The sequence below is a fragment of the Muntiacus reevesi genome, chromosome 15 (genome assembly GCF_963930625.1).
Source record: "Muntiacus reevesi chromosome 15, mMunRee1.1, whole genome shotgun sequence".
NCBI lineage: Eukaryota > Metazoa > Chordata > Mammalia > Artiodactyla > Cervidae > Muntiacus > Muntiacus reevesi.
This window is the reverse complement of record NC_089263.1, coordinates 53390452-53534630: the sequence shown is the minus strand read 5'-3', so window position 1 is coordinate 53534630 and position 144179 is coordinate 53390452. Positions and strand designations below refer to the sequence as shown.

At 40.4% G+C, this 144179-nt stretch overlaps 3 protein-coding genes across 8 annotated transcripts; 2 read left to right on the top strand and 1 right to left on the bottom strand.

Annotated features, from left to right (window-relative positions):
• Window positions 1–46088: 46088 nt before the first annotated feature.
• Window positions 46089–80353, bottom strand: CPSF2 (cleavage and polyadenylation specific factor 2). Of its 4 annotated transcripts, XM_065906961.1 has the most exons (18): window positions 80198–80353; window positions 79293–79411; window positions 77039–77100; window positions 74675–74772; window positions 72319–72500; window positions 70825–70984; window positions 70635–70740; window positions 69479–69608; window positions 67144–67259; window positions 65831–66018; window positions 64874–65164; window positions 55658–55758; window positions 55107–55307; window positions 52650–52802; window positions 51720–51945; window positions 50911–51210; window positions 48819–48953; window positions 46089–48430 (listed from the first exon to the last, which is right to left on the bottom strand). In XM_065906961.1, the coding sequence occupies exons 5-18, from the start codon at window positions 72465–72467 to the stop codon at window positions 48338–48340; spliced, it is 2349 nt and encodes a 782-aa protein (XP_065763033.1). In that variant the 5' UTR covers window positions 72468–72500; window positions 74675–74772; window positions 77039–77100; window positions 79293–79411; window positions 80198–80353; the 3' UTR covers window positions 46089–48337. The 4 variants fall into 4 exon arrangements, with proteins under 4 accessions (XP_065763033.1, XP_065763031.1, XP_065763032.1 ...); XM_065906959.1 differs by lacking the exon at window positions 74675–74772; XM_065906960.1 differs by lacking the exons at window positions 74675–74772; window positions 80198–80353 and adding an exon at window positions 79618–79641.
• A 196-nt stretch (window positions 80354–80549) lies between these two features.
• On the top strand, window positions 80550–87464 carry NDUFB1 (NADH:ubiquinone oxidoreductase subunit B1). Of its 2 annotated transcripts, none has more exons than XM_065906964.1 (3): window positions 80550–80684; window positions 86259–86403; window positions 87351–87464. In XM_065906964.1, exons 2-3 carry the CDS (start codon window positions 86264–86266, stop codon window positions 87385–87387), a joined length of 177 nt encoding a protein of 58 aa, XP_065763036.1. In that variant the 5' UTR covers window positions 80550–80684; window positions 86259–86263; the 3' UTR covers window positions 87388–87464. The 2 variants fall into 2 exon arrangements, with proteins under 2 accessions (XP_065763036.1, XP_065763035.1); XM_065906963.1 differs by lacking the exon at window positions 80550–80684 and adding an exon at window positions 81218–81258.
• A 5959-nt stretch (window positions 87465–93423) lies between these two features.
• Window positions 93424–137654, top strand: ATXN3 (ataxin 3). Of its 2 annotated transcripts, XM_065906118.1 has the most exons (11): window positions 93424–93502; window positions 98909–99073; window positions 99301–99345; window positions 100869–100954; window positions 101368–101434; window positions 104025–104112; window positions 111913–112045; window positions 112391–112557; window positions 114152–114248; window positions 121958–122046; window positions 133422–137654. In XM_065906118.1, exons 1-11 carry the CDS (start codon window positions 93479–93481, stop codon window positions 133514–133516), a joined length of 1056 nt encoding a protein of 351 aa, XP_065762190.1. In that variant the 5' UTR covers window positions 93424–93478; the 3' UTR covers window positions 133517–137654. The 2 variants fall into 2 exon arrangements, with proteins under 2 accessions (XP_065762190.1, XP_065762191.1); XM_065906119.1 differs by lacking the exons at window positions 121958–122046; window positions 133422–137654 and adding an exon at window positions 115183–115559.
• The last annotated feature ends 6525 nt before the right edge of the window (window positions 137655–144179 follow it).

Here is a 144179-nt window from a genome sequence, read left to right as displayed (position 1 = left end):
CCTTTCGGTTCAGCAAGAACTTAGGCAAATCTCACCTTGGAGACGCGCTTCATCAGAACGTGACGGAGACCATGACGGCAGACGTTCGAGAGAGTTTCTCTGCATTATCTCTCGGGCACAATGAATTATGGAGTTGACCAGAGAGTCTCCTGTAACTTTCCCTCGGGGCTCCTGGAAATGTAGCTGGACATAAACCAAAAAAAAAAAACAACAAAAAAAACTCTGCATGCAAACTACCCTGGTTCTAGCAGGCATGTTGCATCTGTCACTTTTTAAAAACAGGGGTTTTTAAAAAGCGCTGCTCGTGGAGATGCGGGGCTTGTGTTTGCTAAACCCCTGAAGGCAGCAAGCACTCCCAAAGGGGACTGAGATAATAGGTTTGGGGCCTTGTCTCATCTGAAGCTTTATTGAAGTGAGTTGGAAAACCTGTGGGTCAGTACAGCACAGGTGTTTAAAATATCGTGAGTTGTGGGCATTTCTGGTGCCTTTCTGGGTGGGACAAGACCCTGAAGGTAGGATATCCTTACTCTTCTCTGCTTCCAAGACACAGAGGGAAGTGCAATGGCACAGGGTATTCTAGGAGGCTCCGTTGCATCTATGGATGAAAGATACTGCTTCAATTAGCACATAGAGGTTTGGGGTTCTCCTTAGTCAGGAGGCAAGAAGACGAAAGGAAAGGTGTGGCTGGAGAGAATGAGGGGGTGTGGGGTGCCGCCCACTGCCCTCGGAGTACAGAGGGCCCCCACCTGAGGCACCCCCATGTTGATGATGTGTCCTCCATAGGACCTCAGAGAGCAAGAGACAGAGCCTGGGGGAGCTGCTGGGATCTGGGAGTGCACCCCCAATGGTGGGTGCAAGGCAACTGTTGCTATTGTCAACTACAAATTGGCACTTGCCAAGAGCATTGCCAACAACTGAACAACAAGGGCACTTTGCCGTCCGTCTCCATGGAGATTAAACCCCGCGCTGCTGCAGGGGTTGACCTTCAACAAACTCTGAGCGCGTTCAGGGTGGAGTGAGGCACTCTGTGCCCCAGGGAATCTGGGGGACAGCTCTTGAGCTAGTTGGATATTTTGGAGGACAGATTTTATGATCCAAATCTTTGCATCTCCTCATATCTAGAAAAGCACTAAATCCCTCCATGATGACATCAGATCCTCCTGACTAGGAGGGAACCTCTTGTAAAGTAAGGGCTTGATTGCACTGAATTCCCCCTTCACCAAAATCTTGTATATTGACCTCCCCTCACTGCCTCTTTGGAGCACTCTCTCTCTTAGAGTTATCTGAGATTCTGCCTCCCAGGCTACAGTCCTCAGTTCAGTTGCTCAGTCGTGTCGACTCTTTGCAACCGTGTGGACTGCAGCACACCAGGCCTCCCTGTCCATCACCAATTCCCGGACCTTGCTCAAACTCATGTCCATCGAGTCAGTGATGCCATCCAACCATCTCATCCTCTGTCATCCCCTTCTCCTCCCGCCTTCAATCTTTCCCAGAATCAGGGTCTTTTCAAATGAGTCAGTTCTTCGCATCAGGTGGCCAAAGTACTGGAGTTTCAGCTTCAGCATCAGCCCTTCAATAACCTCATTTTGCCCCCAAATAAAACTCAACCCTCAACTTCCAAGTGGTGCATCTTTTTTTCAGTCGACATGAGAGTTTGTGACAGAAATCTCTCCAAGGCCCCTCGCTTTTAAGTGCCACAAATATGATGTGGAAGGACCCTTGACAGGTGGAGGTTTGCCTGTCTGGAGTCAGTTGCAAACTTCAGGTTTCCGACAAATGGTATCTGAGGTTTCCTCAGCCAGTTAGAAAACAACTTAAGTAAGGGCCCTCCCCCACTCTCCCCACTCAAAGGCACCTGCCCTCTCATGAGCCCTCTTCTAGGGTTTGGCCACTCCCAGGTCCCTCTGCTGAAGCTGAAACTCCAACACTTTGGCCACCTGATGCAAAGAACTGACTCATTTGAAAAGCCCCTGATGCTGGGAAAGATTGAAGGCGGGAGGAGAAGGGGACGACAGAGGATGAGTTGGTTGGATGGCATCACTGACCCTATGGACATGAGTTTGAGTTAAGTTCCGGGAGTTGGTGATGGACAGGGAGGCCTGGCGTGCTGCAGCCCATGGGGTCACAGAGAGTCGGACACGACTGAGCGACTGAAATGAACTGAACTGAGCTGAGCTCCCTCTGGGGCCTGTGAAGCCATTCTTATCGGCCCGCAGCGGGAGGGTGCCGCCCCACAGCGCCCCCTTACGGCAGGAGGAAGGAGTGCAGGGCTTCCTCGCGGAGCAGAGCCCTGCCGGGATCCACCAGCAGGGGGCAGTGTGCTGCCCTCCTCTAGGCTCACCGCAGGCGTCTAACTAGTACCGCTGATACCCTTCGGCTCTGCCGCTCTGCGGGTCCCTCTAGCTCTCAGCCCCGTGGGGTGAGCCCAAGGAGTCCCTCAGAGAGACTCCAACCCTGTGTCCTTTTCTGCTCAGGAGCCCCGTGCAAGAACTCCTCCAGCTGCAAAGCTTCGTATTTGTCATTCTTGATTCCGCCCACTGGTTCACCGCTCTAGCTGAGAGGCAGCTTAGCCACAGCCACACAGATTTTCAGCTTCTGTTTGTTTCTTGGTCTCTTAAGTCAATCGTTCTGTCATTGGGTTAGAAGTGCTTGCAAGGTGTGGGGAGCTGAGAGGTGAGGGAGATGGCCCAGAGCTCTCGGGCTACGTATGGCCTTGGGCTGTGTCCTGTCCATCTGCACCCTCACTCTGGCCTGCCCTTGCTGATCCTGGCTAATGGCCCTGGGGTATGTGTCCTGTGTTCCCATCCTCTTTGTCTCTTGTCCTTGGCACTGCCTTTCTGGCTTTGACCTTGGCTTCCCCTTGAGGGTTTTCTGGCTTCCACCCGACACACTGCGGGTGTGCTGTCTTCAGCAGATGCCCCTCCCAGCTCAGCCTGGTCCCAACACCCTCTAATTCCTCCTTCACTTGCTGTGGGTGGTGCTCAGGCTGGGCACCACAGTAGGAAAAGAAAATGTTCTTAAACTTAGCAACCTGGGCTCAGCAGAAGGGGAAGAACTGAGGCAGGTGTTATGAAAATCTTAGCTACATCTCCTGGGGCAGAAAGGTATGGAGGGAAAAAAAATGGGTGGATGCATGGTTTATATGGATGTAGCTTTAATGTAATCTAGAATGCAAACGTCTCAGGAGAGATGTTCATAAGTAAGTAAGTGTTAGTCGCTCAGTCGTGTCTGACTCTGCGATTACATGAACCGTAGCCCACCAGGCTCCTCTGTTCGTGGAATTCTCCAGGCAAGAGTACTGGAATGGGTTGCCATTCCCTTCTCCAGGGGATCTTCCCAATCCACGGATCAAACCCAGGTCTCTCACACCGCAGGCAGATTCTTTACCATCTGAGCAACAGGGAGGCTTTAATGTACTCTTGAATGCAAACATCTCAGGAGAGACGTTCATGGTCCAGTTTAATTGGATGAATGGACTGGGCGGGGATAAGGGCTGGATCTAGACCTGCCCATGGTGGGATGGTGAGAACAAAGACTGGGGCTAGGCTAGGGGAAGGACTCTGTAGTGAGTATTAGGGAAAAAAAGCTCTCTTATACTCAACAAAGCCAATGATACTTGATGGGAACAGTGATTAGCTGTCAATAGTAGTCCAGATAAAGAGAGGGTGGACAGATCTGAAAGAGACACGTGCACCCCAATGTTCATCGCAGCACTGTTTATAATAGCCAGGACATGGAAGCAACCTAGATGCCCATCAGCAGACGAATGGATAAGGAAGCTGTGGTACATATACACCATGGAATATTACTCAGTCGTTGAAAAGAATTCATTTGAATCAGTTCTAATGAGATGGATGAAACTGGAGCCCATTATACAGAGTGAAGTAAGCCAGAAATATAAAGAACATTACAACATACTAACACATATATATGGAATTTAGAAAGATGGTAATGATAACCCTATATGCAAAACAGAAAAAGAGACACAGATGTACAGAACAGACTTTTGAACTCTGTGGGAGAAGGCGAGGGTGGGATGTTTAGAAAGAACAGCATGTATATTATCTATAGTGAAACAGATCACCAGCCCAGGTGGGATGCATGAGACAAGTGCTCGGGCCTGGTGCACTGGGAAGACACAGAGGGATCGGGTGGAGAGGGAGGTGGGAGGGGGCATCGGGATGGGGAATACGTGTAACTCTATGGCTGATTCATGTCAATGTATGACAAAACCCACTGAAATGTTGTGAAGTAATTAGCCTCCAACTAATAAAATAAATAAATAAATAAATAAATAGAGCAGAAGAAAGAAAAAAATTAATTAAAAAAAAAAAGAGCGTGTAAAGATCAGTGTGATGTTAATTGGGAAATCCAAGTGCAGGGAATAGCTAACAACCCAACAGGTGGGGTGGGTGGTATAATCTGGTGATCATACCTAAAGGTTGAGATTGAGTTAAGGTATGGTGAGTTTCCTGGAGAAGGAAATGGCAACCCACTCCAGTATTCTTGCCTGGAGAATTCCATGGACAGAGAAACCAGGGGGGGCTACCGTCCATGAAGCCACAAAGAACTGGATCAGACTGAACGACTAACACACACACAATGAGATTCACCGATTTGAGCATGGGATGCTTCAAGCTCTCCTGCTCAAAGGTCAGCAAAATTAAATGCCTTTTGAAACAGGCTAGGCATCACCGACTCAATGGACTTGAGTTTCAGCAAATTCTGGGAGATAGTGAAGGACAGGGGGCCCTGGCATGCTGCAGTCCATGGGGTTGCAAAGAGTCAGACACAACTTAGCAACTGAACAACAACAATTAACCTAAATGCATGGGCTTCCCTGGTAGCTCAGCTGGTAAAGAATCCGCCTGCCATGTAGGAGACCCTGGTTCGATTCCTGGGTTGGGAAGATCTGCTGGAGAAGGGATAGGCTGCCCACTCCATTATTCTTGGTCTTCCTTGGTGCTTCAGCTGGTAAAGAATCTGCCTGCAAATGTTAGAGGATAGACAGGTGAAGATCATGCCTACCGCAGAGGGCACATCTGTGGTCATCCTTAGAGCTGTTCTCCATTGGTGTTGACCTGCTTTCCAGGCACTTGGTAGGATTTCATGTCCCCACCTCCTCTGGAGTCAGGAGAGTCATGTGGGTTGCTCATGCCAATGAAACCCACACACAGGGCATGTGCCCTTCCAGGAGGAAGCTTTAAGAACAGGTGCGCTGTTCACTCCACCCTCTTCCCTTCACGGCTGCAGTGTCCTGTTAGCACATGTCAAGACGGTGCCTCTGCCAGCCTGAGTCCCTGAATAGACATATAAGCAGAACCCTCTGCTGACACATGAGCAGAAATAAACTTCATCTGTGTTAAACCACTCAGCTTTTGGGGGTGCTACTCCAGTACAACGTAACCTAGCCCACCCATTGGACACTTCTGTGCGTGAATTGGTGTGGCAATGACCGAAGAGTTCTCCCTCATCAGGAAGGGAATTTTGAAATTCCCCTCAGAATTCCAAGAATTTCTGAGTCCTTTGCCAGCCTTATGTAGTTAAAAGAAGAACCACCAAAAAGCAATTCCTCATGCCTGAGTTTTCCCACATCATTGAAGAGAAAGTGAAAGTGTTAGTCATTCAGTCGTGTCCAACTCTGTGGGACCCCATAGACGGCAGCCTGCCAGGCACCTCTGTCCATGGGATTCTCCAGGCAAGAATACTGGGGTAGGTAGCCATTCCCTTCTCCAGGGGATCTTCCTGACCCAGGGATCGAACCCGGGTCTCCTGAATTGCAGGCAGATTCTTTACCATCTGAGCCACCAGGGAAAGCCCTCACTTTATCAAGGAATCATACAGTCACCATTAGCCTCATCAAGACAGAATTCAGTGGTGGCCGCCTAGTTACTCATGGTCCGAGGAATAGAGAGCAGCCTGGTTCAGGTGGAAGCATGGATGGAAAGAGCTTTGGCTGCATGCATGCTGGTCCTAGGGCTGGACACAGCCAATACACAACTCTTAAAGGGGGATGATGACACTGGGCTTGATTCCACTTGGTGTCACCCTGTTAGGAGAGAGGTCATCCCAAGTGGATCTGTTAGGCCAGGAGGCAGTGCTGGGGTTTAGAGGGTTCAAGGAGTAGAACTGGGGGGCAACCTCCCTGCGTTCCTGTTTCCTCACCTGTAAAATGGCACGGTGCAGGTCCACTGGGTCCTCCTCCACACTGAGCACTGCGCCGGGCCCTGGGGATACAGATGAACATGTCACAGCATCTGTCCTCAAGGATCTCACAGTCTAGCACACCACTGCAGAAGATGCATGGTAAACGGTTACCAGTCTGCAAGATAGAGAGCTTGTACCCTAATGGAAATCAATTTTCATCATTAGGCACACTGCCTATATCAGCTGACTTTTTTTTATAGTAAGACGTTCTCAGTGAAGGAAGCTGGGGGTTGATTTACAAATTCTTCATTGTGAATGGTAATGGTTTGTGACACTGATTCATTGGCTACACCTTGAACACAACTGTCTAGTGGTTTCAAGACTCACTCTAAAAGGTAAGCAGCAGTGAAAACACGCTGCTGGTTTAGGGATGGCAGAGCTGTGGGTGTCCCTCCCCATCCCCTTGGCAGGGCCATTCTAGAAGCCATGCTGACGATTCCTTCCTGTGAGCACTTGTGATGTTCCACCTGAGGGCTTTCTCTGAAGCCAATCGTGACGGGAAGACAGATGCTGAGAGCTGATGCCCCTGGGAGCGACCTGGGTCAGTGAAAGGGATTTGGAGTAAAAGAAACCAGCTTTTTGTCCCTTGAATGGGACAATTCTGTTGCATGCTCTGTACTCTCGGAGGTCCCCAACCAGACTACAATCCAGTTGCCCATAGTAGTAACCTGCTTGTTACAAACTGCATCTTGTCTCCTTCCCCTCCTTCTCCCCCATCCAAATTCTGCGTGCAGTGCTGCCTGAGATCACCTTCCAGTTAACTACATGCCCTCACATTCTTGTCTCAGGATCTGCTTCTGCGGGAGCCTTAGGAGACACTGTGCTAAGTTAATAATCCCAGGAAACAAATGTGCTTTAGAAGCACTTTGGAGGAAGAAAGAAAATGCTCTCTTAGAGTTTCTGCTGTCTCCTTTCCTGCTTCCCATCACTCACCACTCAGATGTGCCCACAGGCAGTAATAAATCTTCAGGTAAAGTTTGTATTTTACTAACTTTAAGGAGGCAGTGGAGTAGGATAGAAAGAATACCAGCTCTGGACTCCAGAACAGAACTCCAAATGTCACCACTCCCCCAGTAGCCCAAGCCCCAGCCCTGAGGCCAACCCTGATTTATCCCTTTTCCACACCCTGCACAAATAATACATTAGTAAGTCCTGTTGCTTGTGGCTTGGGAACCTGGTTGGAATCTGTTCACCCCTCTCCAGGCCACCCCCTAATTCTAAGCCACCGTTACCTGGCTCTAAGGCTGCACCAATGGCCTCCCAACTTGTCTTGCTGCCTCCGCTGCTACCCCTTACTATCCAATTCTCAGACAACATCCAGAGAGATGTAGCAAAAATGTAAATCAAAGGGACCTCCCCCCGCCCAGTGGTTAAGACTCTGCCTTCCAATACAGGGGGCATGGGTTCGATCGCTGGTCAGGAAACTAGGGTCCCGCATGCCTCGGGGTGTGGCCAAAAAAATTTTTTTAATGTAAATCAATTAACGCTTTCCCTTGCTTAAACTCTTTCAGTGACTTGTCATCTCAATCAATAATATCCAAACTTTTTATAAGGCCCTACGAGACCCTACACTAGCTGACTCCTGCCTCTGTCTAAAGTTAGCCTCCTCCATTCCTTCCAGAGCTCCAGTCACAGTGATCTCCTTTCAGCTTCTCAAATGTCCCCAGCTCTTTGCTGCCTCAGGGCCTTTGCACATGTTGCTCCCTCTGCCTGGAAGGCCCTTCCCTGCGTCCCCACATGACAATGGCAACTCTTTGCTGTCTGTCAAGGTTTAGTTCAAATATGACTCCTCTATGAAGCCCTCCCCAGTTACCGTATCTCAAATGTTCACTCCTCCAACACACACTGAGAACCCAATTACTTTCTACCATATCACCCTGTTTATGACCTTTTTAGTAATCGTCACTAGTACAAAATAACATTCCTTGGGACTTCCCTGATGGTCCAGTAGGTAAGACTCTGTTCCCAATGCAGGGGGCCTGGGGTCCGACCCCTGGTTGGGTAACTAGATCCCAGTGCCACAACTAAGAGTCTGCATGCCACACTGAAGTCCACATGCCACAGTGAAAATCCCACAAGGCACAACTAAGACTCACCACGAACAAAAGAAATAAACAAATACTACAAAATAAAATAACCTTGCTTATTGATTCACTTCTTTAAGGCCAGCCTCCCCTACTGGAATGGAACTTCCATGAAAGCCCAGATTTGTCTGTCTCCTTTGCACTGCCTTCCCAGTCCCTGGAGAGAGCCTGACATGTATCAAATATTCTATAAATTTTTTGAAGTCACAACAGACTAGACTTCTGCCTCTGCTACTTAGTATGTGACTTTGTGCAGGTTATGTAACCTTCTAAGCCTCAGTTCCTCTTTATAGATCACAGCCTTGTCCTGGATTACTCAGTGAAGCTATGAGCTATGCCATGCAGGGCCACCCAAGACGGATGGGTCATAGTGAAGAGTTCTAACAGAACATGGGCCGCTGGAGTGGGGAATGGCAAACCATTCCAGTATTCTTGCCGTGGGAACCCCAAGAACAGTATGAAAAGGCAAAAAGATATGACACCAGAAGATGAGCCCCCAGGTTGGGAGGTGTCCGGGGTGCCACTGGGGGAGAGGGGAAGGCAATTACTAATAGCTCCAGAATGAAGGAAGTGCCTGGGCCAAAGCAGAAATGACACTCAGCTGTGAATGTGTCTGGCGGTAAAAGTCTGATGCTGTAAAGAACAACATTGCCTAGGCGGAGCAAACTCTGAGAGAGAGTGAAGGACGGGAAGCCTGGCATGCTGCAGGCTTGTCGTGTTCGACTTTGTGACTGAACACCACCACCAACAAAAACAAAACGCTTCAGTTTCCTCAAATGTATGGTGGAGATAAAATAGTAATGACCTTTAAAAGGCTCCTAACACAGGCTTACACCCTGGGGAATTTGGAAAATGCTGGTATATTTGTTTCCACCAGAGTACTTTCAGTGGTACAGAGCAAAAGTTCCACCTATGAGAGGAGTAAACAGCAGGAAAGGAAAGTGAAAAGTGTTAATCACTCAGTCGTATCTGACTCTTTGCAACCCCGTGGATTGTAGCCCGCCAAGCTCCTCTGTCCAAGGGATTTTCCAGGCAAGAATGCTGCCTGGAAAATGGAATACTGCCATTTCCTTCTCCACGGGATCTTCCCAACCCAGGGATCAAACCCGGGTCTCCTGAACTGCAGGCAGAGTCTTTACCATCTGAGCCACCGGGGAAGCCTGTCAACAGTAGGGGTTCCGTTATTTCACATAATTCACCTACTTGAGGGAAGGTTCAGTGTTGGTTCTCACTGATGTCATCAAGGATCCAGGCCCTTTTTTCATCTTCCCTCAGCATATAGCTTGGCCCTAGGCTTGGGCTTATGGTCACAACATGGCTGCCACACTTCCAACATCAGATGTAGATGTGACAACGCCTGGCTATAGGAGAAGGGCACTCCCATCCATGAATCTCCTTTCACTAGGAAAGAATACCTTAGAAAACACCAACAAACTCCTCCTCTTGGTGGTCCTGTTGGCCAGAACCGGAGCAGACTTCCTGCCCACTCTCACATGTCTGGCCATCTCCGCCTCTCTGCGGGAGGAGAGGAGGCAGGGGTGGAGAGCGGTTGGTGGGCTGGAGTGCACCCCAGAGAGCTCCTGTCCCTCCCTTCTCTTTCCTCTCGGCTCTGCGGGTGTTTCCTTTTCCCAAGGTGCCCTCCCAGGCTTGGTGGTTTTGATTTAGGGAGGCCATCCCTTTCTCTCAACTGTGTTACCCCCTGTTTGAAAAGAATGGCCGGCAGGTGGTGTTTCTAGGTGAGTGGCTGTTTTGAGGCAGAGATCCAGGATGTGCTGAGGGTTAATCAGAGGTAGATTGAAAGATATCTAGAGATCGTTGGAAAGGGGAAGAAGATGAGGTGCTGAGCAGCCTGGGAGGGTCAGCAAAGGCTGAGACCAGACGTGGGTGAGAGCCAGGGCTGCCTGGAGCCAGACCTTCTCTGGAAACAGGGCAAGAGGAGAGAGGAGAAGCAAGGGCTTACATTTCAAAACCTCAACCTGACCTCTACTCTTCCTCCTCAACCCACCCTGACCCCCCTCTCCTCCTTGCTGTTCTGTCAGGACACTGATGCTACTCAAAACTCCAGCCTTCCCACCTGTGTGCCCAGGACGGGGGTGTGCCCCACGCCCCTCCTCCTCTGATGGAACCTTCTCTGGGACCTGGCTGCTCCTTAGCCAAGAAAGACATTCCTGGCTGAAGTCGCTCATGGTGCCCGAGGGCCCAGGTGGCATCTCAATGTGGGCAGGACTGAGAGTAATGATGGAGCCAAGGGGAGACCCAGAGCTCCCCACTCTCAAGGTGGAGAGAACACGGTTGTGGGATGCAGTTACTGACCCACCTCAGACAGCCTGGCTCTGGACCCTGGGGGCAGCATTTAGGCACCACTTCAAGAGCTGCCATGTCGTGGTAAAGATCAATCCCTGGTTGATCAGGGCTCGAGACCCTATTTTCATATTTACTAGGTACAGTGGGCATTTGTCATTCTTTTTGGCCTCGAGCATCTGGACTCCCTCAGTTGATGGTGAATCCGTCACCTGAAATGCTGAACGTGACAGAGATTCCCAGACCCCCCCACCTCCCTTGCTGCTAAGATACAGGCACATGACCTGGGCCCCATGTGTTCCATCCATTCAGCTTATGGATTAAGTCTTGTTTTTCTTGAAAGCCTAAGATGCTTTCTGGTTTTTTTAACTGGACACTCACTGGGGCTAAGCTCAGAGTCCAGTCTGAATCTGGGCAGTTCTCGTGGCATGTAGTCTCCAAACTAGATCCTTTGGCCCTCCCAATGACCCCTCCCACTTTTACCAGATTTATTGCAGTACATTTTTTGCAGCTTTATTGAGACATCAATTGATGTCTATCAGTGTATAAGCTTCAAGTGTACAATGTGATGATTTGATACACACGAATATACAGCAAAACATTTACCACAATGAGGTTAATTAATCCTTCACCTCACTTAATTACCATTTTTTGCCATTGTTGTTGTTATGGTGGGAACACTAAAGCTTTACTCTCATAGCGGTTTTGAAGTACACAGTACAGTATTATTAACGTAATCACACTGCACTTTAGATCCCCAGAATTTGCTCATCTTACACCTGGAAGTTTGTACCCTACATCTCCTCATTTTCCCCTCAGAGGCCAGCAACCCCCTTCTTACTCTCTGTTTCTATAGGCTGATGTTTTAAAATTCTACATATAAATGAGATCATACAGTATTTGTCTTTCTCTAATTCCACTTAGCAAAATGCAGGCAAGTTCCATCCATGTTGTCATAAATAGCAGAATTTCCTTCCTTTTTATGGCTGAATAATACACGACTATGTGTGTGTGTGTGTGTTCTTTATCTAGTCATCCATCTGTGGACATGTGGGTTGTTCCCAGGTCTTGATTATTGTAAATAATGCTGCTGCGAACAGGAGGGTACAGATCTCTCTTGGAGATAGTGACTTTATTTTCTTCAGATATATACCCAGAAGAGGGTTGGGTACCATGGACCATATGGTAGTTCTATTTTTAATTTTCTGAGGACCCTCCATACTGTCTTCCACAGTGGTTGCACCAAGTTACCTTCCCACCAACTCTGTACAAGGGTTCTCTTTTCTCCACATCCTTGCCAGCGTTTGTTCTCACTCACCTTTTTGAAAATAGCCACTGCAACGTGGGTGCGGTGATATCTCACTGTGGCTTTGGTTTGCATTTCCCTGATGATTAGTAATGTTGTACCTTTTTATGTGCTTGTTGGCAGTTTATATTGGGGTATATTTCATATACCTTATCCACCTTTTTAAGTGTACAGTTCTATGAATTTTGGCAAAAGTATACATTTGCATAACCATTTCCTTAGTCAAGATAGAGAATGTTTCCTTTATGCTCCAAAATTCACATGTGCCCCCCTGTTTGGCCAGTCCCCTCGCCTACCTTCATACCCTGGCAGTGACTGACCTGATTTATTTTCCCTGTTGTTTGGCCATTTCTAGAATGTCATATAAATGGAATCCTAGCGTATGCTGCCTTTTAAATCTGGCTTCTTTTACCAAGCATAAATCATCCATGTTGCTGCATATAAAGGAGTTTGTTGCTTTCTACTGCTGTGGAAAAAAAAAGTGTTAGTCGCTCAGTCATGTCTGACTGTTTCAACCCCGTGGACTCTATCTAGCCTGCCAGGCTCTTTTGTCCATGGAATCCCCCAGACAAGAATACTAGAGTGGGTTGCCATTCCCTTCTCCAGGGGATCTTCCTGACCAGGGATTAAACCCATTAAACTGCATTGCAGGCAGGTTCTTTACCGTCTGAGCCACAAGGATCATAATCTATTTTATGGATACATCAGAAGTTGTTAACTGATTCACCAGTTAACAGACATTTGGGCTGTTTTCTGTTTGGGGTGGTTATGATTCAAGCTGCTATAAACTTTCACATAAAGATTTTTGTATGGACATATCTTCATTTCCTTTGGATAAACACAAAGGAGCTGAATTGCCAAGTCATATGGTACCTACTTGTTTCATTTTATAAAAGACTGCCAAAACTACTTTATGAAGTGACAGTACCAATTTGCATTACCAGCAGCTTCCACCAGCAATGTATGAGTTTTAGTTGCTCCACATCCTCACCAGCATTTGATATTGTCAGGGTTTTCAAACTTGAGACATTTCAATTGGTGTAGTGGTATCTAGTTGTGGTTTGAATTTCCATTTGTTTAATTATAAGTGTGTGCTTGTTCATACGGTTCATGGGGTTCTCAACGCAAGAATACTGAAGGGGTTTACCGTTGCCTTCTCCAGTGAAAGAAAAGTATAAGCAGTATGAAAAGGCAAAAAGATATGACAGCAAAAGATGAACTTTCCAGGTCGGTATGTGCCCAATATGCTACTGGAGAAGAGTGGAGAAATAACTCCAGAAAGAATGAAGAGACGGTGCCAAAGCGAAAACAATGCCCAGTTGTGGATGTACTGGTGATAGAAGTCAACTCTGATGCTGTAAAGAGCAATATTGCATAAGAACCTGGTATGTTAGGTCCATGAATCAAGGTAAATTAGAAGTGGTCAAACAGGAGGTGGCAAAAGTGACCCTCGACATTTTAGGAATCAGGGAACTAAAATGGACTGGAATGGGCGAATTTAACTCAGATGACCATTATATCTACTACTGTGGGCAGGAATCCCTTAGAAGAAATGGAGTAGCCATCAGAGTCAACAAAAGAGTCTGAAATGCATTACTTGGGTGCAATCTCAAAAATGACAGAATGATCTCTGTTCATTTCCAAGGCAAACCACTCAATATCACAGTAATCCAAATCTATGCCCCAACCAGTAATGCTGAGGAAGCTGAACAGTTCTATGGAGACCTATAATACCTTCTAGAACTGACACCCAAAAAAGATGTCCTTTTCATTATAGGGGACTGGAGTGCAAAATTAGGAAATCAAGACTCACCTGGAGTAACAGGTAAATTTGGCCTCATCGGAGTACAGAATGAGGCAGGACAAAGGCTAATAGAGTTTTGCCAAGAGAACGCACTGGTCATAGCAAACACCCTCTTCCAACAACACAAGTCTGTACACACGGACATCACCAGATGGTCAGTACTGAAATCAGATTGATTATATTCTTTGCAGCCAAAGATGGAGAAGCTCTATACAGTCAGCAAAAACAAGACCGGGAGCTGACTGAGGCTCAGATCATGAACTCCTTATTGCCAAATCCAGACTTAAATTGAAGAAAGTAGGGAAAACCAGTAGGCCGTTCAGGTATGATCTAAATCAAATCCCTTACGATTATACAGTGGAAGTGACAAATAGATTCAAGGCATTAGATCTGATAGAGTGCCTGAAGAACTATGGACAGAGGTTCATGACATTGCACAGGAGGCAGTGATCAAGGCCATCCCCAAGAAAAAGAAATGCAAAAAAGCAAAATGATTGTCTGAGGAGGCCTTACAAATAGCTGAGAAAAGAAGAGAAGCTAAAGACAAAGGAGAAAATGAAAGAAATTCCCATCTGAATGCAGAGTTCCAAAGAATAGCAAGGAAAGATAAGAAAGCCTTCCTCAATGATCAATTCGAAAAAAGAAAAAAATAGAGGAAAACAATAGAATGGGAAAGACTAGAGATCTCTTCAAGAAAATCAGAGATACCAAGGGAATATTTCATGCAGAGATGGACACAATAAAGGACAGAAATGGTATGGACCTAACAGAAGCAGAAGATATTAAGAACAGGTGGCAAGAATACAAAGAAGAACTATACAAAAAAGATCTCAGTGACCCAGACAACTACGATGTTGTAATCACTCACCTAGAGCCAGACATCCTGGAATGTGTAGTCAAGTGGGCCTTAGGAAGCATCACCACAAACAAAGCTAGTGGAGGTGATGGAATTCCAGTTGAGCTATTTCAAATCCTAAAAGATGATGCTGTGAAAGTGCTGCACTCAATATTCCAGCAAATTTGGAAAACTCAGCAGTGGGCACAGGACTGGAAAATGTCAGTTTTCATCCCAATCCCAAAGAAGGGCAATGCCAAAGAATGTTCAAATTACTGCACAATTGCACTCATCTCACACACTAGAAAAGTAATGCTCAAAATTCTCCAAGCCAGACTTCAGCAGTAGGTGAACCATGAACTTCCAAATGTTCAAGCTGGATTTAGGAAAGGCAGAGGAACCAGAGGTCAAATTGCCAACATCTGTTAGATCATTGAAAAAGCAAGACAGTTCCAGAAAAACACCTACTTCTGGTTTATTGACTATGCCAAAGACTCACAACAAACTGTGGAAAATACTTAGAGAGAGGGGAATACCAGACCACCTGGCCTGCCTCCTCAGAAACCTGTGTGCAGGTCAGGAAGCAGCAGTTAGAACTGGACATCGAACAACAGACTGGTTCCAAGTTGGGAAAGGAATACTTCTAGGCTGTATATTGTCACCCTGCTTATTTAACTTATATGCAGAGTACATGATGTGAAGTGCCAGGCTGGATGAAGCACAAGCTGGAATCAAGATTGCCAGCAGAAATGCCAATAACTTCAGATATGCAGATAACACCACCCTTTTGGCAGAAAGTAAAGAACTAAAGAGCCTCTTGATGAAAGTGAGAGAGGAGAGTGAAAAATTTGGCTTAAAACTCAACGTTCAGAAAACTAAGATCATGGCATAGATGAGGAAACAATGGAAACAGTGAGAAGCTTTCTTTTCAGGGTCTCCAAAATTACTGCAGATGGTAACTGCACCCATGAAATTAAAAGACACTTGCTGCTTGGAAGAAAAGCTATGACCAACCTAGACAGTATATTAAATAGCAGAGACATTACTTTGCCAACAAAGGTTTGTCTAGTCAAAGCTATGGTTTTCCAGTAGTCATGTATGGATGTGAAAGTTGGACTTATAAAGAAAGCTGAGCACCAAAGAATTGATACTCTTGAACCGTGGTGTTGGAGAAGACTCTTGCGTGTCACTTGGACTACAAGGTGATCAAACCAGTCAATCCTAAAGGAAATCAGTCCTGAGTGTTCATTGGAAGGATTGAAGCTGAAGCTGAAACTCCAATACTCTGGCCACTTAATGCAAAGAACTGACTCCTTGGAAAAGACCCTGATGCTGGGGAAGATTGAAGGCAGGAGGAGAAGGGGATGACAGTGGATGAGATGGTTGGATGGCATCACCGATTTGACGGACATGAGTTTGAGCAAGCTCTGGGAGTTGGTGATGGACAGGGAAGCCTGGCGTGCTGCTGTCTATGGGTCACAAAAAGTCAGACAGGACTGAGTGCTGAACTGAACTGAAGTGCATGCTAAGTCACTTCAGTCATGTCCGACTCTTTGTGACCCATGGACTATAGCCCGCCAGGCTCCTCTGTTCATGTGATTCTCCAGTCAAAAATACTGGAGTGGGTTGCCATGCCCTCCTCCAGGGGATATCTTTCCAACCCAGGGATCAGATCCATGTGTCTTATGTTTCCTACCTCGGCAGGCAGGTTCTTCCTGCTGGCACCACTGGGAAGCCAGTTAGTTATAACTGCTGTTAAGCATCTTTCCATGTGATTATTTGTCATTCATATATTTCTTTGGTAAAGTGTTGTGTTCAAATAATTCGCTAATTTTTAAAATTGGCTTATTTTCTTATTGTGTTTTGTGAGTTTTTTAAATGTAGTCCGGTTACTAGTCCTTTATTAGATTTATGTTCTGCAAATATTTTCTCCCAGTCTGTGACTTGTCTTTTGATTTTCTTAAGTGTTTTTCAAAAAGCAGAAGTTTTTAACTTGGATGAAGTTCATGTTATCATTTTTTCTTTACAACTCATACTTTTGCATCCTATAAAATATTGGCTTGACACAAAGTAGCCAAGACTTTCTTCTGTTTTCTTCTAGAAGTTTTATATTAGCTTTTACATTTAGGGCTACAACTCATGTCAAATTTTTGTATATGCTATAGATTGAGGGTTTGGGGGGGGTTGGTTTTTTTTTTTTTTTTTTTGGTATATAGATATCCAATAACCCCATTTGTTTAAAAGACAATTCTTTCTCCAATGAATTGCTATGGCATCTGTATAAAAAAAATCAATTCATTTATGTATGGGCCTATATATGCATTCTGTTTTCTGTCCTCTTAATCTATCTATCTATCATCCTTTCACCAATAGCACACTGTATTGATTACTATAATAAAGCTTGAAATCAGTTAGTATGAGCCCTACCGTATTATTCTTTATCAAAATTGTTTTGACCAATTTAAGTCCTTTATTATTCCATATAAATATTAGAGTCAGCTTGTCAATTTCTCAAAGGAGCCTGCTGGGAGTTTGATTGGGATTGCATTGAATCTGGAGATCAATTTAGGGAGAACTGGCATCTTGACAATATTGAGTCTTTTGATCCAAGAACAAAATATCCCTCATTTGTCTAAGTTTTCTTAGATTTCTCTCATCAACATTTTATAGTTTTCAGCTTAGAAACCTTACATGTTACTTATCCCTAAGTATTTCATGGTTTTGGTGCTACTGTATTTAAAAAATTAATTTTCATTTCCCTTTGGGCCTTCCTATCATACAAAGATGCAATAAATAAATAAATAATTGATAGTATATTGACCTTGTAGCCTGCTTTCTTGCTAAACTCACTTGCTAGATCTAACAGTGCCTTTATAAGTTCTTTGGGCTTTTCATGTGGGCCATACTGCCTACAGTTTTATTTCTTCTTTACCCTTATGCCTTTTATTTCTTTTCCTGGCCTTGTGCTGACTAAGACGTTGACTAGGAGTGATGAGAGCAGATATCCTTGACTTTCCCCCTAGACTTTGGGGGAAAGTGTTCAGTCTCTCACCATTAAATATAATGTTAGCTGTAGCTTTTTTGTAGATGCTCTTTGTTAAGGTGAGAAAGGTCCCATTTATTCCTAGTTCGCTGAAGTTTTTATCAAGAACAGGTGCCCAATGACCTTTTAATAAATTTCTTTTCTGCTTAAATCAGCTTGCATTGCTTTCTGTTACAAATAGGAGCCCTGACATATACTGGCTGTGAAACATTGGGCAAATTCCTTAACATCATCTGACCCAGAATTTTAATAAAATCCTGGTGATGAAAACTTAAAAGTCTTTTTAACTTTACCTCCTAAAGAAAATAGCCATGATAATCTTCAAGGCTATCTATTGTGTTGTAGAAAAACCTTGAGGTTAAGTTATTGTTTTTCTCTAACTCCACCCTCCATAACCTTGCTTATTATATGAAGTGATATAAATAACATATACTCATTGTAAAGAACCTGAGCAACTCATTCAAATACAGAGTCAAGGTGACATGGAAGTCACCGTTCTGAGAAAACCACCATTATTGATGGCACTACATAAACAAGACCAGAACATACATGCTGTTTTATCATGGGTATGGGTGTGCTCCAGGCCACCAGAACCACCCTTCTCCTCTTCACCATCTCTCGTGGCACTTGGATTGACGGGGCTCAGCTGGCCTGTTCTCGCCTTTCACAGGGCCTCTTGTCTAGCTGCAATCACACATTTGTTCACTGGAGCTGAGGCCATCTGAATGGTCCTCTGGGCTGGATGTCCACACTGGCTCACCACTGTGGCCTGCAGTGGATGCGGTCTGTCAGCTAGGAGCTCAGCTGGGGCTACTGACTAGGGCACCTACACGTGGCTTCATCATGTGCCTCAGAGTTCTCAAAGCAAGAACAGGCTCTGAAAAAAGCACTCCACGAGCAGTTCCAAAACCCCAGGTTAAAACTGTAAAGCTTCTTACAGCTGAGCTACAAAGTTCCTGGGGCATCACTCTGCCATAGTCTAGCACATCATTAAACACAGCCCAGATTCAAAGTGAGGAGAAATAGACCCTCTCACTCTATTTCAATGGGAGGATTAGCAAAGAATTTATGGCCACCGCTTTTAATTTACCACATTTATTAAACAATAAATATATATTGAGCACCTACTACCAGCCAAGTGCTACAGTTAAGTACTGGGGATTCAGAAGGAATGAGACAAAGCTCTTGTTCTCCTGAAACTTACTGTGTGGGGACACAGCCAATAGACAAGCCATCAAATAAATAAAGCTAAACAAAAAATATTCAAATTAATTACATCAATACAGTAAATGATAGCCCTCTTTCTCTAAAGTCTTAGGAGTTTTATCAGTCCTTTGCTTTGGGCACACTTGCTGTCTCATTGCACCTCACTGCGTATACTGTTCGCCGAACCCATGGTAGGCAAGGCATGAGCTAAGAGGCTGGGAGAAAACTCAAGGAGCCATAGAAACTGCAGATGCATTTATTCTCTCCTGGCTGGTGCAACAGCAGACCTGACCTGACCTAACATAACCTCCTCTCAAGAGCTTTCCAGGTGGAGTTTATATATGCTTACAAAACAAAAGTAGCCTGTGGCCAAGCAAGTACCTCGTGACGCACAAACACAGTGCTAGTGATTCTCAGCTGTTACATCACTCATTTGTGTCCAACTCTCTGCAACCCCATGGACTGCAGCATGCCAGGCTTCCCTGTCCATCACCAACTCCTGGAGCTTTGTCAAACTCATGTCCATTGAGTCAGTGATGCCATCCAACCATCTCATCCTCTGTCATCCCCTTCTCCTCCTGCCTTCAATATTTCCCAGCATCAGGGTCTTTTCTAATGAGTCAGTTCTTCGTATCAGGTGGCCAAAGTATTGGAGCTTCAACTTCAGCATCAGTCCTTCCAATGAATATTCAGAACTGAATAGTCTCAGCTGTTATGTAACCATTATTCACAAAACCTGGGGTGAGGGTAGGAGGGCGTGGGGGAAAAGAGCCTGACCACCCCATCTTGACTAATTTGCTCTTTTCCTACACTTGCCTTTGTGCCTTGGGTTTCAGGTGTTACTTTTGTTTTTAATATTTATTTATTTAACCAACTGCTCCAGGTCTTAGCTGCACCGTGTAAACTCTTTAGTTGCAGCATGCGGGATCTTAGTTCCCTGAGTAGGGATCAAACCCAGGCCCCTGTGTTGGGAATGTGGAGCATTAGCCACTGGATCACCAGGGAGGTTCTAGGTGTTACTGTCACAGTGGAGGGTTTCCATCTTAACCATCTCTGAGGGACGTGTGCGGAGCAACATTCAAAAGTGACTATACAGCAGGTGGTTAAAAACGTGGGGGCTTTGGAGCTGGGTGTTGTGGGTTCAGCTCTCACCTCTATCAACTTTCTCACTGTGTGGCCTCAGCAAATAACTCAATTTCTCTGTCCTCTGTCTTGCACATCACTAAACTGAGGAAACAGGACCAGGAATGGAGCCTACTTCCTAGAGTTGCTGTGAGGACTAACACTTGAGAGCCTTGCATAACAGCGGCACATAGTAGGTGCTTTATCAGCATATGTTGCACGAATGGACATCTCAGGCCTCTGAGGCTGGTCTTCTGCTGCAGCTGGTTCAGCCGCTCGCCCACCCGCAGAGGCCCAGGCTCCACGGTGTTTGTTCACACACAGTAGGGGTGGTGAGAGGTCCTGGCACTTCAGGACACCCAAGCAGACACTCCCCTCAGGGGCTGCTCTCTCACTCCTTAGCTCAGTGCTGGGAAGGCCTCTGGGTATGCACTTAGCCCTCTTTGTCCTCCATGGCCACTGTGTGGCCTGTGATGGGCCCCTACTACGCTCATGGGCCTCAGCGTCCCAGCCTGTGAACCGAGGTACCAGCACCCCCTGCCTTCCAGGACTCATGACATGCTGTGTTCCTGAAGCCGGCCACTCCGTGGTTAAGCCGGGTGGCTTACCTCGTGTGCTTTCCAGCCTGAGCTAAGTAGGCTAACGCCAGCCTGGGAAGATTATCTGGGGGGAATTAGAGCAGGAGAGAGCAGGATTAGGACACACTTCTGACCAACGGCTCATCTATCGCCGCCATCTTCAATGGGCTGGTGCCACCTTTAGCTGAGAGCCGGCACTGATGGACGAAGGGTCTCTTACGAGCTGGAGAAGCAGCTTGGGGAAGCACCTCAGCCTTTGGGGGTGTTGCCTTCCTCCCGCTCCCCCTCACAGGGGACCCGCTGCACCAGTTCTGCAGCGGGTGGCTGGGAACAAGGACACTGAGTAGATGCCTGTCCTGTCACTCAGCGTGCGGCCCAGGTGAGCCAGCTTGCCTTTCTGGGCCTCTGTTTCCTCAAAGATGAGAGTGGGCTTCCCCGCTGGCTCAGCGGTAAAGAATCTGCCTGCGATGCAGGAGCCACAGGAGATGCAGGTTCGATCCCTGGGTCAGGAAGATCCCCTAGAGGAGGGCATGGCAATCCACTCCACTATTCTTGCCTGGAGAATCCCATGGACGGAGGAGCCTGGTGGGCTACAGTCCATGGGGTCAGACAGAGTCACCCACCACTGAAGCGTCTGAGCTCGCATGCACACTAGATGAGAGTGTGGTGCCTACAGCCACTAAGCTGTCCTTATCCTCAGCCGCCGCCTGCCCATCCGCTGCAGAACTGACACAAGTGGTCTCCACCTGCCTCTAATGCTTGAGAAACCATTCAGATTGGAAGAGAGGAGGTTTGAGGAGCAAAAATCAACTAGGGGCTCCCAGTGGGTTTGAAGGAAACAACAGCAGAGAAGGGGAAACTGACACGGACAGGGAGACAGAATTCAATGTGGAATGAATGAGTAAGGGATGAATGAATGAAGCAGTAAATATGATTAATATATAGGACAACTATAAGGGCAACTGTTTGCTCCAAAGGATGTGGAAATGATATGACTCAATTTGCTTCTGCAGGTCAATTATCCCCATAAAATAAATATAATCAGAACTATTCACATACTAAATATGAACAGTAGCCTTTAGTGAGCAGTTACCAGACATTGCTCTCTGTGTTTTACAACTATAACCTCATTTAATCCTCCCCACAATACAAAGTAGATAATATCATAACCCCCCAATTTACAGCTGGGGAAACTGAGGCACAGAAATGTCCAAGGCTAGCCCAGATGTCTTGCTTCAGAGCCCATGGGCTAACATTCCCCAGGTTCACCTCGTAGCAGCCAGAAGGGCTCTTAGGTCAGAGCAAGCCTTGGCCACACACCCCTGAGCTATGCACTGTTTACCTGAGACCCGCCCCAGTCACCCCTTCTGGGGCAAGAGTTCTCCACACTGAGTGGGACAGAAGGGCTAAGCTTTGGACTCCCCAGCTTGTCCAGTTAGAAACCCTCGAGTTCCCCCGTGTCCCGCACCGGCTCTGCCAGGCACCAGTGTTTGTAATCCCACTGCTCGCTGCCTGGAAGCCAGGCCACGGTGCTCCCTCCCAGTCACCAACAGATCAGGGCTGTGGGGCAGGGCTGCCTCCCCCCTCCCTTCCCCGACCCTTCCTGGCCTGGGCCACACACAGGCCTGGACTTACACAAGGATCCTTACGCCACCTCCTGCAGAACATTTCCTCAAGATGAAGACACAGGAAGAGGTTCCAGACTTCCTACCAGATGATGGCATTGACCCCAAATCCGGTACAATGCAGGGGCCTAGAAGTTTGGGAAAGAGTTTGTGGGGAGCTCGTGTTCTCAGGCTAGTTTCACTGCTTAAAACTGACCTCAAGCAGGGTGTGGAGAAAAGGGAACCCTCTTACACTGTTGGTGGGAATGCAAGCTAGTACAGCCACTATGGAGAACAGTGTGGAGATTTCTTAAAAAGCTGGAAATAGAACTGCCATACGACCCAGCAATCCCACTTCTGGGCATACACCGAGGAAACCAGATCTGAAAGAGACACGTGCACCCCAATGTTCATCGCAGCACTGATTATAATAGCCAGGACATGGAAGCAACCTAGATGCCCATCAGCAGACGAATGGATAAGGAAGCTGTGGTACATATACACCATGGAATATTACTCAGCCGTTAAAAAGAATTCATTTGAATCAGTTCTAATGAGATGGATGAAACTGGAGCCCATTATACAGAGTGAAGTAAGCCAGAAAGATAAAGACCAATACAGTATACTAACCCATATATATGGAATTTAGAAAGATGGTAATGATAACCTTATATGCAAAACAGAAAAAGAGACACAGATGTACAGAACAGACTTTTGGACTCTGTAGGAGAAGGCAAGGGTGGGATGTTTCGAGAGAACAGCATCGAAACATGTATATTATCTAGAGTGAAACAGATCACCAGCCCAGGTTGGATGCATGAGACAGGTGCTCAGGCCTGGTGCACTGGGAAGACCCAGAGGGATCGGGTGGAAAGGGAGGTGGGGGGGGTGGGGATCGGCATGGGGGACACATGTAAATCCATGGCTGATTCATGTCAGTGTATGACAAAAACCACTACAATACTGTAATTAGCCTCCAACTAATAAAAATAAATGAAAAAATAAAAAAAACATTAAAGATCCCCACAAAAAAAAAAAAAATTGACCTCAAGCAGATCACAGCCTTTACTGGTTCCCTCCTGGTTGGCAGCAGAGGGCTGGACTATCAGATGAATTCTTTTTCAGTCACAGACATGTGACTTCCAGCCCACACAATGGGCCACGGAGGTAAATACACCATTTTTCATCAACTCGGCCACACCGTTATCTTATAAACCACTGAGAGAAAGGGAAAATGCCACTAAGGAAAATTTGGGGGGCTGCCCCACATCTTAGTCGCAGCATGCAAGACCTTCAGTTGTGGCATGACAACTCTTAGTTGCAGCTATGTGGGATCTAGTTCCCTAACCAGGGATCAAACCGGGCCCTCTGCATTGAGAACAAAGAGCCTTTGCCACTGGACCACCAGGGAAGTCCCCCTAGTAGGGAAATTTTGACATGCAAACAATCTTAAGACTCCTCCCAATATCAGAGGTATTAAAATGTGGAACTAAAATAGGGCTTCCAGGTGGCTCATTACAGAATCCGCTTGTAATGCAGGAGCTGCAGCAGGCAGCTGCAGGAGGCAGTTCCATCCCTAGGTCAGGAAGATCCCCTGGAGGAGGGCATGGCAACCCACTCCAGTATTCTTGTCTGGAGAATCCCATGGATGGAGGGGCCTGGTGGGTTACAGTCCATAGGTCTCAAATAGTCAGACACAACTGAAGTGACTTAGCACACACAAAATGTGGAAAAACATGCTTCTTGGAATCGATGAAATATGATATAATCCTCATTTAATAGATTAAAAAATCAGGACCTTGGTTGGTTATGCGTTCAAGGTCACATGGAAAATGGGGACGTGTGGTTTTCAAGACCTGTTCTGACAACAGATCCTACTTGTTTCCGAACCACTATGTGACCCACCTCCCTGAGAGGTCGTGGAAGGAGAGAAAGTGAGAGGACCAGCCTTGCGGAGAGAGACGCACATGGATCAGCGTCAGATTGCTTATGGGATCAAACTTAGCCTCGTGCCCCTTAGGGATGCTCTTACTGCAGTGAACGCAGAAGGTCATGGGAAGGTCTGTCCCTGTGCAGAGCGCAGGGCAGGGAAGGGACACTGAAAGGGCAAGGTAAGCTCCAGCGAGGGGAGCGAAGAACGAGGGTGGAGACCCCCGAATTTCAGCCCTCCTGCTCATCACCTGGGTGGTCACTGCCCTGAACCCAATAACAGAAGAGGAAACCACTTCTGAGGCAGATTGTCAACAAAAGAGGTGTTGAATAACAATCGCACTTTGAAAATTGTGAAGCACTCTATGAATTGAATTTCCTAATACTACAAGTCAAAATACATAAACCAGGCTGCTGGGCAGTCTCATCTCAGCGTCCTACCTTCAAAAGAAACCTCAGTAGGAACTGGAAAGCAATTTAAATCTTCATTTATGCTAGTCCCTGATAAAATTCTGAAAGAGATTCAACGTCTCTCTTGCTTATTCTGTGTGATACAATGTGAATCTCTTATAGCATCACCTTAGTAGCTGCCTGGAAACAGAATTCAGGCTTCAAATTCAGTCTGTCTTCCTCCCTCCCTTTTTCCTCTTTGTGAATTCCCAAAACAAAGGGGATGGAGAGAGGCGTGGGGAGAAGGGGACAGAGAGAGAGAAATCCTAGCCCACAATGGCCTTTCTCTTTTCTTCAATTCCTCCTGTTTCAGTGGTGGTGGTTTAGTCTCGAAGTCATGTCCCATGTCCTACTCTTGCGACCCCATGGACTATATCCTGCCAGGCTCCTCTGTCCATGGGATTCTCCAGGCAAGAATACTGGAGTGGGTTACCATTTCCTTCTCCAGGGGATCTTTCTGACCCAGGAATCGAACCCAGGTCTCCTGCATTGCAGACAGATTCTTTACCAACTGAGCTACAAGGGAAGCCCCATATTTCAGTATCTACCCCTTTTCTCTTGTATGCCTGTTTGGAAATAACTCAGTCTACATTTTCTTTGCCCTTCAAAATTCTGCACCCCATCGTCATTAGCACATCAACTCCCCCAGACCCAGAAGCTGCCCATATAGCGAAGGATGGGTTCCTCTTGTGGGTGAGTGTATAAGGAGCATGGTAATATTTTTTCTAGCATATAAATAACCATCAATGACCTCTTTGGAGCTTCCGTGATGGCTCAGTGGTACAGAATCCGCCTGCAATGCAGGAACCTCAGGAGACATGGGTTCGATCCCTGATCCCTGGGTTAGGAACATCCGCTGGAGGAGGACATGACAACCCACTCCAGTATTCTTGCCTGGGAGAATCCCATGGACAGAGGAGCCTGGTGGGCTACAGTCCATGGGGTCACAAAGAGTTAGACATGACTGCAGTGACGTGTGACCTCTTCACCTATCACATAGCAGCTATTGGATTCATTATTGGCAAGTAAATATAATCCAAAGGATAAGTTCTCCTGATGACTAAATATTACTATATACACACAAATATATGTCAAGATTTCCCCCCCAAAAAATTATCCCTCAAAAAAAGGAATTGCCTTAGGTCCTTACAAAATCTAGCATGTTACAGGAAGCTCTCTTCTTTAAAACATTAAAATACTGTTTTGAGAAGACATATTGGTCTGGAAAAATAAAAAATCAGTCAGAGCTAATTAGGGATGCTTCTAAAGATCCTGATAGAAATACCTTCTAATCACCTGATAGAAACAATTAAAAAAAAGAGAACAGACACTTAACACAGATTTGTAAGGGGAAGGGCCTTACAGTTATGTGAAATGTGGCTTTAAGAAAAAGCTTTTTAAAAACTGCTAAAGAGTAATGCATTTAGCAGGGCTAGGCACCAGCCACGTCCCTACTAGTGTCAGGCATCCTGGATGCTCTCTGCATTCCTCTTGGGTTTTCACACCTAACTCAACATCGTGCTAGGGGAACGAGCTCACTCAGAGAGCCTCCCCTGAGGTCTTTTCTTTTTTTAAGATATTTTTGATGTGGACCATTTTTAAAGTCTATATTGAATGTATTATTTCTTCTGTTTTATGTTTTGGTTTTTTGACCACTAGGCATGTAGGATCTTAGCTCTCTGACCAGGGATCGAACCTGCACCCTTGGCATTAGAAGGTGAAGTCTTAACCACTGGTCTGCTAGAGAAGTCCCATCCGCTGACGTCTGGCAGCCTCTGCACTCCCTCTCTGGGGGGACGGGGGGGTGGACAGAACAACAGCTTTGAGATGTCCACCTCCTAATCTCCAGAATCTATAAATATGGTACCTGACGTGGCAAAAGGGTCATTGCAGGTGTGATGAAGGGTTCTGAGATGGGGAGATTATCCAAGTAGACCCAGTGTCATCATGAGGGGCCTTATAAGGGAGAGGCAGGAAGAGAAGAAGCGTCAGCAAAACTGAGGTTGGTGTGAAGGAACGTAGCGGTAGACCATAGGCCCAGAATGCAGCAGCCTCTAGAAGCCAGGAAAGGCAAGGAAACAGACTTCCCCCCTCAAGCCTCTAGAAGGAATACAGCCCTGCCAGCTCCTTGACAGTGAGAGAGACCCTGTCAAATTTTGACCTCTAGAACACTAAAATAATAAACTTGTTATCTGAAGGGGGGAAAAGGCAATGCATTTAGTACTTATGATGCAGAGGTTATGAATATGTGTCCACAGGAGGAATTGTCTCCTGTGTTTCCAGTGACAGCATCACATATAGTTTCAAAAAAGGTTGCATCTCTACTGACATGGGCTGAGGTGGTAAACTGTCAGAGGACTCAAACTCAGAGGACTACACTTTTTTAAGATTCTTTTCCCATATAGGCCATTACAGAGTACTGAGTAGGCTTCCTTGGGCTATACCGTAGGTCCTTATTAGTTCTCTATTTTATGTACAGTACTATGTATGCGTCAATCCCAATCTTCCAATTTATCCCTCCCCCACTTACACCTTGGTAACAATGGTTTGTTTTCTGTACCTGTAACTCCATTTCTGTTTTGCAGATGAGTTCATCTGTACTTGTATTTTAGATTTCACACATAAGCAGCATCTCTGATATTTGTCTTTTTCTGTCTGACTTACTTCACTCAGTCTGACAGTCTCTAGGTTCATCCATGTTGCTGCAGGTGGCATTATTTCACTCTTTTCTATGGCTGAGTAATAACTCCATTGTGTATATATGCTCTATCTTCTTTATCCATTCATCTGCTGATGGATGTTTAGGTTGTGTCCGTGTCTTGGCTATCATAAACAGTGCTGCAGTGAACATCAGGGTGCATGTATCTTTTCAGATATTAGGAGTAGGATTGTTGGATTGCTGGTTTGGTTTAGTGGCTGAATCATGTTCAACTCATGCAGCTCCATGGACTGTAGCCTGCAGGTTCCTCTGTCCAGGGGATTTCCCAAGCAAGAATACTGGAGTGGGTTGCATTTCCTTCTCCAGGGGATCTTTCCAACCCAGGGATCAAAACTGGGTCTCCTACGTTGCATGTGGTCTCTTGCATTGCAGGCAGATTCTTTACCGAATGAGCTACCAGGGAAACCAGGATTGTTGGATCATATGGGAGCTCTATTTTTAGATTTTTAGGGAACCGCCATACTGTTCTCCATGATGGCTATACCAGTGTACGTTCCCACCAACAATGTGGCAGGGTTCCCTCATCAGAGATTGATTCTAAAAAGAAAATGTCCCAGCTGTGACATGAAAGCCCTGGCTTTCCCAGAGTTCCTCAGAGAAGAGTGGACAGAGCAGAAAGTAGAGAGTAACGACCCCCTCCAGTGGAGGCCTGAGTTCCCCGTTTGCCTTCAAAGATGTAACTAATGACCATTTACCCCTTTCAGTTCAATGTCTGAAGAATTTTTCAGATCAAGCATTAGCAAATTCTAATCCAAGCTACCCCTTACCTCTTTCCAGCAATTCATCATTTTTTCTTTATCATTAAGGAACTTTTAGAAATCTAAACCCAACTTGCTTTCCTCTCTACAGGGACTGGTTAGTGCTTCTCTGGATGACAAGAAGCAAAAAAGAAAAAAATTTGAAGGGAATTTGTGGCCCTGTTTTGAAAAACTAAAATAAGAAAAATTAAGGAAAATCTCAGACTTAGCAACATTTCCACTCAGAATTCCCTAAAGAATCTTGATTCAAGGGAAGAGTTGACTAAAAATTATTTAGTGGCACAGTTGTGTAGTGTTGTGATTTTCTTTGATTCCCCAGAAACCCTTCGAGGTAAGCAGGGCAAGTATTATCTCCAGTTTGGAGATCAGAGAAGATTTAGGTTTAGAGAAAAATGAGAACTAACAAGTATTCGTGCAGTTCCCACAGTCGTTCGGTCCTATGGGGTGTGCCCTCTTTAATCAAAACCCTTCTCGTGAAAGTTTCAGAAAAACCAGCTCAAACCAGTTTAAACAAATGAACAAAACCAAAAAAGGGAATTCATTGGTTCATATAAGAAGTTCAAGGGGTGAATTCATCTCTCTCCGTCCCCACCCGCACTTGAACCTGCTCAGACCCTGTGGTCTCTTTCTTCCATGTCCTCTGTCTGCCTTTTGTCTGTGGAAAAACATTAGTCAAACAATAAGTTTAATCAGAGAAGTGAGAAAATGCAGAAATAAAGGAAAACAGTCAAATAAGCCCAAATATTATGATGATAGTTTAGTCATTAAAGCAAAGTAAGTCTAGGACATTCAGTTCCTCCTCAAAGGCTATAGATGATATTGAGCCACATCCTGTGAGCTGTCTTATAGATACTGAAACCCCCACCAGTGGAAGAAGTTAGCTACATGATGCCCAGACTATAGCCATGACATGTTCTATTGCTAAGTTGCGTCCAACTCTTTGAGCACACCAGGCCTCCCTATCCTTCACTAATATCCATGACATAAGCTGTCACAATTCTAAGAACTGGCCTCGAAGAAACTGGAACAAACCAACCCTGGAACTAAAGGTTAACTCTACTTAAAACAATCAAGATAATGCTGACTAGCCCACCACGTGACTAATTTCAAGATGACAGTCAGAGCTGAATGTGTTCTTTCTGCATATAGCCTCCTCCCTCGGTCTATATAAAAGCTCTTGCCCACCAACTGTCAGTGGCAGGGAGTCGGCCTTTGGACAGGACACACATACACACCAGGTTACTGGCCTCTGAAATAAAGCAAATTTTTCTTTCCACCAACCTTGCCTCTTTGTTGGCATTAGAGCGGCCAGAAGCCAGACTCCATTTTTTGTTTCTCTCTCTCTCTCTCTCTACCCCCCTCTCCAACCCCCTCACTCCTTCAGTTTCCAACTTTATCGTTCTTTTGCTATTGGCTTCATTTGCAGGCAGGCTGTTCCCCAAGGACAGAGATGACCACCCCCAGGGTCAGATGTTGCCAGTTTAGCAGTCCAGTGGAAAGTAAGGTCCTTTCCCATCAATGTTTCAATAAAAGTCAGGTGCTGGACCTCTTCGGCCTGGCCAAGTCCCATTTCTAACCCTGAACCAATCACTGGGGCTCTGCTTTGCACCAGTTGCTCCTGGGGTGGGTGTCCTCATCCCCCTTCCAGTCACATGACAGGAGCCAAGGGGAGGATAAGTCTCTTACAGGCTAACCAGGTGCTGTGACCAGCAGGAGGCGGGACGGTTGCTGGGTAGACAGAGCCTACAGAAGTCTATTCCATTCACCAGTTCGGTTGAGAAAACTCAAGTACAGAGGCATTGTTCTGACTCGTAGCCGGATCCCAGGCTCCAGATGCACGACCTCTTTGCACATTGGTGGAGACAAATCCATCAACATGCCTTAAGTGGGTGAACTGACACTGGAGTCATCTACTGTTTGGCTCAAAGCTCATGTTCACTGCCAGAAATACGAGCTTATATCCATCCTACCATGCTTCACATTGCTAGCTCATCTTCTACCACCGCAGTAAAGCAACCAGTCATTTAGAGAGAATATATCCTCAGGCCCAGACTAAGTCAATGGTCAAGCTTCTTCATGCTCTTCCCTTAGCTCTGCTAGGAGACAACAGGAAAGCCAGCCAGGCCCCAGCCTCCCTTTCATCCTGAAGTTGGCCCTGCTGCCCAGCTAGCAGGAGGAGCTCAGTGTTTATCCTGTCCTCCTGCTTATCTCCTTGTCTCCATCACTCTGCTCATGGGTATCTAATCAATAACTGTGTGTGCTGAGTTGCTTCAGTCATGACTCTTTGTGACCCTATGGATTGTAACCCACCAGGCAAGGGATTCTCCAGGTAAGAATACTGGAGTAGGTTGCTTTGCCCTCCTCCAGGGGATCTTCCTAACCCAGGGATCAAACCAGTATCTCTGATGTCTCTTGTATCAGCATGCAGGTGAGTTCTTTACTACTAGTGCCACCTGGGGAGCCCAGATCTATTCAATACATCTCTGATCTATTTAAGGGACTGTTGTGCATGTGGTCTTAAACATATAACCATTTAATGAGTGCCAGAGAATTGATGTTTTCAAATTGTGGTGCTGGAGAAGACTCTTCAGAGTCCCTTGGACTGCAAGATCAAACCAGTCAATTCTAAAGGAAATCAACCCTGAATATTCATTGGAAGGACTGATGCTGAAGGTGAAGCTCCAGAACTTTGGTTCACCTAATGGGAAGAGCCAATTTGTTGGAAAAAGACCCTGATGCTGGGAAAGACAGAAGGCAAAAGGAGAAGGGGGCAGCAGAGGATGACATGATTGGATGGCATTACCGACCCAATGGACATGAATTTGAGCCAACTCCAGGAGACAGTGGAGGACAGGGAAGCCTGGTGTGCTGCAGTCCATGGGGGTCACAAAGAGTTGGACACGACTTAGCAATGGAACAACAGCAACTTAATGCCAGGGATGGCGCCTTATTTCTTTTTTCCCAAGAGTGACTAGTTCAGCACCCTGCATGTGGTTGGCTTTTGATAAGTGATTCTGACTTGCACTAGCCTTTCTATGGGGGTATCTTAAGGATGAACAGTCAATAGACTAAGAGAAGTAATGACAGGCATTACTCATTTCTCTAAATTTTCTGACCACAGATTTTTCCAGAAGTCACAGATTGCTCCAGAGTGGATGGGAACAATTTCATAAGCATTATATGGGGTATGAATTGCTCTTAGGGTTATTTTTCTAATCAAAGCATCTTTCAGTTGCATTACAGTGTATTTTTTAGAAAATAATTTCTCCAAATCATGTCCTTTCTTAGTCTAATTCCTCCCAATAAAAAGCCCCTCTTTCATATTTCTCTCCATTCTTTGAGGTCCTCATTTTTTCTATAGATAGATACAGATGAATTAAATATATTTCATTTCCCTCAAATTTTAATGTGTCTCCTTTAGATTCTATCCCCTAGTTCAGGCTGAGAATAGGAAGTTAGAATATCCAGAGCATTAAAGATTTATCACCTCCATCGTTCTTTATGGGACTTCTCTTATGTCTAAGGAATATCTCATTTGCTTAGGTTATTTTGCAAACGAAAAAGGAATTAATATTTTCTGAAGCTCTGCATGAGTTTTCAAAAATCTGTTGGATGGTGAGTTTTTAATAACTCCAACTAATTACCCTTTTTAAGATTAGGTGTTAGGTAGAAGTTTTTAGGTTTCCCTCCATTGAAAACTACTAATAAAACCAATTTATTATGAACAAAATGTGGTTTCAATATGAACATACCTCCAGGGGATAGCCATTTGTACAAGATTTTCTGCAATTCAGGTTTGAGGAGATCTACAGTAAATCCTTTCAACAAAGGGATGTCGGTTGGAAGTACTAAAATTACATGAGCAGTTTTCCCCTTTGCTGAGAGCAATGGGCTGAATTAATGTGATATTTGTTTTCTACCCACTGGGTTCTAATGGTAATGAGAATGAGTGGGGGATGGGGGGGCTGGTGGAAGATGAGAGCTATAGGGATCAGAAAGGCTTTGTTTGCTCTTATTACCTCTTCCCCACAGTGCCCTGGATCTAAAAAAAAAACAGAATGTCACACCCTAAGCACCACACTATGCTCACTTGAGTGGTAAAATCATCACGTAGGCAGGGTCTTGCAAATTATCCTGACTAATCCCACCCCAGGTCCATTTTACAGATAAGTAAACTGAGGATCACAGAGAACCAGAGCCTCGGTCAGGGTCCCCGAGAAAGTGACAATATCCATCTTTCCAAATCTCTAGTCAGTGTTCTTCCTGTGCTGAGACTCGTTGGTCCTCACTCATCATGCTTTGTCATCCATCTTGGGTGGTCAAGCTGAGGACAAGACCCAAAATACTCACACTAAACCAGATGTACCTGTTCTTAAACATGAGACTGAAGCCACACTTAACATCAAAACTAGTCCAGACTGTAGCATCGTTCAACGGCAATGAATCATACGGTAGAAATGAGGTGGGCCTCGATGGATGGACAGGGGTCCATGCACTGCAAAAGTAGACAAAGGAAGGGCAATGAAAGCCAAGCCCAAGGGCAGTGATGTTTCAGGAGAAACGCTTGCATGCAGCCTTTCTCCTTCCTGCTCTTTCCTTCTCCTCCCCTCTCCCCGCTCACCTCCCCTACTGCCTCTGCAGCTCCTGTGTATAGTACACCGAGGATTGCTGAGGAAAGGGGAGGTGGGGATTTTCCTGTGACATCTACAAAACTGTCCTTTCAGACTGAGTGCTCACTGAGGCAAAAGAAACAAATTACTGAAATTATAAGCTGAGAACTGGGAAATTCTTCACCTTCAGTGCAGACCGAGGATAAAATCTTCCCTCAGCCATCTGCATATATGGTTTCACAAAAATGTAGTCATATATTGTTCTGCAACTTATTTTTGTCATTTTAATTAAGGTGAACATCTTTCCAGATCAGTAGGTAGTATCAATGTTGTTGTTCAGTCGCTAAGTCATGTCTGACTCTTTGCGACCCCATGGACTACAGCATGCCAGGCTACCCTGTCCTTCACTATCTCCTGGAGTTTGCTCAAATTCATGTCCATTGAGTCCAACCATCTCATCCTCTGTCGCCCCTTTCTTCTCCTGCTCCTTCAGTGATACACTGATATCAATGTATCAATCAAAATTATTTTTTTAAATGGCGCTAAACATTCCCTGGTGGCTAAATGGTAAAGAATCCGCCTGCAATGTGGGAGACCTGGGTTCGATCCCTAGGTTGGGAAGATCCCCTGGAGAAGGGAACAGCTACCCACTCCAGTATTCTGGCCTGGAGAATTCCATGGACAGAGGAGTCTGGCAGGCTACAGTCCATGGGGTTGCAAAGAATGGGACACAACTGAGCCACACACACACACACACACATTCCACAAGCTTCCCTGGTGGTTCAGTGGTAAAGAACCTGCCTGCTAATGCAGGAGAGTCGGGTTTGATCCCTGGGTCAGGAAAGATCCTCTGGAGCATGAAATGGCAACCCACTCCAGTAAAATCCCAGACAGAGGAACCTGACCAGCTACAGTCCATGGGGCTGCAAAAGAGTCAGACACAACTTGGCAACTAAGCCAACAGCAAAAAAAAACCTGCCATGGTGTGAGGACTTCCCTGGTGGTCCAGTGGTTACGAAGGGGACGTGGGTTCGATTCCTGGTTGGGAACTAAGACCCCACAGGCCACAGGGCAGCTGAGCTCTTGCGCTGCAGCTGCTGAACCTGTAGGTCCTGGAGCCAGTGCCACAACTAGAGTCTGTGAGCCACAACAAAAGATCTGGCATGACACAGCTAAGACCCTGTGTACTGAAACCAAGACCCAATGCAGCCAAATAAATAAATTTTTTAAAAATTTCACAGTGTGGATACATGGGAATCAACTCAATCTCTCCCTTTTCATGATGTTCAGTGTTAATCAGATTTGCTATTGCAAAACACAAAGAATGCAGTGATAAAGGCTTAGGCTCGTGCCTGCGGTAGAGACACACCCAACGTCAGGCTCCCTGGCTTCCTTGGCTATTGGCGACTTCGCAACCAGAAATGGAATTCGAATGGGAGTCCAAGTTAACTACTCCAAAACCCACTCATCACTTTGTATAACTTTGCTTCCTGAGTTTGTGGGTATGTCTTCCTTTTGAATTTGCATTTGACACTAGTCCTTTCCCTAATTTATTTCAAAGGACATCTCAAAATGTTAAAGGGGTCAGAAAAATGCTTCAAAAGTGCTGTGGAAATACTTAGAACAGGGGGACCATCACGTGATCATGGATTAAACGTCAGGTTTAAGATGACCACTGCTTCTATTTTGAAATAGTGGTGAGGAAAGACAGTTGAAATCCTGGGAATAAACGAATCCTGAAGTTTGAACCCAAGGGACGGAGAAACATGGAGATGGAGGTTTCTTTCTCTGAAAGACAAGACATACCCTTGACTTGTATCATTAGTATCTTCACATCCCTTCAGTCCGTACTACTCTTTCCTTCTTCTTTCACAAATACCTGTTTTTTGCCGCGTTGGGACAGGTCTACAATTGTAAGTCAACCTTTTGAAGCTCTAATCCTAAGTGTGGACTTTGGAATACTTAGAAAATATAGATCCATATCCTGGCTGCAGTTGTTTACTAGTGATTGACACCTGGGAAATTCTTACCCTGAGTCTTCACTTTGTCATTTGTAAAGTGGGGATAACTTAGATCTGACACCGGCTGCTGCAAGAATTAAGTAAAAGTAATGATGAGCAAGTGTGTGATACACAGTAAAAGTTAATAATAGTCCTCTTCATTCTGGGTCAGCAGCTCAATGGAAACACAGACTGTTTCTTTCCCTAGTGTATTAAAACAGTGTACTACGTACTTTATTGTTATACCTTGTAATTTATTTCTGTTGTCCATCACTTTTGCAGGATTGCCAAAAGGAGTTAATCCTTTCTGAGCACTTGGGAGCTAAATACTTATATCAACCCCATTTTTCAGGAAACCAAAGTCATGAAATGAAGAACTCACCCGAGACTAAAGCATTGCTGCTTCTAGGAGTGGCTGCTAGAGGCTGATGTCTGTAGGCAAGTTTGGTACAATTGCTCATGTGCTTTTTCCCACTGTGAAACATATTTTTAATAATTATTAGTTTATAATAAGGTAGTGAAGAGAATAAAAGTTCTAACAAATCTTTTAAAAAATTTGTTCTGTCTCCCCCAGCATGATCAAGGTCAAATGTGATCTATAAATTTTGAGAGAGAAACCTTTAGGGTGAAAAAAGCAGCAAGACAAGGAAAGACTGACAGATAATGACACAGAAGATGCTGGCACTGGAAGCAAATTCTTAGAACAGTTATGTTTGAGGGTTGGTGGTGGGTATATCACTGACGCGCTCACTTAGTTGTTAAATGTTGAAGACTTTCTTTGCTTCTCCAAAGAAAAAGAGCTGGATATAAAGCTACTCCCCTCTGGGCCTCATTCAGATATCAGTGTCTTTAAAAAGTGATACTTAGGCTGTTTGTGATTATGTGCTAGTACGAATATCACCATAAAGGAGGACTTTATGAATAAATCTGTTTGCATTTCAGATTATAGAGAAAAACTGGAAACCATCCAAAAACTGGGAAGAGCTAAGTAAATAATGATGCAGCCATATGATGGAATATTTGCAGCCATGAAAGATGTTTACAAACATAGGAAATTTTTCTCTAAAGACAAATGCAAAATTGTACACATAATTACATAAACATTTTGTTGAGAAAGATGGAAAGGGGCCAAAATGATATTAAGTACTGCATTTAGTATGGGCCTTTTTGTTTCTTTACGCTTTTCTGTAATTTCCTATAACGTGCATTTATTACTTATTAGAGGAGAAAGTTTAACATGGGGGAGGGGGGGATGTTTACTGAACTTTAGGCAGGATTTCAGCAACAGAATGACATACCAGGCCTATCAGAATCTTTATAGCTCAGCTGGTAAAGAATCTGCCTGCAATGCGGGAGACCTGGGTTCAATCCCTGCATTGGGAAGATCCCCTGGAAGAGGGAACGGCTACCCACTCCAGTATTCTGGCCTGGAGAATTCTATGGACTGTATAGTCCATGGAGTTGCAAAGAGTCGGACACAACTGAGCCACTTTCACTTTCACTTCTTTCAAAGAGTGCTTAGTAATTAAAAAGTCCATGAGTCTATTAGTAGCATGACCCTTAGCCATTACTTTTTCTGGCAGCTATCTTTACACTCAGCTTACTGTCCAGTGAAATGCTTTCTTATAAACCTAGCATTCTAGACTAGGCTTTTTCTCTCCATTATATATTTGTACCATTGGATTGGAAAGACAGATGAAATTTCATTTTCTCAGATTCTACCATAGTCCAAACTTATCAGGATGCTTTTAGGTATCAATGGTGTCTTCTCATTCAAGAGCTATTTCTTTGGGTGGCAGGTCATTTACAATTGTCTTAACCTACTACCAATATCCTCAACCAGAAAATTTATAACAATGTCATGTAAGGTAAGATGGGGATATGCATGAGTGCTTAGTCAATCAGTTGCACCTGACCCTTTGCGACCCCGTGGACTTTTTTTTGATCCAAGGCTCCTCTGCTCATGGAATTTTTCAGGCAAGAATACTGGAGTGGGTTGCCATTTCCTATTCAGGGGATCTTCCCCACACAGGGATTGAACCGGTGCTTCTGGCATCTCCTACATTGACAGGTGATTCTTTACCACTGTGCCACCTGGGAAGGCCATCTGGGAGGACGAGGACAGAGCCTGCCAATTCAGACCTCCATGTGTCCACCAACGGGCAGCCTTTAGAAATGACCTTGGACAAACCCACTCGACTAAATCCTAACCCAACCCCCATCTCCGTCTTATCCATAAAGATCTTGTGGGAAAGTGTTAGATGGCTTTTTGAAATCAGTATATAAGCATTTCCAGAAAAATATGTTCCAAGATTCTCAAGAAGCCGGTGAATTTTCTCATTTTGACCAAGAGAAGACTTTTCTATAATTCTATGGGGAATAGCATAAAGCAGCAGTTAAAGACAAAAGATTCAGTATTTAGATTAATTCATTATCACTTTGATCAAATCAGAAAATCTGCTGCATTTAAACTGTCTTAGAAAATGTCGGAAGATAAAAAATGTCTGTGATCTACATTAGGTCATATGGTGAAAATTCCACTGTTATTTAAAGTAAACTGTAATACATTAGAAGTTACTTTAAAGGATCCTTATCTAGAAGCTAAAAGGATAAATATTAGAGCACTTTTTATAGATCAAGTGGTCAAAGCACCCAGTTCAGTATTGGTCAGTCATGTGGCTTTGAATAAACCACTTAGATCCCCGAGAGTCAGTTTTGTGTGTGTGTGAAAATGAGGGGATACCTAGCCTTTAGGGTTGTAATAAAGGTTAAATGAGGTGATGGATGTAAAAGTCGCACTAACCGTAGTGAGGTGCTTACCATGTGCCAGACACTCCACGTGCTTTCAAGGTTCACATCATTTAATCTTCATGCAACCCTAGGTGATGGTACTTTTACCATCCCCATATATTTGAAGTGCTAAGATTTAAAGGACAGCAAGGAGATCAAACCAGCCAATCCTAAAGGAAATCAACTCTGAATATTCATTAGAAGGACTGATGGCTGAAGCTGAAGCTCCAGTACTTTGGCCACCTGATGCAGAGAGCCGATTCATTGGAAAACACCCTGATGCTAGAAAAGACTGAGGGAAGGAGAAGGGGGCGACAAAGGATTAGATGGTTGGATGGCATCACCAACTCAATGAGCATGAGTTTGAGCAAATTCCAGGAGATAGTGAAGGACAGGGAAGCCTGGTGTTCCAGTATATGGGGTTTCAAAGAGTCAGAGATGACTTAGCAACTGAACGAGACTTAAAGGAACAGGCCCAGTCCACACAAAGAGGTATCCCAAAACTAAAGAACTCTAATGATGTGTCAAAATTAGTATACACTGTAATGCCTATTATGTGTGAGAATTGGGAGGCTGACAACAGGCCATAAGCTTTGGTTTCGACATCTGTAAAATGGGGTTAACAACAGTATGTGTTCTGCCCATGATAATTAGGATTGAATGAGACAATGCATGCAAAGTAGTAGATTGGCCAAAATGTTCATTTGGCTTTTCCTGTAACATCTTACAGCAAAACCCAAATGAACTTTTTGGCCAGCCCAATACTTGGTACAGTACTTGGTACTAAGAAAATACCGAGTGTCAGCTACGAGGCAGGGGCTCAGTTATTATTATTTTTAGTGAAACAGCACTTGAGCAATGATTCCCATTAGGTGAACCAAAGCTCTAAAATGGAAATAATTATGGCCATAATCTCCATTTTCCATGGGAAGGATTAAGTTCTCATAAGTATTATACAGGTTCCCACATTTGTTATGTAACTGGACTCCATCTTGAACTTACTAAGAAATCATTTGTCCAGGGGCATGATATTATTCCTCCCACTCCAAACTGTTAAGAAGGAAGAATAACTGACTGTTTAATAAAAGAACATCTCAGCACTCAAGAGAGTGAACTTGGTCCTGACACTCCTAAAGCTTAAGAGTTAAGGGGGTGGATGATCCAAATGATGAACTGACAGGCAAAGTTTTTTGCAAGGACAATTATAAAATAATATTAACGCAGAACTTAAGATCTTTAACAGCTGTGTTTAGATCAGACGGCACTTTAAAAGGTGATCGTCACCGTGTGCATCCTCCCGCCATACCTATTATTCCCGAGACTGGGTTTCCGCCTTCTTTGTTTTCATATTCTCCACTAACCCCACTCCACAGTGACCATTACTTTGACTTAACTCTAGAAAATAATGAGGAAAACATTGTAGCAAAATAACCAAGACAAATACCCAAAGACTATCAAGTTCCATTCAAGGTAGAAACCTTTGGAAACTGCCATTTCACCACTGCTGGACCATCACGTGAACTGGAACAGAACACCAGTTGAAGCACTGCCATCTGAGCCAATGGGGTTCAATTGGCAGGGGTTGCCACAGATCGAGGAATGGAAAGAATCCCTATCTTTGTGACAGCCGTGTGCAGGGGGCTTCAAGCAAAGCAGCCAGCTGTGTGGTCAAAAATTGATTAATCACAGGGAAGTGAACAAGTGACTGTACTGAAGATCAGAGCTTCCCTGGTAGCTTAGCTGGTAAAGAATCCACCTGCAATGCAGGAGGCCCTGGTTTGATTGCTGACTCGGGAAGATCCCCTGGAGAAGGGATAGGCTACCCACTCCAATATTCTTGGACTTCCCTGGTGACTCAGATGATAAAGAATTCTGCAATGCGGGAGACCTGGGTTTGATCCCTGGGTCAGGATGATCCTCTGGAGAAGGGAAGGGCAACCCATTCCCTTGCCATTGGGAGAATAATTCCAATATTCAAGAATAATTATTCAAGGATAATTCCAATATTCTTGCTTGGAGAATTCCATGGAGAGAGGAGCCTGGCAGGCTACAGTTCATGGGGTCACAAAGAGTCAAACACAACCGAAGTGACTGAGCACAAAGGAGGTAGGAATACAGAGAGAGGGAAAGCTAGAATAAACCTTGTGGAGTAGAAGTGGAGCTGGATGTAGATCAGTGTGGACCTGTGGTTTTTAATAGAGAGAGATGGATGATGAGGAAACAAGCAGAGAGGTAGGTATTTCCTACCTGGACACTGAGAGGACTCAGCAGAAGTGAGGGCATGGTGACAATGCATACAACACAGCACCCAGATCTTGGTTCTAAATGACATTTCCACTAGAGTGAACCAGGACTCCAGAAAAAAGGCTGATCCCAGGACTGCAGTAATGAAAATTCAAGATGGAGCCTGAAACATCTTGTGGTGACTCAAAGTAATAAAGTGCTCAAAGAACCATGGGGATGTGCAGCCATTAAGGAAGTAAGTATAGAAATTCCTCAAAAAATTAGAAACACGATTACCATATGACCCAGCAACCTCCCTGGATATATATCCAAGACTTGAAAGCAGGATCTCAAAAGAGGTATCTGTATACCCACGTTCATGCCAGCATGATTCACAAGAAACAATGGTGGAAAACAACCCAAATGTTCAAAGGTAAATGAATGAATAAAGAACATGTGGTAAAGCCACACAATGAAATACTATGCAGCCTTTAAAAGGATGGAAATCCTGTCACATGCTACAACATGGATGAACCCTGAGGATAGTATGCTGAGTCAAATAAGTCACTCACAAAAGGAGAAATACTGTATGGCTCCACTCATTAAGTACCTAGAGCAATCAAAATTATAGAAACAGAAAGTATGGAAGTGATTACCAAAGGCTGGGGGATGGGAGGGGGTAGGCAGGAAACGAAATTAGTGCTCAGTGGGTATAGAGTTTCAGTGTTGCAGGATGAAAAAGGTCACTATCTGCGGCACAATCATGTGAATGTACTCAATACTACTGAACCTGAACATTTAAAAAAGGTTAACATGGTAAGTTTAATGTCTTTTTCACCACAATTAAAAAAAAAAAAAAGAACCCGAGACTATGTCAAGAGAGCACAGAAGCCACCTTGAAAATTAGAGAGAGCACTGTGTAGAATCAAAATGAATCACGATCGTTTAAAGATGACAAAACAGAATCCATGTTCCACAATGGCATAAACAAAGAATAAACAAATGGAGGTGAAGAGAAAGTGCTTACACTAGAATGCCAAGTAAACACAGAAGCCACAGTTTAATTAGAAAATCACCATTTTGGCAAGAACTTATTCAGCTAAGAATCATCCATAGATGCTAAAGCTAGAGGATAAATATTTATAAAGAACAGGATATTGACATAGTCTCAAAGTAGCTCCCCACAAAATACTGACTGTGGAGAAACCTTGGAAACACAACCAACTGTGAAAAATTAACATCACCAGTAATGGGGAAAATTGACTCTTATGTACTTTCTTATATAATACAGGGAACACAGCCTCATTTATTTCTCTGGAATTCCTGTCGAAAACCTGTAACCTGAATCTAGTCATGAGGAATCATCAGACAAATTCAGTTCAGTCGCTCAGTCGTGTCCAACTCTGCGACCCCATGAATCGCAGCACGCCAGGCCTCCCTGTCCATCACCAACTCCCGGAGTTTACCCAAACTCATGCCCATTGAGTCAGCGATGCCATCCAGCCATCTCATCCTTTGTCGTCCCCTTCTCCTCCTGCCCCCAAATCCCTCCCAGCATCAGGGTCTTTTCCAATGAGTCAACTCTTCGCATGAGGTGGCCACAGTATTGGAGTTTCAGTTTCAGCATCAGTTCTTCCAATGAACACCCAGGACTGATCTCCTTTAGGATGGACTGGTTGGATCTCCTTGCAGTCCAAGGGACTCTCAAGAGTCTTCTCCAACACCACAGGTCAAAAGCATCAATTTTTCAGCGCTTAGCTGAATAGTTGAAATAAATGTGAAGGAAGCTTTTCTTAATGGGCAATAATGTAGATATAAGATTCTGCTTAATAGTTAAAAATGCACAATGTTCTGAATCTTTCAAATTGCCAACATCCTCTGGATCATTGAAAAAGCAAGAGAGTTCTAGAAAAACATCTATTTCTGCTTTATTGACTATGCCAAAAAGCCTTTGACTGTGTGGATCATTTATTAAACTGTGGAATATTCTGAGAGATGGGAATACCAGACCACTTGACCTGCCTCCTGAGAAATCTGTATGCAGGTCAGGAAGCAACAGTTAGAACTGGACATTGAACAACAGACTGGTTCCAAATAGGAAAAGGAGTACATCAAGGCTGTATATTGTCACTCTGCTTATTTAACTTATATGCAAAGTACATCATGAAAAATGCTGGGCTGGATGAAGCACAAGCTGGAATCAAGATTGCTGGAGAAATATCAATAACCTCAGATATGCAGATGATACCACCCTTATGGCAGAAATTGGAGAACTAAAGAGACTCTTGATGACAGTGAAAGAGGAGAGTAAAAAAGTTGGCTTAAAGCTCAACATTCAGAGAACAAAGCTCATGGCATCCGGTCCCATCACTTCACCTCAAATAGGGAAACAGTGGAAACAGTGGTAGACTTTATTTTTCTAGGCTCCAAAATCACTGCAGATGGTGACTGCAGCCATGAAAATAAAAGATGCTTACTCCTTGGAAGGAACGTTATGACCAACCTAGACAGCATATTAAAAAGCAGAGACATAAAAAAAATAAAATAAAAAAATAAATAAAAAATAAAAAGCAGAGACATTCCTTTGCCAACAAAAGTCCATCTAGTCAAAGCTATGGTTTTTCCAGTAGTCATGTATGGATGTGAGAGTTGGACTATAAAGAAAGCTGAGCACCGAAGAATTGATGCTTTTGAACTGTGGTGTTGGAGAAGACTCTTGAGAGTCCCTTGGACTGCAAGGAGATCCAACCAGCCCATCCTAAAGGAGATCAGTCCTGGGTGTGCACTGGAAGGACTGATGCTGAAGCTGAAACTCCAATACTTTGGCCACCTCATGCGAAGAGCTGACTCATCTGAAAAGACCCTGATGCTGGGAAAGATTGAGGGCGGGAGGAGAAGGGGACGACAGAGGATGAGATGACTGGATGGCATCACTGACTCAGTGGGCATGAGTTTGAGTAAACTCCGGGAGTTGGTGATGGACAGGGAGGCCTGGCCTGCTGCAGTCCATGGGGTCACAAAGAGTTGGACACAACTGAGTGACTGAACTGAACTGAACTGAATCTTTCTCATTAGACATCTTTCTTCCTACAATATGTCTGTCTCCTTAAAAAAAAATTACATATGGGAGATATTGAGAAACCTTGAGAATTTAAATCCTGTACATCTAGGTTAAAGTAGTATTTTTCTTATAATAGGATTTCCATAATCTCATCAGAGACATACATCTTTTGATACTTAAGTATGAAATTTAACCCAAACTATGAGTATCTTTATGATTTGTGGCATATTTCACTACTTTTATTTCAATTATAATTTGGTATTTAATAGATAACTCTTTAATATTAAAAATCTTCTATGATAGCAAATGTCTGTCTATAAAAGAAAAGTTTTTAAATATTTGCGGGGGCGGGGGGAATCCTTTAGAGTCAAATGGTAATGGTGTATGTTGGGCCAGGGCCACAATGTGTTTCTGAAATAAATTACATTTCTCATAAGCCTGGTATACGAATCTGAAGAGAAATGAGAGCTCCAAAAATAAACAAGGACAGCAGCAGCACACTTAGAATAAAAACAGCTTCCCAGAGAGATTTGTTTCAAGCCTTCACTAGTTTCCAGTGAACAATTAATAGCGTCTTTTGCTAATGGTAAAGAACCTGCCTGCCAAAGCAGGAGAGATGTAAGAGATGGCAGGTTCGATCCCTGGGTCGGGAGGATTCCCCTGGAGGAGGGCATGGCAACCTACTCTAGTATTCTTGCCTGGAGAATCCCATGGACAGAGGAGTCTGGTGGGCTACAATCCATGGGGTCCCAAAGAGTCGGACACAACTGAGTGACTTTCACTTTCAAAAAAAATTACAATTGCGTCAAGGGAGGAAAAAAGGAAATACATATGAAAAATTGGATACTGAACATTAAAAATAACTTCAGAAAGTGATGTAGTACATCCTTATGAATCCTTTGTGTATTCTCCACTTGAAATTATCACTCAGTATCAAGTTTGAGTAGGATCCATGGAATCCAGTAACAGTGTCACATACACTTGAGGTTCTCGTCAACAATGAGGAGAGATGCAAAACTCTCCAAACTTCTACTACTTTGCTCCTCGAAATCACATTTTAACTTCAAGAACTAAAATGAAATGGACTTGAGTAATGAAGGAAAAAGCACCAAAAACTAGAGTTGTGAGGGTGTGTGTGTGGTGGGGGAGGTGGGCATAGAGATGGATGGGAGAGAGAAACAAAGATACCCTCACTTTCAGCAAAGTCCTCCATTTTTATTTTGACAATCTGGGGTATTTTCTCATAAACATAATTAAGGTGGTTAGAGTGAGAGAAAAAGCACAAGAAGGAGAAAAACCTTCCCTTGATCCTCACCCAAGCAGCAGATCTAAAGGTTCCTTCTCTAGTTCCACGTATCGTCACATATCCATCCACTCTGTAGATGTCACATGGCTGGATAAACAAGGGGCTGAGGTGGTGGGGAGCAACCACCACCCAAACAAGCAAACAACTGAACTCTCAATCACCAACCACCACTTACACCCCTTGACTTAAGTGGTAATGAGTTCATCAATATTTAAAGGACAATAACCTTATTTTATCTAAACCTCTAGAACCTTAAAACCAAAGAAAAGTACAGGATGTGACATTCACCCTTCCTGTCCCCCACCCTATCTGCCCCACACCCGCCCGCCCCACCTTAACTGGCCACCACACAGGATGGAAGCAGTCCTCTCTTAGCAAACTATTGTTCATGCTGTCCTTACAGCAGATAAAGTGAACATATTCCCCCTAAGCAAAGTGAATATAACTAAGGAACCAGAGTAGTACAGCAGTGCAGGAAAAAAAAGTAGTTGAAATTTACAGCTTAAAACCTCAGACTGCAGAATTAATCTAGTTCAACATACTTATTTTTGTATTGAATTAGTGGACTCTAGAAGGGTTCTAGATTCATTTAGTATCAAATGAATGAACTCTATGACAGCTAGGTTCCAATTCCACCTCTGTCTCTGACCAGCTACCTGACTTAAGCAAATCCCTTCTCTTCCACAGGCCCATTCATTCAACAGTGAAATAAGTGTGTCGAACTAGATGAATTCTACAGTCCCACTCAGCCTTAATGTTCTAAGATTTTAAGTTATAAATTCCAACTATTAAAAGTTTGGAGGGCTTATTTCCCTATTAAAAGTGAGAGGGCTTTTTTTGCAGAGATTGATAAGCTAATTCTAAAATCCATATGAAAATGCTAGGGAACCAGAATAGCCTAAATAATCTTGAAAGAGAAAAAACTTGGAGGATGTACACTTGCTGACTTAAAAACTTGATGCAGTTAGTATTCAAAACAATCTGGTACTGGCATACAGATAGATGTGGATAGATGTGTGATAGATATCCACAGATATCTGATATCCACAGATAGATGTGGATAGATCAGTGAAACAGAACTGAGACTCTAAGAAGAAAGTCATATATTCACAGGCAACTGATTTCCAACAAAAGTGGCAAGAAAATTTAATGAGGAAATAGTCTTTCAAGAAATGATGCCAGCACTACTGGATATGAATGAAATCGGACCCTTACCTCACATCATATATAAAAGTTAACTCAAATGAATCAAAGACTTAAATATAAGAACTATATATAACCACAAAACTCTTAGGAAAGAAATAGGCATAAATTTTTGTGACAATGGATAAAGCAATGAGTTTCTAAGATACAACACCAATAGTACAAGGAACTAAAAAATAAAAGATAAATTAGACTTCATCAAAATTTAAAAGTTTTGTGTTTCAAAGGACACCATCAAGAGAGGGAAAAAAATGTCTACAAATGTGAAAAAATATTTGCAAGTCACATATGTTAAGGATTTAGTATCCAGAGTACATTAAAAAAAAAAAACAACTCTTTAACTCAACAATAAAAACATAAATAACCCAATTTAAAAATAGGCAAAGGATCTGAAGAGATACTTATCTGTAGAAGATACTCAAACAGCCAATAAGTATAAGAAAGAAGCTCAAAATCATCTGTCATTAGAGAAATGGAAATCAAAACCACAATGAAATACCTCTTCATACACACTAAAATGGCTGAAGTAAGATGATGGTTCATCAGTGCTGCCAAGGTCATGGAGAAACTGGAATCCTCATACACTGCTGGGAGGAATGGAAAATGGTGCCGCCACTTTGGAAAATGATCTGGCAATTTTTCAAAAGGTTACACAGAGTTACCATACAATCCAGCCAGTCTACTTTTAGGTATATGCCACTCTAGTTTGAAAACATATGCCCATACGAGAACTTGAACACAAATATTCATTCAGAGCAGCATTATTCATTATAGCCAAAAAGTGGAAACAAACCAAATGCCTCTCAACCAATGAATGGACTAAACAAAATGTGGTGCATCCACATGGAGTATTATTCAGCCACAAAAAGCCTACTGATACATGCTACACCATTGATGAATCCTAAAAGTTATGCCAGGTGAAGAGTCAGACACAAAAAGCCACACATAGTATGATTCCATTTTTTTTAACTATCCAGAATAGGTAAATTCACAAACACAGAAAACAGATTAATGGTTGCCCAGAGTTGAGAAGTAGGAATGGGGAGTGACTGCTAATGAGTATGATATTTCTTTTTGGGGTGATGAAGTGTTCTGGAATTAGACAGTGGTAATGGTTGCACAACTTTGCAAATATACTAAAAAAATCCCAATGAATGTTACTTTAAGAGAGTGAATTTTAAAGGTATGTGAACTGTATCTAAAAAAAATTTTTAAAGGCAAAGGCCCTCTTTAGAAAACGGATTTCCTCACTTCTGTTTCAGGCCACCTACTGGTTCATGAAAATAAAAAAAAAAAATTGTAATATTTGACATTTATAATCCCACTGACATGAATCTCAGAATAAAATTTCTTTTTAACCAAATTATTTATAGATATCAATTGATGGTCCATTGTATTTAGTTTGCGTCTGAAAAATGATAAACTGAAAGCTCTTCTGAGCTCATGATTTATCTCAGAATCCTTTTTAAAATTTACATTTTTCTTAAGCAACTGAGACTTAACAAATGTCTTCATTTTAGAAATTTTAGTAATACTGGCATCTAGAAACAGGTGAAAACATTGCTCCTGCATTGACATTAGTTAGCATAGCCATCTTCAAGCAGTACTTAAAAATTTAATCCCCGTTCATAGAACAATAAAAAGACAAAGCAAGAAATGATTTTTCAATATCAGTATTGCAATGTAATATGTAAAACCCAATGCTTTAAGCCATCAAACAAGTGCAGACTTTCTTTTCTCTGGAATATAAATAGATTTCTAGGCTTACTCTATTCAGCAGTAAGAGTTGAAGTGATTTTTTTCCAAAGCTCTACAAAAAAAATACCCTTTATCTTCATCACCTGTAACATTGTTTTGTATATCTGGTTTTCAGTACCAGAAGGCTGTAAACTTTGCATTGGCAATCTAACTCACAGTAAGAGCTCTGTAAGTATTTGAAACAGAATGAAATATTAATTCTTGTCTGATATCACTGGGTTGTACTATGCACAGTTCCATATAAGTTAAACAAGACTGATTCTTCTAAAAATGCTGAAGTGTAGAGAGAGGAGGGTTAAATAATTAAGAAGTAAACATCAAGGTGTGTCATGATCACGCTACATTCTAAAAAAAGCACCAACAGATTACAACACGGTGACATGATTTTCATTTTTAAGTTCAATGCAAATTGCATGTACTGTTTTTACTCTTAAACACAAGTGGTTTACATTGTATCAAGGCTGCTGGCCCCAAGAAAGACATGAACATAGAAAGAATGGTCTTGTCCAACTTCAGTATTATTTTTGTAGCAACGTGTACAAAATTCAACCACTGTTTGGGCAACCTTAGGAGAAAGTGAGCCTAAGAGATGAACACATTTACACCTCTTAATTATACTGTTACCTTATAAAAATGTGAGGTTCAACATTTGTTCCCCTGAAAGCAAAGCACTGAACCGTCTCCAATACAGTAACCAAGCTGTGAGTTAAGATGTGTTTAAACATATGTAAGACCTTTAAACCTAGTTTTTTTTCAATTACATATATCCAAATGACAGTGTTAAATTGAACAATAACAGGACCAAAATCTTTATAAAGTAAGAAATGGGGGAAATAAAAACTGACTTCTAAACCAAATGTACCCTATTTCACGGAAATGAATCACTGGGAAACATGCCACGGAGAAGAGAAGCTCCACACGAAGAAAACTGGGCATATAGGAATTCAAGAGTTACAGCACATACTCTTGGTTTTTCTGTTTTTTAAATACATAGGCCTCAAAAAACTTTTATCAGTTTGTTTTTTTTATAGCACATCTTTTTAAAAGAAATTCCTACTTTTCATTCCAGAAAATATAAGAAACTGTTTGCAAGAATTCATGCAAACATGCTTCTCTAAGGCCATGAACGGGTTGCTAAGTTGTATTGTTTAATTCAAGTAAAAGCCCTTCTAAAATAAGGGGTCTGTAAAGGAAGCCAGTTACCTTCAACTCCAAGGCCTATGCACTTGTAAGGATCGCTGACACTCTGAAAGCCAAAAGGCAGCATGCTCATTTGAGCATTAGCAATATGGTTTCTATTTACATTTTTAAAAATCAAATGCATGTTAAGTTTTTCTGGCAGATTCTTTTTATATGTTACAAAATGAAAAAGCAAAAGCTTAGAATAAGAATCCTTTTTTCTTAGAAAGGTCAAACAGATACTTTTTAACATCATGTCCTTTACACAATGGCATACTGTTCATATAAAAGGTCTCTTATCCTATAAAAATCTTGACAAAGGCAGCCTTCTAATCCAATGCGTCCAGTTTCCGTCTAGAAACCAAGTGGAAAAAAAAAAGTTCTTTAGTACATCTTCTATCCATTAATATGCAGACATGATAACCAAAACATATTAACTAGGTTACTTTATGATTGATTAGGAAGTGATTGTTCTGATTCACAGAATATGAACATAATATTCCAGTCATGAATTTTACATAGACACATAAATGTCAGAGGATTCAAATAATAAAATCTACAATAAAATTATATATCACATCTTTGACAATCCCTTTTAAAAGTCTTCAAGGTCATCTTTATAAATTTAACTTAGTGATTTCCAGTTTATAAACTTAACTCAATCAAGAATTGCAGAATTCAAAATAACAAAATACCAGAAGTATTTGTTCACTTAGCCCTTCCTTACTAAAAACACACTTACTCTACGGACTGCCACTTGATTGTTGCAAACGAGCACACCTCCTACGAATTCAGCTTGGATCCCCTCCCGTAAAAGAACTTGTTTGAAGTCCGATAGTCTTGGTTCATTCATAAAAACAGACTGATGTCCAGGAACCTGAGGTAAAGTTAAAGGGGAAAGAAGAATTTCAAACAGAACACCAGACACAGAGTTGTACTGAATAAAGAGAAGTAACACAGGATCTTGAAGATATTTTCTATTATCCCCTGAATTCCTTTGACAGATCATTTCAAGTCTGTAAATCACCTTCCTAGTTGTTATTCTGAGTTTTACCTCCTTATTTAACATTACAAAGCCCTTCACATTTTCTGAATGTTTCACAATCAAGTTTATTAGTCATGCCTCATAATAACAGAAAGACGTTTGATAATGTTGCGCTTTTCACTCACCCACTTGCCAAAGGGGGTCAACAAGAGGGCCAGTAGGCAGAATTGAATTGAAATTTAATTTTCCAGATCCCAGTCCTCTGTATATAGTTCAGAGAATAATTCTCCCTGGTCCCACTTCCACTGATCTCCCCACCTCACTGTGAATGTGGTGGACACCGTGGGTTTTAGAATCAGAAAGGCAAATGGTTCAACGTAATGCCGCTACTGTGAAGCTGTTTTGGAGAGTGCCAGCTTTGGCGCAGAGAGAAAAGTTCCTAATTCCTTCCTGCAATTTCAAGAGTTGTGCTAGAAGGGGATCCGATGAAAGAGGCCATCTCTTCATTCCTTATTGCAAAGAAGGGCTAAAGATATCACTGGACAGTCATGTAAGACTCTCATGATGTGTTTTTAATATTATCGTTAAACTCTTACAGCTCTGCCAGTTAACTAGATATCTCTTGAGAACACGTAAACAAAATACCAAACTAAAACTATATCTCTACTAAATAAAACATTTCTAACTATATCAAAAACAAGAGTTGGAGAAGGAAACGGCAACCCACTCCAGTATCCTTGCCTGGAGAATCCCATGGACGGAGGAGCCTGGTGGGCTACAGTCCACGGGGTCGCAAACAGTCGGATATGACTGAGCGACTTCACTTTCACTTTCACTTTCAACCCTCAGCTGAGAAGACTTTCAGCTCTAGTGTTTGCTATTGATTGTTTTCTTGAGTTCTCAAAGACCTGTGACCATATTTTTTTAAGTTGCCTGTTTTCTAATTGCATCACTTTACACATTGTTGTCTAATAATATGTGGTATTTAGAATGCCTTCTTAATTATTTTGAGCAGCCATTGCCTGTATTTTCTTAGCACCTCCTTGGTTTTCTTATGTGAACTCATCTGACAGGGAAATGCAGCTTTGTCGTTTGCCCTCTCTGCATACTGGACCGTCTGAGTCAGTGTTCTAACTAATCCCTGATGGTCTCTGAGCTACTGTTCTACCAGACTCAGTAGTTATGTGCTTCAGGAATTTTTCGGTAGAATTGGTCCTATTAGGAGACTCTTGGTGTCACCTTTGTTATCTTAAAAGCTGGTCCCTTCGCTGAGGCTCTTAATTTTTTGAAAACTTGATTCTATTTCAGCTGAAAATTGGCAAGGCTATTTAAAAAATTGATGGAAGCCATTTAAGAAATTGAAAAGTAATCGCAAACAACATTGGGTAGTTGTGACTTTCAGTTCTGTATCAGTTGAATTTTTGTGCTGTTTTCCCTGTGTACATGGTGGTTCTATTTTTCTCCAATAAAACTTTTTATTTTAAAAAAAAAAAAGTGGTTCAACTGAATAGGCAACATAGAAAAATGGAATTATAAACCTCCTAACTATAACAGAAGTAGATAGGTGACCCTCCCAATCATCAAACTTAACATGTAAAAATCTATTCTGGAAAAAACAAATCATAAACCAATTCCGTGTCTTAGAAGATTTGCTAAAGGGTTCTCTACTATTGTTATTCGCTAGCCGTCGAGGACACACACACACAAGCACAGGGACATTATCTTTGGTAACTTTTTAAAAACTTCAAAATGAGTCTACATATGACACATTTTAAACGGTTAAAAACACAGAAGGAAAATTCAAAGGGTAAGTTAAGGGAGAGAGGAGAAGCAGCACATGCTTTTTTACCTCATGAGGTGGTAAGGGTTCCAGAGTAGGAATGATCTCACTTTCTTCACCTGTTTCTTTCTCATCGTCTCCGAACAGGCTTTTCATGGCCTTCTGCTGTGCTATGACACTAGAATCTGAAGGCGCATCCACCTGCATTTCAGAGTCTTCTCCATCATCCTTTAGTTCTCCTTCTTCTAAAATAACTCCTGTGTCCACTTTGGAAACTCTCATGTCTAAGACACCATCTATCCAAGCTAGTTCAGCATCTTTTGCCTTACAAAACTGAAGGGAGCTGACAAGTGAATCTTTTAATCTCACCTAGATATGATGCAAAGGGGAAAAAGAGAAATAAAGCCCTTACAAAACTGAAGGGAGCTGACAAGTGAATCTTTTAATCTCACCTAGATATGATGCAAAGGGGAAAAAGAGAAATAAAGCCCACAGAGTATAACTTGACAATTAAATATGACCTATTATTATAATTTTCTAACTTTAGTATTGTGTATTAAAGTTTAAAAATCTTTCACTCATCTGATCTTCACCGTAACTGGTAATGACCCAATGACCCGTAAGACCATCAGGGCCTCTGTCTACTTTCCGAAGTAAAGGTTCTTAACTTCGACTGCACACCGGGACCACATGGCAAATCTTCTGTTCTACTGATGGCAGGGTCCCACCTCCAGTGATTCTAATGTAACTGGTGAGACTAAGGCCCAAACAATGAAGCCCCTTGACTCCCCCGGAGCTCTCCTGACGTGGAGCTGAGGTTGGAAACCACCACCAATCGCACCCCCTAGGGCTCGCTGCCTGACGGCCAGCACGCTTACCTGGTAGATGTGCGTTTCACTAGTGGCGTCGACTGTTTCGTGCAGCTTTGGCATGTATACTTTAATATCTTTCCCACCAAATGCACGACAGCACTCTGCAAGATCCTGACTGGCTTCTGGTGGTCCATGGACAATGATTAACTGGCGTGGTTTCATCTGATTGATGATTTTTTTAATGGAATCCCCATCAGAGCGTCCTTCATAGTCTATGTAAGTAACCCTGGCTCTGTAATTAGATGATTATTCAAGTTTCCTTTTCTGCTAAGTTCATTCTAAAATTAGGTTTTTAATAGCTCTTATCATCAGGAAAGAAATGTATCAACATGTAGCATGAGGATTTGAGAATATACCTGTGTTATATTGTTAACATGTATTATTAAGCTCTTAGCTATACTCAAGAATGTATACTAAATGATACTACTAGACAAATAAGCCACTCTGCTCTCTAATAACTTTAAAAAAATATATTCCAAAATGATCATTTGCTGCTGTTAACTGCACTAAACAAAAAGGGGAAAAAAGGTTCACAAATGGTATTTTTAAGACACAGTGGTGTTTTTAAGATATTAGTGCCCTAGAGGTAATTGAGTCAAGGTGTTTATTTTACTAAACAAGCTCTTAGAAAAATTAAACGTGTGAATTACACAAGTTCACCTGCTACTTGACTTACTAAAAACGCCAGAAAGAATGTTTCTTCATATAAATGTACAATGTGAAGTTTAACCCCCTCCTTACCACCAATTCACTTTGGCATTTCAATATCATTAATAAAGGGAAAAACTCCCATATATCACAAGAAGAAAAAAAATTAAGCACAAACTTCCTAGTGAATATTCAGAAATATCCTCTGAAACAATGTCAATTATGTAATTTGAGTACTTGAAAATTTTACTTTGTAATCTATTTGCAAAATGCAACAAAAGCACTTACTTTATTTCAATAGATTCTGTTGTAGAAATACACTTAGTAGGAACATCAGATAAATCCTGATCCATGGGTTCATCTCCATTTGTCAGGCCAGACTCTAATTTGCTTTTCTCTTCTTCAGTAGCTTGCAGTTCTGGCACTAAGAAATCCTCTGGTCTAAATAATAAGCTTCTAATTAGAAGTAGTAACAAGCAAGCTAACATTATTTAATATATAGAACTAATTAGTAGATGGCATAATTTTTAGACTCCTCACATATCTCAAGATTCAAATATACATTTGATCCAAAGTCAGTGCAACTTCACAATTTCAGTAATCAAATGACAGCATGTATCAGGTTCCTTGTGACCGTCAAGTACACTGTAAGACACACCATGTGAGGCGTGAACAGGCCCTGTCCAGACAGGTCATTCAAAGACCTCAGCGGCTGCTACAAGTACTACCGCAACCCGGCCCTTCCTTTGTTCCAGGAATTCATTTTCTATTTCTGTGGTTTCCCTTGTCAATTTTCCATCTTACAAATCTCAGATCTCCTTTAGTTTCCCTAAGACGCCCCCCCCACCCGTTATTCCTTCACTGCCTGACGAAAGCAGAGGACTCTCCGTTTTTGCTTATTACAGAGAAGACCAAGATACAAACCATTAGCTCCTTCAAAAGCCTTCACTTTTATTTCAACGAACTACTAGCACATTTATTTTTGAGTATCAAAGAGAGTTCTATGTTAAAATTAAAAGGCAAACTTTTTTTTAAAAACATTCTCTCTAATCTCGGTATTATCCTGCCCTAGCCCCAAATCCCCTGACACTCCTCTCTGACAATCCAGGCCTCCGCCGCCAGCACCCAGACCGCCGCAGGAGCCCAGTATGTCTGCCTGTAATCAATCCACAGAGCAACTGCAGCACGTGGCCACCTGTAACCCACGTAGCGATGGCAAGCAGCAACCACCTAACGCGCATTCACTGCGAGTCAGGTGCTATGCTGAGTGCCTTAAAAGCACAACCTATTTTATCCTTACCTCCATCTTTAAGATAAGAAAATTGAAGCTAAAGAGCCCTGTCCATATGCTAAACAGACTGGCGCTAATTAAGTGAAGCGGTAAGCAAACTCTCCAGCACTGTTTAGAGTGTTAGCTTTTTTCCCTACTACTTTAAAGGGCCAAATAAACAGTAGAATTTTCCTAATTAAACCCAAGGATGACCTAAGACCATATGCTCAAGATACCATTAAAGGAGAACAAAGAAGGTACAGGAGAGGGAGTTAACTGTGTTGGGGTGGCGGGGGAGAAGAGGGAAACTTTCCAGGAGTTTGTGAGGCCAGACTCAGCAGCCTGAAAGTCTGGGGTAGGAAGGTGGAACAAGGCTTAAGGAAAGAAATGTGTAAACACATAAAGCTGAGTAGCCGTGAAGACCCAGACGGGTGGGGTTGAGGGGCAGTCAGAGGGAGGCCAGGAGGGAGGGGATACATGTATACATGTAGCAGACTGGCTTCATTATACTGCAGAAACTAACAGAACATTGTAAAGCAATTATACTCCAATTAAGAGAAAAAAGAAAAGGCTGAGCAGGAGGAAACTGAGAGAAGGCTGGTACGAGAATGGAGAACACATACTAATGTAACAGAAATATAGAGAAATATAATAGGAAGGTAGGGAGAAATCAAACTATGACAGACATCATGCACTATGCTAAGTCATCTGACATTTACTGATCTTTATTCAGGACAGTAGTGTTTTCAAGTCTGTGATTCGAACATATGATTTCAGCTGTTTCTCTAATAGTGGGTGTAGATAGAGTTTCCTTGGTTACACTCATGGTATCTCATATTCCTCTTGAAACTAAAACACGTGTGCAATACTACTTGAAACATAGCCCATTTCCCCAACTTAACATAACTCTAGCTGTCAAAAGTTCTTCATATCATACATCTTTTTCCAATGCATGTCCCTTGTGCGCGTGCTAAGTCACTTCAGTCGTGTCCGACTCTGCGACCCTGTGGACCACAGCCTGCCAGGCTCCTCTGTCCATAGGACTCTCCAGGCAAGGATACTGCGGTCAGTTGCCGTGCCCTCCTCCAGCGGATCCTTCCACCCAGAGATCAAACCCACGTCTGCTCTATCTCCTGCGCTGGCGTTCTTTGCCACTAGCGCCACCTGGGAAGCCCTGCATGTCCCTCACCTCTCTTTTTAAGTGGGGAGAGGGGAAAGAGTAGTGATCATCTTTTTAAAACATTGCACCTACCTAAGTAATAAAACTATCAGTTCTCCTTTAATATTAGCTTTCTAGATGTTCCTCAACCTTTCTGTTTTTACATTTTAAATTAAAAGCTTTCTGTATCTTTCAAGCTGAGACACTCAGAAACTATATACGTGATAACCAGAAAGATAAAATTCATTGAGCTCAAGCAACAACACAGTTACTACCTCCAATCTAGAAGCAAGAAAAGCTTGTTTTGCTCACGTACTTGATAATTTCTCCATATTCATCCCATTTAATTCTTTCTTCTGGGGCAGGAAACATAGGATAAGACTTTTTAGCCTGCTTGAAGAAACTTCCTTTACGACTGCCTTCACCTTTCATCATCAGGTCATGCTTGGTCTTATGCGCTGAGGGCTGGTCAATATCTTCCTCAGCGTCACTTTCATCACTGGAATCTATGTCCGCCCTAAGAAAGTTTGTGAAAAGGTACAGATCAGCAAGTCCCCAAATGATTTTTAGTTATTATTTATGAAATTAATCTTAAATTAACAGTCAATATTAATTCAGTGATAAATGATAGTATTATTGGACTACTATTTTGTGAAACACAGAGTAAACTGCAAATTAATAACAGGCCAATTAATAAATACATGTTAACATTAGCACTGAAAAGAATTTAGAATTCTAGCACCACTGGAAAGATGTATTGAAAGCAATAAAGTCAAAAGAAAATTTAAATATTTTCAATTAAACACTTTTGTGTAGAAATAAGTTCTCAAATTATATAAACTTCCAATCTGCCTGAAAACAACTTACTCTTTTGACTGCTCGAGCTTTTTAGCAGCTTCTTTCTTTAGTTTCTCTTTTTCCAAGTATTCTTCAAGTTCTTTCCCTTCAAGTTTCACACGTTTCCTCAACTACAGAAAAATAGCAGATAAAAGGAAGTATTAGTACTAGAAGGTAAGGCAGTGGGGTGTGAGAAATACATTACATCTCTAAATTGATTCATCATCTTTAAATTTTCCTCTGAAATATTCAAGTTTCTATTACGTGCAATCACAGGTCCTATTTAGATTAGTACTAAAATTGAGCTGTCACATTTCCAAGATGGGTTTAATTTAAATCAAACTGGTTAAAAATCACCAATCAGGCAAAGAAAATACAGAAAAGTATTTTTATAACTTGGTGTAGGTGAGATCTACAAATGACACAAAACCGAAAAGAAAAGGTGAATAAATATGGTAACGAGGGGAAGAAACTCTGATATTTTAATCTCATGAAATGAAAAGAAACTGAGAAAATTATCTGCAGCACTATTTGACTATCAGAAGCTACTTTTTCCTAAGAGCTCTTGCAAATATGTTAAGAAAAAGATGGTCCACACATCAAAATAGGACAAAATGATATAGAAACACTTTATAAAATAAGAAACATGATTAATAGCCATGAAAACATATCCAATTTTACTAATTTTTTTGTTGTTGTTCAGTCATTAAGTCATGTCTGACTCTTTGCAAACCATGGACTGTAGCCCACCAGGATCCTCTGGCCATGGGATTTTCCAAGCAAGAATAATGCAGTGGGTTTCCATTTCCTTCTCCATGGGCTCTTCCTGACCCAGGGATTGAACCTGCATCTCCTGCATTGGCAGGTGGATTCTCTACCACTTGACCCAAATGATATTTGAAAAATGCAAAAAATTTTAACATAAAACCATCTTTTAATTTATGAAATTGGTTACAGTAATTACTAATAGGGAAAGGTTACTTTCATCCACTACGGGAAAATTAGGACAACTATGTTAGAAAGCAATTTGTCAACATCTAGAACTAAAGATGTACCTATCCTTTTAACACAGCACTTCTAGGAAGTTATCTACTGCAACAATCACACACATGTGAGGGGAAAAAAAGTACATGGCAGCAATGTTTACAAGAGTGAAAAACCGGACTCAACTTTAAAATCCATCAGCATGGAATGATCTAATCAGTAGTTCTCAAATTTTCTGATCCCATTTTATTTTTTTTTCTCTTTAGCCACAGACCTTATTATTTGAATATTTGGAACAATCATTCTATACATCGGCTTCCCTGGTGGCTCAGAGGGTAAAGAATCCACGTGCAATGTGGGAGACCTGGGTTCGATCCCTGGGGTGGGAAGATCTCCTGGAGGGGGGCATGGCAACCCACTCCAGTATTCTTGCCTGGAGAACCCCCATGGACAGAGGAGCCTGCTGGGCTACAGTCCACAGGGCCACAAAGAGTCAGACACAACTGAGCGACTAAGCACAGCATCACACATTCTACACATATTTTAATTTCTCACAAAACTCCATATTCCATATTGCTGGGTCGTATCACTCTCCACTTTAGGCCACATTTCCATCAAGAGGTCTTTCCCCAAATCACCACTCGACCTGACTGTGTGTTGCTGCTGCTGTTGTTGCTAAGTCGTGTCTGACTCTTTGCCACCCCCTGGACTGTAGCCCACTAGGCTCATCTGACCGTCAGATTTCCCAGGCAAGAATACTGGAGTAGGTTGCCATTTCCTTCTCCACTTCTCTCTTTTTAAACTCCTAAAAATCACTGAGAACCCTGAAGAACTTTTGTTTTTTGTAGGTTATATTTATTCGTATTTACCATATCAGAAATTAAAACTGAGATATTTTTAAAAATTTATCTGTACATTAAAAGTAAAATCACTCATATCATGTTAATGTTAACATCATTTTTCACAAAAGATTATAGTTTCCAAAGCAAAAAAAAAAACAGCAAAAAGTATGGCATTATTTTACATTTTTGCAAGTCTGTTTAATATCTAGCTCAATAGAAGACAGTTGGATTCTCACATTCTGCTTCTTGCCATATATCGTTTTGGTTAAAGTATATTTAGAAAATCCAGCCTCACACAGAAGAATAGCTGGAAAAATTTTTAAATAGCCTTTTCATGAATATTCTTCTTTGATATTACATTAAAACTCAAACAGTGGTAGTTTCTTAAAGGCTAGTTGTAATGTGGAATCTTTAATCATACCCACAACTTCTGTGAAGTTAAGAAGTGAAGTCGCTCAGTCGTGTCCGACTCTTTGTGACCCTGTGGACTGTATGTAGCCCACCAGGTTCCCCCGTCCATGGGATTCTCCAGACAAGAATACTGGAGTGGGTTGCCATTTCCTTCTCATTAAAATTTACTGATTGATCTTACATTTTGACTGGATTTTTTACTTGTACATTACTTTGCAACTTCATCCATTAGATATTTGGAAAATATTAGTTCATTAAGTTATACAGATTAGTTCATTAAGTCACACAGTTAAGTTCATTAACTTATGAATATTAGTTCATAAATTATACAATATTACACAAATTTGACAATACTTTTAAAAATCAACATTTGCAAATAACACCACCATCTCACCAGAAAAGTCATGTTGTCAATCTGACAGTAACAGGCTAAGTTTTCCAAAATGCTAATTTTCACTTGAAAGTTTCAGTTTTATCAGATTGAGGCAAGAAATGCAGTCAATTGTTTTCCTTAGAATCACAAGCTCAATTATTCTTTTTTGGGAAAATATTTGCCAAATACACAAGTCTGAATAACCATGTCATTTCAAGTAAAACTGGTGTTCCAAGAAATAAAGTAACTAGTTTAACTCAACAACTCAAACCATTACCCAAGTGATTTCTTCAAGACAAACATCGTATTGGGTTGGCCGAAAAAAGTCATTTGGGTTTTCTGTAAGATGTTAGGGAAAAACTCAAATAAACTACTTGGCCAACCTAGTATGCAACACAAGTGCTTCTGTATACTTCCCGTCTTGACTCCGAGATTATTTTAAAAAGTTCTTTTTAAAAGGATTTAATAAAGTTATAACTTTATTAAAGTTTAATAAAACTTTGTAAGTTTAATAAAAGTAAATAACTTTTACTGCTTCATCAAGGATATTCTTAACTGCAACTTTATTTGAACAAGTGTATGGTGATGAAAAATGCAGTGATTAACCTAGCTTAGTGCCACAGACTTGATTCATGCTAAGGCACCAGCACTTTATCCACCACTGCTTTCACTTGTCAATATTGTAGGCACAGTAAAAGACAAATAACATCTTAATATCACCATGAAAAACAACTGGTGGACTCCATAAAAGGGTCTCAGGTAGCCCCCAGGGGTCCTTGCACCATGCTTTTAGGAACCACTGGATTAAATAATCAAAGTACGTATACATAGTGTATTATTAAAGAATCACTAGAAATAATTCAATCACTTATTCAAAAACATTTTAAAGTTTATTATGCCAAATATTGAATAAGGTAAATCTGTAGCTTTCATTAATAATATATTTCATCAATAATAACTTTCATTATTCAAAAATATATGGATAATTTGGTCCCATTTCTTTAAAAAAAAATCATATAGATATTTGTATGTGAATAGAAAAAAAAAATCTAGAACATACATGCTTCAAAAATATCAAGTCTTGAAAACAAATGCAATGTGTCTTCCTGGATGGGATTCCAAACAAAAAGGAAAGACCGTTGGAGCAATCACCAGGAATCAAGTGGGGTCAATGGATGAAATAGTATTAATATCAACAGTATGATATCAGTGCTTATTTCCTGATTTCAACTGATGTATCATAAATATACAGTCTTGCAGGAGCATGTTCTCATTTCTAGGTGATGCATACTGCTGTGTCTAGAGGTAGTGATGGAATATCTGCAGCTTACTTTCAAAACAGTATCTCACACTATGTCTATATGTGTATGAAGAAGTCATAAGGCAAAGCCAATAAAATGCTGACAACTGGGAAATCTGGGTATACTATTTTTAACAACTTTTCTGTCAACTTTTAAATTATTTTACAATAAAAAGTAACAAAAAAATTAAACCCAAATCAAGTGATTCTACTATGTAGAATGAAAGAGTGATTTACATGTTACCTCTGGCATCCCACATTTGCCTAGTAGTATACTTGAATATAAGCTCAATTTAGAAAAGCACCATTATTTTTCTGTAGTACACAGTTGGCAATTGACACAGTTGTCTGTCTTAACCACAAATAAACTTGAACAAAACATTTACCTCATGATTTAGCTTATGCCTATTGCTGTAATAAATTTTACTTTCCATCTTATTTCACATAAGATAGCTAAAATTAATGGCTAAATTCAAAAGCAGATTTCTAGGATACTCAACCCTAAGATTGTTTCTTCCTAGTTCTTCACTGCATTGTCTCCAAGTTACTCCTTTTTCTTAATCAAATCTACTCAAATTCGTTAATCCTTATTCATTTACTGTTTTTGCTCTTTTTAAATGCATAAGATTTGACTCTAGAGAAGGATAAATGTAGATGGAAAAAACCATACATAGTAAACTCTTATCTAACATGATGAGAAGTCAGGTTTATTACGTATTCACTCATCTGGTGTTTCATGAATTTAACCTACACATTTATTGAGGACCTTCCATGTACTAGTGGATATAAAAATACAAGATCCCTTTCTCATGAAAAAATAACCGACAGTAATGACAGCTAGGGAAAATAATGTGGTGGGTTTGCAACGGAGGAGTAGACTGGTAGTCAGCGAAGGCCTATCTGAGGAGGTGACCTTTCGACCAAGACTTGAGTAAAGGAGTAAACAGGTGCAAAGCTGTGAAGGAACATGAGCCCCTGATGCAGTGAAGCAGTGTGGAGCATAGAGAAAGCAGAATGAGATACGGTCAGAAAAGTGGATGGAGATCAGGTCAGTGGGACCTTGAAACCCTGGGAAAGGAGTCTGAATTTTTTTCAAAGAGAAGGAAGTCTCCAGAGGATTCAAGCAAGGGAGTGACATGAAATGATAAATTTTTAAAAGAAGCTTTTGGGGGTTGTTCAATGATTACAGAGCTTGGGTTTTACAAGTTGAAAAGTTTTAGAGGTCTGTTGCACACCAGTATTCACACAGTTAACACTGCTGTGCTGGACTCTTAAAAATGGTTCAAATGGTAAATTTCATGTTATATGGTCTTAGAACAATAAAACAAGAGAGACAGAGACAGAGAGAAAGGAAAAGACATGTCTTTGGGTGCTACAAGAATAAAGCATTGCTGCTGCTAAGACTCATGCTGCTTCAGTCATGTCCGACTCTGTGCGACCCCACAGACGGCAGCCCACCAGGCTCTGCTGTCCCTGGGATTCTCCAGGCAAGAACACTGGAGTGGGTTGCCATTTCCTTCTCCAATGCATGAAAGTGAAAAGTGAAAGTGAAGTTGCTCAGTCATGTCCTACTCTTCGCGACCCCATGCACTGCAGCCTACCAGGCCCCTCCGTCCATGCAATTTTCCAGGCAAGAGTACTGTAGTGGGGTGCCATTGCCTTCTCCAGAGCATTAAATGAGCATAAAAGTAAAAACAGTGAAATCAATTAGGAAGCCACTGCACAGCACAGGCAAGACCCTTACCATGGGCCAGGATGACGGGAGTGGAGCTGGAGAAAAGCAGACAGATTTAGAATATATCTGGAAGTCAAGTCAATAGGAATTGCTCCTGGATTGGATATGGGTAATGAGAGAAAATTCCCAGGTGGCGCCAGTGGTAAAGAAACTGCCTGCCAATGCAGGAGACTCAAGAAACACAGGTTCCACCCTTGGGTCAAGAAGATCCACTGGAGGAGCAAATGACAACCCACTCCAGTATTCTTGCCTGGAAAATTTCATAAACAGAGGAGCCTGGCAGGCTACAGTCTAACGGGTCGCAGAGAGTCAGACACGACGAAGCGCGCACACACACACACACACACACACACACACACACACACACACACACACCCACACACACACACACACAGTGACTAACACACACACAAGGAGAGGAAAGTAAGGAAATGAAAATAAATTTTAATAGTCTGTGCATTGGAAGTCTGAAAAGTGGTTACCCTTGGAAAGATAGGGAGGATAAGGAAGGGGGCGTCTGGGAGAATTAGTAATAGTTTACTTCTGATCTGAGTATAAGCTAGACAGGTGTGTTCAATCTGTGAAAATTTATCATTCTGTTTGCTTACAATATACAAACTGTATATTATATGTATGTATTACATGTATGTATTATATGTCAATGCATGTTTTAAAATTATCTATACTTAGAGCTTGAGTAGGTATGTGGAAAGTGCTGCTATTCCATGAGATGAGGAAGACTCAGAAAAGAACAAGTTTGGGGGACAAGGAACAGTAAAAATTACTTTGGATGTGACAAAGAAAAGAGGTGATAGATAATGGAGAGAAAAGGTTAACCACAGAAGAAATATACCTAACAAGGTGAGAGGGCAAAGACCCTAGACCTAAGTATTACTTACCAAAATATTAAAAACCTAAAACATTTTCAGCTCAGAATGTCATTTTCTTTTTCAAACTTAAGTCACTTTTCATAGTCTTTTATTAATTCCTCAAATGGCATACCAGTCTTCATTGTATTTCCAGTAATTAATATTTTCAAATTTAGTATTTTGTATCTGATGAAACTGTTTCAAGTTTTGAACTTTGTATTTTCTTTTAACTTTATATTTCTAAGCTATTAAATAGCCCAAACGATAGTATGCATTTTACTTTGATATGCCTACTCTAAATCCTCCCTCAACAATCCTGTTTTTATAGTGAACGTATATCAGGTTTTAGTTACTATTTATGATTTTTTTAAGCAGAGTTAGGGACACAACTAAAGCAACTTAGCACACATGGATTAAGCAGAGTTAAAGACTAAGATATCCTTACCATTTAGCTTTTCACAAACTAAACATTCCTTAAAATCACTGCTATGAAGACAAAATAAAAAGTAATCATCTAAAAGTATGCACAAGAGTGGCAGATATTAACTATTCAGTATCAATTCACTTCAGTCATGTCCAACTCTTTATGGCCCCACGGACTGTAGCCCACCAGGGTCCTCAGTCCATGGAATTTTCCAGGCAAGAACACTGGAGTGGGTTGTCATTTCCTTCTCCAGGGATCAAATCAGCATCTCTTGCTTCTCCTGCATTGGCAAGCGGATTCTTTACCACTAGAGCTACTTGGGAAGCCTAACAAATGATACTAGTTTTGAAAACTTGGCAGATTTGATGTGTTGGTTACTAAGCAAAATGATCTCTTGGCTTCTGGATCATTTGGCTAAATGCTGCTCCCGTACCAGGAGATAAGGCCGCAATGTGGATCCAAGACAGATTAGCCTATTTAGTGATGAGAAGGTAAGAGAATTCCTCCCGGACTGCTTCTACTTCTCAGTTAAGTTTGAAACAAGGTCACGTGCTAGAAGTGAGGGCTGAGATGGGCTGTAAGATATTTGTGGAGAAAGCAGGTACTGTCTTCCTGAAGAACGGGAAAAGCACTATCCCACAGAATGTGGAGTGCTGGTGTTGGGTGCCTGTCTGAGATGTGAGGTCAATAATGTGAAGGGAAATCTGTCCACACAGTGTATTTAACTCAAGTAATATCAGACTGCTTGTGTACAGGCACGAAATAAGCAAATGGTTTAACTAGAGTCTGCTAGGCAAGTACAATAAACAGAAAGAAGGGTAAAAGAGTTAAATATCTTGTAACAATATCTGTCTGAACATCTTGTAACAATCTATAACGGAAAACAATCTGAGAAAAAAAATATATGCATACATATGTAACACTGAATCACTTTGAATCATTCATTGTATATCACACTATACTTCAAATAAATAAATAAAAAGAAAGGTGTCTGCAAAATAATGCTGGACCATTGACCAGAAGATACAGCAGTGATGATTAAGTAGAAGTGATGAGGTTCATGAATTCAAAGTCCCAGCAGGACCAAAGCACTGCTGGCATGGGAGTAGCAGAGAAAGTCGGCTATGAGACCAGAGTGGTCTGCTTGACGGAGAGATCTGAAGATCATAACAAGGTTAAAGGTATGCCCATGGGAGTGGACAGCACGATCGTGGGAAGGGATGGCTGACATGGAGTAGAAGAAAAAAAATTAAGAAATAAAGTGTTGGGGCTTCCCAGGTGGCTCAGTGGTAAAGAATCTGTCCACTAATGTAGGAGACAGAGGAGATGTGGGTTCAATCCCTGGGTCAGGAAGATCCCCTGGAGGAGGAAACAGCAATCCACTCTAGTGTTCTTGCCTGGGAAATCCCATAGACAGAGGAGCCTGGCGGGCTACAGTCCATAGGATCACAAAGATATAAATAATAAACTGTTCAGTTCAGTTTAGTCGCTCAGTCGTATCCAGCTCTTTGCAACCCCATGAATCGCAGCATGCCAGGCCCCCCTGTCCATTACCAACTCCCGGAGTTTACTCAAACTCATGTCCATCGAGTCAGTGATGCCATCCAACCATCTCATCCTCTGTCATCCCCTTCTCCTCCTGCCCCCAATCCCTAAACTGTTACTAATTTTAAAAAGAAAAGAAATAAAATTGTCAAGGAACTGAGAGGGCCAAGGAACCGAGTAAATCATACATATGGATGCTAAAGTCATCACGATTGAAGTCCTGAGTATGAGTGGACAGGAAGGCTGTGAACCAGGGTCTAAAGTCACCAATGAATGACAGAGAATGACTAGGAGAAAAGTAAGTGTCTGAAACAAGAAAAGGTCAGCTTATTTTCAAGTCTGATGGCATGAACTACAGAGGGAAGAGAAATAGCTTGAAAGCTACAATGCAGAACAAGGACACCTATGCCACTCAAAAACACAAAGCATGAAAGAGAAGGCTACTGGAAAAAGAAATCTTAGGAAATAGCCAGATTTCAATTATGGGGAAAATGTGAAAGGAATTTTTCAAAGAGTGAATGAGAATACAGTATATATGCATACTCTCTGTGTATGGTTCCAGAGGGTACCATGGAAGGGTTTGATCTGAGAACTTCCAATTAAGGAGCTCTGAAAAGTGTGCTGTTAAAGCCCCTCAACTATCAGCCTGATAAAAATCCCGGAACAACTTGAAGTTTTATTTTTGGTCACTGATTGTTATAAACATCATGCACAACGCATCCCCCAAACAATTTCAAGATAAGGTTCACACACAAGCACTTACCTCTATTTCTGTAACTTTTTCAGAAGGATTATCAATTAGGAAACGTGCTAAAGTCCCAGGAGTAGTTCTGTAAGTTAGAATGATCGAGTTTTTAGGGTCCTGGCACCACTGAATAAAGAGATCCCTTGAAAATCCACATTCCAGGTCAGGTTGGCTGGCAAGTACAACTTTAGGGCTAGGTACTCGAGCCAAGTCAGAAAGACCATGACATAGAGAGAGATGACGAAACTGAAATGGATTATTTCTTTTGTCTTCAAAACACCTCATCAACTTATCACTCATCCATTCTACCTAATAATGGGAGGAAAAGATGGCAATAATTAGAAAATACTGCATTATAACTTGAATGTATTCTACAATAGTTTAGGAGTTCAAGCTCCATCTTAAGTCTTTTTTCCACCAATGGTTGCTTAAATTTGTACCATGTTGACAAGTAGCTTATTTTCTGTTCCTATTCCCCAACAAATCTTCTCAGTCAAATGTTCATCCCTAAAAATCTATAATTTTACATCACGTTTCAGTTATGTCACCTTAAATCTTATTCAGAAGGTAGTATATAAGTCCTAAATGAATATCTTACCCCAGACAAGGCTATTTCAAGAAAATGAGCTTATTCAAAAGGCAGAGAAAAATGAATTCTAACATTTATATCCTAAGAGGTGGGTTCTATTTCTATCCCTATTTTACAGATTGTGATACTAAGCATTAGAGAAGCAACCTACCCAATCTGTAAAAGGGGAACAAAAACAGAACCTACTTCACAGGATATTTACGGATTAAGTGAAATAATACATGTAAAGAATACATAACAGTAAGTGGTTGATTTTTAGTTTATATCATCATTATTATTATTATCATCAACAGAAAAAGAAAATTCAAAGAGCATTTAAGATACTGTTTTCCATAAGTCCAATTTCTGTAGCAAACTTCTTTATTACACATAACATGAAAACAAACCTGGGACTTAGAAAACTCCACCACATTATAACTGACATTATTGAGGAGTGCCAATGAGTAAACACCCAATCCAGCATCTTTAGTTCTCCAAATCTGATCAAGGAGTTGAGCAAGCTCCAGAACTCTGCCTGCAGTGTCCACTGCTATTAATACGTTTCCATCACCTCGAAGTGTTTCCAGGACATTTGCTAGAAAATAAGAAAGTAAAATCCCAACAGAACATAACAATATCTTGCTATAAGATTAAAGATAACTTTTATCTTCATGTTTTCACTATTAAGACTATGGTTTATAACAATGCCATTGACTATTTTTTTTAATTGAAAAATTATAAATCATGGTTTCTAACCCTTTCCACCCATAGTACACACAGAAAATGACATTTGTATAATATATTGGGAAAATTGGGCTAACAAGCCAAACACAATCAGCTTTGTATTTCCAGGTCACTCTGGTCTCACCTGCCTCACCTCACCTCTCACTTCCATGAATTTCATTACAAAACATAATTCCCAAATTTATACACACACACTTATACTTTAATACATACATGCTTTATATGTATGTATGCCTATAGAATAAAAGATAGATAAATTAACATTCCTTCTTACAATAAAAGACTTTCTAGATGAAAATCTGCTTGGAAATATTTAGTCAAATCAAACTCTAGCAAAAATAAACAACAACAAAAATCCAAGAATTGAAAATCGTCTTAGAGTAACATAGTATATATGTCACACTTTTTTAGTAGATAAATGAAGTGATAGCTTCAAACATGTTGAAATTGGAATCCGATTTACCCTGTTGAATTCCAATGCAGCTTACAAAAACAGAATAAAAGATAAAAAGGCTCAAGCCAGAGCAGAAGCAACCAGGGATGGCCTGCATGCATCTCTTTAGAACCAAGACTACTGTATTAGAGTATAAAACACCCAAAGTCAGCAGACTATGCACACCCTCATTTATCACCTTCATTTTTCTGAGTATAAATGTTTTTCTAGTATTTATATGAGATCTTTATATGTTGTGATGTTCACTAGACATCAAAGTATGTTGTCTGATGTTCAATGAGGCCAAGGAAAGCTAGCTATGTGCTGAATAGCAGGAAGAAATCAACCTTTATACTTATTTCACAAAAGTTAAATTCAAACCAACAAAAGCATCTTTTTGTAAAAATATTGATACGATTACCTAATATTCTTTTAAAAACACTAGAGTTAGCCAATCTTTTATGACAAGAAAAATGTCAAGCTGTCGTTCATACTACCATGCACCTCCACAGCTCTGTAGAAAGAACCATAAGCAATACATACTCAGAAGCTGCTCATCTCTTTGTTTTCTCCTGGGCTGCACATAGGTAGCATTAAATGAGTCTGTAATAAGTAAGGAGGGTCTGCTTAGCATTTCCAGGGAACATCCATTTAAGTGGCTATAAGGAAGTTGAAGAACAGGAATACTTTGTATCACTTCAAATAAAAAACAGCTTTTCTTACAAAAAAAAAAAAACAAAACCCTTCTTTTAATAAGGCTTTTTTCCTCTTCTAACTATAACAGTATACATGCTCACTGATAAGAAAATCTAGTAAACTCAAAAAAGGAAAACTAAGCTCTTCCAGAGTACCATCACCCAGAGATAATCACCATAGTGTTTTGGTGTATATCCTTCTAAGTACATATTTCTCTATGCATATATCTGTGTATGTATTTTACTAAAGTGGTATCTCATGTAGATGATTATATACTCAGTTTATACCCTAGTTTTCTCCCATGACATTAAAATCATTTTTCAAATCTAATTTTTAACAATTATAAAAGCTTTCTGTGTATTTGTACAATAAATATTTGGTCATTTCCCTTTATTGATATTTAGGTTACTTTTTTTTGTCATTATAAATAATCTCTCAAAGAAAACTTTGGCAAAAAGCTTCTGTTGCATTTCTAATTGTTTCTTTAGGACATATTCCTAGAAATGTTTTTACTAAAATATACAATATTGCTAAATGGCTTTCAAGAAAGGTTTGACCCTTTTGAGAAAGCTCTCCCTTTTCCAGAAAGGTTCAACCAGAAACAATGACCAACTCACTAAATAATTCCCAGAAGAACACTACCATTTAAAAGCAATTTTAATGGTATTTAATTTTAAAAAATCATTATCATTTAAATTTTCTCTTTTTTGACTTTATCACTTATGTCCATTTTGCAACTGGTATCTTTCTGATTGATTAATACCTTGTCTTATAAATAAGTCTTTGATCAACTTTATGGAAATATTATCCCTAGTTTATAGTCTTTTAATTTACTTCTTTTTAAAATTATTTATTTATTTATTTATTTCTGGCTCCGCTGGGTCTTTATTGTTGCACGGGCTCTCTTCCTCTAGGGCAGTGGGGGCTACTCTCTAACTGTGGTGCACAGGCTTCTCATTGCTATGACTTCTCTTTGCTGCGGAGCATGGGCTCTACGGCACATAAGCTCAGTAGTTGCGAGAAATGGGCTCAGTAGTTGCAGCTCCTGGGCTCTAGAGCACAGGCTCAATAGTTGTGGTGCACGGGCTTAGCTGCTCCGTGGCCTGTGGGATCTTCCCACATCAGGTTGAACCCATGTCTCCTAACTGGCAAGCGGATTCTTTACACTGAGCCACCAGGGAAGCCCTAACTTAGTTTATTGTTTCAGACATTTTGAACATGTATGTAATCTAATGCAGCAGAGTCTTCCTTTATAATTTGGTCCATTTCCTTTCTGCTTACCAAAGTCTTTTCCAAATCAAGAGATCAGACTCACCAGTATTATTTCCTTTTCTATTTAATTCTAATCCACCTGAAATTTATCTTATTAAGTGATAAAAAAAGACATAAACTGAGGTTTGTCCAAAAATGTTCAAATATCATTCACTCAAATACCCATTTTTTCTCATTAACCTGTAATTATAAGAGCCTAAAATTCAACATATTAGTCTTAAATGTTTCTTAACATGATACAAAAGATCTTAAGGATACTATAATCTAATATAAAATAGTTATGTACTTAATGTAAAAAAATTACAAAAGAAACCAAAACAATCTTATAGAAATGCTGTAAGTACAAAATGAAGTTTTAAAATGAAACTATTGTGTCCCCTTTTCAGTTGACTTCCCTGATAGCTTAGTTGGTAAAGAATCTGCCTGTAATGCAGGAGACTCCAGTTCAATTCCTGGGTCAGGAAGATCTGCTGGAGAAGGGATACGCTACCCACTCTGATAAAAGGAGGTTGACTTTAAATCATTATATTAGATAGTATTAATGAATTTTATCAAAAATAAAAAAAAAACCCACCTGCAAAGTTCCTCTAAATAGCAAGTCAAGAAAATATAAAATATAATTTGATGTATAAAAATTAATCTCCTAGATATCTCCAAGTATCTCCAGAGAGATACTTGTTTTATAGAGTAGATATCTGCATGTAAATTTCAAAACAATATCTTTTATCTCATATTAAACTTTTTTCCTTACAATGCAAATAATTTAAGTAACTTTGAAAACATTCACTATTTGGTACTTTTGAATTGCTCTAGATTTCTAGTTTAAAGAAAACTTTGTTTTTAAATTTCCCTCCAAACAATGAAGCAAGACCAGCTACATTTCCATTAGCTTTTATCTTGATATACCTACATCTCCCTCTTGTGGTTGAAGTCAACTGCATAAACAATTTCTTCTTCTCCATCTTTGACTATTTTCCATATTGTTCCACCTATCATATGACCAGCTGGCAGAGGTGTGATAGACAAGCCATGTCCTTTACCTAAGTCAACAAGATAATGACAATAATCAGATTTCTTATTACAAGTCTAAAGAAAGGTTATTTATTATTAGCTATTCTTTAATAAGTAACATGTGCAATGATACAAAATTCAAAACTAAAAAGGCATACGGTGAAAAGCAAGTCTCACCCTCCAGTCCCCCAGCTACCTCATACCTTCATGGAGGCACTCTTATAATTTTATTATGCATCTGTGCATAATATTTGTGCTTGAAAAATAAAAGGCTAGAGCTTGCCACTACTATTCAATAACTTAATATGAACTAATAAACTTTATTGTTCATATTGTGCACATAAATTATGAAGTGTTTCCATCTTCACTAACCTCTAAATTGACAATTCAAATCTCATTATAGTAAAGAATGTATCCTTTAGAAAACTAAGTACTAGCCAAACTGCTGAGACCATTGTTACTTCCTGGCTAAACTTCAGAGTCCATCTGTGCACCATTTTTTCATATTTATGGTATCATATTTACGAAAATATGTAAATGGTTCTCTCTACAGAAGATAAATATATACTTAGCGACAAATATATATATATATATATATATATATATGACTTCCTGTCCTAATGAAATGACAAATATTTTTCATGTTCAATTCTAGAATTCAGTCATGTTCTACTCTGTGCGGCCATAGCACTTCATTTACTTCCATCACTCCATCTAGTCATCTGAGCTACTTTTCCTTCTCAACCTCACTGTGAACTCTTTGGAAGAGAATCTGACTATGCTACCTTTGTGCATTATATATAGTAAACACTAAGTAAGTGTTCCTAAACTAAACCTGAAAAGGAGGCCTGAGTTGTTACATTTTATTAGAATTTAGCCTGCAATATTTTAAAATTCAGATGATTTGGGGGAAGTTCACGGTTCCCTATGGAATAATGCTAATATTTTATTCTTTAGACAATTGTGCCTAGAATTTTTACTACAAATTTCCCTTGCACTTTTCAGTAGTTCAAACACCATTAGTCCAATTATTTGCTACTGGAAACATGTTTTACCTTTCAAATTCACAATCTGAGAGAATTTTAACTGTTGTATCTTATCAAAGGCTGCATCCACATCATCTAGGGTAAAGAGTGTAAAATCTTCTGTATTGTGTCGGGACTTAAAAAAAAAATACAAATAAAAGGTTAAAAATTATCACTGCTGGGGTGTTAAAACAGTTTTTTCTTTAATTGCTTAAATTACCTGATAAAGGTCATACATGAACATCTGTCCCATTTTGTAAACGGGAATGGTTGCATAGATGGCACAGTTCAGACCCAACTTTCCAACAGCATAGGGGAGGGCGCCAAGATGGAGGGGGTCGGGATGAGACAACAAGACTGCATCGATCTGGTGAACATGCCTAGAACACAAGCAAGATGACTATTACTGAGTCTTGTTCCTAAAGGAAAAGGCACTATACTCAAAATTAATTTGCCAGTTCTGATTTCTCTCAGTATTCTGAGCTGAAGACGATGATGGGCTAAAAGAGAGAAAGTGAAAGTGAAATCGCTCAGTCATGTCTGACTGTTTGTGACCCCATGTGCAACTGAGAGCTAAAATTACATTACCTATGAATTTCAATTACCACTACCCCTGTCCTACATAGAGATCAAAACTGTGGTATGAGTTGCACATAAATACATAGCGTCTAGACACATTTTTTTTATAAAAGGAAGGAAAACAGTAGACACCACATGTAAACTGATTTCAAGAGGCTATCTTGTATACTATTAAAGTTCAAGAACTCAGGATTTAAGAAATTGTTAAGAAAAGGACATTTAAAAGGCCACGTATTTATTATGGATTTTTGTCTCAGCTTTTTAGCATAATGACTGATAGCATATTCATGATAGTGTAACTTGAGTCAATGAATAATATATTCTAATTAACAAAAGAAATAAGAAAAAATTTTTTTGCTATAAGTTCTAAGTTTTATTTAAGTTCTTGTTCATTCCATAATTAGTACAATACTGCTAACACAACTAAATTTTTCTTTGATGAATTAGATCCTTTTGAATTTCATGGTCTTTATTCTAAGCACCAATTCTCAAATGTCTAAGCATCAAAAGATTAAAAGAAAATAAGCTAATTTGATCTGACTGCAGAACTTCTACAAGGACAGTTTTCCTCTCTTCAAATTCTTATAAACTTAATTTTGCTCTTTTCTTTTTTTTTTCTTTTATTTTATTTTTTCCAGAGGGTTTTGTCATACATTGATATGAATCAGCCATAGAGTTACACGTATTCCCCATCCCGATCCCCCCTCCCACCTCCCTCTCTACCCGACTCCTCTCGGTCCTCCCAGTGCACCAGGCCCGAGCACTTGACTCATGCATCCCACTTGGGCTGGTGATCTGTTTCACCATAGATAATATACATGCTGTTCTTTCGAAACATCCCACCCTCACCTTCTCCCGCTCTTTTCTAAAATTAGGGTGCAAAAATTTCTACTGAGATCCATCCATCAAGTAAAAATTAACTTAAGATTCTGCTGACTTTCAATAAACACAGCTTACAAGTCGATCAAAACTACGCAAATAAAAAGTCATTATTTGGTTCTTCAGTTTAAATAAAATTGTCTTACTATCAACTAAATTAGAGCAAAACAGCAAACACTGTGTAACATCAAAATAGCATTACAACATAGAAAAGAAAAGTTGATTTCCTAAAAGTGTAGAAATATTAACAACTTACTTTCTCAGGGAATCTATAATATCCATAGAAAAGTGCTCATCCCAGCCACAGTCCAATAAAAATCTAAACTCGTCGACTTGGAGAAGATAGCAAAGAGCAGATTCTTCTTGGACCCCAGAAAGGGTGGTTAATTTGATAATAGATGTCATTTTTTCAGTCCAACAACAACAATCCAAAAGGTTCTTTCAACAGAAATAAAAACATAGTTAAACATAAAAGCACAGTCATTTTAAAGACCTATTTCCATCGCTGCTAAGTGTGAAGGTACAAACATAATCTTACACCCTCCTGTTTATAGAGTTCTTCAGTGGCCCTCCCAATGTGGTTTGATGAAAAGTAGTAGATTTTGGAATCAGACTGACCTGTATTTGAATCTATGCTTATATGGTTCTGAGCAGGTTAGTTACATTTCCCCTCACTTATGTATCCTATAAAATATGAATACTAATATATGCATTAAAAAGATGTTGGAAGATTTCAAATAATGTACAAATTACCTAGAATGGAGACTACCAAGTTTCTCAATAAACAAATGTAGTGCACTAGTGAACTTACTCTTCAAGGTGACTCTGTTCCTCCTTTATTTTGTTCTGAGACAGTAGTGATTTCACTGCATTACACTGTTATTAGTTTATAAACTAATGGTTTAGTGGTCCTTAAATAAAGGACCACTTGACAATGTGATGAAAAGCTATGGGTCTTTCCTGCTCCCCTCAGTCCTTAAAAAAACAAAAAGGTCCATATACCTGTAGCAATTTACATATTTTTCAGGGAATTTTGTTAAGAAGCCTTGCATCAGAACGTGAGCAACTGAAAACAATTGTAGTGCCTTATAGTTGGCACTTCCTGAAGAGAATCTGACACATAGTAGGTGTTCAAAACATATCTGATGGAATACAGTTGGGATACTTACTACATATTTCAAAGAAGATACAACATGAAAACATCTATTGGGATTTAGGACCTAGAATTGTGTGCTACTGTATAGATGTTAAAAACTATATAGATATTAAAAACATTCATTAGCAAAGCACAACTCCACAGCAAGATTTCAGGGCTTAGGTTCTTAAAATAAATCTGCCTTTTCTGGTTAACTATGCAAGTAAGAGAATTATTAATTCACAGTTATTTATCCTTATTAGTGCTTAAAAGAAAAGGGGACATTGGAAAATTCAAAAGTTTTCTAAGTTATTAGACCTCCCTCTAATTAATGCGCCTTTTCATTACTGCTAATGTTACTCTATAGCATCTATTATTAAAATTATTATTATGTGAAAAAAAGAGAGAGAAAGTCATTGCACATCTGATGATCCTTCAACATCTGCCCAAGGTCACATCAACAAATTAAGGTAAACTGCCCAGCTTTCTTAAGAGACTGTCACCACATCTCCCATCCCTGTTTACTTTAGTCACAGCCAAAGATCCAAGACTCAGGTTGTCCATCATCACTGAAGTCCGCCTAGTGGGACCAATTCACTACCTCTTCTGCCTTCCAAACCTTTCGGTATTCCCTCTGGAACCATTACACTCACTGAGAATTTCACCCTCTTCTCTAAAGGTTTTCCTCATCTGCAAATTTTCACAGAAACCTAGCTCTTCTCAAGTGATACTGTTTCTCCTCCAGCCTTCTCAAGAGGCCTTTTTTCTCCTGTATTCCCTGACCTCAAACGCAGGAAGCATATGCTCCCTATTCATCACTGCAGCCTCCAGCCCACGTCTTCTCCTCCTCCTGGAAACACTCTAGTCCTGCTGAACTCATGCTGCCCAGCCAGCTCGCTGTGAGCCTTTCCTGTCCTTCCTCATTAATGGAGAACTTTAGTTCCTGACACAGTCTTCCTCTGAGTAGCTTCATTACTGACCTCTTCTCCCCTTGACTTTCTCAACTCCAATAATCTTCCTTTCACTTCAGTCACCCGGGACCACAGTCACAACCATGACCTTATCATGACCAATAAGCTGCAGCACTTTCAAAATTTCACCTTCAACTATCTCCCCGTCTCACTCCCACCTTCACTACTCCAGAATTCCCACTGCAAAAACCCCTTAGCCTCACTGTATCATCTCTAATTCACTGACTACTTTTTCACTGTCCATGACTACCTCCTGTCTCCACTCATGTTACATGGATCCACAAGCCATCATGATTATTTTGCAAATACTCAAGTGTTTTGCAGCTCTAGTCCTTCTCTGTACAAGTCTGGCAAAATCCTAACCTTCACTAACTCCAGTCATGCACCTTGTCTTTTCAAGCAGCTCAATGCTGCCAGAGCAGGGCAAAAAAACAATCACACAACTATGCTATTTGCTCTTTAAATTCATGGTCAAAGATCTCAAACAGGCACTATGTCCTACCTACCAATCCGATTTTTCTTAGCAGGTTGACTTTCCCTCTGAGACCACCATTTCACATCTCTTCTCTGCTCAAGCATCACACACTCTTCCCTCCACCCTACTCTGTTGATAATCTCACCTCATTCCTCAATTAGAAGACAAAAGTAATCAGACAGTAACTTCACATTTTCCAAATACCATAGCTACTACATTAACCTATCTGTACGAACGCTGTTGTGTCTCCCATCACACAGAACAAACAGTGCAGCTCTCATTCAAGGCCAATCCTGTGTGTGCGCTCTGAATTCCACTCCTGTTCATCTTCTACACAACTTCTCCAGTCATCCCCTCTTTCTCCTGCGTCATCAATGGATCACCGAGGTACCATTCCCGTTTGCATACAAAGATACTCTAGAATTTCCCATCTTAAAAGAACCCTCTCTCAATTCTACAGTCCCCTGCAACTGCTTTATCACTTCCACGCTCTCCTTTCACAGCGAAATTTCTCAGAATTATTTGTCCACAGACGTGTCTCTACTTTCTAATCTCCCATTCAAACCACTGAATCTGATGTCTTTCTCCACCATGTCTAGAAGAGTTTTCATGAAGGTCACTGACAAACCTCTATACAACTGAAGCCAATGGACATTTCTGTGGTCCCAACTTACTGGAAATCGTAGCAGCATTCAATGAAATTAATAGGTCCATCCTCCCACAAACACTTCCTCTGATCCTTTGGGTCAACCATCTCCTGATTTTCCTTATATCTAACTGGCCATTCCTCACTCTCCTCAATTAAATTCCTTCTTCTCCCCCAACCTCTATATAAGGCAGTGCTTTTCTGCAGGACTTTCTCTTTTCTCTCGAGGAAATCTTATAGTCCTCCAGCTTTAAGATCATCTGGTCTCTGATGGCATCATCCTTGATCTTTTACTTGTTTTTCACATCTAACCCATCAGTAAATCCTTCCTTTTTACCTCTATTCTATTTCTCAATTATAATAATTTCTCATATATTTCCTTCTATTTCCACTGTCACCAAGATCTCTAACTAGTCTGAGCTATTGTTTTCCCTACATCAAATTCATTCTTTCAGAGACATTTTCTAACCACCCTAAAGTCCACCCCACCTCAGTTACATCCTATAATGTGTATTTTCCTTCTATTTTCTTCAAAATACATGGTATCCACCTGTACTTGCTGCTTATTTGATCACTTTGTCCAACCCCTTATCTCCTTTTAACCCCTACACCAGAATAAGGACTCCATGAAAGTAGAGGCTTTTGTCTCTTCTGATTATATTCTAGCACCCCTACAGTGCCTAACACATTGGTGGTCAATAAGTGCTTCTTAAATGAGTAAATGAAGATGGCTAGTCTTAAATGAGCTTAGTGCTATTTCCAAACCATTAACAGCTACCTTTTCAAACTGTTCACGGGGTTCTCAAGGCAGGAATGCTGAAGTGGTTTGCCATTCCCTTCTCCAGTGGACCACATTTTGTCAGAACTCTCCACCATGACCCGTCCATCTTGGGTGGCCCTACGCGGCATGGCTCATAGTTTCATTAAGTTAGATAAGGCTGTGGTCCATGTGATCAGATTGGTTAGTTGTCTGTGATTGTGGTTTTCATTCTCTCTGCCCCCTGATAGAGAAGGAAAAGAGGCTTATGGAAGCTTCCTGGTGGGAGAGACTGACTGAGGGGGAAAATGGGGGAAACAGAGGATGAGATGGTTGGATGTTATCACCGACTCACTGGACATGAGTTTGAGAAAGCTCTGGGAGTTGGTGATGGACAGGGAAGCCAGGCGTACTGGAATCCATGGGATTGCCAAGAGTCGGACACGACTGAGCAACTGAACTGAACTGAACAGCCACCTATTTATACGCACTTCCTTTGGTTTGGGAGAGCTCTCTGAATGCAGGACCAGGTCTGATCTATGTTTGTATCGTTACTATATGCGCACGTCTTATACAGTGGATGTTTAATAATCACTGTTGCTAAAACAAATAAACTGAAATTAAAAATACACTGACTTAGTGTGTTCCTATTTTTAAGGGGTGAGAAATACACAGATACTAATTCTCTATTTGAAGAAACGTGTTTATACAGTTTAAAATAGGACTTGGATCTCCCTGTCAAAAAGCTCCATGTACCACAATTATAATAGTGGCCTAAGAGAAATTCTTTTCCAACTTAAATCTACTTTACTCTCCCACTCTCTTTATTTAGATTATGACATGAAAATACAAAACGTCTTACAGATAGAACCAAATGAGCTCATTTATAACTTTTGCAGACAAACCCAGATTGCAACAGATGAAAAGATATTTTTATTATAATTGCTTATAATATAATAAAGCTGTATCTTTATTAGACACTCTTTACTTACTGGTATCTCAGTTGTATTTGGGATGAAACACCATGAATTCAAAGGAAGACTTCTTTACATATCTAAAAAATAAATAAGAGTCTCATGAATGTGGTATAATGATTTACATCTGTTTTTAATTTTGGTGTTTAACTTCTGTGTCTTATCCTAAGGTAAAGATAGTGAACAGCAGCAAGTAGAATACTATATGGTCCTATAAAAAAAAATCTTGGAAATAAGATTTTTAAAACTGACATTACTTTATGCTATTGAGAATCATAAAACAGGTGGGATCTTAAATTATTCATTAAGAACTGGTAGGCCATGGGTAAAAAGAGATAAAGAGAAAAGGTATTCGAAACAAGAGAAAAACATGATTAAAAGCACAAAATAAAAACTTTAAATTAGAGTACCAGTAACAATACTAGCCTGGCACAATTTCATGGAAGTAAAAAAAATGAAAACGTCTTAATGAACAGAAAAAGGTCAGCTAATGAAAGGCCTTGGAAACTTTGGACCTAATTATAATTACTAAACAGAGAAGAGGCAAGAGAGACATTTTAAGGTCAATTATCAAGTAAGATGACATGATACAGGTAGTTCTGTGTATTTTAAAAAACTAGCTGGTATACATGACTGATTAGATAAAGAAAATAAGAAAAAAAGAGAGAGTATTTAGCAGCCCACTTCCTCCTTTCAAACTTACTGGTTCTATTTTGAGACTAACTTTCTTTAGCCCCACATGTACCTTATAACTCTGACATAGAATTCACTAGTTGTTATTTAAGTAACCAAGACTTGAAACTCGACATGTTGGACTCCTTCCTTTACTTCTTGGGCTATTAGACTGTTAGCAACTCCTGATTATTCCCGCTTAGAACGCTTTTGTACATTTATTATTCTCATTCCATTCATATTGCAAGCACCCTTACACAGGGTTTCACTACCGCAGAGTTTCTCTTGGCCTGCAGCCTTTCCTTCCTTCATCTCAACACAAACCTTACTGTGGGATTAATCTTTCAAAACACCCCTGAATATGATCCCTGGCTGAAAAATCTCTGAAGGCTTCCGTTTAAAAAAACAAAACCTGAATGCCTTAGCAGGCAACGGAGGGCGCCAGCAAGCTGCCCTGAGATCACCACTACCACCATCTTAAGGCCCAGCTCAAATCTAACATCCTCACTAATCCCTGTATCATTAGTCTAGACTAGAACAGGTCTGTCCAACAAAAATATCATGCAAGCCACAAATGTAATTAAAATTTTTTCAGTCACACTGAAGTTTTACATGTGAAATTAATTTTATTTTACTTAACTCAATATTGCCAAAATATTATTTCAACATGTAATCACTATTAAGACATTAATGAGTTTTGGTACTAAATCATTGTATTTTATGATTACAACACATCTCAATTCAAACCAACCACAATTTCAAGTGCACAACAGCTACAGGTAGCTAGTGGCTACTGTAATAGCCCAAGTCTAGACTCTAAAATCAAAGGTTTGGACTGCGCTTTGCCACTCCTAAAGTGCAAGCTAGCATCATACTATTTTCACGTTCACGTCTTAGACTTGATTTTAATGGCATCACCAACCACTTAATCTCCCAGACTAAAAATTAAGTCACCCTCTGACCACCAAATTGACTGCCATCAGTTAAACCCTATTTGACATTTCAGAAGTCTCTCTGACATCCTTTACTCTCCTGCCTCGAGGCACCCATTACCTTACCTGAATGACTGTAATTTCCTCTCATCTAGTTTTTCTGTTCCAAGTTGATTCTCCACAAAGCAATCAGACAGACCATCCTAAAAAACAAATATCCTCACGCCCCTTTCTTGTGATTTCCAGCTAACTACTAGGTCTGAACACCTTCCTTGGAAAGCAAGGTCCTTCACAAGTTTAATCTCCCTCTTGCTTCACCAACCACCCTTGCACTGCATGCTCAAGCCTGCTTTCTCCTGCTCTAAGTAAGCCAAAACTTCTCCAGTCTTTGCATCTCTGTACTGTATCCAGGGATGACCTTTTCCTGACTTTAGTACTTTCCTTTTGACTCTTAATGACCCAGTTCAAATATTTACTCCTTTATAAAGCTATTTTGGTGTCTCCAGGCGATGTTTTTCATTTTTAGTTAACACAAGTGGGCACAAAGAATGTATGTTGAATGGATGTTAAATGAATCGGGGAAGAGAAAAATGAATCTTTTTTATCTCCGGTGCCAAGCGCAGGGCTCAAAGCAACACAAATATGTACTGAACGGAATGAATCCTCACCAGATAAATTCCTTCTGAGCGGGGATTGCTGACCATTTCACCTCAATTATCTGTCACAGCCACTCGTTCTCAATGAGGGCTGCATATGCTGATGACAACTAAGGGGAACCATGCAAAATCTAAGGGAAAACGAGAGTCTGGGTTAGCTCTGGAGCTCGAGTGAGAAAAGTCTCCTCTAGATCAGTTCCGGGAGAGCACTAGTTTCATAAAAAGCTCTAAGGTTCTTAAAAAAAAAAAAAAAAAAAAATCAGAGCACGAGCAATTGATAACGCACGTTCGCCTGGTCACAGGAAGCCAGACCCGCCGGAGTTAAAATTATTCTGACCTCCTGTTTACCGTTGAGCATGTATATAGAGTGATGATGCTGGAAGCGCGCAAAGGCGATGCAGGGGTCGGGGGAGGGTCCGGGAGAGGGGTTGCGGAGACTGTTTTCAAAAGCATGGTAACGTCTTCAAGGTTTCTGGAGTCGATTAACTAAAAAGAACGCCTGTTTTGTGCCCAGTAGCCTCGTGGTCTCTCAGTACGAGATGACGGGAAGACCCAGAGGAAGCGGGCCAAGAACAAGTTAGCCAAAAGGCTAAGGAACCGAAGCTGGCCTCGGATTAACTCCTCCAGCATCGAGAGACTGAAAGGGAGGCGGAAAAGGGCAGAAAGGAGGGAAGGAGAGCTTGGGTGTGAATCGTAGGAACTGCCACGAAAGACCGGGAGCTTTGGATCATGGAGAAGTCACTGTCTTTCCCTCGCTGAGTACTTCCGCCAGGGACGACCGGGACAGTCGCACCCGAAGCCCTGGGGGGCACGTCCCCGCCCGAGACCCGGGCGGAGTCGGAGCCCGGCTCTCCCCGAGGGCCGAGACGTCGCCTCCCCCATCCAAAGGCGCACAGCTTTCTTCCGCCCCCACTTGCCTCATCAGTCCTCCCCCAACGCGGTCCACTGCCCTTCCCAACCCCCTAATCGAATCCACGTTCAAGAGCGAGAAAAGCTGACGTTGGTTCAGCAGCGCCGGTGACGATCAGCCAAGAGAAGCCCCTCAATGGCCGCCGCCATTTTGAAAATGAAGGCGACCCCGCGGAGGCGGGGAGACACAGGGTGATACCATCTTCAGGGGTCAGGGGGGGCAAAACTTGAAGAAGAGAGTGGCGCTTACACCGAGTCTCGTCACCTGGGGCCGAAGTTTCACTTCTCAAGGATTTCTAACGTGCTGAAGCTAAAATTAAATATGAAAAGAGTCGAGCAGTCAAAGGAAGAAGAGGTATGATTTCCCGGAGCCACCCCTCTCATGGACCGGACGCGGCTAATGGTGGGTCCCGAGGCCGCAGCTTCCGCCGGCGCGAGTGGCTGCGCTCGCCGCTGTCCTTTGTCGTGGGGTCGTTGTTGGCTCCGAGGCCGCAGGTGGGTCAGCGGTCCAGGGCGGTCGAAGCGGGGAGACTCGCCGTTGTGCAGGCGGGGAGGGGGCACCTCTAGGAAAGCGCGCGGCGGCGGCGGCGTGTGCACCGGCGTGGGGCTGGTCTGGGCCTCCTCGGGGCTGGAACGGCTTCCTGAGGTTTCTGGGCGAAGGAGACCGAGAGAGGAAACGAGCCAACTTTGTGGTCGGCGGCTTGCGCTCATGCTTCCCGCCTGGCGCTTTTGGGAAAGGGTATTCTGAGGTTGTCCTAACTGGAAAACATCTTTAGATGTTATGGGACCGGAGGGGAAACCGGCCGGAATCAAAGCTCCCAGACTGAGGGATCACAGCTCCCTGGCTATATAGACAGCCTGGAAGGGGCAGCCTCTCCGCGAGCATTTCCGATTCGCCCAAGTTTCAGAGTTCTGTCTTCCTCGTTCTTCAGGATTGGAAACTAACCTTACTCTCTTTAAAGTCTTAAACCCTCCTGAGCCACCAAGCCCCAAAATACAAACTAAGTAATATTTGTTTTGATTTCTAGAGTGTACATGTCATTTAATCGAGGTTCCGGACCTCAAAGAGGTCAGTTTCTCCTTGCATCCAGAACTGATTTTTTTATATGTTAAGTCGACACTTTGGATCAATACACACAAATTACTGTAAGGACTAATGTCTAACTATCTATGGTTTTCCGGTGTGAATTTAGGAGGACTCACAAAAGTCACACCATATACAGTTTTCTTTATAGATGTTAAGCGGGAAAAACTGGGTTGAAGGAAAGGTAGTAAGGCAAATGTTTTATCGTGCTGCACAGATAATGCACTTTTTACGAACTGAAGGTGGGTGGCAACCTTTTATATGCACTGGGAAACCAAAAAATTATCGTGACTCACTTTATATTCGCTTTATTGCAGTGGTCTGGAATGAAACTTGTAATATCTCAAGTTATGCTTTCAGTAGGAAAAATGAGGTAAAGCTAAGAGTAAGATTAATATACATGCTGACCTTTATACTTACTGTAAAAGACAGAAAAGCATGAATAAAGAGCATGGACCAAGGAGCCAGACTGCCCGGGTATTAATCCCAGTTCTGGCACTTACTGCTTCTGTGACCTTAGACAACTCGATTGTCCCTGGATTTCCTCATCTGAAAAAAGTATCCCGGCTTCACTGGGGTCATGTCATTAGTTAACACATGTATAGTAATGTAAGGATTACATGAATTGGAAATTATGAAAAGCAGTTAAGAACCATTCCTGACAGAGAGTGCTCTAAGAGTCAGCTCTTTCTAAAAGTAGGGAGAAAATTTTGGATCATTTTGGTATCAGAGGATACATGATCAGTTACTCAATTCCCTGAGTTCAGAAGATAAAAACCATTTGTTTATTTATTTTTTCAGGAATACCATAGCTACTCTCAGTTCTGAAGTAGAAGCAAAATTTTTCTTGAGAGTCTTCATATAAAGAAGACACTAATAATATGTACAGTGCCCTTGAGGGCACCCATGTGGATGTTACTCTTCATCCAAACCTAGACTTGTCTCATTAGAGACTGTCCCAGATGCTCGCTGCCCTCTGTCCATCAAATAGAGCCATCTTATGGTCTTGGGCCTATGACCATGAACCTGTCTACACTCCTCCTCCTATCCCTTCTCAAGGGGATCATACTAGCTCACTTTCTTTAAAAAAATGTTTATTTTTTAACGAAGGATAATTACTTTACAGAATTATGTTGGTTTCTAGCAAACATCTGGCTCACTTTTTATGTTCATCAATCTTTGTCTTTCCAGGTCATCTACTTGCAGTGGCGTATGCAGGACAAATTTTATGTTCAGTGTCACTGGTCCCAAAGCCCATTAAGTAGTAGACCATGCAATAGTAATATGAAATGCCTCTAGGACTAAGATTTGCCATTTATCTCTCGGGGATGGAAATCGGTTCCATCATGTTGAAAGTGAAGGTCTCTCAGCCATGTCCGACTCTTCAACCCCACGGACTTTACAGTCCATGGAATTCTCCAGAATACTGGAGTGGGTAGCCTTTCCCTTCTCCAGGGTATCTTCCCAACCCAGGGATCAAACTCAGGTCTCCCGCATTGCAGATGGATTCTTACCAGCTGAGCCACAAGGGAAGTCCAAGAATACTAGAGTGGGTGGCCTATCCCTGCTCCACTGGATCTTCCAAAGCCAGGAGTCAAACCAGGGTCTCCTACATTGCAGGTGGATTCTTTACCAACTGAGCTATCAGGGAAGTCCATCATGGTGATTGACTCCCACTCTGGGTTCTAAATGTACAGAATCCTTTTATCTGTCACTCCCACTGCCTTATCTGTAGAGTCTCTTTGAGAACCTGTATTAAGTAAGAGCCCATGAGTCAAGGTTCATCTTTTCTGGTCAGAGTAAAGACAGACAGAAATGCCTGCTGGCCCTGTTAGGGGAGTTCAAACAGTAATGGCTTATTAGCCCACAGCTGGCCATGGCCAAAAGTCTTGGACCGAGAGTCAGCAATTACTTTTTTTATTGGTTCAGTGTTGTGTTGTGTTGTTCTTCAGTCGCTCAGTCGTATCTGACTCTTTCCAACCCCCTGGGCTGCAGCACAGGAGGCTTCCCTGTCCTTCACTATCTCCTGGTTGTTGAGTCACTCAGTCGTGTCTGACTCTGTGACGCCATGGCCTGCAACCCACCAGACTTCCCTGTCCATTACCAACTCCCGGAGCTTGCTCAAACCCATGTCCATTGAGTTGGTGATGCCATCCAACCATCTGATCTCTGTTGTCCCCTTCTCCCACCTCAATCTTTCCCAGCATCAGGGTCTTTTCCAATTAGTCAGTTCTTCACATCAGATGGCCGAAGTATTGGAGTTTCAGCTTCAGCAGCAGTCCTTCACTGAATATTCAGGACTGATTTCCTTTAGGATGGACTGGTTGGATCTCCTTGCAGTCCAAGGGACTCTCAAGAGTCTTCTCCAACACCACAGTTCAAAAGTATCAATTCTTAGGTGTTCAGCCTTCTTTATGGTCCAACTGTCACAGCCATACATGACTGCTGGAAAATCATAGCTTTGTTAGACCTTTGTCAGCAAAGTAATGTCTCTGCCTTTTAATATGCTCTCTAGGTTTGTCATAGCTTTTCTTCCAAGGAGCAAGCACCTTTTAATTTCATGGCTGCAGTCACCATTAGCGGTGATTTTGGAGCCCAAAAAAATAAAGTCTGTCACTGTTGCCATTGTTTCCCCATCTATTTGCCATGAAGTGATGAGAACAGGTGCCATGATCTAAGTTTTTTGAATGCTAAGTTTTAAGCCAACTTTTTCACTCTCCTCTTTCACTTTCATTAAGAGGCTCTTTAGCTCCTCTTCACTTTACCTTCTCCAGGAGATCTTCCCAACCCAGAGATCGAACCCAGGTCTGTCAACGCTGTAGGCAGATTCTTTACCATCTGAGCCACAAGGGAAGCCACTAACTCCTGGAGTTTGCTCAAATTCATATCTGTCCAGTCAGTGATGGTACGGTTAAATGACAGTCAGCTGTGCTGAGGGTTAAAATTGACACCTCTTAAGAAACTTACGACTGGTGGGAGAATAGATGACCCCTGGACTTCTCGAGACCTATATTGTCTAGTATTTTGTAGGTTAGTGCTTTCCAGGTTACATAATTTGGTTAAGGCACACATTGTTACTCCCATACTTGACTGGCTCAACTTTATAAAAAACAAGTGGCTAACTTGATCAGAATCACAAAAAGTTCCTGAGTGTTTTGTTAAATAGGTCTTAAAGATCTGAATGCAAATAATGTTACTTAGGGGAGGTACAATGCTACGAAAACCACCGCCTTCTAGGAATAAGGTAATGTTGCTTACATTTATATGTCTAAGAACTATTTGCAGCAAACCACCTGGGAAATTTATTTCAAACATCTCATTTATTTACATCATAGTTTTCTAGATCTCTGATATTCAGACTGGAATCTGCTGTGTAATATTATACTCTATGAAAGCAATGTATAATAGTTGTGTGACTTTTAACTTTGTGTCTGTTTCCTAACCCAGTGCCTCTAGTGAGTAAACTTTGAGAAATAATTAGAATGTGTGTGATAACCAGTTTCTTCGGAGAGGCAGGAATCCAGTCTACATACTCCTAGCACAGTTGAGTGCTAAGATTAGAAAGCACAGCTTCTTCCCAAACACAGCTAAGCCCTTTTATTAGCAGTAATGTATTCTCTTTCTGGGATGTTGCCATGTCTTCTCAGACATTATATAGGATTTATTCATTATAGATTCATGTGCATACATATGTATTTCATCTTTAGATCCAAATTTTTACAGAAAATTGATGATTCAGCTGTGTTTCCATTGAATTAGTGCAGATTCATTTTCCATGTGATGACTTCTAGTTCTATAAAGACGTCATCCTTTTCTGCCTTTTGGAAACTCTTTAAACACTATTTTTTAAACTGGGTCTTTGTTGTGCGTGTGGGCCTTCTCTAGTTGTGCAAGCAGAGGCTACTCTTCATTGCGGTATACAGGCTGCTCCTTGTGGTGGCTTCTCGTTACAGAGCACAGGCTCTTGGCACACAGGCTTCAGTAGTTGCAACACATGGGCTCAGTAGTTAGGCACACAGGCTTAGTCACTCTGCAGCATGTGGGATTTTCCCAAACCAGAGATCAAACCCGTGTACCCTGCATTGGCAAGCAGATTCTTAACTACTAGACCACCAGGGAAGCCCTGGAAACTCTTAAAAACTTAATAAGTCTTAAGTACCATAAATGTCAATGTCAATTTGGGGAAGGGTCTCTATGAGAGGCATTTCAATACAATAGAAAGATCTAGGCCTTTGGTATGAACCTGTGTTTGAATTCCAGCTTTATATGTAATACCTATTTGGTTTAAACTGTTTTCTTATCTGCAAAATAAGAGTAATAATTTTTCATGTTATATATTGGACTGTGTGATGGCTCTGGTACCTCGTAGTCATTCTACAAGAGTAAGTTCCCTTCTCTCCATATCTTTTGTAGAGTCATTTAATTGATAGTCAGATCTACTGTGACATTATTCAGTATGGTTCTTAAAAAATTTTCTCATGTTTTCATTTCCTTTCTAAAATTAGTTTTAAAAAATAGTTTTCAATAATTATAGCTTTAAAGAATTCTGCTTCTGACAATATTATTGTTATATTAGTTTTAACATTGTGAGCTATGCTAAATCTAAAAATACTTTACATGTGTAAAAAGTTCTAAATCAATACTAGGAAGGTGAAAATACTCAGCTTTTACAGGTAGAATTTTTTAATACTCTCTCCATTCCTGTGATATATCAGATCACTGGTGGAACTTGAAGTAAAATTAATACATTGACTTTAGTGCAGTGTAATTTTCATACTCATCATTGTCACCTATGTAATCTTCATTAAGTAGATTTTAAGTAATATACTACATTCTGATGACAAATTTTAAAGAGGCTTATTATGCTTTTAAGATCTATCTCCTATATTTAGAGCTATCTTCCTGTTTCAGGTGTGATTTGAAAGATATTTCAAAAGTGGCTATATTTCAGGGGTTTTTTTGTTTGTTTGTTTGTTTTTATATAGCATTCATGATGAACTTACTTCAGGTTGTGCGTGACCACTGGGTACATGTACTTGTCCCTATGGGATTTGTCTTTGGATATTATCTAGACAGGAAGAATGATGAAAAGCTAACTGCCTTCCGGAACAAGAGTCTATTATATAAAAGGTTAGTTTTTGTATTTTTTTAAACCAACAGTCAGCTTTTGGAAGTATTCTTAATATTATTTGTGCCAAAAATAAACAGAAGGGATTTTCTCCCACTCCTCCAAGGATTTAGTGATACTATTTCGTAGTCTTGTTTGTTGTTCAGCCCTTACATAAAGCAGTATGATTACTTCTGCAGTGTAAACAAGTCTTTAGTTTCTGAACAGGCTATTTCAGATCTTTGAAAGTCTTTTATTTCAACGTACATTTTAATGTAGAAACAGTTTTATACCATCTCATCAAAGCCTATTCTGTATGCAGCTTTAACATACATTATCATATACTGTCTTACTTAGTCCATGAGGTAGCTGAAATCAACAGCACTAATGGCTTGAGGCACTGGTCTCAGCCAACACTCCTCAAGAGCTTTAGGCAGGATGGCTGGGTGATCAAATAGCAACTGGCAGCCGCCTTGCCCCCTTGTGTCTCTGGAGATGGCTTATTTGGCAGCAGAGTTAGAGTTAGCATGGCAGGGTATCTGCCACTGGCTGTGATGCTGGGAAGGAGGAAACTCAGAGACAAGAGAATCGAGCAGCAGCCACAGGAGGTGTGTAGAGGAGGTTCATAGTTCGGGATTTCGAGAAAGATAAAATGAGCTAGAAAGAGTTTAAAACATTAAATGAACTCACTGAGAGGATAATTGCTTTCATATAGACTAATGAGAAATTACAGTTGTTTTAAAAAAAAGAAATTACAGTTGTTTAATCTGGAAAAATGAAATTGAAGAGGTGGTAAAAGGTTTAAAATCACAATAGAATGAATATTCTCAATCTAATAAAAATTTTTGAATGGGTGAGTTTAATACAGTATAAAACACCAAATTCATATTCTCCTGACTTTCCCTTTTATTCTTTCATAAAAGTTTTCTTCACACTTTTGCTGCTTCTTTTTTTTTTTCTTTCTATGCAGGGAATTGAAACCTAATGAAGAAGTCACCTGGAAGTAATGGCTACAGCTGAATTACAGAATGTTCACATTTTTTAAATTATAAGAGAAATAAAAATACTTATTTAATCTGAAGAATTTAAAGTGTGATCTTTTGTGTGCTGAAATAATCTCTCCTATTTCAATAACAGACGTAGTGATTAAAAAATAGTCACCTAATCATAGCCCAACTTTTCAGAAATTTTTTTCAAACCTTGTGCTTCAGAGGATCTCTAAAAAGATGGTAGGATTTTATTTGCTAAAAATCAATAAGCAAAAATTTTAGTGACCCTGGGGTTAGCAAAGATTTCTTAAATATATGTAAAGCATGAGCCAGTTTTTAAAACCAAGACATACTTTATCAAAATTGAAAACTTTTGCTCTTTAAAAGACACTATTCAGGGACTTTCCTAGCAGTTCAGTGGTTAAGATTCTGTGATTCCAATGCAGGAGACATGGGTTCAATGCCTAGTCAGGGAACTAGGACCCCACATGCCATGCAGTGTGGCAAAACTTTTTTTAAATAATTTTTTTAAAAAAGACACTTAAGGGGAGAAGGGAGGTGTGGAGATAGTAACATGGAAACATACATTACCTTATGTAAAATAGACAGTCAATGGGAATTTGCTGTGTGACGCGGAACTCAAACCGGGGCTCAGTAACCACTAGAGATGTGTGGGAGGGATGTTCAGGCGGGAGGCGACATGAGTGAACCTGTGGCTGATTCATGTTGATGTTTAGTAGGAACTAATGCAATACTGCAAAGTAATTATCCTTTAATTGAAAAAAAAAACACAAGATAGTGAAAATACAGCCACAGATTGGGAGAAACTTTGCAAAACATACACAACAAAGAACTTATATCTAGAATAGGTAAAGAACTCATACTAAGATAACCAAATTTTTAAAAAGCAAAGATTTTTAACAGGTACCTCACTCAAAAAGGGATATGAGAATGGCAGATATGCATGTGAAAAGATGCTCAAAATTGGTAGTCATGAGGGAAGCGCAAATAAAAACCACAGCAAGAAATCACTGCACGTCTATTAGAATGGTTAAAACTAAGGAGACTGATCATACCAGGTGTGGAGCAACTGAACTCACTGCTGGCAGCAATGGAAAATGTAGCTGCTAGGAGTTGTACCACTTTAGAAAACAGTTGAGCAGTTTCAAGATAAACATACACCTACCATCTGACCCAGCCATTCTTTTCTGAGGTATTTCCCAGAAGAAATGCATACATGCCAAAAGAAAACATATATCCACACAAAGATGTCTACACAAATGTTCATAGCAGCTCTATTTGTAAAAGCCAAAAATCACAGAGAACCCAAATGCCCATCAACCAATGGATAAATTGTGTTAGTGGAATACTCTGCAATAAAAAGGGATGGTCGATTGATACAATATAGATGAGTTTCTGAATGAAAAAGCTGACCAAAAGCACTTATACATAATGTTAGAAACTGCAGACTAATCTAGACAAAGCAGGTCAGCTGCTGCCGGGAGTGGGCTCCAGGAAAGAGCTGGAGAAGAGGATTATGTACGGGCATGAGGAAGTGGGTACAGTATGTTCATCGTCTTGATGGTGCTGATGGCTTCTCTGTATACACACACGTCATCTGTTATATCCAGCTACCTCTTTTTGGAAAGCAAATTTTGTTTTTTGGTAAAATTGGATTTAGGGGAAGTGAAATAACAATGAAATGATAGTCTCTTGTCACTTATTCTTTTCAGAACTCAGGACATTTATGCTGACACATTTTAAAATGTCACACATTAGAAATTCTGTTAAACTATTTGGTTTGGGGTAACAAGATACAGGTCAGTTTTAAAAAGTCAATGTTCAAGAGGATTTATCCATGTGCAATCTCACTTGTTAACATGATTTCAAAGAAGTCAATTTAGAGAAAAGTTGAGCTGTCCAAGGTAACAGATGTTTCCTGGAAGAGCGTCTATCCCATCTCCTCTGTCTCCAGGAACTCTCTTGTTTTAACTCAGTAACCTCTCCCTCTACTACTGAGCTCTTCTAATACTTTGTACCCCCCAAAATGCTTGCATTTATTCACTACTTTGCACCAACCCTGATAAAAAGAGTAAGACTCCTCTGACCTTCAAAAGGTGATCATTCAGGAGCATATAAATTAGTCCTGTATATTGTAATGAGAGTTTTAAAGCAGGCAGGTGCCAGGTACAGTGGTGGCCTGCCAATGCAAGGAGATGCAGGAGATCCGGGTTCAATCCCTGGGTGGGGAAGATCCCCTAGAGAAGGAAATGGCAATCCACTCCAGTATTCTTGCCTGGAGAATCCCATAGATAGAGAAGCCTGGTAGGCTACAGGCCATAGGTTGCAAAGAGTCAGGCATAACTGAGCATGCAATGCACCTGCCATTTACAGAGTATTAGTGAAAACATATGGTCAAACCAACTATTATGATACTGTATAAAAGGTACCACATAGGATATAGGCACACACAAGAGCTCAGAACAGGGACAGGGACTTCATTAGTTGAAGAGGAGGGAACACTTCCTGGAGAGTGTGATCTCTCAATTTTGATGAACAATATGAGTTATCTTATGAAGGTCAAATTTGGGATATGCCAAATATTGAGTGGAGTTATCAGATAGGAAATGTAACAAATCTAATATCCAAATCACACAAGGCTTTAGTGGCAAAACCAACCCCACAACTTGAATTCTGACTTCCAGGCACTGATCTTTTCATTTTACGCTGCTTGCTATTAATCACATGCTCAATATGTAGGGAAAGCCTAATGAAATTATTATTAGTAATTCAACATTACTAAATATTGCCAGATACTGTTCTATATGCCAAGGATTTGAACAAATCTATATAGTCATTTGGGAAAGTTTATTAATACATTCCAGTAAGGAATTAATCTGGCTTCCCAGGTGGTGCTAGTGGTAAAGAAACCTCCTCCCAGTGCAGGAGACATAAGAAAGGTGGGTTCGATCCCTGGGTGGGGAAGATCCCCTGGAGGAGAGCATGGCAAACCACTCCAGTATTCTTGCCTGGAGAATCCCATGGACAGGCTACAGTCCATAGGGTCGCAGAGTCAGATATGACTGAAAAGGACTGAGCACACACACACAAGCAGTTCATTCCAGTAGAGTTTAATCATGATCCTCCAAAACTCAAATCCATCCAGAACCAAAGACATTATTTGGAAATAGAGTCGTTGCCAATATATTTAGTTAAGGATATCTACTCGAAATTACCTTGGATTACAGGGGAACCTAAATTCAATGATCAGTGTTTTATAAGAGGAGAGGTCACAAAGAGACACAGAAAGAAGAAGGCCATGTGAAGACAGAGGCAGAAATTGGAGTTAGGTTGTCACAAGCTAAGGAACACCAGGAGCTTCCAGACGCTGAAACAAGCAAGAAAGGACTTGTCACTAGAGGCTTCAGAAACAGCAGGGCCCTGCTGACACCTTGGGTTCAGTTTTCTGGCCACAAGGACAATGAGAATAAATTTTTGTTTTAAGTCACCAAGTTTGTGGTAATTTGCTACAAAATATGAAATGAACACAACTACATATTTTTCTGAATTAGTAATACATTAATTAACTCAAAAATCAAGACTAGGAACTTCCCTAGTGGTCCAGCGGCTAAGACTCTGTGCTCCTAACGCAGGGGGCCCAGGTTTGATCCCTGGTCTGGGAATTAGATCCCACAGGCCACAACTGAAGGTCCCACAGGCCACAACCAAGACCAGGTACAGTCAAGTAAACAAATATTTTAAAAAATCAAGACCAAAATTGCATATAATAAAATACAATTGTATACAATACAATACATCTCACTTTTACCACCATTTGCCTAGCCCCTTTCCCACTCAAACATGTAACCTCTGAGTTTTCTGTATATTCTTTCACAGTTCTATAATGCATATACATGAAAAAATAAAAACAAAACATATTTCTCTACACAGACATACATTTTCTTTCAAAAAAAAAAAAAAAAACAGAAAAACCTGTTTGCATATTCTTTTTCACTTCCTGAGACCATGATTTGTTTCCCCAGCTAGGCTACAATTTCTTAAGAACACTATTTCCAATACAAGACTGTGGACTGTACATGCAGAGACACATGACAAATGATAACCAAATCCTTCACTTGAGCACCTGGTCGTCAAGAGGAGTTTCATTTCCTTCCCTCCCATTGCCCCTTGGACATGGACTCACCAAGGTCACCAATGGTCTCTGTAGCAACACAATTTAGTGGGTTCTTATAAGTCCCTATGCTGCTGGACTTCTGGACAGCAAATGACACTAACTGCTCTTTGAAACATTTCCTTTCTAGGTCTTCCATAACATTACACCCTCCTGCTTTCCTCCCTCCTTAGCTATTCCTTCTCTACCCTTAGGGCTCTGCTAAATCCGCTTCCCAGTTTCTTCCTTTCCCCCAAGATGATTATATTCACTTTTGGGGTTTCAGTTCCCTTTTTTTATGCCAACAACTCCCCATTCTACAGCCAACAACATATCTATCCATCCATCCACCTCAACACTGAATATCTCATAGATATTTCACATTCAACCAATATCTGCAAAGCATAAATTCTTTGTCTTTTTCTCTTCCCCAAAGTTTCTCCTCCCAATTATTCCCCATCTCAGTGAATATCCTTCCTGCCACAGTGGCTACCTAGGGCAGAAACCCAGAAGTCTGACCCTAACACTTCTCTCTCTCTCATCCCCACTCTCCCACCAAGTTTGATTGAGTCTCCCTACTTGGTGGCTTAGATGGTAAAGAATTTGCCTACAGTACTGGAGACATAGGGTTCGAGTCCTGGATCTAGAAGATCCCCTGAAGAAGGGAATGGCTCCCCATGCCAATAGTCTTGCCTGGAGGATTCCATGGACAGAGGAGCCTGACAGGCTACAGTGCACGGGTCACAAAGAGTGGTACACTTTCATATTTTCAGTCTCACTTGCTAATTATCTCTCAAAACGGTCTCTCTCTATCACTAAGTTATGATGCTAGTCCAAACACTGTCACCTCTCCCAGGATTCCTCTGACAGTAATGGCTCTCTGCATTGGCCAAACTGATCATTCTAAAACACAAATCTGAGTGTGTCTCACCTCCTTGTAAAATCTTTTTATAGCTCCCCATTGCCTGTAAAAAGCATACCTTCCTAGGGCTTCCTTGGTGGTCTAGTGGTTAAGACTCCATGCTTCCAATGCAGGGGAATTGGGTTCAATCCCTCACCTGGGAACTAAGGTCCTACATGCCTGTGGTGCCAAGGAGAAGATTTAATTAAAAAAAAAAAAAAAAAAAAGGCAAACCTTCCTTAACCTGGTTTCAGGGAACAAGACCTGCTCTTATCCTGCTCCTTCAGCTTCCCCCACCACTATACTGGGCTTTTCACCTCCCTCAATTCTATGCTTCTGCTTCAGGGCCAGAACACTTACATCTAGTAACAAGGTGTCTGGACTTTCTAGTTGTGCTGTACTATCTTCATGACTCACTTTCCCCGTGTGTAAAATAGGGATAATAATGCCTACATCAAAGTTTGCTGTATTAAATTTCTTAACATATGCAAAGCACTTCCAAGAGTGCCCACCTGGCAGTAAGTCCTGTGTAAATAATAACTCTCATTTTCACACACGTGGTCGGTATTGAGAGATGCAATGAGAATTTCTGTGGGGAAGGAGAAAGATATTAAATTACCGTAAGCAGATATGATAAACACAATACAAATACAAAGTATAAGTAGAAAACAAAAAGAACATAGAACCTCAGTGATCCTTATTCAAAACAAATCCCCAGAAGCTTAAGAATCCATCACAATGGGTGGGAAGGGGAGATGATCCTCCATACGGCAGGCGGCGCTGCAGCACTCCCCAGCTTGCGGGGATATCCCAGGGATGCTAGGATGCGCTACGAAGGTCACGTGCCCCTCATTTGCCGCCCAGCGTTCACGCCTCGTCGCTCCACGTGACTCGCATTCTCGTGGATGATTGGTCTACATGAGGCACGTGGGCAGGGCGGACCGTGGTGGGGCGGGGCGGGGGCGGAGGGGTGGGGCCGGGGGCGGAGCTGGAGGGGGTGGTTCGGCGCGGGGGCCGTTGGCTCCAGACAAATAAACATGGAGTCCATCTTCCACGAAAAAGTGAGTGTCCACGTTCGGTGGGGAGCTGTCCGCGGCGTGGTGGCGGGCGTGGGGCGCGGCAACACCACCTCCAGGGGAGCTGGGTGGGGCCCGAGAGGCCCCCATCCAGATTTCGCCGGCGGGAGGAGCTTCCCCGCGAGGGGAGCTTCACCGATGTCCCCATTGCACCCCAAGGCCCGTGCCCGAGGATCCGGAGGAGACCCGGTCCGGGGATATTTAGGAAGCCGGGAGGGGATAAGGGCCGCGCCGGCCCGGGGGCGCCTCCGGGCACGAGAGAGGGGATGGCTTCAGCGCTTCCCCTCCACTTTCCGTGGGATTTCTTCTCCTGTCTCCCTCTCTCCGTCTCCCCACATCCTAGCTAATCACCTCTTGGACATCTCCCTCTATCCTTCCCAACTTCACCCGACTCTGCCAGTCCTGGTCCTTGGAAGAATTAACTTTTCCTTCTCTGGTCTCCTCAGTTCTGTATTGGAATCTCCCATACCCTTAGATCCTTGTCCTGCACTGGGTCCGTAAGCCTCCCGAGGCTGGGACCTTGGCTCGTCCCATGGAGGGCGTGACACTTCAGCGAAGTGAAGTGGGAAACCCGGTGCGCCTCTGCACTGGGAAGTCGTCACAAGAGTTTCTGTTAGGAGATGTTTGGGTTTCGTTTCTTTCGGTAGTGGCATCTTTCCAGATCAGGAGGCCAGCTTTCTTGTTAGGTATTAAGGATGGGCAGGAATAATGTTGTTGTTGTCTGCCAAACCCATCGTGCTTTGATTCTTCCATGACTATGCACTTGAAGATTAATGTTTGTGGCATGTGGATAAACTCGTCTTTTTTCGCATACAATTACCATTTCATTTGAGTGTGAATGAAACCTTCCTCAGGTCGGCTTAAACACGTATCTTACTTCATAGTAGTTTCATGTTTGGAACGAGTTGCTGCTGAGGCTGTTATTTAGTAGGAGCAAAGAGGTTTTGTTTTGTTAAATACGTATATATCCATTTTAAAATGCACACACACAGCAATCAAAGCAATAAGAGACAAAGGAAGTGCAGTATAAATTCAAACAAATTGTTATGGAATGCTTTTCTTTATAGAAAACATTTCAGAAAGTTTTTGGTTTTGGTTTTTTTTTTTTTTTTTTTTGGTGGATGAGGAAGGACTCAGTGTTTGGTTATCACTAATCTTTTCAGTTGACTGACGTATATGAATCTTGGACAAGAAATTTAGTTGCTTGGCTAAGGAGATTGGATGAAAAGAACCTTGAGTGGACATATTTTTATGACTAATTTCAGAAGCTTTGGTGTAGGATCAGATGTTTCCCAATGAAAACTTTAAATTTTTCCACATCACTTTTTGAGGACCATGCAGTGTATTTAAAAAAAAAAAAAAACAATATTGATTGGTACCTAGTCTGGATAAATTGCAGTGGAGGTAACTGCTTAATTATAGTATCAGAAGAAGTTGGACACTAGCCTAATGAAAATCCGCTAAACTTAGAGAAGTCACCCTGAATTATTAGCCTGAATATAGATTTAAACACTCTTCAAGAACACATTTACCCTCATCATCTTACATGTGCTTAGCAAATGAAGACTCTTCAAGTTCTTCAGGCATTGTTCAGAGGTAGGGAAAGCACCTATAATCATAGGACCTGTTGCCCATCTTCTACAGAGGCCATTTTGGGGATGTTTGAGCTCAATATGACATTTTCCAGAGCACTCCCTTCCCCTGCTCCTCATATAGAGCCAGAGAACCAACTGTGGCTGATAGGAATCTGTGCATGTAGGGATGTCTACCTGCAGAGAACTTCGTAGTCACTTCCTCTTGGAGTTCTGATTTCCCCATTTTCAGAGTTGTCACTTTGAGTGCCCTTTAGTAAGTTGAAATGTAAACTCAAGAGTTGTTTATTGATATGTCCCCAGTATCTGGCACATAGTAGGTGCTCAATAAAAATCTAAATGAATGAAGAGTGTTCCTTGAGCATCTAAGATGATATGGTGCTGTTTATCTAAACAGTTTTTCTGTAAATATTTTAGACTTTCCAAGTCATTTATGTTCTCACATATTCGTGTGTGTATCTGTATGCTTTCCCAACCATCTAAAAATGTGAAAATCATTTCTTAGCTACTGGCACAGAGTGAATATGGCCCAAGGGCTAGAGTTTGCCAGTCCCTAACTTAAACCCTAATGCTACATGGCCACCTAGTACTGGTTTTTTGTTGTTGTTTGGATTTTTTTTGGCGGTGGAGGGGTGGAGGGGGGGGAGGCGGTGGTGGTGTCTGGTACCTGCTTTCTGTCTTTATCACTTCTATTGCTGACTGCTCTCGGTGAGGTTATTTTTGTGCCATCTGAATTGATACTTTTATGCATTTACAACTGAGAATGATAACCGAACTTGTTGGGGTTGTTTTTAAAATTAGTGAAAATACTGGAAAGATGCTGAGCTTTGACTTTATGACATTCATGATGTTTTGGTTGTGTGTGTGAGAGAGAGACTCTTTCCTAACCGTCTTCAGGCTATTTGAGGTTTAAGAATCACCAAGTTCCAAATAAGTGGCTTAAGGAAGTGATAATAGTACAAACTCTGCCTGGGTTTGAATACCACCTCTGCTGTTGGTAGTATCTGGTCACTGAATTAGGTAGCTCTTGAAGTGAAATAGCGTATCTTAATAGAGACTTTTTTGTTATTTTGTTATTTGAATTTTTTATTAAGGATAACACATGTAGGGCCATAGCTCAATGAATTCTCATGAAATGGACACGTGTGTAAATAATATTTACATCAAGTAATAGAACATTTACCTGCATCCTATAAGCCCCCTGTGTCCTCTTCCAGGATACCACGGCTCCCTCCACCCCTGCAAGGGTAATCTCTATCCTGATTTCTAACATCATTGGTTAATCAGTTTTGCCTGTTTTGAGATTTTGTAAATGGAATCATATAGAGTATACTCTTTTGAGTCAAGTCTGGTGCTTAACACTGATTGAGTTACCCATTTTGTTGCAGGTAGTTGTGGTTAACTCATTATTATATAGTATTGTTATGTAGTTAACTCCTTGTTACATAATATGTTGTTATATAGTATTTCTTTGTGAATGTAACACGTTTTAGCCGTTCTCCTGGGAGGAGCCTTTGAGTAATTTGCAGTTTGGTGGCCAATATAATAGGGCTTCCTTGATGTCTCAGATGGTAAAGAATCTGCCTGCAATGCAGATAGACCCGGGTTCAATCCCTGGGTCAGGAAGATCCCCTGGAGGAGGAAATGGCAACCCACTCCAGTATTCTTGCCTGGAGAATTCCACAGACTGAGGAGCCTGGTGGGCTACAATCCATGGGCTTACAAAGAATCCGGTTGTAACTGAGCAACTCACTGTTACACAGTATGTTGTTGTATCGTATTTCTTTGTGAATATAGCACATTTTAGCCATTCTACTGTGAGGAGCATTTGCATTTGGGTAGTTGTCTTTTGATGTACCTCTGTATGCATTTCTGTTGCTTATGCTATGTACCTAATGGTGGAATTGCTAGATCATAGGGTTGGTAGATGTTAAGTTGTAGTAGATACTCCAGATAGTTTTCCAAAGTGGTTATACTAATTTATACTTTTGTCAGTAGTATGGAACAGTTTTGATGTCTCTAATCCTCTCCAACATTTTAGTCATTCTGGAGTGTGTAGTAATAACATACTGTTAACATTAATATGCATTCCTCTCATAGTTAAAATGAAGGTGAGCCCCCTTTTGTGTTTTTTAATCCATTGGCTATCCTCTTGTGAGTACTTGCTTGTCTTGCCCATTTTTCAATAGAATATAAGTAGGACATCTGTTCAGTTCAGTTCAGTTCCGTCACTCAGTTGTGTCCGACTCTTTGTGACCCCATGGACTGCAGCACACCAGGCCTCCCTGTCCATCATCAGCTCCTGGAGCTTGCTCAAACTCATGCCCATTGAGTCAGTGATGCCATCCAACCATATAATCCTTTGTCGTCCTCTTCTCCTTCCGCCTTCAGTCTTTCCTAGCATCAGGGTCTTTCCCTCCAACCTACATGTTATTCGGTGGGAGGTGCTTTCTGGTAGTAGACACACAGTAGAAGGAAAAAGAGGTGCAGACAAGTCTTCTCTCACCATCGTAGCTATGATTTGAGGGGTAGATAGTGCCTTCTTTAAGTTCACGCTGTTTATTCAGTACCAAAATAAGAAGATAAACTTGTCTCAGCCCCCTAGCTCACACTCAGACTGTCTCAGTGCTGCATTCCTGAATTTTGTTCCCAGAAAATTAAATCAGGAAAAAGATGTGTCTTGCATGGTGTTGGTCTTTGGGGTCAGATCTGTTGTGTGACATAGCTCAGAATAAATTGCAGGATGTCAGACAGGCCGGGTTAAAGAATAGACTTTTCTAGGGAAATGGATAACTTCGAGCATCAGGGTTTTTAGCAGGAGAAGGTATTCTCCCAACTGTCATTATCCCTTGGAGTCCAACCTGGCGCTGGGTGCACGGGGAGGGACTGCATCCACGCATGAGTCTCCCTTATAGGGAAACAGGAGAGCAGCATTGTTGAGGGGAGAAGGGTGATACTCAGGTTGCTTAGTTGAGGGTAGCCTGGGTTTAGGTTTGGGTGCCAGTTGTGTGAGAAAGCCAGTTGCCAGTGCCCGAAGACCCTGGGGCTTGTGGAAAGTTGTATTCTTCCCACCCCCATAACAGGAAGCCAGTGATCCCATGGAAACCTGAGCTTGGATGCAGTCTCGTTGCTGCCTTGTCTAGAAGTGAGCTCCAGGCATGATGTTCTGGACAGTCTTGCTCATTCCACCTCAGTGTGTACCTTATCTTTCTTTAAGAGAACCTCATTTTTTTTGTAGCTACAAGTCTCCATAAACATGGAACAGAATTTGTCTTACTGTGTCAGTTCTTGAGATTCATCTGTTCATGGATTTGAAATTCCATGAACGAACATTTAAATGTACTCATTAAATGGAGTACATAAACATCCCATGAACGAACATTTAAATCTTATTGAAAGAACAAATGTTCTAGGGATTAAATGTTCTTTTCAGCATTAGTAATTTACCATGGAATGTCCAAAAGTGAATTTATTTTAGCTACTGAAAATGAGGGAGGCTAAATGTTTATTGTAATTTTTAGTAAAATATAAGATTTGATATAGATGATGTTTGTTTAATATAAATCATTGTTTTTGACCATATAATTGATCATATAATTGTAGTTACATTAGTGGTAGAATTATAAAATAAATGTTAGCAAGTGGAAACACCCATACCTGGGTTATTCATGGTTTCTAAAGCTAAAACTGTTTGGTTTGGCTGTGTTAAGAAGTTAATGATTACATATCTCTTTGGAGAAGATACTGTACAAATCTATTTTACAAATCACATTTGAATTTTTTCTTTTGGAAATGTTAGCAAGAAGGCTCACTTTGTGCTCAACATTGCTTGAATAACCTCCTGCAAGGAGAATACTTCAGCCCTGTGGAATTATCTTCAATCGCACATCAGCTAGATGAGGAAGAGAGGATGAGAATGGCAGAAGGAGGAGTTACTAGCGAAGACTATCGCACATTTTTGCAGGTACCGATTTTAAACTCACTAAATCACGCTTCTTAAAAAATGTGGGTACTGTTTAGAAAGGGATGAGCTGCTCTTCCAATGGGGATCTGACTTGTTAATTATAACCCAGCTCTCGGCTTTGTAGATGGGAATGCACAAGATGTTATTTTAAATACACACACTAATGACACTTTACTCTTCTCTCCCAACCCTTAATCCCCGCCCCACCACCTCTCCAAATTCAACAGCAGCCTTCTGGAAATATGGATGACAGTGGCTTTTTCTCCATTCAAGTAAGTAGTCACAAGCATGTGCTAAGTGTTGTTTATATCCCAGGCACTGAGTTCAGGGTGTGCTTTTCACAGACTTTCATAGTCACTTTATTGATGTGACCGTCAGAAGTTCCTCCAGTACACTCAGTATAAGAGTATACGATTATCCTTTAGAATACTGGTTTTCTATATAGATAAACATGAAAATTAGGACATGTTCAAATTCTCTTCATTTTAGAGAAGGCCTTCCTTTTTCAAAGGAGGTTGGTAATTTGAATCTGTGTGCTAATAACTGTAATTCCAGTAAGTCACAGTATTTCAAAGGCTTCCCTCATGGATCAGCAGTAGAGAATCTGCCTGCCAATGAAGGAGACGCAGGTTTGCTCCCTGGGTCAGGAAGATCTCCTGGAGAAGGAAATGACAACCCACTCCAGTATTCTTGCCTGGGAAATCCCATGGACAAAGGGGAACCCTTTGCTAACCTTGCATTTAAATCAGCCTACCAGGATTGGATTCCTTCATTATGGTCTGTGGCTTTTGTCTTTTCCCTTTTTTTGAACTTATCGCTCCGCTTGAGTTCTGTGGGTGAATATATATATGATACTCGGGAGACTGATTCTTTCATCTGTGGATCTTTCATTCCATTCCTAACACCTGTGTGGTGTATCCAGAGTTCTTTAGAACCTCTCTTGGGGGACCTGCAGATATCTCTGTATGTGCCCCCTGTTCCGTCCTCCTGGACTCCTTGGTCACCAGCATGTCCAGCCAGGGCTTCACTGTGGATGGTTACAGGTAACAGCTGCCATTACCTGCTGTTACAGGTAACGGGCCCAGAGCAGGGGCCTGAATGGCTCAGCGCTTGCCATTTCCTGTTTGTGCAGTGGGCACAGATCATTCACTTTTTGTCTATACTCATGCCTGCTTCACTTGCTGCTTTGTTGGATACCTTGGAGGGTAGGTGGTGAATTTTCAAAAATTTTCCTTTTTTTTCCTCCTCAGTTTGAAATAATCAGGTGTATCTTTTGGTTTCCTACAAATCACAAACCCACGATAAAAGAAGTTTAGACTTGATGAAAACTTCAGTTTAAATCCTCAGAAATAACTCATTTTAATAGATGTAAAATTATCATTATTCCGTATAGTAAGTTGACTGTCAGTTTTCTAAAGCAGGACTCATAGCAGCCAAATGAATGCAATGGACTTGCTTTAAGAGTAGCACTAACTGGATAGAATATACATCTAGATTTTGGAGGCAGTTCTATCTAGGAATTGTATGGTTCTCATACAATTCCAGAAACTTGGTGTAAAAGGTGCTCTTTTAAATGTTATGTCTATATTGTTATTTATGGATATTTGATGTATATAGTGATATATCTACATGTACATACACACACACATACACACATACACACATACATGTGCACTTTAAAACCTGTAGCCTCCTGAGGAAATTTATCTATGAACTAAAATTGTTTCTACAACTAACATGCCTTAACACTACTTATTTGGAATTTAAAAAAAAAAAAAATTTTTTTTTTTAACAGGTTATAAGCAATGCCTTGAAAGTTTGGGGTTTAGAACTAATCCTGTTTAACAGTCCAGAGTACCAGAGGCTCAGGATTGATCCCATGTAAGATTATTTTGCTTTTCCTATATTTGATTTTTAAATTTATACTTTTTTAAAGGGGAAAAATAAGTCTGGCCTGCTTTTGTTGTGATAGTCCCCATTTTATCCCCTCAGGTGTTCCTGGTTTGCCTTTCGGGGCTGTCTGTGAACATCTGTCTCCCTGACCCCTCCACGTGTGGCAGTGCAGAGCTGATCCTTGAATGGGGTGTGGTGCCGTTGTTTTTGTATGGCATCACTAATCTCCACAGAGATTTATACTGTTTTGTAATTCTTAAAAAATCAGTGATTCTTAAAAACTGTAATAATAAGCCTAAGTCATCATAGGTCTTGTATAGTATTTTCTAATTGACAAACTAAATGAATATGATTCTAATATTTCAGCTTAATATTGCATATGTGCTTTTTCCTGTTTCTAGAAATGAAAGATCATTTATATGCAACTATAAAGAACACTGGTTTACAGTTAGAAAATTAGGAAAACAGGTAACTCTTCCCCTCCTTGCCTGTCTTTTTTCTCATTCTGTACCTCATTTGCAAGTAAAGTGTAAGGGATTGGTGCCTTAAAGAGGAAGAAACTCACCAGTAATGTGTATTTGTGGCCTGGTTACAATCTAGATAGATAGGACATAAGTAAAATTCTCTATTTAAGACAAGACAGCCATATTTAGACATAAGTAAGTTTTTATGTGACAAAGATGTTCTGTCAGCTAACTTCTATTTTTCTTAGGTTTGTGTTAAGCATAGCAGTGTCACAAAGCCCGAAGTAGTGTCCAGTATGAATAAAAAATTTCAGCCATGTTTGTTTTAGCTTAACAAGGTTATTCACATTCCAAAATGCCATGTAATACATGGGTCTACATAAATCATTTCTATTAAAAAAAAAAAAAATGGAATGTGTCTTGAGCAAGGTTTTCATAAGATCAAGAAAAGTACCAAAAGTGTTATTTTTAAAAATAATTACCATTGGTCTTTGTATACCCAATACCATTTTTGAGACAATTTTTGATGTCCTTTTTCTCAGAATTTTGACTCTTTGAAAGAGGGTTACTGAAAACAGATGAATGTAATGAAAAAGAATGAATTATTGATACATGCAACAGCGTGGATGAATCTCCAATTAATTATGCTGAGTGAAAGAAACTAGACACAAAGTACTATATACCATAGAAAAGAAAAGAAGAAAGTGAAGTTGCTCAGTTGTATCCGATTCTTTGTGACCCCATGGACTGTAGCCTGCCAAGCTCCTCCCTCCATGAGATTCTCCGGGCAGTACTGGAGTGGGTTGCAGTTTCCTTCTCCAGGGAATCTCCCAACACAAGGATCAAACCTGATTCTCCCACACTGCAGGCAGACTCTTTAACGTCTGAGCCACCAGGGGCTCATTATAGTGTTCCATTTATATAAAAGCATAGAAAATGTAAACTTATCTATAATGACAGTGATTGCCTGGATGAGGGAGGCAAGGAGCAATGGATAAGGAGGATTACAAGGGGCACGGGAAACTTGGCAGTGACAAAAATGTTCACTCTCTTGGTGGTGGGTGATGGTTTCATGGGTATATACATATGTTAAAACTTCAAATTGTACACTTAATATATATGCAGTCTATTACATTTCAAGTACACTTAAATAGAGCTGTTGTTGTTGTTTTTTTTAAATAGGCCAGTATGAAACAGAAAAGGAAATTAGGAAAGAGTACATTGAGTTAAATCAATACAAGATAATTCTAAAACAAAAGCCCTATCAGTTTAAGTCTGCTGCTTAGAAGCAGCTTCATCTTAAATGATCCCTCCTGGGTGGCAGAGAGCAAGTAAGTAAGTGTGGTTTGGTGCAGGAGAGACCCACCCAGGTAGGAATCAACCCTGGGAAAAACCAAGGCAGGACTCTCCCAAGTGTGTTTAACCTAGGGGTTTTATTTAAAAATATAAAAATATGATCAGCTGTTCTTCACTTTCAAGATCTGAAGTCTTAGAGTCTGGAATTCCTTTGTATTGATTTGCATGTAAACTTACATTATTATTTTGAGAAATTTTGTAAATTTTAGTTCTTCAAAATTTAATTTACACATTTCACATTATCTTTGACAAACTCAGCTTCCCTGGTAGCTCAGATGGTAAAGAATCTACCTGCCATGCAAGAGACCTGGGTTCGATCCCTGGGTTGGGAACTGCTAGAGAAGGGAATGGCAGTGCTGGAAATGTCAAATTATGGCTTATCATCTTTGGTTCTAATTTATATTTTTGATTAAAATTGTATTTTTCACTATAGACTCTTGTCTGAGGCCCCTGTATAAAAAAAAGATGAGAAAAATAATTATCATCTCTGGTAAAATTCACAAAAAGCATTTGGTGATGGTGCTGACAGTAACTTCTGAAACTGCTCTATCTTGTGGGTTAAATTAGGATGCCCATGAAATAGTGAACAAACAATGTTAATTACATGCAGTAGTGGTTTAGTGATCTTTTAAAAATGAGTTGGTGATTAAAAATTCTCTTCCTGGAAATGTCTAGCCTTCTCACAATTAAAATATTTTGACCAAAATTATCAGCAGTGGGAAAACTTCATAGTTGTCATTTTTCTTCCACATCAATAAAATGTGATTAGGGTTTTGTTGGACTGTTCCTTTGAAAAAGATTTAATTATGGCTACATAAGGGTACTTTAAAATACTATCAGTTTCTTTTCTTTTTTGAAGGGGGGATTTAAAGTTTATGACTTAAAGCAGACTTTTAAAACATTTAATAGTGATAAAATTGCAACATTTTATTTCAGTTTTTAAAAATTGTATGCCATTTGGAGAAATGGCAACCCACTCCAGTGTTCTTGCCTGGAGAATCCCAGGGACGGGGGAACCTGGTGGGCTGCCGACTCTGGGGGCGCACAGAGTTGGACACGACTGGGGCGACTTAGCAGCAGCAGCAGCATGATTTAATTACTTTTAAAAAATCTTAATTTGACATGTTCCAGTGTTTAAGCAGTCTTACTAAGTTTAGATGGGTTATATCAATTCATAACATGTGAAACTTATTACTTACAATGTGCACTGACATAAATGTTGACAATTTGTCTTCCAGTGGTTCAACTTGAATTCTCTTTTGACGGGTCCAGAATTAATATCAGACACATACCTTGCACTTTTCTTGGCTCAGTTACAACAGGAAGGTAAGTAAAGACTGAACACTTTATATTATCTTTTGAAGTAGCTAAATTAAACCATCTCACTAGAAGTGAGTGTAGCAACTGTCTCAATAGAAGTGTGGCTGAATAAAACCTTCTCTTTAGATGTAAGCGTAGCTAAATAAAACCATCTCTTTGGAAGTAAGTATAACAATAGTGCTTTTGTGACAGAGGCAGGAAAATAATCTTTGTTTTACATGGTGAGCTTCAGGCTGTGATTTGAATCATCCTGCTCTTTCACTTTTCACTTTCACGCATTGGAGAAGGAAATGGCAACCCACTCCAGTGTTCTTGCCTGGACAATCCCAGGGACGGGGGAGCCTGGTGGGCTGCCGTCTATGAGGTCGCACAGAGTCGGACACCACTGAAGCGACTTAGCAGTAGCAGCAGCTCTCTTGGCATTCTTGCTGACACCTGGCCCTCCCCTGATGAGGCTGATTCCTTTGCAGACCTTCTATGTTATGGTTTTTTTGTCTTCCAGACCCCACATATACCACAGAGCCAAGGGGAAGCTTAGGTATTCTTGTTCATCCTTACCCCTTTTGGGTCATCTTCTTCCCTAAAAACTGCAGCTCCTTTGAAATATATATCACTAGAGTAAAGTCTGCCCCTTGCTCTTTTGCAGTCTTTTGAAGTCTGATCTTCCTTCTTTTCCACTGAAGATTTAAGATCTGACTCACTATCATGGCTCTACTTCAGCTCTTTTCATCATTCTTGGTGATTTCTACATCAAAAATCAGTCCAATCCAATCTCTTGCTTTTTACTTTCAAAGATCATTTTTTTCACTCTTGCTTGCCATTACTAATAACTGTACTACCTTCAAAATCTTATTATAAGCATCCTATTCTTAGACTATTGTCTCCTATCTTTATACCATATTCTCTCTGGTTTTTTCCTTTGTAACCATTCTTTAAACCATATTACAAGCCTAAACATTCCCCTTAGGTCCTTACTTCCCATATTACCCCACCTGTTTTCTGTAATCACCATTATAATTCATTATCATTCAGTGATTATCGCTATAACACACTGTTACGCTTCTCAGCTCCTTTCTCTTTCGTTCTCCATCATACTTTTATGACAAAAATCCCAACCCTGGTTAAAATCCAGTCTTGGACTTGTCCAGTCCTTCTCCATCAGAGCAGTTGAGCATGGTTAAAGATACAATATAAAATATGATCAATTTTGCTTTAAGTTTAGGATCACAAATTTCAAATGAGCCTTCAGTGCTTCTTGATATCCCTACCACATTCTTGCAGTAAGCTCACCTACCACTTCCCAGGATGATGATTGCACAGCTTCTCCCTTCAGACCTCTCACCATCCCCTCCCACTTCCTGACTCCTAGCTTATGGCCATCCTTTATATTCTACTATGGAAACAGGAGCAATTAAAAGAGAACATCCTCATTCTTCTATTGGCAGATCATCACCCTGCTTCTCTCTCTCCTGTGCTTTCAGCCCACGAGAGCAGGTGAGCTGTTCCCTGCACTTAACCAATTCCAGTGTCTCCACTCTGGGGCTAGATCTCAGCTCCTCCCACGTACTCAGGATCTTTACTCCTGCTTTTGTTGCTCTACTCTCCTATGTGGTTTCCCGCTTTTATCTTATTATCCCTACTGTAGAGAAATAAGCTCTTTCTCTCCATTGATTAAAAAGAAAAAGCTGCTTTTAATGCCAGGAAACTCCAGCTGTCTCCCATTTTTACTTTCTCCTTAGAATCATCTTTAATGTATTGTCTCCTATGCACGAACTCATTCCAGTTACACTGTGATAACCAACCTGTCACTGAAAACCCTCTTCCCAGTGCCTCCAATGACCTCCAATTTGCCAATGCCAGTATTCAGTTCTCAGTCTTGCTTTGACATCATCTTTTTTGAGAGTATAGTTTAGTATACCCTCCTTTAAAGAGAATGAAACAAAATTTTGTTATCAAAAGTTTCAATCAAGTATAAAAGTATAGAAAACAATGTGATGGACCCTCATGTACCTTTGGCCAAACCTCAGCAAATATCTCATGGCCAGTCTTATTTTACCTATACCCTACCCACTTCTGTTTCCAGTTTATTCTAAGAAAATACTCATCATCTTAGCATCTTTGTAGATTTTTTAAATTAAAATCTTTAAAAGCAAAGACTCTTTAAAAATATACATGTAGCCATTATACTCTAATGACATATAAACATTTAATTACAATTCTTTAATAGCACCAACTAGTCAACTCAAATCTCTCATTGCCTGTTTTTGTTTTTGTTTTCTTTTTTTAAGAGCAGTGATAGCTTAGGTGAACAGCATGTTCTATTTTTTATCTCCAAAGAAGAGAATTTAGAAAAGAGAATTTAGAATTTAGAAGTGATGATGCTTCAGGCACTCAGAGCTTCCTATGGCAAAAGTTTTATGACAGTGGAAAAGGGTTAGGGAAAGCTTCTGACATGGACAGCAGAAGAGGGCAGAGAGTGCCCCACTCACTAGTCTTCAGTCAGCTCAGTCGCTCAGTTGTGTCCGACTCTGCAGCCCCATGGACTGCAGCACGCCAGGCTTCCCTGTCCATCACCAGCTCTCAGAGCTTGCTCAAACTCATGTCCATCGAGTCAGTGATGCCATCCAACCATCTAATCCTCTGTTGTCCCCTTCTCCTCCTGCCCTCAATCTTTCCCAGCATCAGGATCTTTTCCAATCAGTCATTCACATCAGGTGGCCAAAGTATTGGAGTTTCAGCTTCAGTATCAGTCTTTTCAATGAATATTCAGGACTGCTTTCCTTTAGGATTGACTGGTTGGATCTCTTTGCAGTCCAAGGGATTCTCAAGAGTCTTCTCCAACACCACAGTTCAAAAGCATCAATCCTTTGGTGCTTAGCTTTCTTTATAGTCCAACTCTCACATTCATTCATGACTACTGGAAACACTGTAGCTTTGACTAGATGGACCTTTGTTGCCAAAGTAATGTCTCTGCCTTTTAATATGCTGTCTAGGTTGGTCATAGCTTTTCTTCCAAGGAGCAAGCGTCTTTTAATTTCATGGCTTCAGTCCCCATCTGCAGTAATTTTGGAGCCCCCAAAAATAAAGACCGTCACTGTTCCCACTGTTCTCCATCTATTTGCCATGAAGTGATGGGACTGGATGCCATGACCTTGGTTTTTTGAATGCTGTTTTAAGTCAGCTTTTTCACTTTCTTCTTTCACTTTCGTCAAGAGGCTCTTTTGTTCCTCTTCACTTTCTGCCATAAGAGTGATGTCATCTGCATATCTGAGGTTATTGATATTTCTCCCAGCAATCTTGATTCCAGCTTGTGCTTCATCCAGCCCAGCTTTTCACGTGATGTACTCTGCATATAAGTTAAGTAAGCAGGGTGACAATATACAGCCTTGACGTACTCCTTTCCCGATTTGGAACCAGTCTGTTGTTCCATGTCCACTTCTAACTGTTGCTTCTTACTTGCATACAGATTTCTCAGGAATCTGAGAAACCTTGCATACAAGTCAGGTGGTCTGGTATTCCCATCTCTTTAAGAATTTCCCACAGTTTGTTGTGATCCACACAGTCAAAGGCTTTGGCATAGTCAATAAGGCACAAGTAGATGTTTTTCTGGAACTCTCTTGCTTTTTCGATGATCCAGTGGATGTTGGCAATTTGATCTCTGGTTTCTCTGCCTTTTCTAAATCCAGTTTGAACATCTGGAAGTTCACGATTCACATACTGTTGAAACCTGGCTTGGAGAATTTTGAACATTACCTTGCTAGCATGTGAGACGAGTGCAAATGAAACTAAACAAAGTTAGTCTTAGGCAAAATAGAGTGTCATAACAACTCAGCGTTTAAGTGGGGGAAAAAGTGTTATGTGACTAAGACAAAGGAATATAGGAAAAAACACTTGTCCCTATCTCCTCGTCGAGCGCCCCGGATCCCTTTCTCCTCCTTGGGAGGAGATTCTTTGTCGTCCTACCTAAGAATTTAATTCCTCGGTAGTCTTTTAAAATTTATTAATTTTTTATTTTTGGACGTGCTGGGTCTTCACTGCTACTTCCGGGCTTTTGCTGGTTGTGGCGAGTGGGGGCTGCTCTCTAGTTACCGTGCACGCCATTCTCATCGCATGGCTCCCCTTGTTGCAGAGCACAGGCCCCGGGGCACGTGGGCACAGTAGTGGTGGCGCACAGGCTCAGTCGGCCCATGGCGTGTGGAGTCTTCCTGGACCAGAGACTGAACCCGTGTCCCTGCATTGACAGGTGAATTCTTTAGTGCTGGGCCGCCAGTGAAGTCCTCTAATCCCCTTTTTGATTCTTCCTTTTTTTTTTTTTAGTATAGTTAAACCAGGTTGAAATAAGGGTCATTGATTGCATTGCATTGCTGTGTCTCTACAACCTATCTATTGGTTTCTTCTCTTTATTTTTTTCCTTATTCTTTTGAAGAAAATGGGTCATTTGTTCTGTTTCTCACATTCTAGATTTTGCTTGTTGCATCCTTTTTTTTTTTTTTCCCTCTGAGCCCTTGATGAGCAATAGACTGGTCCTCAGATGTAGAGACTTGATCAGATTTAAGTTGATTTTGGGAGGACAGAAGACTCTTCATGGATGTTGTGGCACTTAATGTCCAGTTGTCTCTCTTTTTGTGATTTGGGTAGCTGCTAATAATAAATGCCTAGTCTGTTATTTCATTAATTAGATTTCCATCATTTCTTCATTTATTAGCTGGAGGACTTCTATACAAATAGACTTTCCTTCATCAACTATTTGGTTATCTTGAAGTATGTAATTCATATAGAAAAAGCAGGATAAATATTTCTTGCCTTTTATCAGTTTTAAATATTTGCTCATAGTATCTTGTCTCCAAAGGTAACCAGTTGGTTTGTTTGTGTACTGTCATTGTAAACTAATCTATTAAAATCATAGTTCAGGGCTCCCCTGGTGGCTCAGTGGTAAAGAATCTACCTGCCAGTGCAGGAGACACGGGTTCCATCCCTGGTCCAGGAAGGTCCCACATGCCGTGGGGTAACTAAGCCTGTGTACCCCCACTCCAGTACTCTTGCCTGGAGAATCCCATGGACAGAGGAGCCTGGCTGGCTACAGTCCACGGGGTCGCAGAGAGTCGGACACGGCTGAGCCACTCACCTTCTTCTTCTTCACCACAACTCTTGAGTCTATGGTCTAGACTTGGAACCACAACTTCTGAGCCCATGAGCTACAACTACTATAGCCCATGCTCTAGAGCTGGTTCTCCACAACAGAAGAAACCAGTGCAATGAGAAGTGTGCACACCACAACTAGAGAGTAGCCTCTGCTCCCCAAAATCAGACAAAAGCCCAAGCAGCAACAAAGACCCAGCACAGCCGGAATAAATAAACCATAATTCATATGTTTTAGTCTGTTGTAATTACTTTGATACTCAATATTGTCACATCCTGGATGAGTGGGAACCTTTTGAACTTGACTCTCAAGCTTTTGAAATGACCACTTTAGCCTTTTGAAGCCCTTTTTAGGCCATATAATAAGAATTTTCAGTCTTGTGTACTTGCTTCCCTTTTAGTAACGGTGATGCGAGATCACAGTCTGTGTGCTGGTATGCTTACTGCTGCTAGGTTGCTTGTCATCTAGGTCTCTTCAGTTTACATGTAGGATCATCATGTTGTAACGTCTTTGATTTTATATACTTTTATCTCTTTTCTTTTATACCTAAAACCTTTGTTCCTAACTATATCTTCCCTTTTTGAAATGCTGTCTATACTCTTCCAAGCCACTATGTTCTAGTTTACTTCATATCATATTGGCTGCTTCTTTCAGATGCCTTTTGTGGATCCTACTCTTTAATCTCTATCTAATGAAGTGACCCAGAGTCAGTCTTGGACAACTTCTTGACTGTATGCCATCCCATTATTTTAAATATCATCTCTAAATAAAGTCTATCTGCCAGTAATTCCTTAGACTTTTATCTTTTGCCGAGACATCTACCCTAAACACCAAACTCCTAACTTTCTCATCTCCACTCAGAAGTCCAGAAAGCATTTCAATCTGAATAGGTTTACAAAAGACTCATTTTTTTTCTCCCCATACTTGCTGTCCCTCAGACTTTCCATTTTCATAAGCCCCACTCTTCTTGCACATTGGTTCCTATATATTACATTGAGAAGGCAGCCTGGAGTAGTCTTTTTAAAATATAATGCACATTGTGGTATACTTGTACTCTTCAGCCCTTCAGTGGCTGCCTAGCACACTTAGAATGAAATCTAATCTTGAATAAAACCCAAGATCCTCACAGTGTCACCTCTGTAAAAAGCAGTTTCTGCCCTTCATGATGCTGTTCATGGAATAGCATGGGGAGCTAACATAGTGTCTCCACAACCTAGACAACAGTTTTACTGGCATAAAACCTGTTCAACCATCTGAACTCTGAGTATACTTGTCCTTGTGAAAAAATGTGTTAAGTGTGTTATGATTTACTCTTGAGTTTTTCCATTAATAGGCCTTTTTAAAATTTCATTTTCTGTTAATGCTCATAAAGAATATCTATAATAAGCACCAAAGTTGAAGAAAATTCATGGTAGAAAAACGAAAATTGATCAAAATGACTTACATATAGCCCACCCTTATTCGGCTATTGTATGGAGTAGCCAGCTGGGAAAACTTTACCTTTCCAGAATTGTATTAATTAAAAAATTATACTGGACAAATGTAATTTTTTCAAAACATGAACCACATCTTCAGCACCTTGACTAGAATTTCCAGGTCCTGTTTTCAGTTAGAAAGGGTGTGTGTCAGGGTCAGCTATTACACAGATGGCTCATTTCACCTGTATTGCAGATTTTTACACACATCCTCTGATTGTGTCCTCAACCGCGCTCTGCGGAAGGTACAGAGTAATCTGTCTAACAGTTGGAGAAGTCAAGACATAGAGGGGAAAGTGCTCAAGAGAGGCAGCTAGGCAGCAGAAGCGCCAGGGCTCTGAAACCTGGGCTGTCTGAGTGCACACTCCTTGCCCTTCCTCAGTCCTTTCGTTGCCTTTCCGTTGTCCCTTATGGAGTAAGCTATTGGTCAGGCACTGTTTTAGTATGTTTTAAGTATATTTCCAAGAAAAGTGAATGTAAAGTTGCTCAGTCGTGTCTGACTCTTTGCAACCCCATACAGTCCATGGAATTCTCCAGGCCAGAATACTGGAGTGGGTAGTCGTTCCCTTCTCCAGGGTCTCTTCCCAACCCAGGGATCGAACCCAGGTTTCCCACATTGCAGGCAGATTCTTTACCAGCCGAGCCACCAGAGAAGCTTCTTAATTATTGCCCCAGTCAGATTCTGCACAAATTACTAAGCACAAATTAGGTATGTTTCCATGTTCTTACTTAATTAGAGCCCTTTTCAGATTCAAATACTTGTCATAGACACTCTGTGAGATGGCTATTCCCATTTTACAGGTGAAGAGGCTTAGAGGGACTTCCTTGGTTGTCCAGTGGTTAAGAATTTGCCTTGCAATGAAGGGGACATGGGTTTGATTCCTGGTTGGGAAACTATTAATAAGATCCTACACGCAACCGAGCCGCTAAGCCCACATGCCTCAACGAAAGATCCAACTAAGACGAATTGAAAAAATTTATATATATGGAAGTGAGGCTTAAAGACCTTAAGTAATTTGTCCTAGGCCTCCCCACTGGTAGTGTAAGAACTGTTATTTGGACCCAGGTCTTTCTCACTCCTTGGTCTGCAGTCTTCCTGCTGTTGTGCTGCCCCTCTATCTGCTGTCATTTTCAATCAATTTTGAATCGCTTGCTAGCTGTTGTAGATAATTTTTGCTTTTTTTTTTTTAGGTTACTCTATATTTGTTGTTAAGGGTGATCTGCCAGATTGCGAAGCTGACCAACTTCTACAGATGATCAGGGTCCAACAGATGCATCGACCAAAACTTATTGGAGAAGAATTAGCACAACTTAAAGAACAGAGGTAAAGCTGGGCTTGTAGTGTTGGGTATATGATAGTATTTCATTACAAGAATTAAGTTTACATACTTACGTTGAAGATGTGGTCCTCTTATTGTTGGTGGGGTTTTTTTAGACCTTTCTGTTTAAGTGTAGCTTATTGGTTTAACTTTGAATCAGTTCTCTGAAATATTTAAGTGTACTTCCCAACACAAATTCATATCACAATAGGACTTTTGTATGATTAGACGTTATCTGCCCAAAAAAAGTGTATGTTTTCAACTTACATAAACATCTTTGGTTTATAAATGTCTCTATAGCTAAAATAGAAGAACGGTCTGCAGTTACTATTTGTGCTTTTATTCTTTAGAGTCCAGAAAACAGATCTAGAACGCGTCTTAGAAGTAAATGATGGGACAGGAATGTTAGACGAGGATGAGGAGGACTTGCAGAGGGCTCTGGCACTAAGTCGCCAAGAAATTGACATGGAAGATGAAGAAGCCGATCTCCGCAGGGCCATTCAGCTCAGTATGCAGGGTATGGACATTCCAGCACTTACTTTATTTGTTGTTGAAGCAATTGATTTAGATCATTTTTAGTTCTTCTGGAAATTAATATGCTATTGGTAGAAGTTCTTTGACAGTCACTGCAGAAGCAGTAGCTATGTATAATCAGTCTTTGTTTTCTTAGATATTATTTAATACATATAACTTTTTATGACTTGTGTTATATTAGGACTAGTTATATTTTTATTTCTGGTCATTCAGTTTGGTTATAATATTGTGCAAACACAGTACTAAACGGAACTAATCATTGTGAGGTTAGTGGACCCTTGCCCAGACCAGCTGTTTAAATGCATTCTAGTGGCTATGAAGGAAGGTCTGGACAGAGACTATAAATTGATTTTACAAAACTCTGAAACTTACTGGCAGTGGAACTTATAGCTTAAGCTCACTTTGGTGGGGTCACTCTTTTAGCTCACCACACCTCTTCCCCCACCCACTCCCATCCCTCTCCCACCCCAGGGAATCCAAGTGGAGGGAAATGTCTGGGACGCTGCTCAAAAGGGCTTACTTAAAAAGTGTGACGGGTTTTCTTTTTGGGGGGAGTTGTTTTGTTTCTGTCTAATGTGAATTTGCCTTTTACTTTTTAATGAAATTACTCATCAACTGAATTCCTTAAGGATCTAAATAAAATTCAGTTTCTATTAATATGAAGATTATCCTTTTTATGCTATATTTTATCCTGAACTGCTCATGCCTCCTGGCCACATCTGAGTACTCTGTATGGTGCACAGGCCCATTTTGGATTAGCAGAGTCCTGCTAGGTTAGCCCAGTGGTGGACAGACACCAGCCTTATTAGTTTTAGATATTTTTGTGTACTTTACTCTTCTTTCCATGTCATTTCACAATTTATGCAGAATCTGATTGGAGCAATAATTTAGTAAGAACACAGAAACATACTTAAGTTGTGTCAGTACCCAAATGTTTGAAAATAGAGGAATACACAGAATGGGTTTATTTTACAATCATCCACTTTAAGTTACTTCTAGGAATTCTGTGCCTTCAAAAGTGTAGATTGATTTCTGGGACTTCCCTGGTGTGGTACATTGGTTAAGAATCCTCTTTGCAATGCAGGGGACATGGCTTCAATCCTTAGTCAAGGAACTGAAATCCCACATGTCTCAGAACAACTAAGCCCACAAGTGCTGCAACTAGAGGTTGTGTGCCTCAAGCAAAGATTCCCCATGGTGCAAGGAAGATCCCACGTGCCATAGCTGACTCAATGCAGCCAAATTAATTAATTAATTAATTTTTAAAAAGTGTAGATTCATTTTTAATAAGAGCAAGCAAGTGTGGTGCTAGTTATTTCTCCTACCAGACGGTCGTTGAGCTTACCTCATGTCCACTGTGTCACAAATGGTAGTAGGTGTGGTTGCAGTGGACACAGGTTAGATTGAACTACCTTATTCTGATTTTCCCTGAACCTTTCAGAGACTTTCTTACATTTACAGAATGGTCCAGAATAGTTTTGAGAAGAAAACTTTTTGAAACCTCCTTCACCTAAGTGTAAACACGTCATGACTTGGTCAATAAAACTGTTTTTTGTTGTGTTTTATTTGGCTTTCAGGTACTTCCAGAAATAGATGTCAAGATATCCCACAGACATCGGGTTCACATCCTACTTCAGAAGAGCTAAGGAAGAGAAGAGAAGCCTACTTTGAAAAGTAAAGTAGTTGGTACCATATTAAAACTGCATATTTTCTATTTATCTTGGCTGTTTTGTCTCTTTGTAGACATATAGCTTTGACCTAACCATTTATTTTATTTAGAATTCTCTCCTTTTTGAAAAGACTGACTAGTGACTGACCCTATGAACATTTGAATGTAGTTTTTAAAAATTTATAGCTAATAAACTGAAATCAAATATAGTTTTAGGAGAAAACTTTGCCTCAGTACTAATTAAATTTTCATGAAATAGGGTGAAGGAAGTCTTGTAAAATTTCAGTCATCAAAAGAAAAATGGAATTGGATCAAGGCAAGAACAAAGCCCGGTGGTCCTTTGAATATACTTCTTGGTTACCTGACCAACCCTACAAAGTTCTCCTGTCAATTAATAGGAAAAACACCATCTGTCATAGGAGAACACACTCTCAAATGGAGCTGGTGCTTCACCGCTCTGCTCGTTACCTCACTGGGGGGTGCCACAGGCCCATAGTGTCGGGGGCATGAGAGGAACTGTAAATCTCAACGATCAGCTCCTAGGACCTAACTTTGTGCCAGCTGTATAAGTGCTCTCAAAATAGAAATTTCACCCATATCATTATCCTTGCCAGTAACCGTCATTCACAGGTCTTCATCCCCTTTTCTCTTTTTTAAAGATAAAACTCCATCTTACCATCACAAGATCTCTAATAGATGTTCACATCCTCTGATCCCAGCTCAGAGAACTAAGGCAGTGGCTGAGTCTGGCCTACTATTTACTATATTTTCTCAATTCTAAGATGCCCATATTTTCACATTTCAACATCTCTGCAATGCGGAAGACTCTTACACATCATATTTGGTAGTACTTTAGCTGTATCTAAAATGTTGGCGCATTTTACATTGGATGGTGTAATGAAGATAATATTTACCTTGTTTTCTGTTTTTTTTTTTAAGTCACAACTCAGAAGTATATGAAGGAAAGTTCTGATCAACTGACATCCTCTTAATGTGAGATATTTCTAGTCTTTATTCAGTGATAGCTTAATGAATTTAATTCTGTATAAAAATCTCCAAATAGTGCTTATTAGTGCTTGTCACTCCCTGTACAATTTTAAAATTAACTTTTTTATTTTTTAAATATGATAAACTTCAAATTTATGTGCAAGTAGAGAAACTAGCATAAAGAACCCTGATTATCTGTTGCCCACATGTAACAAATATCAGCACATTGGCCATCTTGGTTTTATGCCCGTCTCCCATGCTCTTTACTCTTGTACCACCACCCCCCACCCCAGGGTGGGGTTATTTTGTAATAAATCTAAATCATAATATTTCATCTGTATTGATTTTCATGTCTGTCTCTAAAATACATGGTTTTTTCTTAATATCACCAAATGCTTTTGTCACACAATAATGGAATAAAGATCACATGATAATTATTAATGGTAGTTCTATAATATCATCAACTAACTAGTCAGTGCTAAAAACAGCTTTCAGTGTTTAGATAAAAAATAATATTTTGGAAAATTTATCTTACAAGATATCTAAATCTAAAAAACCACAATCCTACCTTTAATAACTAATGATAGTGTTTTGACAGTCACACACTTAACGGTCACATAGATGCACGTATATTGTATATCACATATTCTCATGATTGTGAATATTCTTTGCAAGAGGCTATGTTGTAGTTCATAAAATGTATGTATCACAATTTATGAACCTATTGATTTTTGCTGTTATAATTAATAATGCAGTGAGCAATCCTTGCATTGACTTTGTGCCTCAAATCTCTCATCATTTCTTCTAATTATCCTGAAAATTTCAGATTACTAAGTTAAAGCACAGGAACATTTTTAAAGCCTTGGTAAAGATTTCTAAACTGCTCTCTAGAACAGTTTCCAAGTGATACCTCTACCGTGCTTTTCTGAGACTTTAGTTTTTTCCAGAATAAACAGACATACTTTATAGAGAAACTGTTACATTCACAAGTACATCCAAGAAAAGGAAACCATCTTTAAAGTATAAAAACAAATCCCTCTTTTGTTAAAAAAAGTTTTTAAGATTTTTTGGATTAAAAATGTAGAACTTCCAGTAAATTAGATTTTTTATAGCACAAAGGATAATGCAGTAACTAACATTTCATAATGACTAAGTAAGTTATAACAAGCACAATGCTAGCTATAACTAATGCAGATGTTTTATTCAATGTTGTGCCCTTTTAAAATGTCTGAGTCTCCTTTCTTATTGGGGGTAGTTGATTAGGTAAGAAAGTACAGTGATGGTTCCAGCTTCAGCTTCCTATCCCCTACCTCCTAGTTTGACTTTGGAAATACTGGTGGTCACTTGAGTAGACCTAGAGAATGTTTTACACAGTTGTTGCTGAGAAGAGTTAAGACCTAACTTCTTGGGGTGCTTTTTAACTTTGGTTAGTGTTCAGAATCCTGTAGGACTCATGATTGAAGGAGCTGAGAAACTAATTTTTGCCTTTCACAGAATTCCTGATTACTAAACCTAGATGGGTCCTTGTCACAATAGCTTGTATTGTGGAGAACTTGGCTGTAAGGCTGTGGAGTCATTTCTTACATCTGATCTTTTCCAAACTTACCCGGTGCTAATTTGTTATTCATTGAAATTTATATATATATATATATTGAAAATATATATATATTGAAATTTTTTTTTCTGTAGAGTATTTGAAGCTTCATACTTAATGTCGTAGCCACAGTTTAGCCACAGTGTTCATGGATTAAGCATGAAAATACTGTTGAAAGTCTTATCTGTTAACAAATTTATAGTTTATGAGTAGGCATTGTTAGCTGATACTTTCATAGCTATGATATTTTTTCCCAATGGTAATCTCCAAATCCATGGTACATATAGAACCCTGAGCAAAACTCTACTTTATCAGCTATATCATTGTGAAACCTTAATTCCCATGTTATGAGCATCAAATGAGACAGTGTATGTAAAACTGTTTTGTAAACTGTGAAGTAGCCTACAGATACACTTAGCATTATTAATGTCTTCTCCAGATGTAACTCTGATATGATGCTGATTCTTTCTTTCTGTCACTTAAAAGAGTGGTTCTTTAGCAGGAGAGAAACAAGGGAGCCATTCCCTTCTCCAGGGGATCTTCCTGACCTAGGGATTGAACCCGGATCTCCTGCATTGCAGGCAGATTCTTTACCATCTGAGCCACTAGGAAAACCCAGTGTTTTCATAGTCATGGGTTACTGTGATTTTCTGATTACCTAATACTTGAACTACCACTTCAGTGGTGTGATGTAGTTTATCAGAGTCCAGCTTAAAAAACAGAAACTCCTTAGAGACTTTTTAAAATGTTTAAGTGGAGGGTAATTGCTTTACACTGTTGTGTTGGTTTCTGCTGTACAGCAGTGTGAATCGGCCATAAATATACATCTGTCCCCTCCCTCCCTCTCAAGCCTCCTTTGGACAAAGCAGAATCAGGATATCGAGTTTAAGAACACACTGCTTTAGCTGTGACCCTAGGATCAGGAAGCTGCCACCACAGGTGCCTAGACATGGGAACCTGCAGTCTGGCCCCCGCTGCTGCTGCCAGGAAGCAGGATTGTGGAACTGGCATCTCCGTGACCTTACTTGCCAGCAGAGACCCACCAAAGCTGCAGGAAGAAGACTGTACCTCTGCCGTGTATGTCTTAGGCATGTCTTTAACTGGTAGCCAGACTCCTAACTTGAAAGCATCTAAGATGTGTAGTTTTCAGTTTTCCAGCCTTTCTCATGCTGAAGGCGTGTTAGAAGGCACAGGGGGAAAGGATACTGATTTACTATTTGAACACAGTGTCCCCACATAGGAAAAGTGTCAAAATACTCTCAAGGCTGGCCGTTGATTTACTTCTCACTTTGAAGTAGAATGAAGGTTATCTCTCTAAAGGCACTGTCTCACCTATCACTCCCTTGCATTCTGAGATACTTTCTTGAATGGAGGGGGAGGAGGGCCTGGACAGGATGCGCCAGGAATTCCTCGTACCTCACAGCCTGTCTTGTTCGTGTCACATTCCAGAATCAGAGTATGCTCGTGGGAGCCCCCTGCCTGTGTGTCCCTTGTTAGCCAGGCTCACCAGCACCTGTGCATACATCAGTGTCTGGCTCAGAGGCCAGCAGGGAAAAACTGCAGGTCCCACTGGCTGAATTTGCCTCATTGCTCATATTTAAAACACAAGATTAAGAGGGGCCCTAGAAAAAAAGTGTGCTATTCTATTCTATTTTATAGTGTTCTATGTGTTAGTTGCTCAGTCATGTCTGACTCTTTGTGACCCCATGGATTGTAGCCCACCAGGCTCTCCTGTCCATGGGATTCTCCAAGTAAGAATACTGGAGTGGGTAGCCTTTTCCTTCTCCAGGGGATCTTCCCAACCCAGGGATTGAACCCAGGTCTCCTGCATTGCAGGCGGATGCTATACCATCTGAACTACGAGTGAAGCCCTATTGTGTTATTGGTCACTTAAAAATGCTGCTTCTTCCTGACTTCAGATTATGCTAAAAAGCTACAGTCATCAAGACAGTATGGTACTGGCACAAAAACAGAAATATAGACCAACGGGACAAGATAGAAAACCCAGAAATAAACTCTTGTGCCTATGGGTACCTTATTTTTTGACAAAGAAGGCAAGAATATACAATGGGTCAAAGACAGCCTCTTCAATCAATGGTGCTGGAAAAACTGGACAACTACATGTAAAAGAATGAAATTAAAATACTTTCTAACACCACACACAAAGATAAAGTCAAAATGGATTAAAGACCTAAATGTAAGACCAGAAACTATAAAACTCTTACAGGAAAACATAGGCAGAACACTGGATGACATAAATCAAAGCAAGATCCTCTATGACCCAGCTCCTAGAGTAATGGAAATAAAAACAAAAGTAAAGAAGTGGGACCTGATTAAACTTAAAAGCTTTTGCACAGCAAAGAAAACTGTAAGCAAGGTGAAAAGCCAACCCTCAAAATGAGAGAAAATAATGGGAAATGAAACAACTGACAAAGGATTAATTTCCAAAATTTACAAGCAGCTCATACAACTCAATACCAGAAAAACAACCCAATCAAAAAGTGGGAAAGAGACCTAAACAGACATTTCTCCCAAGAAGACATACAGATGGCTAACAAACACAAGAAAAGATGCTCAACATCACTCATTATTAGAGAAATGCAAATCAAAACCAAGAGATACCACCTTACATCCGTCAAAATGGCCATCATCAAAAAGTCTACAAACAATAAATGCTGGAGAGGGTGTGGAGAAAAGGGAAGACTCTTGCACCGTTGGTGGGAATGTAAATTGATACAGCCACGATGGAAGACGGTATGGAGCATTCCTTATAAGACTAGGAATAAAACCACCATATGACCCAGCAATCCCACTCCTAGGCATATACCCTGAGGAAACCAGGGTTGAAAAAGACACATGTATTCCATTGTTCATTACAGCGCTATTTACAACAGCTAGAACATGGAAGCAACCTAGATGCCCATCGACAGATGAATGGATAAAGAAGTTGTACATATACACAATGGAATATTATTCAGACATAAAAAGGAGTGCATTTGAGTCAGTTCTGATGAGGTGGATGAACCTAGAACTTATTATACAGAGTGAAGTGAGTCAGAAAGAAAGATAAATATCGTATTCTAACACACATATATGGAATCTAGAAAAATGATTCTGAATAATGTATTTACAGGGCAGCAATGGAGAAACAGACATAGAGAATAGACTTATGGACATGGGGAGAGGGGAGAAGAGGGTGAGATGTATGGAAAGAGTAACATGGAAACTTACATTGCCATATGTAAAATAGATAGCCAATGAGAATTTGCTTTATGGCTCAGGAAACTCAACTAGGGATTCTGTATCAACCTAGAGGGGTGGGATGGGGAGGGAGATGGGAGGGAGGTTCAAAAGGGATTGGATATATGTATACCTATGGCTGATTCATGTTGAGGTTTGACAGAAAACAACAAAATTCTGTAAGGCAATTAACCTTCAATAAAAAAATAAATTTAAAAAAACAGTAAAAAAACAAAAATACCTTAGAGGGTGAGGTTGATAAAAAACAGAAAGTATCATTCATTACCCCATTAAAGAATTTTGTATTCATAAAAAAAATGTCTGCTTCCTTTAAAGATCCTTTTATGCATTTTTTGAAAGCTATAGCTTCTTGCTTAGATTGTCAGCTGTTTAAAGTTTTACTTTTTGAAAATTTTTAGCATATACATATGTATGTATATGAAGTAATTTTAAATTGATGTAAAAGCAGAAATAGTTCAGAGTTCCTTATACCCTCCACCTAGATTTCCCAATTGTTGATATTTCTGAACCACTTTAGAATAACTTACAAACACAATTTTCCATTATATTTCTCAAAACTTAAGTACAAACACAATCTTCCATCATATTTCTCAAAACTTAAGTGTATATTTTCTGAATATAAGGACACTGTCCTACCTGTTTACATCATAAATATCATGTTTAAATGTTTTAATGTATGAATTGTTATGACATGGATTTTCCTTTTGAAAAAATACAGGGAGAACTTACTTTAATGCAGCAGGTATTACTGAAACTTGATAATGCAGGTTAAATAGTTGTTTTCATTTCTTTCATTCATAAAATATTTGGTGACAAGCACAGGTTTAGGTACTGGAGAAACAAGCAGGATAAGCTTTGTGCTCTCATTAGTTTATGATTCTACAGAGGGAGACAGGCAAAAGAATATCAGATGATGATAGTTTATACTGAAAATTAAATGAAAATGTGAGAATGGCAGGTGGCTGCTTTAGCTCAAACAGTCAGGAAATATCCTGTGTCCAAGGGATTCACCAGGCAAGAATACTGGAATGGGTTGCCATTTCCTCCTTCAAGGGATCCTCCTGACCCAGGGATCAAATCTGGGTCTCCTGCATTGGCAGGCAGATTCTTCACCATCAAAGCCACCAGGGAAGCCTCTGAGGAGATACTGAAGCCTAGATATGAATGACAGGGAGGAGCCAGCCATGGAAGGATCATTTTAATCTGCCCATAATTTGAAATGCTTTATCTTTTCAAAGGTGCTTATTTTCAGTGACTTCCAACAATATTAAGGAACTGCAAACCAACACATTTGCATAAAAATAGTGACTCCATTGGTACAATGTGTTATTTTTATGGTGAAAATACCTATCTGTTAATTTGTCTGATAAATGTGAATTTTCTATCTAGGTTTCCTGGGATCAGCACTGTGATGCTTTTCAGTAATTTATGTCAGACTGATTGCTCTTTCTTTTAAAAATTGAAGTGTAGTTGATTTATAATGTGTTAATTCAGGTGTACAGCAAAATTATTGAGATATGTGTGTGTGTATATATATATATATATTCATTTTCAGATTCTTTTCCGTTATAGGTTACTATAAGACATTGAATATGGTTCACTATGCTATACAGTAGGACCTTGTTACATATTTTATATATAGTAGTATATATCTATTAATCCCAAACTCCTCATTTATCCCCCCCTTTACCCTTTGGTAATCATAAGTTTTTTCCTATCAGCTTGATTGCTCTTGCCTTCTTTTGGGGTATTCAAGCCAGTGAGGCTTTTGTTTTGTGGAATCATTTATTTTCCATGGGAATGGCTTTTCTCATGGCATATTTATTCTTAGGTTTTGTTTTTTAAATGTACATTCACTCTTGAATGTTTCAGGCAGCAGCAACAACAGGCTCCACCGGGACAGCTTGCACATCTGTGTGAAAAGTCGAGCACAAGTTCTGAAGCACCAGACAGTGATCCAGGTATGCCTCCTGACCATACATCACGTCTTACCTGCATGCTGTCTTTGACACACGGGCTCCATGTGATTTTTGGCTTTATAGGCTTTTTTTCTCCTCTCTTTCATTATACTGAAAATCGTGAATGAATTTGTGATCTTCTAAACTTTCTTGGATTAAGGAGCAGGCTGACTCCGTAATGTACTTGTGTCTTTAAAACACTCAATGAATGTTTTGCTTTAAAATTATAAGCAGTACTTGCAGTGTCACAGTAATTAGTACATTTTCCAAAAGTTTCTCAAAGATAATGAATAATAGTAGGTGGAAAATAAGTTCATTTTGCTACTTGGAAAACTGAAAACACTTGAGTGTAGTCTTCATTACAACATAGAAGTCTAGAATTACTTATTAGACCTTGGTTTAATAAATAGGTCTTGAACGTTAGCCAGTTATTAGTAGTAGAAACTGAGTGAAAAAGAAGCTGTATCCAACAAAGAACTTGTAAGTAGGACATAAAAAGAACTCTCAAAACTAAGAACATAACTCAAAAAAATAGGCAAAGGATTTGAACACTTTACCAAGTATATGGATGAAAATTGGGCATGAAAATATACTCAACATCACTAGTCATTAGGGAAATGCAAACTAAACCCACAATGAGATGCCGTTACACACTTATAAGAAAGACTTAAGAAAGTAATTAAATTGACAATACCAGATGCAGGCAAGAATCAAAGCAACTGGGACTCTCATACATTGTTATTATGAGTGTAAAAAGGTACAAATCTGGAAAAATACAAACTTAAATGTACACTTAACCATGGGATCCAGTAGTCTGACTCCTAGTATCTAACCAAGAGAAAAGAAAATTAGATTCACACAAAAACTTACTGTGAATGCTTTAGCAGATTTGTTCATAACAGCCCCAAACAGGAAGCTACTTAAAGGTTGTCCTTCAGATGGTGAATAGACGTAAACTGCTACATCCAAACAATGGACTACTATTAGCAATAAAAAGGAATGAGCTGGTACTTTTTCTTACACATTCTGCTAAGTACAGTAACAACCCTGGGCTTTTGCATAAAGCAGATATAAGCAGAATCTGAAAGGCAGAGAGAAGACAAACTGTCTGGAAAGCTCAGGACCAGAGAAAGACAGCCTTGATTTTCTTTTTGCCCCAAGAAAAGCCTACTCTGTGGAGTCATTGATCATAGAGAAAGCAAGGAAATTACAGAAAAACATCTGCTTGATTGACTATGCGAAAGTCTTTGACTGTGTGGATCACAGCAAATTGTGGAAAATTATTAAAAAGATGGGGACACCAGATCACATTACCTGTCTCCTGAGAAACCTATATGCGAGTCAAGAAGCTACAGGTAGAAACAGACAAGGAACAATGGATTGGTTCCAAATTGGAAAGGAGTATATCAAGGCTGTTTATTGTCACCCTGCTTATTTAACTTATGTGCAGAGTATCATGTAAAATACTGGGCTAGATGAATCACAAGCTGGAGTCAAGAGAAATATCAACAACCTCAGATATACAGATGATGCCACTCTAATGTCAGAAAGAGAAGAGGAACTAAAGAGCCTCTTGATGAGGGTGAAAGACGGGAGTGAAAAATCTGGCTTAAAACTCAGCATTCAAAAAACTAAGATCATGGCATCTGGTCCCATTACTTCATGGCAAATAGATAGGGAAAAAGTGCAAACAGTGACAGATTTGCTTTTCTTGAGCTGCAAAATCACTGCAGATGGTGACTGCAGCCATGAAATTAAAAGATACTTGCTCCTTGGAAGAAAAACTATGATAAACCTAGACAAACCTCTGGTGTCAGTGGTCACAGGGAGCCTGGACTTCTCCCCAGAAAGAAAGAGGCATCCCTCTGGCTTCTTGCCTGGTTGATATCAGAAGAGGTCTGTTGGAGAATCAAATCTGTCACTGATTCGAGGCGGTAATGAGGCCATTCCCACAGTGTCAATGAGAAGCAGAAATGAGGCATTGCTATCCCTCCCAGTCAGGGGTTATTAGCTGGAAACCAGAATTCTCACAAGTGTTCAGCGGTAGTAGTCACACCCCACACTTCTCACATCCAGCAGCACTCTTTTTCCTCCACTGATGCTCAGGTCACAGGAAGCCTGCTGAAAGAGGAGATTGAAATAAGATTCACATTCTTGAAATGTAATACCCAAAATATCCAGGGTTCACTTGAAAATCATTAATCATATCAAGAGCCTGGAAAATTTCAAGTTGAATAAGAAAAGACAATCAGTAGATACCATCACCAAAATGACACTGATGTTAGAATTATCCAACAGGATTTTAAATTAAAAGCCATTATAAAAAATGCTACAGTGAACAGTGAACGTGCTTGAACAAATGAAAAAAATAGAAAGCCTTAGGAGAGAAACTGAAGATATAAAGAAGAATCAAATGAAAATTCTAGCACTGAAAAATAACAACTGAAAATTTGAAACTCAGTAAACAGATTCAATGAATGAAAGGACAGAGGGAGGAAAAATTAGTGAACTTGAAGACAGAGTAGTAGATATTACCCATTTCTGAGCAACAGAGACAATTAGACTGGAAAAAATTAACAGAGCCTGAGACCTGTGGGGAAAATTTATTATATTTGTGTCATGGGAATTTCAGAAGGAGATGAGAAAGAAGGTAAAACTGAAAAAGTACTTATGGAAATAATCACTGAACATCCCCCCAATTTGGCAAAAGATACCAGTTTGCAGATTCTAGAAGCTGAGCAAGTCTCAAACAATAAATCCAGAGAAATCCATGCCAAGATACATCATAATCATAACTTCTGAAAACTGAAGACAAAAAAGTAATATTACAACCAGCTAGAGGGACTTCCCTGGTGGTCCAGTGGCTAAGACTCTGAGCCTGGTTGACAACAAACTGTGGAAATTCTTAAAGAGATAGGAATGCCAGACCACCTTACCTGCCTCCTGTGAAACCTGTATGCAGGTCAAGAAGCAACAGTTAGAACCAGACAGGGAACAATGGACAGGTTTAAAATTGGGAAAGGAATACATCAAGGCTGTGTATTGTCACCCTGCTTATTTAACTTATATGCAGAGTTCATCATGCGAAATCCTGGGCTGGATGGGTTGCAGGGAGAAATAATAATCTCAGATATGCAGGTGACAGCACCATTATGGCAGAAAGTGAAGAGGAACTAAAGAACCTCCTGATGAAAGTGAAAGAGGAGAGTGAAAAAGTTGGCTTAAAACTCAACGTTTAAAAAACTAAGATCATTCGCATCCTGTCCCATCACCTCATGACAAATAAATGGGGAAACAATGGAAACAGTGACAGACTTTCTTTTCTTGGGGTCCAAAATCACCACAGATGGTGACTGCAGCTATGAAATTAAAAGATGCTTGCTCCTTGAAAGAAAAGCTACAACCAACCTAGACAGTGTATTAAAAAGCAGAGACATCATTTTGCCGACAAAGGTCCGTCTGGTCAAAGCTATGGTTTTTCCAGTGGTCATGTATGAACTCTGTCTCCAAAGAGAAGAGATCTAGCTCCACCCACCAGACACCAGTTCCCCCAACCAGGAAAGCTTGACAAGCCACTGGTCCAACCCAACCCACAGGGAGCAGACTCCACAATTAAGAAAAACCACAAACTTCCAAAACCACCAAACTTCCCTGAAGAAAGGGAACCCCAAACACAGCAATCTAAACAAAATGAAGAGGCAGAGAAATATATAGCAGGTGAAGGAAGATGATAAAAATCCCACCAAACCAAACAAAGGAGGAGATAAGGAGTCTACCTGATAAAGACCATAATGATAGTAAAGATGATCCAAAACCTTGGGGGGAAATTGGATTTACAGATAAATAGACTAGAGACAAGGATTGAGAAGATGCAAGAAATGTTTAACAAGGACCTAGAAGAAATAAAGAAGAGTCAGTCAATAATGAACAATGCAGTAACTAAGATTAAAAGAACTCTCTCTGGATGGAACCAACAGTAGAATAACTGAGGCAGAAGAGAGGATAAGTGAGGTGGAAGATAGAATGGTGGAAATAAGTGAAGCAGAAAGGAAAAAAGAAAAAAGAATTAAAAGAAATGAGGACAACCTCAGAGTCCTCTGGGCAATGTTAAACACCCCAACATTTGAACAATAGGTGTCCCAGAAGAAGACAAAAAGAAAGGGCATGAGAAAATACTTGAGGAGATAATAGTCAAAAACTTCCTTTAAATGGGGGAGGAAATAGCCACCCAAGGCCAAGAAACCTAGAGAGTCCCAAACAGGATAAACCCAAGGCAAAACACCCCAAGACACATATTAATCAAACTAACAAAGATCAAAAACAGAAAGCAAATATTAAAAGCAGCAAAGGAAAAGCAACAAATAACACAGGGGATCCCCATAAGGATGACAGCTAATGTTTCAGTAGAAACTTCAGGCCAGAAGGGAATGGGAGGACATACTTCAAGTGATGAAAGAGAAAAACCTACAACCAAGATTACTCTTCCCAACAAGGATCTCATTCAGATATGAAGGAGAAATCAAAAGCTTTATGGAAAGGCAAAAGCTGAGAGAATTCAGTACCACCAAACCAGCTCTTCCACAAATGCTAAAGGATCTTCTCTAGATGAGAAACACAGAAAAGATTTATAAAAACAAACCAAAAACAACAAAGTAAATGGTAATGGGATTATACTTACCCATAATTACCTTAAATGTAGATGGTTAAATGCTCCAACCAAAAAACAAAGACTGGCCAAATGGATGCATTACAAAAACAAGACCCCTATATGTGCTGTCTACAAGAGACCCACCTCAAACCTAGGCATGGACACAGACTGAAAGTGCGAGCCTGGAAAAAGATATTTCACGCAAATGGAGACCAAAAGAAAGCAGGAGTAGCAATATGCATATCAGATAAAATAGAATTTGAAATAAAGACCATGATAAGAGACAAATAAGGACATTATATATTGATCAAAGGATCAATCCAAGAAGAAGATATAACAATTATAGATATAAATGCACTGAACATAGGAGCACCTCAATATGTAAGGCAGATGCTAACAAATATGAAAGAGGAAATTAACAGTAACACAATAATAGTGGGGACTTTAATACCCCACTCACACCTATGGCTAGATCAACCAAACAGAAAATTGGCAAGGAAATACAAGTTTTAAATGCTAACGATGAAATAAATAAATAAAATAAAAATATTAACAAAAAAATAAATGCTAATAATGGACCAGTTAGACCTAATTGATGCAGGGCATTTCACCCCAGAACAATGGATTTCATCTTTTTCTCAAGGAAAAATTTCCAGGATAGATCACATCCTGGGTCATAAATCTAGCCTTGGTAAATTTTTTAAAAATTGAAATCATTTCAAGCATCTTTTCTGATCACAGTGCAGTAAGATTAGACATCAACTGCAGGAAAAAAGCTGTAAAAAACACAAACATGGAGGCTAAATAACACGCTTCTGAATAACCAACAGATCATGGAAGAAATCAAAAAGGAAATCAAAATATTGACAGCAACAAATGAAAATAAATGCACAACAATCCAAAACCTATGGGATTCAGTAAAAGCTGTGCTAAGCAGGAGGTTCATAGCAATACAAGCCTACCTAAAGAAACAAGAGAAACATCAAGTAAACAACCTAGCTTTAAACCTAGAGAAACTAGAAAAAGAAGAACAGAGAACCCCAAAGTTAGTAGAAGGAAGTTCAGTTCAGTGGCTCAGTCATGTCTCACTCTGCAACACCATGGACTGCAGCATGCCAGGTTTCCCTGTCCATCACCAACTTCTGGAGCCTACCCAAACTCATGTCCGTCACTTTGGTGATGGTGATATAGAAGGAAAGGAATTATCAAAATCAGAGCAGACAAATGAAAAAGAAATGAAGGAGATTATAGCAAAGATTTGCAAAACTAAAAGCTGGTTCTTTGAAAAGATAAATAAGCAAACCTTTAGCCAGACTCATAAGAAAAAAGGGGAGAAGAGTCAAATCAGTAAAATTAGAAATGAAAATGTAGAAATCACAACAGACAACAAAGAAATACAAAAGATCATGAGACTACTATGAGCAACTATGCCAAAAAATGAACACTTGGAAGAAATGGACAAATTCTTAGAAAAGTATAACCTTACAAAACTGAACCAGGAAGAAATAGAAAATCTTAACAGACCCGTCACAAGCAAGGAAATGAAAACTGTAATCAAAACTCTTCCAACAAACAAAAGCCAAGGACCAGATGGCTTCACAGCTGAATTCTACCAAAAATTTAAAGAAGAACTAACAGCTATCCTCCTCAAACTCTTCCAGAAAATTGCAGAGGAAGATTAACTCCCAAAGTCATTCTATGAGGCCACCATCACCCTAAACAAAACCAAACAAAAATGCCACAAAAAAGAAAACTACAGGCGTGTATCACTGATGAACATAGGTGCAAAAATCCTCAACAAAATTCTAGCAAACAGAATCCAACAACATATTAAAAAGACTGCATCATGACCAAATAGGCTTTATCCCAATGATGCAAGGATTCTTCAATATTCGCAAATCAATCCTTGTGATACACCACAGTAACAAATTGAAAGATAAGAACCATATGATTATCTCAATAGATGCACAGAAAGTCTTTGACAAAATTCAATACCCGTTTATGCTAAAAACTCCAGAAAGCAGACGTAGAAGGAACATACTTCAACATGATAAAAGCCATATATGACAAACTCACAGCAAACATTATCTTCAATAGTAAAAAAAAAACTGAAAGCCTTTCCTCTGAAAATCAGGAATAAGAAAAGGGTGCCCACTCTCACCACTACTATTCAACATAATTTTGGAAGTCCTAGCCACAGCATTCAGAGAAGGAAAAGAAATAAAAGAAATCCAGATTGGAAAAGAAGAAGTAAAACTCTTGCTGTTTGCAGATGACATGATCTGCTATATAGAAAATCCTAAAGATATCAACCCTAAAGATACCAACAGAAAATTACTAGAGCTAATCAATGAATATAGTAAAGTTGCAGGATATAAATTTAACAAACAGAAATCCCTTGCATTCCTATACACTAACAATGAAAAACCAGAAAGAGAAATTAAGGAAACAACCCCATTCACCATTACAATGGAAAGAATAAAATACTTAGGAATAAATTAGCGTCTGCCTACAATGCGGGAGACCTGGGTTCGATCCCTGGGTCGGGAAGATTCCCCCTGGAGAAGGAAATGGCTACCCACTCCATTACTTTTGCCTGAAGAATCCCATGGGTGGAGGAGCCTGGTGGACTACAGTTCATGGGGTCGCAAAGAGTCAGACACGACTGAGCGACTTCACTACTACTACTACTAAAGAAACAAAAGACCTTTATATAGAAAACTATAAAACAGTGATGAAAGAAATAAAAAACACAAATAGATGGAAAAAGATACTATGTTCATGGATTGAAAGAATCTGTATAGTGAAAATGAACATACTACCCAAAGCAAGCTATAGATTCAGTGTAATTCCTGTCAAGCTACCAATGGTATTTTTCACAGAACTAGAACAAATAATTTCACAATTTGTATGGAAATACCAAAAAACCTTGAATAGCCAAAGCAGAGAAAGAAGAGTGGAACTGGAGGAATCAACTTTCCTGACTTCAGACTATACTACAAAACTACAATCATCAACACAGTATGGTACTGGCACAAAGACAGAAATATAGATCAATGGAACAAAATAGAAAGCCCAAAGATCAATCCATGCACCTTTGGACACCTTATCTTTGATGAAGGAGGCAAAAATATACAATGGAGAAAAGACAGTCTCTTTAACAAGTGGTACTGGGAAAACTGGTCAACCACCTGTGAAAGAATGAAACTAGAACACTTTCTAACACCATACACAAAAATAAACTCTAAATGGATTAAAGATCTAAATGTAAGACCAGAAACTATAAAACTCTTATAGGGAAACATAGGCAGAACACTATCTGACACAGAATACTCTGTGATCTTTAAATCACAGCAAGATTCTCTATGACCCACCTTCCAGAGGAATGGACATAAAAACAAAAATAAACGGGACCTAACTAAACTTAAAGCTTCTCCACAGCTAAGGAAACTATAAGCAAGGTGAAAAGGGGGCCTTCAGAATGGGACAAAATAATAGCAAACAAAACAACTGACAAAGAATTAATCTCAAAAATATACAAGCAGCTCATGCAGCTCAATACCAGAAAAATAAATGACCCAATCAAAAAGTGGGCCAAAGAACTAAACAGACATTTCTCCAAAGAAGACATACAGAGGGCTAAAATACACATGAAAAGATGCTCAATATCACTCATCAGAGAAATGCAAATCAAAACCACAATGTACCATCTCATGCCAGTCAGAATGACTGCCATTAAAAAGTCTACAAACAATAAATGCTGAGGAGGTTGTGGAGAAAAGGGAACCCTTTTACACTGTTGGTGGGAATGCAAACTGGTACACCTACTATGGAGAACAGTATGGATATTCCTTAAAAAACTGGAAATAGAACTGCCGTATGACTCAGCAATCCCCCTGCTAGGCATACACAATGAGGAAACCAGAATTGAAAGAGACACTTAAACCCCAGTGTTCATTGCACCACTGTTTACAATAGCTAGAACATGGAAGCAACCTAGATGTCCATTGGCAGACAAATGGATAAGAATGTTGAGGTACATATACACAATGGGATATTACTCAGCTATAAAAAAAGAATGCATTTGAGTCAGTTCTAATGAGGTGGATGAAACTGGAGCCTATTATACAGAGTGAAGTAAGTCAGAAAGAGAAACACCAGTACACTATATTAATGCATATATATGGAATTTAGAAAGACAGTAATGACAGTCCTCTATACAAGCCAGTGAAAGATACACATGTAAAGAACAGACTTTTGGACTATGTGGGAGAAGGTGAGAGTGGGGTGATTTTGAGAGAACAGCAGTGAAGCATGTATATTAGCATAGGTAAAAATAGATGACCAGTGCAAGTTCGATGCAGGAAGCAGGGCGCTCAAAACTGGTGCTCTGGGACAACCCAGAGGGATGGGAGGGGGAGGGAGTTCAGAGGAGGGTTCAGGATGAGGGAACACATGTACACCCATCCCTGATTCATGTCGATGTATGGCAGAAACCACCAAATATTGTAAAGTAATTATCCTTCAACTAAAATAAATTAATTAAAAAAAAAAAAACCCTAGGCAGTGTATTAAAAAGTAGAGATATTACTTTGCTTACAAAGGTCTGTATAGTCAAAGCTATGATTTTTCCAGTAGTCTTGTACAGATGTGAGAACTGGACAATAAAAAAGGCTGAGCACCGAAGAATTGATGCCTTCAAACTGTGGTGTTGGAGAAGACTCTTGAGAGTCCCTTGCACAACAAGAAGATCAAACCAGTCAATCCTAAAGGAAATCAACCGTGAATATGCTTTGGAAGGATCGATGCTGAAGCTTCAGTAGTGAAGAGCTGACTCACTGGAGAAGACCATGGTGCTGAGAAATATTGAAGGCAGAAAGAATAGAGGATGACAGAGAATGAGATGGTTGGATGGCCTCCCTGACTCACTGGGCATGAGTTTGACTGGACTCCAGGAGATGGTGAAGAACAGGGAAGCCTGGTGTGCTGAAGTCCATGGGGTGGCAGAATCGGACACAACTGAATGTCTAAAGAACCATGGGGAACTGGATCCCACATGCCACAACTAAGAGTTTCCATGCTGCAAGTAAAAGATATCCCCTGTGCCACTAAAAAAAAAAAGATCCTGCATGCTGCAACTAAAACCATAGCCAAATAAATAAATACCTAAAAAGAACAGTAGGAGGAATAAAAATATGTGTAAACACAATAGACTTGCCTCTCCTCAGTTTTCTAAATTATATTTGATGATTGCAGGAAGAATTGTAACTGATTTGTTTTTTACTGTAAAATATAGGAAATACTTAAGGCAATTACAATCAGCGGAAAGTAAAGGGAGGTAAAATTTTTAACTTTCATTTGAACTGGTACAGCCACTCTGGAAAATAATTTGGTAATTTATTTGGTAATTTAATTTCTGTAAAACCTGAACATACAGTGACAATACAGCCATCAGTTATATTCCCATTTAATCCTAGAGAAATTAAAACTTCTATCCATGCAAAAACCTGTACTTCAATGTTCATAGCATCTTTGTCATGATAAAAACTGGAAAAAAGCAAGTGACCTACAGTGGGTGAATGGTTAAACCAACTGCGGTACATCCACCCCATGCATACGTCTCAGTATTAAAAAGAAACCAGGAACTTCCCTGCTGGTTCAGTGGTTAAGACTTCTGTGCTTCCACTCCTGGGGGCACAGGTTAGATCACTGGTCAGGGAACTGAGATCCTGCATGGCATGTGGTGGGGCCAAAAGAATTTAAAAAAATTTTTTTTTAACTTTTTAAGAAAAAGAAACCAGTTGTGGATACATGCAGCAGCCTAGATGCATCTCAGGGGCATTATGCTGAGTACAAAAACATAAATCTCAAAATCTCATACTGTAGGATTCTAAGTGTGTAGCATTCTAAAAATGACAAATTGATAGAGTTGGAAAGCAAATTAGCAGTTGCCTGCAGTTAAGGGATGTAGTGGGGGCAGGGAAGAGAAGTGTGTGTGGATGAAAAGGGATGGCAGGAGGGAGATTTTGGTGGTACCATAACAGTTCTCAGTCTGGATTGTGGTGGTGGTGGTGGTTATACAGATCTTCACATACAACAAAAGGCCATAGAACTATGCACAACCTTGTAAATACCAATGTCAGTATTCAGATTTAGGTTTGAGCTGTAGTCATGTAAGATTTAATTGTTAGGTGGAATTTAGCCAGTGTACACAGGACCTCTTTCAACTATCTTTGCACCTTCCTGTGCATAAATAATTATTTCTCAAAACAAACTTTTCAGTAACATATGTATCATTGACAGACACAAAGTTAAATTTTCTTTCCCTTAGCATAATGCTTTTGTTAAAGATGCCATATTCAAAGGTTGCATACACAATTCATGATTTCATTTGTGTTGCCATGCAGGAAAAGGCAGAACTGTAGGGCAGAAAACATGTCGGTGGTTGCCTAGACCTAGGGATTGGGAACTGACTACAAAGACAGCTTAAGGGAATATTTTTGGTGCATGGAATGGTTCTGTCTGTATCTGAGTGGTGGTGATGGTTATACCACTTGGTATTTGTCAAAACTTGAGGAACTGTCAAAGAGTGGATTTTACCATCTATAAGCTTTCAGAATCAACAAAGGAAACTATAGTAGTCAAGTAAACAGTTTCTGAGAGCTTACCTTTTGATGACTTTGGAAATTTTCCAGAACTTTCTAAGAAATATGTGTTTTATCCCCAACAGGTGATTCTATGAGTGAAGAAGACATGCTTCAGGCAGCTGTGACCATGTCTTTAGAAACTGTTAGAAGTAATCTCAAAACAGAAGGAAAAAAGTAATACCTTTCACAAATCATTTAGATATTCAATCTTTCCAATATTGTCCTGTGTGAGTACAGCATAGGGTCCATTGTGGTAATGTGTCAAAGAGAACAATTTTCAACAGAGGAAAAAAGACTTAGGTGGTTTGCCAACAAAACGATGAGAGGGTGGAAAAATACATCAATTGTAGGACTAAAAAAATGATCCTGCAAACACTAGCCAAAGAGGCATTCAGCAATTAAAGAAATTTAAAATAGTTTTCTAAATGTTCTTTTTTCTTTTTTGAGTGTGCAATATCTAACATATCTAAAATTAGGGCATTTTTCTTGGATCTTTTTGCAGACCAACTAATTATAACTAGCTCTGGCCACAGAACTTTCCCCACACACTTTGTCTTCTTTTCCTCCCTTCTGCATAGGGAATCTGGCTCACTTTTATCATCTAATAGTTGCTCTGACTTCTCTTTAACCAAATTAACCTTGTAGGACAGTGTCTTCTCTGTATTGATAACAGTAGCGGTCCCAGGATAAGCTGTTTTCCTTCTGACTTTGTATGGTGCACTTGGGTGGTTTCTCATCTTATTTTCTCTGATCACAGTTTCTCTGTGATTTTTCATTATTTTCTACAACTCTGTTGAAAGACGGTAATGTTTCTTGAGGTTTTTAAGCCCTCTGAGAAGGGATCATTATTTCACAACACCAGTGCATTCCTGTACTCTGAAATCAGCTCTACACAAGTATTTGAGAGTAAAAGAGAATTCTGTCATGTGTGAGCACGTGCGTTCCCAGATGCTTTTTGGCTCTCTCCTCACTTATGTCAGAACTTTAAGGTGTGTTGTAACCCTCTTTCCTGCACCCTGTTATTTCCTTTTCTTCTGAAATTGAGAAAAATAGGAGGAGCATAGTGCGCAAGTTTCCTTCTGTTACAAAACACCATGCAGTGCCCACCGTGAATGTATGATAGATGAAATTTGGCCTTCAATTTTAGTAGCAGTTTCATTTTATTTTTCCTCCTGTGACTGGAGCTGTCCTGTTTACAGTTGAGTTATGAAGTGTGGATGTCTGCTTCTGCTGTACATCTTTTAGTAGGTATAGCTTGCCGGAGATAACCATCTAGAACGTGAAAATAATTTACCAACAAAACTGCATTGAAATTTGTACTGTGACTTGACACTTGCATCATGTTTAAATAGCTTCGAATTACAGAAGTCACAGTTCTTAATAGATTTGTAAATAAGAAAATCTTTAGTTTTGATAAACATTCTTTAATTGGGATGCAGAGTTTCTTGCTGGGTCATTGCAGTGGGATGATTTTGGTGAAAGTTAACCATGTCTCTCTGAAATGGGCCTTTTAGATTCTCCCCTTCCCTCATTCTCCATCCTCCTTTGAAGCCCTTTTGAATGTTGAATTGTTCATTAGCTAAAATTTAAGAAGAAATTTCAGCTGACAACTTAGAAAATTAAAGTATGATATATTGCCATACCCTGTGTATGGCTACACACATTTTATCAGGGAATTTTTTGATGTAGGATTTATTGCTAACTGAAAAGAGATGAGAAAAAATACCTTTTATTTATGATTGTGAAATAGCTTTTACTTGGATAGAGACAGACTTTTTTTAAGTCATTATTTTGTGCCAAGTTTTATGAAGTTCCCCTTACATAAAATTAGACAGTTTTATTTTAAAATCTAAAGTTTTCTTTTGACAATTGAAAATGTTTCAGAAGAATTATAAACTTGTAGAAGTGCAAGGGATGTTGGAGTTTGGTACTACTCCCTAAGATTTACAAACCAAAATATTTTAAGACTGGACATTTCTATAGTTAACCCAAGTATGCTAGTCGTATTTTCCATGGATATTTGACCTGTATCTTTTCTCATTGAAAAAAAAATACGTTAAACTTTTCTTACATTTGAATTGATGAACTACCTGATACAAAAATGAAAAAGTGAATATACATTGAAAAGTTTTAACCTTGAGAGTTTATAAAGTTCTTATATTACACACCCTTGCTAAAGCACTTATAGGAATACAGAATGTTGACCTTCTCTTGTTAGGGTTTTTTTTAAAGCAGGGCTGAGCACACACTGGATATATTTGAATGTGTTTATTTAGTTGTGAAATGTTACATTTGGCAGGCAGATTCAGAATTACTAGTAAGCTGCCATCTTGTGTGGATTGGCATAAATATTATTGAACATTTAGATTTCATTTCTTAATTGATTGACCAGTATGTTAAGATGTCAATGCTCATAACCGCAGTAAGAAAATTTTTAAGTTACACAAAGCTATAGTTTACACATTAGGTAGTACGGTTTACTTTAAACCACCTGCAAGTCAGAAACATTGAAATTCACCACAACTGTCCTGCCAAGAACTTTATTTATAGAAAGATTTCCATTCTGTTTTACCAATTGGGAACACCTTAATGTTTAATATTTAAACTATTGGTATCATTTTTCTAATGTATAATTTGTATTACTGGGATAAAATATGTACCATGGCAATGCTAGTGTTATAAGTGAAGTTTAAACAAGCTTTGGAAATAACACTTTCACACTGATAGATGTCATGGATTTAATAAGTAGTTATATATGTTTCAGAAATTCAGAGTAGTTAACATCTAATCTAAGCCATCATTAAACATTTTTACAGTAATTAGCATATGAATATTTCAGTAATGCAAGTAGTTTGAAAAGGTTGCTGCAGGTAAACTGTATTTCACCTCTAGGATCTTGGCCAAATAATTTGCAATTCACAGAATACTTAAGATGCTTTCTTTCTTTAAAACTTAGTTTTTCTTAATTAAGGCTTTATCCGTGCCATAGTTAATGAAGAAAAACCCCAAACCAGCTGAGGAGCAAAACCACCCGCACTCTGCATTGTTTCATTTAATGTTAAGTCACATAAAGCAAATTTTATGCCAGTAAGAGCCTGAGACATTTTCTGTGTCTGCATGTTTGATACTGGTTTTAAATAGTGTCACACTAGTGCCAAGATTTACTAAATGTCTTAAAATTGGCCCATTTGGAGGTGTGCAAATGCAAAAAAGATTGATTCTCAGTGCACAAGCAAAAATGTAATGATAATAATTGAAATTGCCTAGATTGAAAAATAAATCTTAATGTTTTAAATTCTTAAGAGGATTCAATCATTAATATTGAAGACTTCCTATTAGAAACTTTATCTGCAATTGGAGCCACCTATGGCCACTACTTTGAAAATTAATTGTTGCAGCTGGGCCCTGACAAGTATGGAGATATTACAGATGTGATCTTAATTAAGAAAAATCAGACTGGATTAATTATTTCAGCAGTATAAGTAGTTTTTCATATTTTCAAAATAAGAACTGCTTTATTTCTGGTCCCTTTGTAGCCAGCATCTTTTTTTTAAAGAAATGAATGAACTTATATTGTTTTTTAAATACACAAAATATTTTTGTTTCATTTTGCTTTCATGAATGAAAATATTATTGACATGGCTGTTTAATTCTTGAATTTTGATTTTTTTTTTTGTTCAAGAAAACGTATGCTATTTTAATTTTTTTTGCAAAATGGTCTGGCATTTTTAAAAAGTTATGCTACTAACCACATCTAAATTATTGCAATTGGCATGTTTAATTATCATAGTGTGTCAATAAATGTTTTAAGACTATGGATTCATAAGACAGGGAGTAGAAAGCATCTGTGAAACATATTTGGAAATTGCTGATTCGTTTAGGAAGCACTTCACTTGTCTCTTGCTTAGTTCAAAAGTGAATATTGTCACGAATTTTTTAAAGAGGAAAACATACATTTGAATGTGATTATCTAATTTCTACAACACTGGATGAGTAGGAATGCATTTTTAAAAATTACTGTTCTGTATAAGTAGCCTTTGAAATTCCAGTAAAGAATTAAAAGCAGCCTTCTGGCCACGACACAGGTGCACTGTGGCAGTGCTGTTTGCTCAGGACCCAGCTCTGCAGCCCCCGCGCGTGCTCTTCTGAGTCATTTTGCCGTGAATACACACAGTCCCTCCTGTCTGGTCCTTAGAAGAGCCGGGCTTCCAAAGCACTGTTGAACACTGAGGATACTGCTGTTAATGTGGATGTTTGATGAGTTGTATTTTAAATATCAAAGATTATTAAATAAAGATATTGTTTGCTTTTTTTTACTTCTGTTTGTATTTATTGTTAAGTTCATAGCTTTGCCTTCAAAGTGTGGTTGGAGCATTTACACCACTGAGCGCTTTTCAGAAATGCTGTTTCAGGCCACACTCCCACCTACAGAAACAGAACCTGCATCTTTAACAAGATCCCCGGGAGATTGCCACACAGAGTGAATGTGAGAAGCACTGTTTTATGGACGTGGTGATAAATGAAGCTGGCTAGGGGAGCCCACTGATAACTCCGTTCCAGTTAACTGCTGCCAGAGGGACCATTGTTACTGGATCCTCTGATCTTTTCTGAGAGGCTAAGAATTCCATATTTTTATTTGAAATCTGATTTTTAAGTGTTAGCTTGATTTTTTTTTCCCCCCACCCTGAGAGCCAAGCAACGCACACTAGTAACAGTTTTGAAGAGTGCTGTTTTTCCTCACTGATCTCCGGACACCAGACTCTTTAACAGTTGGCATCCACCTGATCCAGGGTCAAGGATCCCCAGGTTTTATGATGACGGCTATCCATTTTAACTTTAATTAGGGTTGGGCACAAATCTTGAAACAAAAATTTCCACTTGATGTCATGCGACCATCTTTTTAGTGTAACTCGATAGCCAAATGGCTCTGATCTCATCGACATCACCTATGGGCCCTATGAAACTTACTAGTTGATTTGGAGGCCCATTTTATGTCAGCTAAAAGCTTTTCGAAGGTTAGGGATATTTGGGGTTGTCCTTATTCTGGAGATTTGCATATTTTGGGATCCTTTTAACCATTATGTGCCTGCCAAGCTCAATGCTCATCATTTTATAGGTAATTTGAGACCAGCTGACCTTTTCAGCCTATACTCTTGACAGTTCCCTTTAAGGCACAGTGGAGCTAGCAGGCCTCATTTTAGGTCTTCAAAGAAACCAAATTCTTTCTCACCCCCAGGCATCCTAACACTCTCCTTGCTCTTTCACCTTTGCCCTTTTGACATCCTTGTCCCTCAAGGTCATTGGCCACCCTCTGCTGTGAGGGTGCTTTCTCTTTCAATTGACCACCATCTTCGCTGGATTTTGTTCTCTCAAGATTGTTCCCGGTCTCCCTGGATCAGAAACCCACCCCCACCCCCCAAAAAAAAACCCTTTGTCTCATGAACTATAAGAGAAAAACAATTCCATATCATTCGTTCACTCACTCGAGAAGACCTGTGTGCACTCCTGGCATGATTCTGGGTTCTTGGAACAGAGCCAAGAATCAGACACTCTGCCCCGCTGCTGCTTGCATTCTGATTGGCCCTGAGGCAGAGGAAGCATTTAAATTACTGACCATGATTTCATAACATGTTAAGGGCTATGCTTGCTCTGTGAGATACGAAGACAAAACAGGATGATGTGATAGCGTGTGACTGGGATGGAGGGCCTTTTCAGACTGGGTTCAAGGAAGGCCTCTGTAGAGGTGCCTTTCAGACACCAGGAAAACCAGGAGGCAGCCATGCAAAGGTGTGGTGCCTCTATACCTGCCTGAGGAAACTGCAAGCGCAGTGACTGAGGTGGGGGTGGCTGCTTGTCTCTGAGGAACACAGAAGGCTGGAGAGACAGGCAGGTAAGCGAACAAAAGCTGGAGCATGTAGCATGTTAAGAGAAGTCTAGAAAGTGTAGCCAGATTGTTTGGTGTAGTAAAATGTAAATACAATCCAAACTTATCTTTGTAAAGCTGTACATAAGATTTTTGTTATGTACAAAAGCCAGCCCTCCCTCCCAGTCGCACATTATCATATCATCTTGTTTTGTCTTCGTATCTTCGTATCGCACAGAGCAAGCATAGCCCTTAACGTGTTATGAAGTCATGGTCAGTAATTTAAATGCTTCCTCTGCCTCAGGGCCAATCAGAATGCAAGCAGCAGCGGAGCAGAGTGTGATTCATGGCTCTGTTCCAAGAACCCAGAATCATGCCAGGAGTGCACACAGGTCTTCTTGAGTGAGTGAACGAATGATACGGAATTGTTTTTCTCTCATAGTTCATGAGACAAAGGCTTTATTTTTGGTGGGAGGGGGAGCATTCTGACCCAGGGAGAACAGGAATGTACTCTAGCTTTTGTACATAGCAAAAATCTTATGTACAGCTTTACAAAGTAATTTTGGATTGTATTTACATTTTATTACACCAAACAGTCTGGCTCCGCTTTCTACACTTCTCTAAAATATTCCAAGCCTCTTTTTAAAAAGACTGTTAACTACATCTTTGACTAAAGAACATTCCATGCCAGTGTCCACCTTGTTGTTATTGCTGTTCAGTTGCTAAGTTGTATCCAACTCTTCGGGACCCCATGGCCTGCAACATGCCAGGCTCCTCTCTCCTTCACTATCTTCTGGAGTTTCTTCAAATTCATGTCCATTGAGTCAGTGATGCTATCTAACCATCTCATCCTCTGCTGCCCCCTTCTTTTGCTTTCAATCTTCCCCAGCATCAGGGTCTTTTCCAATGGTCAGCTTTTCATGTTGGGTTGCCAAAGTATTGGAGCTTCAGCATCAGTCCGTCAAATGAGGATTGACTGATTGGCTCTCCTTGCAGTCCAAGGGACTCTCAAGAGCCTTCTCCAGCACAATTTGAAAGCATCCATTCTTTGGCACTCAGCCTTCTTTATCCAACTCCCACATCTGTACATGGCTACTGGAAAAGCCATATTTTTTATTATATGAAACTTTGTAGACAAAGTGGTGTCTCTGCTTTTTAATACACTGTCTAGGTTTGTCATAGCTTTCCTTCCAAGTGTCCACCTTAAGCAACCCAAAAAACTGATTTTTTAATACTATAAGTATACTATCTCAGATCAGAATTTCTGGCAAGGCTCCCATTTACCACTTGTGCATTTTGTTTTTCTTCACATCTTACACTTATGCAATATTTGTCATCAATATCAGAAACTACATTTCAGTTTAGAAAACTTAGTACCGTATTTTGTTTGTGAATCCACATTGTCAATTGTAGTTATTCTGAGTCGTCCCTTTTTGGCTTTCTCAGCCACTTACTTCTAGTCTAGGACACCATCATGTCACGTACAACATGTGCCCTAACATTGGACCTGCTCACCTGGCCTTTGGCCGCTCTGATTCGGAACCAGTCTGCCCAAAGCTGCTTAGTTCTGTCACTCCAATTACCTTTAAGTGAGCCTTCATTAATTTCGGTCAACATGTTGTAGGGAAAGATGATGTGTAAATATTGGAAAGGATGATGCCTAATTATTTGCCGATATGATTGTATGCCTAGAGAACACAAGGAAATTAACTGAAAAGCTATTGGAAATGATGAAGGACGTCAGTAAGTCAACAAAAACGAGTAGCTTGCTTGTATACCAGCAATAGCATGTTAGAAAACAAGATGCAGAAGTACCAAGCCTAACGATGTCTAGTCCTTGGAACATCAGATGAGTCACAGGTTGCAAGCTAAGGTAAGTGGAATGGCCCTTTTTTCAGCTCTCAGCAAATATTGTCACACAGACTCTGGACAGCTCTGCTGGTGACCAGCGTCCTGCTGAGTCAGAAAATAGATCAGAGGGATCTGATCCCATCTTGTCACTGTCTCCGTTGCATTCCTGCCCTCTCAAAATAAGATACAGTTTCTCCAAAAGCTGTATTTCTATTCTGCACAGGGAGAGCTCTGTCTCCAACATGGACACCTTCTCAGGGCCAAGGCAGATTTGGCTTTTTATTTGACCAATCATCTCAAACGTCTTCCGGGGCTTCCCCTTAAGTACAGAGGACTTCTGTGTGAGTCCACATATATGACGTACTTAGACTGATCAAATCCATAGAGACAGGAAATAGGATGGTGGTTGCCAGGGGCTGGGTGGAGCAATAAGGAATAAGGACTTAACTGTATAATGGGTACAGAGTTTCAATTTAGGAAGATGCAAAAAGTCCTGGAGATACATGGTGATGTCTGCCTAACAATGCGCATGAACTTAATGCAACCAAATTGTATACTTTATGATGGTAAATTTTATGTATATTTTATCACAGACAAAAAGTACATAGGATGGACTTCCCTGGTGGTGCAGTGGGTAAGTATCTGCCTGCCGATGCAGGGGACAGAGGCTCAATCTCTGGTCTGGGAAGATTCCCCATGCAGCAGAGCAACAAAGTCCATACACAACTACTGAGGCCACAGCTGCACCTACCAAAGCCCGCTCACCTCAAGCCTGTGCTCTGCGGCAAAAGAAGCCAGAGCAATGAGAAGCCCAAGTGCCACAAGGAAGAGCAGCTGCCACTCCCACAACTAGAGAAAGCCCTTGCAAAGCAATGAAGATCCAGTGCAGCCAAAAAATGAAAAAAAAATTACAAGGGATTGATTACTGCATTTACTTCCTTCCAAAATCCCACCTAAATTAAAGAAAAAAAAAAAACCCTCAGGTACAGAGAGACCAGGAGAAGAGATGAATTCATTGAATTAGATTTGCCCATCATAGAAAAACCAAATATAACAATGGCTTTACATGCTACAAGTCTTCAGGAAATGCAGAGACTGCCAATCCAGGGGTGATAGGGTCACACAGTGTTAGCAATCTGTTTTCTGGATTCTCACGTTACATACATGGCTTCCTTTGCTAATGTCAACTCATGGATCCAAGACAGCTGCTGTGGTGCCCATGATTACTCCTGCATCCCAGCAATCAAGATGCAAAAGAGGGTGGAAAAGGGCCATGTGCCCTGTCTTAAGGTTACCTCCTTCAAGTTGCACACACCACTTCCACTTCTTCGACATGGGCCAGAAATGAATCACAAGACCACTCCTAGCAACAAGGTGGTTTTCATTCTGGGTAGTCATGAGTCTTAGCTTGGGCACCCTTGAGACAGACCTTGAGATAAGGGAAAACTATTTTTCAAAAAGTGCTCTCAGGAAAAAAAAAATGTTCTCAGGAAGGAATGGAACAGGTGTAGGGAAGTGGGAAAGTGAGATAAGAAAAGGCGGTCAGGCAAGCGTGTAAGAGTAAACAGAGCCTCAATCCTGCAGACAGGTCCAGAGGCAGTGTAGCCCCATCTTAGAGATGCTCCATGGTGGGCATGGGAGTTGTGCTATTTTAACATGCTACTGAACAAGGTTGTGTTTCAGCACTCTTGGGCAGAAGCAATGTGGTCTCTGGCAGTTCAAAGGCAGCCCTCTGCCAAAGAGAAACAGGTGCTGACTTTTGGGAGTAAAAGTACCCCAAGAACAGGTCGAGGACAAAACAGATGTGGCCTGAAATCAGGAGGATTGGTTAAAAATACCTGAAAACAGCTATTTCCTTAGAGAGGGGACATTCATCAATTAAAAAAATTTTAAATAATTTGCAGAACTGAAAGACATGGTTTTAAAAAGGGTTTGCTAAGTGCCCAGCACAATGAGTGAAATGACAAACAAACTCACCCAGGGCACATCCTTATTAACTTCAGAGCATTATAGACAATAAGAGCCTACCCACTCCAGTGTCCTTGCCTGGAGAATCCCATGGACAGAGGAGCCCGGTGGGCTACAGTCCATGGGATCACAAAGAGTTGGACATGACTGAAGCGACTTAGCACACATGCGGTAACAGAAAATTATGCAGATCTAAAAGATGGAATTTGTTAATTTCAGGAAGAACAGGTTGAAAGATAAAGGAAATGTAATCTTAGTACACCATGTGGCTCAGCCAATGAACAACACTTACGTAGGCATATAAGGTAAACTTCAATTTGAATTTTTAACTGGTAAATTTAAAATTTTAATTTTACCAATAATTATGTGCGGGGAGCCGGCCTGCTCAAGGCCCAAAAAGGCCCTGGGAAAAGCCTTGAAAGAGGCCATTCCCTGTCCCGCCACCCCATGATAAAATAGTAAAACACTTGCCGGGTCTCCTTTGTTCTTCCTTGAGAAAAACGTAGTAGTGGCCTTCACTTAGTAGTTTATCTTGGAATGCCAAAAACAAGATGTAAGCTTATGCAATCACTTAAGACAAAGACTTGTATTGATGTGACAAACACCAGATGGCATTTTTTATGAACTATGTTTTCTGCTTGTACTAGTATAAAGGTAGCTGTTTTACTCAAATAAAGTTGCTGACTTGCCTAAAGAGCATTCAGCCCTCTCGACCCCATCCTTTACTTTCAGCTTCTTTTTCTCCGGCTTCCGTGTGGTTGCGGTCGGAACTTGTTCTCTTTGCTGGTTGGTCCCGGCAATTATGATGTCATTCTACTGGGAGCTCAGAAGGAAGGGAAATAGACACAGGTGGTAATACAAGAGTTCTAATGTTTTATTTTCTGTAACTGAGAGTAGGTAGATAATGTCAAAAATTATGAGAAAATAATGAGAAAATGGCAATATAAGGATAATATTTAGAAATTGAGAGGGAAAGATCAGACTAATATTTTTAAATTCTACTCTAAAAAGTTGTTTTTTTCTTTTTTTTTCATTTATTTTTATTAGTTGGAGGCTAATTATTTTTAAATATTATAGTATTTTTTGCCGTACATTGACATGAATCAGCCATGGATTTACATGTGTTCCCCATCCCGATCCCCCTTCCCGCCTCCCTCTC

Coding starts and splice junctions, on each gene's coding strand:
- ATXN3 (XM_065906118.1), top strand. CDS start 93,479: ATGGAGTCCATCTTCCACGAAAAA. Junction 99,346..100,868: donor GTGGCTTTTTCTCCATTCAA/GTAAGTAGTCAC, acceptor TTTTTTTAACAG/GTTATAAGCAATGCCTTGAA. Junction 112,046..112,390: donor GCACAACTTAAAGAACAGAG/GTAAAGCTGGGC, acceptor TTTATTCTTTAG/AGTCCAGAAAACAGATCTAG.
- CPSF2 (XM_065906961.1), bottom strand. CDS start 72,467: ATGACATCTATTATCAAATTAACCACCCTTTCTGGGGTCCAAGAAGAA. Junction 70,985..72,318: donor ATTATAGATTCCCTGAGAAA/GTAAGTTGTTAA, acceptor CTTGTGTTCTAG/GCATGTTCACCAGATCGATG. Junction 69,609..70,634: donor TCAGATTGTGAATTTGAAAG/GTAAAACATGTT, acceptor TTGTTGACTTAG/GTAAAGGACATGGCTTGTCT.
- NDUFB1 (XM_065906963.1), top strand. CDS start 81,225: ATGTCATTTAATCGAGGTTCCGGACCTCAAAGAG. Junction 81,259..86,258: donor AGGTTCCGGACCTCAAAGAG/GTCAGTTTCTCC, acceptor GTTTTTATATAG/CATTCATGATGAACTTACTT. Junction 86,404..87,350: donor AAGAGTCTATTATATAAAAG/GTTAGTTTTTGT, acceptor CTTTCTATGCAG/GGAATTGAAACCTAATGAAG.